The following is a 124,478-nucleotide window of genomic DNA, read 5'->3' on the forward strand; positions in this document are numbered from 1 at the left end:
GGATCCAGACAGCATGGTAACCTTCATCACCAGGAGATGTCAGCCTCTTTGCCAACTGAGTGATGTAAAAACAGCCAGAGGCCTCGTGGAAGTTTTGGCACACCAGGGTTATGATTCACTGTGGCTCTTAAAGACATTTTCCTTTGGTGTAACCGTTTCACTGGAACAGGCATTTCATCATCAGCAGTGTTGTGAAACGTCTGGAGCTGATCCAGCTGGGCAGGGGAGGAACTGTTCCCTCCACAATAAAGGTCTACTTGAAAAACGCTGCACACTGATTATTCTTCAGAATAAAAAGTTCAGAGTGGAACACGGCTGACTAAATGTAGGAGTAACATTTGAGACCAGCTTTCAAGTGATCACATGATTAGTCAAGTACGCTCTGAAAAAAGAATTAACCCAGTTTGTTCTTTTTATCTTTGTCAGGAATATGATTTTTTTAAACTTTATTTTAAGTTTGAAAAAACATCAGCTTCAGTCTGACTTCAAATTAAATCATTTCTATATGGAAGATGGGTTTACAGACTCCAGTGGAGGTGGTGGGAGAAAGGAAAATTATGGCTAAGCTATCATTCCTAATGAAGAACATGCTCCTCCCATGTTTAGGGTTTTTATTGTGAAAGGTAAGAACAAAAAGATGTGCTTCCTTTGCCAAGGCTGAAAGGTGCAATAAAGTTTGCCGCCTTTGCTTTGTTGTTTGTGAACTATAGTGTACGAAATACCTTGTTCTGTAAAAGAAATTACATTGCAAATTTGCCACGTGATATTTGCATTCTGTGTGAAAGTACTCATGTTAAAAAAAATGAATATAAAAAATGTATTGATTTGCAAAGTCCTTTACATGCTTTAAGGTGAACAGGTGCTGATAAATACCAGTCTGTCGTCAGTCAGTGTAACATCAAAATCACAGAAATTTGATTTTAATGCAAACAGAAAGAAAAAAAACGCCTGACTTTTCCTGCAGGGTTTGCTCATATTTCATTACAAAAAGCTGACTGTCAAAATAAACTCCATTGTGCAAATGTCTGGTAATCATGTGAGCAGAGTTCTTCCTCATCTTGGGTTATTTGGGATGCCTCCTCCTCCTCCACGCGAGAATCATGAGATCATGCGAGAATCTTTACGGCGGTGGAAACGGTATTCCCACATCTCTGCTGGTGGATACATTTGTACCGTGGCATGGTGTATACGGTGTAATCCTTTATCATTACATGCTATGTTTTGTTTAATCGACTGACTCACTTACTTCTACAGCTGGAGCTGCATCAGCTGGGTGTATAGTTCACAATTAGCAGTGGATTGTTAATGTGTGCATTGGACATCATTGTTGCTTCACGTAATGACCTCTCCTTCCTTCCTGCTGCTGTGACCTACATTCAGCTAGTATCAAAATGAGCTAAATGGAAAATGCCACCACTGCCAAGACAATAAGTTGATGTTACATTGCGGTTGAGCTGAAACAACAAGGGAAAGACACCTCAACTCAATGTGATCATCGTTAATCTGCTGAAATTTAGGTCCGACCGATGAGAAGAGCAGCTCTCCTCTGACCTGACTGGCTTGAAGTCTCTACAGAGAGTTTGCACTTCCACCCCGACCTGTCAGAATAAAAGCCTGCGTAGAAACGTCTTTGCACTTCCTCCCCAACCTGTCAGAATAAAAGCCTGCATAGAGACGTCTTTACAATTCCTCCCTGACCTGTCAGAATAAAAGCCTGCGTAGAGATGTCTACAGTGCACATAAGCGGAAGTGTTTGATGAAGTGACACAAGCAGCTACTAAGGAACTTCAAGGGAGACCACACACACACACAATGCAGGCATGCTTGTATCAAAGCACTAGCTGCAGGTTTTAGAGAACATAACAGAAGATCAAATACTGTTGGGTTTCGGTTCAGGGTTAGGACTGTGTGGGGTTTGCTACATCCAGGGCCGCTCTAAACCAGTTAGTTCTTTATCAGTGTAAAAACATCAAGATAACAGAATCAGCTCAGTAGCTCACATGGTAAATTCAGCCGATTGTCCGTTTCAACAGCACTAATCCATCAGTATCATCAGTAACAGTGTCTGAGTCATGTGATGCTCACCACTCGGCTGCTGTCACTTTATCTTTTCATTCAGAAATTCATTCGAACTGCTTCACTGTCAATGAAACAATTTCTTTTACAGTAAAGTCAATACAATACTGCTTTGGATATGTGTCCTGAATATATATTCTTATTATTATCTATATCATGTAAGACCACAGTTAAATATGGAGGAAGAGTTTGCACATGCACAGCATTGACAGGAATGGAACTGAGCACTGCTGTGTTTTTAGAAAGATGGGCGAGAAGGAAGGGGAGGTTCCTCTTCTCCACTCTGGGCCTTTCCTGCTCTGAGAATACTTTAAGAAAGAGTGGCTGGAGCTTTAACGGCTATCCGAAACCCTCGTCTCTAAACACTACCTGATGATAAACAATTAAAACATTCCAAACCCTCCTTTAGTGAGGCTGTTGCTGAAAACGTGGATGGAAAAAGGCTGAGAAAAGCAGAAACACATGCTGAAAGCTAACTTCCCACCGCGGGCCTCCTTCTTCTTCTGAGGGGGAAAAAAAGAACCGACGTCAGTCAGTGAGGAGCATCAAAGACCAAACATCATTAGCAGATAAACAAGTTTCTCTTTAGAAACCCGGATGAACCCCTTTCAAGACAGTGACGGATGAGCACATTACTCCTGAAGCCTTATTGTAAGCAGGTCCTCCACACACCATGTTCTCCCTTTGTATGTCGGTTTGCAGCTATTGTGAATTTAAGGAGACATATCATGTTCATTTTCATACTTATATTTGGGGTTTATACAAGAATATGTTTACATACTTTCAGTGGTGTATAGTAACGAAGTAGAAATACTTTGTTACTGCACTTAAGTCGTTTTTTTTAGATATCTGTACTTTACTTTACTATTTATATTTCTGTTGACTTTCACTTTTTCCTCACTGCATTTTGCAAAGAAAACTGATACTTTGACTCCGATACACTTCCCCTGAAACCTTCGTTACTCGCTACAAAATCAAATCTATCTTTAGAAAAAAAATGAATCATGAGACCAACGTCGGGGACTGTGGTGGAACACAGACTGCAAGCAAGCAGGTTTGGCGAACTAGTGGTCCTAGCTTGCAAGTTAAATCATTGGTTAATCACGTTAATGCGCAATTGCAAACAAGTGCTCTCAAAGCTGCGGTGTTTTGATTCCCAGTGATGCCCAGGATGCTAGCTAGCGAGCGACTACATGAGTAGAATTCCACTCTACGATGACTGATTTCATGATGGAAGCAGAAATGGAAGCACCTGCTACTCCCGCAAAAAACGACGGTGGTGACGAAGACCAACACCCGTGGCCATATTTGCGAGAAATGTTTTCTTATGTTGGAGTGAAAGATTCTTCGTACCGGACGCTTACCCAAAGCTACTGAAATATTGGCATTCAAAAACTCCCCATCCAACCTCAGGAAACACATTGAGGTAAATTAAAATTAATCCCATGAGCCGCAACGTCATTGTTTTTTAGTTATCATAATTAGCATAAACCTGTTAAGATATCTAGCAGTGTTTCCCACAAGATTGGAGTATATCTTTGGCGGGGGAGACAGGTGTCTGATCTTCTAATTTTGCTATACATGGTGTATGTTAGGCTAACGTTCGCTAGCTATCGTAAATCAAATGAGACAATTAGTGTAGTAGACAGATCGCTAGCGAGTTAGTGAGCTGAGGAAGTGTTGACAGTTGTGAGATTTTGTTGATTTGAGTCATCTTAGCTGTAATCATTGCAGCACTAGATGGCTAACGTTAGCTAGCCACCACACCATAGGATTGACAGGAGCCGCGAGAGCGCAGCATTACGATTTGAACCGCTTCGGAGTTGGAGATGCATGTAAGTATGTGTAGCAAGTGGGGCTAGCTAAAGTTGTTATGCTTACATCCTCTAGTCCAGAGGAAGCCAACACGGTGCCCGCGGGCACCTGGTCGCCCGCAGGGACCACGTGAGTTGCCCGCAAGGCATGTTCTAAAAATAGTATTAGTTACCATGGAGCTCCGTCTAAAATTTTTAGTTGCTGTTCATATTTTATCAAAAACGCTTGCATGAATGTAGATTTTAAAATGACAATATTTCTTGTCATAAGAGAGTTGGGTACCCGGAGGTGCATGGCAGACAGCCAGGAAGAGGCTGCCATACCGCACTGGGTTTTCAGGTTCCGAATGGCGGGCGCTTCCCGTTGGCACCGGACGCGCGACACGAGCGCACCCCGTCGTCCTATCTGTCAGTCCTCGGAACAGGCCGCGGGGCAACAACTCTTGGGTGGCGGGGTAAAAGCGAGGTAACGCAATCCGACCGAAAAGGCCCAGACTAGAGGTTTGAACGCAGGCACCCGAAGATACTCGCGCACCTCAGAGGGTTGGATCCCCCCCTCGGCTATAGACGAGACTGTTTACTAGTTTCTTCGTGGAGAAAAAGGTACCATTAGAAATGGTGTCGGTGACAACAAACGGCGCTCCCGCCATACAGGCTTCATTGCACAATGTAAAGGTGACCCAGACTTCCCAAAATTTCTACATTACCACTGCATCATTCACCAGCAGGCGCTATGTGCAAAAGTAACCGGCTTTGATCATGTGATGACTCCTGTCGTGAAGATCATAAATGGCTTCCGATCCAAAGCCAAACAACAAAGGATATTCATAACTGATGATTTGTATAAACATGGGTCAGAGTTGATTTGTTGATCATGATTTGTTCAAAAATGTTACAAAAGTGGTTAGTACAAACGAGACATGATTTGGAGATATGACAGTTAATGATTTCATAACAAATGTTAGAAGTGATAATCTTTACAAAAATAGAACAGGTGTGATTTTGAACCAAATGCTACAAATGTGCTTATTCATACAAAACTGTCAAGAAAGATATTTACAAAAATATCAGAGATGTGATACCTCTGACTTTCAAATGTTGAAACAGAATAACAGAAATAAATGTTTAAATATATCTGTGTTTCCGACTATCATTGTTGTGGAAATCATTGTTAATAATTATTGTGAGGAATAATTAACATTGACATGTGATCAGACAGTCTCTTCACACATATTATTATTAAAAGGTGATCTGTGCAACTTTGTTATTCAGGAAGTTTGTATCAAACAAGTAGCCATTCGTACTACTCGGTACCCTTCAAGTAGCTCTCAGTTTCAAAAAGGTTGGTGACCCCTGCTCTAGTCGGTATGAGCATACTTATAAACGAACTGTTACAACTCCTTCATAGTGTCATATTGCTTTTCGGAGAATTATGATGATAAGTTCATAGTAGATGCAAAAGTATACTTATGTACAATATATTATGTTGAACATTGTTGCTCCTGGATGGATCACAGCCAACCCAATTATTTTCAACACAACTCCTTGTCCTTGGTCATGGTGGCCACAGCACTTAAAAGAATAAACTTCCTAATTCTCAAAATTCTGACCCTTTGCTTTTTTATTAACAGCATTTACTTGTACTTTTACTTTCAATACTTAAGCACATTTAATATCAGAAAATTACTTTTGATACTTAAGTACAGTAAATATCAAATACTTTAAGACTTTTACTCAAGTAGTATTCTAATAGGTGACTTTCACTGGAGTCATTTTCCAGCAAGGTATCTTTACTTTTACTCAAGTATGGCTTTTGGGTACTTTATACACCACTGCATACTTTAATGATCAAAAAACACTATTTGTTTCATACTGTCTGCTTGAATCTACGGCGTAAAATAAATATTGGGGATCCAAACACTTCATTTCCTGCATTCTGGTGAATTTTTATGCATCAACTTCTGGTGGAAACATTTTTATTTATGTAAAGAACACAAAGGCGCCAAGTGACAATTCAAATACAAATGTAAAACGGATCGTTATGCAGTAAAGCTCCCAGGCATTCGGTTTTGCTTTCAAATATTGATTCTCCTGTAGATCACCTTTCTTTCGTTGATTAGTCATGTTCTTTATGCTTTTTACATGCTGAATGATTTATTTTCAAGAAACTTATGAGAAAATCCAAGCACAATATTTAAAGTGGTGCTTTCGTGTCATTCTTTGAAGAAAAACTCAGTTTTACAGATCTGTTCAACTTGATTAATCAACAAATAGAATGAATGAATAATGATCAAAGAATTTCTTTCCTAATAATTTCTCAATCTCTGCTGAGTCAACACCACAGACTGTATAAGAAGCGGCCGTAGTCGTCGTGACGTCAACCATTGGTTTGTGGACTGCCGTTTTGAAGCCTTGAGTTTGGCAGTTTGGCCGTCGCCATCTTGGTTTTTTGCAACCAATGAACAGAAGTTACCATTTGGACTGAGGAGGAGTGACGTAGAGACGCCGTATACGGCTCTGGTAGTGGTAGTCTTCTTGAAGACCATGAACTCATGTTTACAATGTTCCATCCATCCATTGTCCACCGCTTATCCGGGGTCAGGTCGCGGTGGCAGCAGGTCAAGCAGGCCGACCCAGACCTCCCTCTCACCGGCAACATGTTCCAGCTCATTCTGGGGGATCCCGAGGCGTTCCCAGGCCAGCTGGGAGATGTAATCTCTCCAGCGTGTTCTGGGTCTTCCCCGGGGTCTCTTCCCAGTTGGACGTGCCTGGAAAACCTCCAGTGGGAGGCGTCCAGGAGGCATCCTAATTAGATGCCCGAACCACCTCAGCTGACTCCTTTCGACGCGAAGGAGTAGCGGCTCTACTCCAAGCTCCCTCCTGATGACCGAGCTCCTTACCCTATCTCTAAGGCTGAGCCCGGCCACCCTACAGAGGAAACTCATTTCGGCCGCTTGTAGCCGTGACCTTGTCCTTTCGGTCACGACCTAGAGTTCGTGACCATAGGTGAGGGTAGGAACGTAGACCGAGTGGTAAATTGAGAGCTTTGCCTTCCGGCTCAGCTCCCTCTTCACCAAGACGGTCCGGTGCAGCGCCTGCTTACAATGTTTACTGAGGTAATTAATCAAGTGAGAATTAGAGTAATTTTCTCATAGACTTCCATGTAATCAGACTTCCCGTACATTCAAAACGTATGTGTGTTCTGATAAGTCGAGAATAAAATCGTAATATTTTGACCGACAAAAAGCTGTAACATTACGAGAATAAAGTATATTAAGTATCATATTATTTCAAGAAAACGTGGGCGACTGTGGCTTAGTGGAGAGCAGGGCCGTCCTTCAATCAGAGGATGGGCGGTTCGATCCCTGGCTCTGCTAGTTCCATGGCGATGTGTCCTTGAGCAAGACACTTAACCCCAAAATTGCTCCCGTAGCTGTGCCTACGGTGTAATAGAATCTGAATTAGTGCTGGGCGGTGTGACCAAAAATTTGTATCACTGTATTTTTTAAGATTCTGGCGGTTTCACGGTATTATTTTTTTTCAATGACTGTGTTTTTATATAGGTTTATAGCGGCTTACTCTACTGTCAGGAGTACATCGAATATAAAAACATGTTAATGTCATCATGTATAAAGGCTTTGCTTACTATAGGGTGTGCTTGTTTATTCGTATAATGTTGGGATAGCAGTTTGGCTGAAGTATTGTTGCCCCGGTAAGACATACCTTCAATCCAGTGTTTTAATCATTGCTCTGAGCTCGTCTTTCTCGACTGTCTGTAGCGGGACCATGTCCTTGCAGAGGTGGATCATTACTGCTTTCGTAATGTCACTCCACCGCTTGCTTTTCTTGTCATATGCAGTGCTTCGAGCAAATGCCTCTTCAAGCAATGTGTGACCCTTTGGCTTCACTGTTTCACTCGCTAACGGTCGTTAATGTTACCGGTTGACGACCGAAATCACACTCTTGGTATTCCAACTCATGTTTTCTGCTGAGGTGATGGAGAAAGTTGCTCGCGTTACCACCAGCGTCAACAACAGTGGCTTGACACACTTTGCAATATATAGTCTTTCGGACGTCGGACATTTTAAAACCAAAACACTTCCAAACAGCAGACCCAGCTCCTCTCTTGGGCACACTCTATTGGTGCATCTCCGGTCTGTCTTTGTTTATCCTGCATCGCTCCTTTCTGTTCTTTAATGTAAAGTTACTGTAGCGACGGAGCCTCTCCCAGCTGTTAACAGACTGTTGTGCTAGCTGGCTAGCTAGCGAGCTGTACCCAGCATGCCGTTCGGCGGTGTAATTTTAGAAATGTACAATTATTAGTGTCACAAACTGTTGTGTCGTGGTGTTTTGCCCTGTTAAAGAGCGTTAGTTGTGGGTTATTAATTGTTGTTATAAAGTTATAACCATGATTAGGGGTCCCTCTCAATACTCTTAAGAGAACTAACTAAGACCGCTGCACCCTTAGCGGCGAACAATATATTCTGCTGCCTGTTGAAGAGTGACAGCAGTTGTTTCGGCTATGACGGTGTGTGAAAAATGTATATCATACGGGAAATTGAAACCGGTATACCGCCCAGCACTAATCTGAATTGTAAATAGATTTGGATTAAAGCGTCTGCTAAATGACTGAAATGTAAAAGAAAAAAAAAGAAAAAAATCGACCTGCCCTATTAAACCTTAACCAACAGAAAACCCTTCTGATGAGATAGAAATCTGTTAGCAATGTTAACCAACTCTGATGAAGCGAAGTCTAGATCCATTTTATCATGAACGTTCAAGCAAGCAGTGTTAAATCTCAACTCCATATTTCATCAGGAGGAGAGGGACTGTCTGCTGCTGACACTCACGGTCAGCTGATGAAATTATAATCATCGGGTGTAGAGATTGGAATTGGTCTTGTCGGCTCTTTAATGACTCTTGACGTTTAAACGGTGTCTCATTTAAATTTATAACAAAATCTACATTAGAGCCCATTTTACAATTGTTGTCTGTCCCACGACTGAACCACTACCTGGTGTCTCCATATGGTGTTGCCTCAATGACGTACTGTATGGCCCAAACTTTCTGGTTGGGTATTTCCCTAAATGTAGTGGTGGGCCGTCAGGGCCAGCAAGGCCTTCTCTGCTGGCCTAAACAGAATCACAAAGTTATAGCTATTTTATAATTTTCCTCAGTTGCTCTGCTTCCAGTGCAGCTTGTTTTAAGTAGAGCTTTTATCCAATCAGATTTCACCTCTATGTCTCTAGTAGGGGTGCAACGGATCACAAACCTCGCGGTTCGATTCGGATCACGGTTCTTGAGTCACAGTTCGGATCATTTTTCGGATCAACAAAGAAAAGGGGAGGAGACAAATATAACTTTGCTTTCCATTTATTAATTAAAGAACTTCAAGAACACTTAAAGAAAAGAACTTTGGGCTAAAGTCAAACAAAAATATTGAAGATGTCCAATTAGAAACAAAATTAAATAAATAAATAAAAATAAAACATTCAAGAATATTCAATTCTGTTAAGTTTAAGTGCAATATGAGGTATGTTGATACCCTCGTCCTTTGATCAATATTGAAAGAAAGAAACAGCCAGTGAGCTAGCTTCCACTGTTTCAACTGAACTAAACTGCTCGGCAACAACTTGGGTCTATGTTTACTTCCTGTCAGGTTATGTCATTGAAATACACTGCAATAATGTTTACCATTACTGTGACATTATTTTCAAAAAGATGAGAATATCTACATTGCCTGGGGAGAGGGTAGACTTTTCTGTGGTGACTGGGATATTACTATTGGGCGTGTCTAGCTTCCACTCTACTTCTGTCAGCACCTGCCCCAGGTGTGTGTCTGTGTGACTCTTACAAAGGGGGCGTGTCTGCAGCACCGGACTATGAATCTCCACTCCGCCGTGGTGAAAGCGGTCACAGTCTTTTCCTTTTCATAGAGGCCTGGAACAAGCTTCATACTGAAGTGGGTGCGTGAGTGGATTTCGTAGCGTGGCTCAAGCATTTTAACCAGATTTTGAAATCCTTTGTTTTCCACAACGGAGTGTCCCCCGTCACTGACAGACCGGATGGTGGCTCTTCATATGTGTGGACATGCCGATGTATTGCCATTATCATATGTCTTTCTCCTTAAATAATTCCTACATACCGTAACGGTTTTGTCCACCACCCTTATCCGGCATAAGTTACAGGGAAGACAAAATGCTCCCAAACTTGCGACTTAAATGATGCCGGGGGCTTCTCAAGTTCCTCGTCCACTCGCCATGACTTTCGCCGTTAAATGCTTTTAACCTGCTCCATTCACGTGAACACACTACTGCTTTATATCTGTTCACTGACACTCTGCATTGATATTCTGGGACTTGTTACTTGAAAAGGAACAGCATCAGTAAAACTTTATTACACACTATGATGATTAAACTGTAAAAAAAAAAAGAAGAAAAGAAATACTCAATTGATCCGCGGTTCATGAGTGATCCAAACCGTGAGGGGTGATCCGAACCGTGAGGGGTGATCCGAACCGTGAGGGGTGATCCGAACCGTGAGGGGTGATCCGAACGGATCACGGATCGATCCATTCGTCTTGTCACCCAACCTCTCCCGTGCGTCATTTCATTCTACTGTCCTAAATTAACAAGGTCATTATTGCGCTACCTACTGCCACCCACTGGCATGGAAGAGTATTTATTACTTAGCCAGCCACTATATTGCAGCTCAGACGCTCAACAATGGCAAAGTATTTGCAACAACTAAATATTTTATTGGACTCATTAAGTGAAATTGGACATTTTCCCACAGCACACCTGGCGATCTCTCACGGCACACTGGTGTGCCGCGGCACAAAATCACTGCGTTACACCACTAGTCTCTAGGTAAGAAGAGACGCCTGAGGCCTGCAGAATTACAAGTGAATCCCTTTGCAGTTTAAGTGAATGGGGACGATATTGTTGATTGTCATAGTCTTCAACTAATCAGATCTTTAGTTTGACATGTTGGGCATATTCTTTGACATGCCAGAGCCTTCTAGCTAGCCTAGCCATACGTGATTGGTCAGTGGGCTAGCGTGACATGTTGGGCGGTGAAAAATCCCAATATCTGCTGCCTCTGCCGAACGGACATTTTCAGCCCTCAAATGCATTAAAACGTATTCCAAGAAATACAACTGGGGAGGCTCGACTGTCTTCACTGGGGTCCATGAATCGAGAAGGACTTCTTACTGGAAATAAAACGCACAGATGTACTGAACAACCGTGGGATTAAACTCTTTGTAATCAAAGACAGGAGGATGGACTTTGGTTTTAAATAGTGAACAGCACCTTTGGTAAGTGAACTGCTTTTCTTTTTACATCTGCAGTAGCTTTAATATGCTTGTTTATGTATTATTTGTACAACTTGTTTTTATGAAGATGGATTTTTGTTTGGTTTTATATGTGATAGGAACTATTGTTACGTCCTATGTGTCCCTGGGGCAGTGTTGCCAACTTGGCGACTTTCTCACTAAATCTGGCGACTTTTTTTGTCAAAAGCTACTAGCGACAAATCTAGTGACTTTTTCTGGTGTTGTTGGAGACTTTTCTGGTGTTTTGACTCTGACGTGAAAGCATGTACCGTTTTGCGCTGCCGTGAGCCCCTCCGCCGCCCCAAAGCACACACAGGCGGTCAGTCTCACAGCAGCCTCACGCAGCAGTCCCAGCTGCAGTCAGAAAAGAGAGACACTCTCGGCGTATTCATGTATCTGCACTCTGCAGTTAGTGTATTTATAGGTGTTGAGCTTCATTTTTACACAAAACAAATAATAACCTTAGCTGTTGCGTCATGAGGACAGCAGTGAAGGCCCAGTTATAAAATGCACAGCCCGCCACTGCCTAAATGTTGACTGGTTCTTGAGGCTCTGAGGGATCGAAGCCCCTTCAAGCATCTTCAAAAGAGATCAAACGTCAGTCCAGCCATCTTCTCCTTTGCTGTGAAGTTCTCATGAGCTGCAGCTTCATTAGACACTCATGCATGTTAAATCACTACTGTAGTCTGGACAGAAACCAGGCTTCTGGGCTTGACTCTCACCAGCTGGCTCCAGCGCCATTTCTCTGCTCACCCCTTTTCACAAATTGGCATTTGTTTTCTCCAGTTTTGGCCACATTTTTTTGCCTTATACTTTTGAGATCCTAGCTGTTCTGATCTGTGTGAATTGAACTAGAAGTACGATGTCAGCCAACACGTACTAGACCTCTTAGGTTTTTGCGTTCCCCAGACCGCTTAGCCTGCTGGGCTACTACTGGCTCGTTTGTTAGCCCTGGGCTCTGAAGCTAGCTAACGCTACGGAGACCACAGATATAGAGTGTCTACACATGTCAAACTGAAAACGGAACCGTCTGTGAATCAGCTTCCACCTTTGCTAATACCTGGACAAGGCTGTGGACTACGGGCTGGAGCCCAATTGTCCACCAAGATCTGCTATGGCTCCACTCACCTCTCCATCTGACTGTGTCAGCTGCGCCCGCCTGGTTGATAAAATCACAGAGCTGGAAGGAAGAATATCCACGCTCTACAGGATCCAGTATGCCGAGAACCTCATGGATATCATCATCTTCGGTCCAGCACAAACCGACACAGCCAGCGACCGTGTGCATGATTCCATCGCTTCCAGTCCTGCTGCCGCGGCCCCTCCTCCGGTCACAGCTCCTGAGGCTTCTTGGCTACGGCTCGGAGCTATGCCTGAAGCCCTGGTCAGCTCCACTCCATCACATCACGAGCCCTGGTCCCTGGTTTGTGCTCGCAGCAGCCGGATAGGGAGACATCCCTCTCCTACACCCCATAACTTCAATGTCCAGCTGAAGAATAAATATGACACCCTTGCCCTCCACGACTTCCCTCCTCTGGCTAGGGACTCCCAGCTTCCTATACCATCCCAGCTGCCGCCTCGAGGGACTCGGCTCCCCCGGCTCCCCCGACATCCCTACGCCAGTCATTCCTGAGCCCTCCTCTCGCCCCAGGAATCGCCGCTCCATACCGTGCTTTACACCAGGTTCGGCGAGCTTCTGTCCCCCGCTCTCTCAGTCCTTGCTCGTCCACTCCGCCACCACTGGTTAAATCCTCTCCTCCAGCCACGCGTATTACACGCGCAGTGTTGTCGCCTCGTCCCCTCTTCGCCCCGACGACACTGATAGTCGGGGACTCAATAATCAGGAATACCCGTTTCTTCAACGCGACCACACACTGTTTCCCCGGAGCAACGGCTCACGACATCCTACTGAAACTGCCTGGCCTGCTGCACGCCCTCCCGTCTACCATTCGGCGAATTATCGTTCATGTGGGAATCAACGATACAGCCCTCCACCAGTCTGAGATGACCAAGATTGATTTTAAAAATCTTCTACACTTTTTAAACAGCTGTGGACTGTCTGCTTTTATTAGTGGTCCAACTCCAACACTTGGCCGTGGATCACAGCGGTTCAGCAGAGTCCTCAGCCTCCACACTTGGCTCCAAGCCGCCTGCAGGACCAACAATGTGAGCTTCATTGACAATTTTAACTTGTTTTGGGACCGCTCTTCCTCTTTTAAGAACGATGGTATTCATTTTAACAAGCTGGGTAGCCGCCTGCTAGCGGCTAATTTACAGCATGCTGTACACTCTTGTCCACATGATTGACTATTTACTTTCCACACACACGCCCCTTCTTCTTCTACGCTGCCACCTCTGAGCACAGTTTCCCGTGACTGCTCCCCCTCCTGGCCTTCCCTGTCATCAACCCCTTCAGCTGCAGCTCTCCCCATTCAGACTATTGTGACAGAGAGGCTGCCCCGTTCACACCGCATTCACAAAGCCATAAACAAAAACAACCTCAGCTACATCCCTCCCAGTGATGTTCATATCGGCTCCCAGCACAAGTTCATCATCTACAACCCCACGTCTGTCAATTCCATCCCGTCTCTGTGGACTCAGCATTGGCGTACCACCACTCCCTCATTACCTCATCATAACAAACAGCACGTGAATGCAGCCAACCTCGGAACCCTCCCCAAAACCTCACAACCAACCACAAAACACTCCATGAAGCTTGCTCTGTTCAACACTCGGTCACTAAGCAACAAAGGCCCAATCATCAATGAATTCATTACTGACAACAACCTTGATATCCTCTGTCTCACTGAAACTTGGCAAAAACACCTGGATTACTACGCACTCAATCAAACCACCCCAACTGGATATCATTACCTGGATAAACCACGCCCTGATGGCCGCGGTGGAGGAATTGCCGCTCTTCACCGCCAACATATCAAGACCAGACTGACTAACATCGACAGTCCACCCTCATTTGAACAGCTCACATTCAAACTCTCTGGTCCTAAACCCCTGGTCATTGCAATTATCTACCGCCCCCCCCCCCAAACCCAACCCTGCCTTCCTCTCTGACCTATCAGAATTCCTCACCCAGCTCTGCTCCGTCTCACCTTCCATCCTGTTGCTTGGTGATTTCAACATCCACATCGACTCCTCAGACTGTAAAACTGCCACCGAATTTCTGGACCTGCTTAAATGCTTCAACTTCACTCAACACATCGACTTCCCCACCCACAACCGCGGGCACATCCTGGACCTGGTCTGCTCCACTGAAATCACCATCAACCACCTCTCCGGCTATGACCTCACCATCTCCGACCATCTAGCCATCATCATTGAGATCGACATCCCAATCCCAGAACCCAAACTCACGCACACCATCACTCTCCGAAATATCAAGTCTGTCTGCCCCTCATCCCTGTCAGCCTGTCTCACTGAAAAATTCTCCACACTCTCCCCCTCAGACCTGGTCAACCTCTACAATAACACACTATCCTCCTGCATTGATCAGCTTGCCCTCTCAAAACCAGAACTGTCTCATTCACCCACACTGCTCCCTGGTTCACCCCTGAACTCCACCTCATGAAATCCCGGAAACGCAGACTAGAGCGACTCTCCAAAAAAACCTCACAGTTCACACCCTGGCGTACAAGGAACACATACAGCAATACAAACTGGCTCTAAACTCTGCTCGCTCCACCTACTACTCTGGCATCATCCGCTCTGGTTCGACCAACCCCAAGGTCCGCTTCTCCACAATAAACAAACTCCTCAAACCTATGGACAGTCTCTCCCACTCCTCCACAGCAGAGAAATGCAACTCCTTTCTGACGTTCTACAAAGCTAAAATCAACACCATCTACAACCAACTGGCCACTTCCAGCCCTGCTTTGTCCAACCCTGTATCTGCAAATCCTCCACTAACTGACCGGTCACTCTTCCGATTCTCTCTCATCTCCCCCTTGGATCTCAATAAATCACTCTCTGGCATGAAGACTCCGACCTGTGACCTCGACCCTATCCCTTCCACCTTAGTTATGGCCTGTCTCCCGGCCCTCCGCCCGCACCTCCTCTCTGTCATCAACTCCTCCCTGTCTACTGGCTCCGTCCCTCCCGCCCTCAAACTCGCCTCAGTCACACCCATCCTCAAAAAACCTGGCCTTGACATTCACAACAATTACAGACCCATCTCCAATCTCCCTTTTCTGTCTAAAATACTGGAACGCACTGTTGCCCATCAACTGAAAACTCACCTGGACTCAAACCAACTGTATGAACCATTTCAATCCGGATTCAGATCTCATCACAGCACAGAAACTGCCCTCATCAAAGTCACCAACGACCTCCTCCTCTCCTCTGATGAACACTCCCTCAACATCCTGATACTGCTCGACCTCAGCGCAGCCTTCGACACCATCAACCACTCTCCATCCTCCTTTCCCGTCTTGAGTCCTCCCTCCACATCACTGGCACAGCCCTCTCCTGGTTTAAATCATACCTCTCTGACCGTGAACAGTTCATCAGCATCAACAAATTCAAGTCTGACACAGCCCCAGTCTCTCACGGTGTCCCCCAAGGTTCAGTACTCGGTCCCCTCCTCTTCATCCTCTACCTGCTCCCCCTTGGTGACATCATACGCCACCATCGTCTCCAGTAACACTGCTATGCTGACAACACCCAGCTCTACATCTCCACCAAATCCATCACCCCCACCATCCACTCCACCATCACCAACTGCCTAACAGATATAAAAACCTGGATGCAAGCAAACTTCCTCAAACTCAACACCGACAAATCTGAAGTCCTCATCAGCGGCCCCAAATCATTAAACAATTCCCACCACAACTTCTCCCTCTGCATCGATGGCATCACTGTTCCTGCCTCCACACATGTCCGTAACCTCGGGATCATTTTCGATCAAACTCTCTCATATGAATGCCACGTCAATCACATCACAAAAACCGCCTTCTTTCATCTCAAAAACATCACCCGTCTCCGTCCCTCCCTCTCCTCCGCAGCCACTGAAACACTCATCCACGCCTTCATCACCTCTCGACTGGACTAATGCAACAGCATCCTGTACGGCTCACCCACCAAAATCATCAATAAACTACAATACATCCAGAACTCAGCTGCCCGTCTGCTCTCCCACTCCCGCACCAGAGACCACATCACCCTAGTCCTTCAAAACCTCCACTGGCTCCCCATACAGCAAAGAATCCAGTTCAAGATCCTCCTCATCACTTACAAAGCCCTCCACAACCTTGCCCCTTCATACCTTTCGGACCTCCTGTACCATCACACTCCCAACCGCAACCTCAGATCTGCCGACGCCAACCTCCTTACCCCCCCTACTCTGTCCAAGCATCGGACCTGGGTGGACAGGGCCTTCTCCGTTGCTGCCCCCTCCCTCTGGAACTCCCTGCCCCAACACCTCAGACATTCTTCATCACTCGCCACTTTCAAAACTGCACTTAAAACTCACCTATTCAAATCTGCTTTTAACCTCTAAAGTCAGTCATGTATGTTTTCTTTCTTTCTTTTCATGTTTATTTTATTTTTTATTTTTTTCTTAGTTATGTCGTATATTTTGTTCTTATTATAAATGCTTCTAATGTTTCTGTTTTTAACATGTAAAGTGTCTTTGAGTGCCTTTTAAAGCACTATATACAGTTGTGTGAAAAAGTGTTTGCCCCCTTCCTGATTTCTTATTTTTTTGCATGTTTGTCACACTTAAATGTTTCAGATCATCAAACAAATTTAAATATTAGACAAAGATAACACAAGTAAACACAAAATGCCGTTTTTAAATGAAGGTTTTTATTATTAAGGGGGGAAAAAATCCAAAAATCCAAACCTACATGGCCCTGTGTAAAAAAGTGATTGCCCCCCCCTATTAAAACATAAATTAACTGTGGTTTATCACATCTTTGGAAAGCTGAGTTCAATTTCTCTAGCCACACCCAGGCCTGATTACTGCCACACCTGTTCTCAATCAAGAAATCACCTGCCTGACAAAGTGAGGTAGACCAAAAGATCGTCAAAAGCTAGACATCATGCTGCGATCCAAAGAAATTCAGGAACAAATGAGAAACAAAGTAATTGAGATCTATCAGTTTGGAAAAGGTTACAAAGCCATTTCTAAAGCTTTGGGACTCCAGCGAACCACAGTGAGAGCCATTATCCACAAATAGCGAAAACATGGAACAGTGGTGAACCTTCCCAGGAGTGGCCGGCCGACCAAAATTACCCCAAGAGCGCAGCAACGACTCATCCAAGAGGTCACAAAAGACCCCAGAACAACATCCAAAGAACTGCAGGCCTCACTTGCCTCAATTAAGATCAGTGTTCATGACTCCACCATAAGAAAGAGACTGGGCAAAAATGGCCTGCATTGCAGAGTTCCAAGATGAAAACCACTGCTGAGCAAAAAGAACATAAAGGCTTGTCTCAGTTTTGCCAGAAAACATCTTGATGATCCCCAAGACTTTTGGGAAAATACTCTGTGGACTGACGAGACAAAAGTTGAACTTTATGGAAGGTGTATGTCCCATTACATCTGGTGTAAAAGTAACACGGCATTTCAGAAAAGGAACATCATACCAACAGTAAAATATGGTGGCGGTAGTGTGATGGTCTGGGGCTGTTTTGCTGCTTCAGGACCTGGAAGACTTGCTGTGGTAAATGGAACCATGAATTCTGCTGTCTACCAAAAAATCCTGAAGGAGAATGTCCGGCCATCTGTTCGTGACCTCAAGCTGAAGCGCACTTGGGTTCTGCAGCAGGACAATGATCCAAAACACACCAGCAAGTCCACCTCTGAATGGCTTAAGAAAAACAAAATGAAGACTTTGGAGTGGCCTAGTCCCGACTTGAATCCGATTGAGATGCTGTGGCATGACCTTAAAAAGGCGGTTCATGCTCGAAAACCCTCCAATGTGGCTGAATTACAATAATTCTGCAAAGATGAGTGGGCCAAAATTCCTCTACAGCGCTGTAAAAGACTCATTGCCAGTTATCGCAAACGCTTGATTGCAGTTGTTGCTGCTAAGGGTGGCCCAACCAGTTATTAGGTTTAGGGGGCAATCACTTTTTCACACAGGGCCATGTAGGTTTGGATTTTTTTTCCCCTTAATAATAAAAACCTTCATTTAAAAACGGCATTTTGTGTCTACTTGTGTTATCTTTGTCTAATATTTAAATTTGTTTGATGATCTGAAACATTTAAGTGTGACAAACATGCAAAAAAATAAGAAATCAGGAAGGGGTCAAACACTTTTTCACACAACTGTAAATAAAATGTATTATTATTATTATTATTATAGACCGATGGGATTCCGCGACGAACACACGCTAGAGAGCATTCACCTTCTATCTGCCACACCCCGCCTGATAAAAGATACTGCATGCTGGAGACTGGCCAAGAACACAATTAACAGTTGCTCTGGGTGTTCACATGCAGCAAGGCACGGAATGACACATGCAGGAACTAGAAGACGATACTAACATACAAAGTTGTGGAATCTATGATGTGCATTCTGCCAGTTGTATATTTATACACACAAGGTTTGAACTGTGCAAAACTCCAACTCCTTCTGTTTAGGGAAACTGTGAGATGTGATGAAAAACCCTGGTAGGTGGAACCTGAGTTCAGATTTTTTTATAATCAATTATAAAGAGACACTTCCTACATATGGAGCTTTAAGGCCTTATGGGAATATCATGGGGATATTATAGAGAACCTGAGACAGGAAGTAGCAGGAATAATATAGTAATGGAATGTAGTAGTGCAGTCAGCAAAATCTACAGGACAGGTTGCCATCACATTTCTACACTTGAGGATGACATCTTTCCTTTTCGGACACTGAAGCTTATGAAGCAGTCATGACCCTACAGGATGACCTCGTTTTATCTCAATGAACCCTGGTAGCAACCGGACACCTGTGAGTGCTTGTTTTGCAGTTCAAAATAAATGTCCCAGTATCAAATTTATTGACAGTGACAGTGAAGTTTAGCGCAAGACCTAGCTTGGAGCTACAGTTAGAGTACCCCCCCCCCCCAAAAAAACAGACAAATTGAATTGATTAATCTCAAATGTGTTTGATATTTACCTGAATCTGGATGTTTTAGAATGAGCCACTATATCTATGATGAAGCTGGACAGTGTGTTCCTGTGGCCTTGCAATTCTAAACATTCCTGCAATTTATTACGAATCATACAACTTCTCTATAAAGAGACACGGAAAATGTCATAAAGGAGACTACCGTGTGCATTACATTATGCAATAATAGAAAACACACTAGCAACACAACCATAGACTGTACATGAGAAGTGGACGTAACGTGGTGTCACCCATTGGTTTGTGGACTGCGTTTTTTTTGAAGCCTCGAGTTCGGCTTTCGCCATCTTGGTATTTTGGAACCAGGAGTAACACGAGAGGGTGGAGCTATATACAACCAAAGTTTTAAGACGAAGACACAGACGACTCCCGGATCAGACAACGCTGTGGTAGAGACCTGTCAATCACAATGTAGCCCCGCCCTAAAGCATACCCTGCTTTATGGTCTATTTGACTCTAAATGGACCATCATTTACTAAATGAACATCATGCTGTATTGACGGAGACTTGAAACTAGAGATTGAGACCATAAACTCATGTTTACAATGTTTACCGAGGTAATAAATCAAGAGAGAAGTAGAGTCATTTTCTCATAGACTTCTATGAGAGGAGTCGCCCCCTGATGGACATTAGAGGGCGACTTTCAAGTGCAAGTTTCTTCCTAATAGGCTGCCGGTCTATAAGTTGCAGACATATCAAGAAGCCCAGGCTCCTCCACGTTTGAGGGACTCGCACAGAGTCCCTGACGTGTTGACATGTAACTTGTACATTTCTTAACATGACTCAGTTAAATATCGGGGCACTATCGCACCATCTACATCTGCTCTGTTCTCTACAGGAAGGGACACCAAACAGGAAGTGGAAGCTTTCCCTCCAAAGGCGCACCGTTTATTACTGAATTTGCCCTCAGGGAAAAAAAAACATTAAACGTCCGCAACCACCTCCGGTCCATCTGCAACTCCTGCTCGCCACATACAGTATAAATACCGCACTGCTGATAAATACACACCTTCAAGAATACAACAACACATAGCATATAAGAAATGCCTGTGAGTATCGTTTCCTTGTAGTCTATCTTGGGAGAAACTATTTTTTACAGAGTCCATGTTGTATTTATGGCGAGGCCATGACTAGCAGTTTGGTGGCACCACACCCACTCCTGCTGTAAAAGAGCGTCTTCACAGGAACTCTACTTGGCAGTGGGATCCTATACTTAGCAGGCTGGCTTCATACATGGACTAGATGAACAGAGTGTTTTATTGTCTGGTTTTACTGGTAGTAGCAGTGGTGATGGGACAGTTAAATAGAATAATACAATAAATGTTTTTCGAAGGGCCAACACTCAAATGTCCAAATTAAAATAGCATGCGTCTCCTCACTATGTAGGATGTCTCATCTTTTGGAAGTGCATTCTAGGACAGTCACAGTGAGTGACAGTCCTTTTAATATACAGCGGCCTATAAATACGACTCTCTGGCTGATTACTATCCTCATTTCAGACTGACTAACACTAGTTCTAGGTCTACTAACACCATAATGTAGCTGCATATTAATGAAGGAAAGAACAAACATACACCCAACTCAAACCAAATACAGAATTTAGATGTCTGTAATTGGTAAAAACATTTGTAGAAAACAGATGTAACAGTTGGACAAACCATACTAAATGAATACAGTCAGAGATGCAGAGTGTTCTTCAGAGAAAAGGTCTTCCAATAAACAATCCGTCTATGGTTTTTCAATTATACTGTTCAAATGAATGAATGGCCATCCGATCAGAAGACAACACTGGTCTAAATCAAGTGGAACACACACATTAACAGACACCATAGGAGCACAGCAGCATCTACACTCTGTACACATGACTGCTTTCCCGCTCTACTTTGAGCTTCTGGTTTTCATTTTTTCAGTTACAAGCCAAGACTGCGGGTGACTCATCGCTGGTTGGCAGGGGAAGCAGGAATTTGATCCACATTAAATTTACAGCAACAATTCTGATTAATATTCAGACTTCATGGTCGAACTACTGTATCAACTTTGACTGTGACGAAGGCACATAAAGCCACACTTTTCTGGTTTGTTTGCAGGTCCTCTAAATGCCTCTCTATGTGCTCGTTTCCACTGAAGGCGTCCGACTCCTGCCCAGAAAGTACCAGCATGCAGAAGTGACAGGAAATGATGCATGCATGCAAATCAAACATGGTAGACAAGACACTCTTATTGCATCTTCTTTGCTCAAATAAGCACTTCAGGTGTGGAATGATTTGGCCAATAAACTGGCCAAACGTCAAATTAAATAATGAATTCATGGTTCCGGTTATGAAGGGAAATGAATCAGATCAATTAACCAAAATACATATTTTGCTGGTGAATCATAACTCCTACAAGACTGTGCGAGGCCTCAGAGAGTTTGGTGTTATTCATGTGAGAAGCCACAAGTACCCAATGATCCTGAAAAAGAAAAACAGATTTGATTCCAAAGCTGGGAGTACAAACCCTATATTTGATTTTCACTTTTCTGAAAGGTCATTCCAGGCCTTGTGGGAGGTTGGCTGCCTGACAGCTGCACAGCCACACACTCTGGGACTGATGGAGTCTTTTGTTCAGTCTCTGTGCAAAGATACAGTCTTTGGCCAACAGGTTGATGCACGAGTTTTCAAAAACTTCCCTTTTCGTCCAGCTTGATTAGAGCCAGATATAGAGCGGATGCAGCAGATATAATTAGCCTAGCAGGCCCTCCAGTTTGGCTTTTTATCCAATTAAATCTGTTTGTCATTTGGGTTCCTGCATCTTCTCCACATCAGAGTCCAAAAAAGGAAAGATACAGCCTTTATTTGCATGCAACGTGAGCTAAAATATCAGCATGGGTCTTGAAATGTATCTCCTGCAGCAGTTGTGTGACACTCACATGAAGCACATTCTCACAGTGTCCACCCACCCACCCTCTCTACATAATGACCTCAACCACCTGCAGACGCCGCTCGCTGCTCTGCGCTCTCATCTTTGATCGTGACGCCTTGTCTCCGCTCAACATCCTGTACGCCCCTGCACTAAAGTCTGAGGTTCCACCTGAGAAGTGAAACAGAGAGCAGCATCATATCTGGGAAACACTCCCCCCCCCCCCGCACTGTAACTGCACTACTTGCATGGCTGGTTTGTGCAGAATATATGAATTTATTGTTAAGCATCAGGAAACATTTGGAAGTTCAACCTCAGGTCCTATAATCAGTCTAGTTTATAATAAACTGTGTAGCCAACATACAGACACTCGGACCCTTAACCCTCTGAAGCCCAAAATCCAATCATTATCATCAGATTTTCATCTGTCCTTGAACACATCATGTGCAACGATCGCTTACATCAGAAAAAGCAACCAAAACGAATCTTAATATTTCATCAAAAACATTTTTTATATATATATAATTTAAAATCTCGGCCGAATGAACCCTTTGCTTTAATCAGATTCTGTAAAAAAAATGCAATAAATTCTAAGATCCTCAGCACAACAGGACCAACAGTCACCTGACAGACATTCAGTGAAGCTTTGGCTGAACTGCAGGCTGCTGAGCACAGAGAGGAGAGGAGAGGTTCAAATGTAAATGGTTCCAGATACACAGAACGAGGAGCCTCATTTCCCACAACAACACAACATTGGTAACACTTGTGGACACACGGAAAAATGTTGAATATATAGATTCCATTGTTTTCCAATTTTTGTAAAGATATTCAACTTGTTTTTTTCTTGTTTTTTATCATTTATGGCAAGATATTCAACTTGTTTTTTTCTTGTTTTTTATCATTTATGGCATTGTAACTGTTATACTGCACAAAAGACATGTTTGAGATGCAGGACTAAAATGTCCACAGAGAGTAAAATGTGACCGGAGCAAAAAAACGCCCTAAAACTGCTTGGAGTTCAGAGGTCAAAAACGTCCCCATTGAAACTACAACTTTTGATCCTACGTCTATTACGGCATCAAATCACACATTATATTAGACTTCAATCTAAAGCCCTGGCTTCTAGACTTTAGTTTTGACTAATTCCCATCAGACGTTTCCTCCTGTTTGCCCTATGAGGCAAATACATACTATTTACCAACAGAGGCATTAAGTAAACAAACTGGCATTTAAAGAGTTAACATTCTGAAAATGAATGAATATTTAGTACTTATGATCAGGACTGATGTTGGTTAAAAGAGTCCTTTTTCTGAAACTGCTCAAAAAATAAAAATGTGTCAAAATCAGTATTGTTGCTAATCATTGACATATCCTGACCAGTGAAAAACAATCCTCCCAGCATTTAGTTTGAAGAAAATAATTACATTTTCATCTCTTTTTTCCATAAAGACAACAGTGGCATTATGTACAAATTGCCAATTAAAATTCTGAAATGAGTCAAATGGTAGTTCTGATTAGGACCGATGTTGGTTAAAAGATTTAACTCGGCGAAAGTGGAAAATAAAGTCATATTATTTTAGTAAAGGGCACAACTTTAACAGTTGTGGTGTTTCAGAGGACAAAGGTCAGGCTCTCAAGTAACAGCTGTTGGAGCTTCCCACCCGCCCTGTGTCAAAATCTTTGCATTAGATTGAACCACTACAAAGTGGGCGGGCTTAGAACATAGCGCCATGCGGAGCTACAGAGCACTGTGGCCCCACACACACCTCCCAGATTTAATGATGGCTGGATGTCATGACACTATTAGTTGGTGCTAGCTTACGTAAGCAGACGTCATATTTTACTTTTACAGGAAGAGAAGATGGTTGGATTTGGATATCAAAATCCAAAGAAAATAGATGAATAAATATTCACCTGGACTTTAACGAAAAGCTTTCTGTGAAACGTAAAACCCTAAACATCGATTCCCATTTCTCGCCAAACCCCTTTTTTAACTGCACTAAACCTTTGCATCGCTTGGAGCCGTCAAGCTTCTTAATGGAATCCTCCAGTAGAGAGCGATTCAACGACGGCCTACAGTATGTGGTGAGCCTGCTACATCACTAACCACTGTCTCAGAGGATAAAATCATCTAAAAATAACTGTCAGAGAGCCAGAGGAGACGGTACATGCGCTCACAGCGCTGGCAGCGGGTCAACACACTGTCGCACATCTGACGATCATATCTGGCTGAAGCAGAAACAAACATGATGCAAGACCACGCATGCTCTGCATGCAGATAACAAAAGAGCGAGCTTGTCTGTTGACTGCTGATGGAAGATAAATCTGTGCAGCGCCATGAGCTCACTGGGGTTTAGTTACTGAGTTAATAACCAGAGAGCATGTATCTTCAGGGACTGAGCTTAAATCCACGATGAGTTGGTTTTTTTGTTCTCTCTGATTTTTTGGTGGCAGCTCAAACGGAACATCGTGCAAAAAGACGAGGGCTGGGAATCATTTTGAAATGTTTAGTAGTAGAAATCTTTTCAGTGAAAAGGGTCTAAAATTGGCAGAATTTTGTTTCAAATCAGGAATTTCATATCTAACTAATCAAAGAAACACGAACCAAAACAAGTGTGAATCTAACCGGAGAAACGCATTTGTGTCAGAACCAAGAAGAAGTTCCTACCTCAAGACTGCAGAAGAGAGGCCGCATTACGACATCCTGGGAAAAACGAGCTGCCATCTGTTGATGCAACTTCCTGCTGATCTCTGCACAACTTGCTCTCGGTCCCAAATTCAGTTGTTATTGACGGAGAAAAAGGAAATCATGAAAGGATAAATCTGCTTCAATAAAACTTGGTTCTCATTTTCCTAAGTTTGTATCATCATTACTGCCAGTTACAACAAGGTGAGAAACTGCTGATGGACAGTGCTGTCCCACAATGCAATGCACGAAGAGATACAGAGAAGCTACTCACTCAAGCTGCAGTTGGCGGTGAAACAATAGAAAACTATTTAACAAAAAAGTTTTTGTTTTTTTTTACTTTTAAACATCTTATTCACTCTCAGTGAAGTGTGACTGGCAGTGGTATTCCAGAGCTGCTGTCTGATTGACATCTGGCACATACATTGCATAATTTCATCCAACCACAAACCAACATCCACTGGTTTCTCACACTCACTGTAAAAGCTCTAACAACTACTCGATATAGAAGATACTGTAAACTATGTATTGTGGAAGTGGGACGCTGCTTATCAGGTACTCAATTATGTATGCGAGGAATTAGTTGACCATTTGGAGAGAATATTATAGAACATGTGAGTTAGTAGTTTTGTTTGCAATATCCAAAAGTAGAATAAAAAGATTTGCTTCTTTTTTGGGGTTTTGCGAGTCGTGTCTGTATTCTTCCATCCCCACCAACAATGTGTTATCCTTCATACTACTCACTAAGTCATACTGTACACGGTAAGAATTTGTACAGTACATGCATGCATATCAGTATGCAACTGGGACACTGCTTCAGGGTCTGGTATCTGGAGTTCTAAGAAAAGATTAGGCGACTAAACATTGCAACCATGTTTACCGTTTTGGCAACCAAAAACTTCAGAGCGTCCGAGGACGAATACGTCTTCGACCACACTGTAACGTCTGAGTAAAGAAGAGTCACAGCGAGTGAGCCGTCAGTCTCATTCGGGTTGCTATACGGTCAGGCAGTGAGCTAATAAACTGCATTTACAGTGAATGTACAGCAGATGACGGGTGCACCTGTTCAAGGTCACGGTTAATTCAGATGAACTTTGCCTTCTGCTCCACCTGTTCTATACTATATCTACATCCAGTACAGGCCACCACAGACCGTCCAGAGATCTGAAGATGCTGACACACATTTCTCAGTCATCATAATTGGTGAATAATAGTTATATCTAAATTACTAAAATATGTATGGACTATTAGTAGTAACTGCACCAGCATACAAACATAGTATGAGTATGAGCTGATATTAGCTTCACAAAGCATGTACGCTGAAAATCATTTTCACTGCAGATATTGATTGATCTATCAATCAGAGTATTCTATATGTAATTCTGCATACCTTTACAATATTGTGATACTGCTTCTGTATTGATAAAGATATTTGTATTAACATTGTGCCATTGATTTCAGCCGGATCACCCAGCCCTACGTAAATGCTTTTGCTTTGAAAAGCCTGCATGTCATCATTTGTATGATGACATGCAGGCTTTTCAAGCTTTGGGTGGAGAAGCGTATTGTATATTGGTATCTTCTCGTAATCAAAGCATCACAGACTACAGCAATGAGTCGTCATCTGACCCGTGATAAGGTGAGAGCCGGTCAGCTGACAGTGAGACACAGGAAGGAGCAGCTGTACAGCATGGCTGCATGTTACTGTATCACAGCTTGTCAGTTACTAAATCACCTTCATTATGACACGTCAGTGCAAGATGACCCCTATTAAAGGCACACATCTTCATCGAGCAGAGTGGCAGCCTCGACACTGGCTTTTACTCGTCAGCTCCCTCCAGCAGTGTTGGCCACAGACGCTGGCGAGCGTCTCCACCTGATATTTACTTTTCCCCTGGGCCTTGCCGCCCCACCGATTTACAAGGCAAGCAAACACAACATCGGCGCATAAGGTGGGACAGCAGGGCCCACAGATGTGCAACAAAAATCAGCATCGTGCAACAGTGTGAGAGCTCCTTGGAAACAGACGGCATTGTGGGGGATCAGAGCAGGTGGAGCTTCTGAAACACCCTGAGGTTTGTGGCTTCCTTGCAAAAACCGAACGACTTTGAGAAAGAATGTTTCATTCAAATTCGAACTGCTTGTGCATAAAGGACAGCCTGATACAATATCATATACAGTGCTAAACATTGTATATACACACGTGTGTGTATATACAGCAGAGGTTTCTTTGATCCCCTGACAGCTCTGCTTGGCCTGTTGATGTGGCTGCTGGAAACACAGCCAGGACCTCATTCAGCTGTTAGCAGTGCACAACTTCATTTAATAAAACGTTAATTTTAACAAAGCTAAATGTTTCATAAAGTTAACTAATTCTTCTGACATTTCACATTAGTCACCACAGAGCAAGGCAGATGATAAACAGAAAACGTTTTTAAAAGTTACAATCAATTCTAACATTCATCTTGACCCCGCGTGCCAAAAATAAAGACAGCTGTTTGAATAGAATGCTTAAACTATCACGCGCTAAAACTGAAACTAGCGAGCAGCAGGACATGTAACTACTGCAGCTGTTTACCAAACACTTCAGCTCCGACACACCTACACACTTAACGTTACACAAGTGCTGCTGTCATTTTGCAACACAGCTTGCATCGAGAAATTAAGTGCCTACATCACTATTTGAAAAATGAATATTTTACATGGCTTTTGCTTGACGGTATAATTGTAGCTGAATAAAACAAAAAGACCTTAGAATGTCAATCTTTTGGAGCAGCGTGCCTGTTTTTCCCACTATCCTCCTCTCCCACCGAAATATATCAAGGAATGCGGCAGGAAGCACTGCGAGAGAGCTGTGCAACATTATTTATTAAATTAAAAGCTTATTCAAGTAAAATGCACAGCCGACCAAGCCTGAAAACGTTACAGTACTGTAAAATGCGACAAGCCATGTCTCCCGACCTGCGTACGTCTGCCGAACAGCAACACAACAATTATGGCCAATTTTGTATTATTTTGGCAAAGTGTTGCCTCCATAACCATGTGAGCGATATCCGAACTCTCAGTCAGTCAAGTTTCCACAACGCTGTTGTCAGTAAAAACCGCTGAACATAAACACACGAGACGTTTTTCTTTGCTTCACTCACCCAAGCTGTTTGTAGAGGAATCCATAATACGAAGCGTAACTTGTGTGAAGTTTATTCAGAGGTAAAGCCTGGACTGAGGTGGGTTTTCCATGCTGAGAGGAGTGTCAGAAGTCACACTCTGGGGACCTGTGTCAAAGTGTCAGGTTGAGCAACACGAACACCGGAAACGTGGGCAGTTTTCCTGCAAATAAAGCGCTATTGTTTATTAAAGAATACAAAAATGACTAAAACACATTCATAAATCCCGTTAATATTACGTAAGAGTATATAATTACGTCGATAAAAGTAAATAAGATAACGAATTAAAACATCAAACACCTCGCTAACTGAGATATCGAACGTGTCCACCGGAAGTTACTTACCTCATTATGGCTAGCTTAATACTAGTCGCGGGAAGGCACCGACGAAGAGATGCGTTGTGAAGTGTCATCTATGAACTACCTCCAATAGTTATTGTCTCCACTCACAGTAGATGTGGAGTACCAGAAGAGCACAAGATAAAACTTGCAACACAACATGTTCAGGCTACACATCAGCGCCTGTCAAATAAAAGCTGGGAGCCTATATTTGTTTGGTAGCCATTTGTCGCCATCTCTCGGTGGGGTTGTGTAGTGCAAAACCGTGTAACGCATTAGTTACGACCCAAAATACGGTAATACATATGCATTCTATTTTTTATTTAACGTTAGCTTTTACTTGTAACGCCTTTGTTTAAATACATTTTGTTTTAAAAGCATAGCGTACATTGTTGGGTGCCACTAAATATCATTGACCAAAATAGGCGCCCAAATACCTTTATGACTGTCTATCTTCGAGGAATGTTTAACACAATTCAATACCCCTAAACGTATGTCTACTGTACAAAATCATACAGTCTATGCGCAGAACAGGGGTGGCGGAACAATTGTTTGCGCTAATGTGTCTGTTGTTTGGGGGGAAGCGAATGTATGTAGGACCAGGAAGTTCAGCCGGCTTTACATCATGGAGGCGTCCACGGGAGGTTGATTTCTGAAGGAGACTTCATTTCTTCGTACGTTCGTCAGTTTAAATGGTGAGTATTGAGCAAGGGATGAAGAGCTAGCCTAAATATTTTAGTGTAAAATGTACACCAGTCATGTATTATAGAATATCAGGTCATAAGGATAATTTGGCTGACACTTTGCCCTAATCACCCCCTCTTTTATGCAAAAGTTATTACAAAAATATGTCCGCTTAATGTTTTCTTGGCAAATATTTATACGCAATAGAAGCTGACTGAAGAACGTTTATGAATAAAGCAGAGTCTCTAAAAACAATAAATAATGTATTATAGTAAACATTAAACTGCTCTTCAGTCAGAATCACAACAAAATCCATAGTTCTGGGTGTTGTCACTATTGTAGTAGAATAGAATACCTTGAGAGCAGATTTGTGAATGTTCAGCTGTTCACCGTGTCATGTGCATCGTCCCTCTGCAGTTCTGTTCCCTAAACGTTGGTGTGATGGCTCTACCATGAAGTGTGCCCGCTGCCTGCTCCAGCTGCAGTGCCTGAGACTGGTTGGCCAGTCAGCCAGGTCTGCGGTTCAGTATGGCGCTCTGCTCCAGTCAGCGTCCTCCAGTCAGCCCAACACGCTACGCAGCACCCCGCACCAGGTAAACTTTAATCTCCACTGTTAGGGCCAGATGCAAAAATATTGGTCATTTCAGGATGTTTGCATTATAATCAAAAGGCAGAAAAAGCACGTAAGAATGACTCTGACCTTTCCTCAATGATGAGTTTTCAATTCTGGATGCATTCAACCCACCAAGCAGCACTAACCACAATAAAATCCCAGCCTTTTTTCTTCTTGCCAACCAATTGTAGGCATTGAGAGGTTTCCACGGCAGCCCAGGGCATGCCAAGGGTCGACCTGTACCCGCGGAGTTCATCGACGAGGACGACAAGAAAAGGGACAAGTCCTTGGTTGCCCACGACGACCTGTTTGAGCAGGTGGCCAAAGAGGTCAAAACCAAGGCCACATTCAATAAAGTGGTGGACGTCTTCATCAAGAGGGACGTGAGGCGGCGGGGTCACGTGGAGTTCATCTACGCCGCTCTGAAGAAGATGCCGGAGTTTGGCGTGGAGAGAGACCTGGTGGTCTACAACAGGCTGCTGGATGTTTTCCCCAAAGAAGTGTTTGTGCCCAGGAACTATATCCAGCGGATGTTCAACCACTACCCCCGGCAGCAGGAGTGTGGAGTGCAGTTACTGGAGCAGATGGAGAACTATGGTGGGTGTCTGTAAACAGCCTGCTCATGGAATCCCTGGAATGGATTTGGAATACGTTTGACATTAATATAGCAGCATCTGTCAGTCTAAATGATTGTGTTTTCAGGTATCATGCCCAACATGGAGACCAAAGTCCTGCTGGTCCAGATCTTTGGAGAGAAGAGCCACCCCATCAGGAAGTACCAGCGCATCATGTACTGGTTCCCCAAATTCAAGCACGTAAGCCCCTTCCCCGTACCCCAGCAGCTGCCTGAAGACCCAGTGGACCTGGCTCGCTTCAGCCTGACCCGCATCGCTAACGACCGGAACGCTAAAGTCACCGTCCACCAGGTACAACTGTACGCGTTGGATTGGTGAAATAAGCCGGTTTACTTTCTCTCAGAGAGCGAGTTGGTCAGATGGGTATCGATCTCATGTCTGTGTGTAAAGTACAGAGATGGAGATAGCTTAGCTTAAAGCTAGGCCTGACTCCAGCTATAGCGTGATTTGCTAGATACAGTTGGTGGGCACAGGTTTTGGTCTCTGTACAGACACGATGGTATCAAACCTAACAACTTCACTGTGGTGACACGACTCAAGAAATAGTTGCAGTTTACAACTACCCTTATTTTAAACATTTGTTATTACAAATGTTGACTTACAGGTTAAACCAACAATATACGGTGTTGGTAGATGGATTGAAACTTGATCAGGTTAAGCTAAGCTAACTACATCCTGATTCTAGCTCTACAGGGACTGAAATACACACACAGGAGGTTGATCCATCCATTCATCTCCTTTAAATTCACAAATAACAGAGAGAGCTACGTGTTAGCCTGTGCTAAACTAGCTCCTGTAACTAAATGCAGTGTCTCATTGAGGATGTCTTTATTGTTAGTTCTGAAAAAAGTTATTTTGAGGTTAACTCTCTAATTTTCAAACCCATGATTTTTAACCACCAGTAATTTAAACAATTAATTTGTTAGCATACAAAAACTACAGCTGTCATGAAAAACTTAATGGGAGCTGTTCATTCTATATTCTTCTGTAATTTTTCAAACGCTGTAATCTTTTCTGTCTGAAAAACATCCAGCCTTTTGTTATTCCCTGTCCATTTTTATAGTTCACTACTCAACTGGTCTCAGTCCGTCAAGCTAGTGACCTTTAATCAATGACGGTCTGGGGCTTATGGGAAATGGTGTTCATTTATATAATAGAAGAAGAAAAAAACATTTTACAAAGGCGTTGCCCAACTTGCATGGAAAGATTATAAGATTGTCATGTAAAGGTTGGTCATGTTTTTTTTTTAATTTATTTGCTTTTTTGGTTAAACTCCCAAGTTGTCTAGATAATGTGCAATATTGCATTGATTTTTGAAAACTTATCATCCCTTTCTAGAACCTCCCACATAATGTTGAGTAACGTTATGTTCAGCTCTCTGCAGTTCAAACACAACAAGCAGCAGAACATAACGAACTGCTCTACTTTGTTGTAAACACTTTTTCTTTCTGTCTTTGTCAACCAAAAATGTTTTTTTGCTCTTCCCTTTAGCTGCCCTGTACAGACGTTACAGAGAGTGGAGAGCAGATCACACAGCCACATATAGTAGGTACGGAAACTGTTTGTTTGTCTCACATTAAATGTGTACCAGCGTGGTTTAGTAAGTGGATATAGGAAGAAGTCTGGGATTCAAATCGTGTATACTGCTCTGTGACATGACAGAAATATGTCAGATATTGTCTTCTTTGAGTAATAATTGCAGTAAGTGTTTTTTTAGCCTTACTGAAAAGGAAACCAGAGAAACGACAGTAACAAACCAGGAAACTGGATTATTCAGAAATGTTGTGTTGGTACAATGGTGGGGTCAGACCTATAAATATATATCCAGACTTTTGCTCATTGTCTTTGTTTTCCTTCCTTCCTGTGTTGACACCAGGTATCCAGAGCCCCAGCCAGGTGGAGCTGCTGGCGAACCACAACCCGAGCAGGCCGGTGTTTGTCGAGGGCCCCTTCCCTCTGTGGCTGAGGAAGAAGTGTGTGTACTACTACGTCCTCAGGGCTGACCCCACACCGCGCGACGAGAAGGTAGGAAAATCCTCCGCTCCTCCGATGGAAACAGATTGGGTGTCATCTAGGAATCCTGTGCTCCTGATCTTACTGAAGCTGTGTGTCGTCGTCCCCCCCCCAACAGGTCGAGGAACCCTTTGATCCAGAGAGGTGTTTGGACTATCCTCTGCAGCTTGAACTGGATTTGGATCGTGACCTCGGGGACGAGGAGAGCTTCGACGTGGAAGACGGTAAGACACCGAAGCAGTCAAATATATTTCCGTGATTATTCTTGGTGAGAATGAAAGCACGGGTGTGTACACTGAGTGTGTAATGCAGCTGTTGTGTGTCTTGTATCCAGTGGACGAGGGTCCAGTCTTCGCCATGTGTATGACCAGCCGGGGCGAACAGGCCGTCCTCAACCAGTGGATCTCCGGCCTCCAGGAGAACAATCCCATCCTGGGTCGGGTCCCCACTCTGTTCCGCCTGGACGCTGGGCCCCGGGAGCTGCAGGGGGCGGCTGACAAAGAGTCAGCCCACCACCACGGCCCAGAACCTGAGACCCAGAAAGAGGAGAGACAGCCTCAAGAAGAACCTGAGGTAACAGTGGAGGAAGAGCCGAGGACGAGCCAGAGGATGAAACGGTGATCAGCAGTCAGACTGTGCAGTTAAGACTGAAAAATCCTAACATACTGTACTGTGATGGGTAGGGGCTGGACTAGTGTAAGCTGGTTCACTAAACTAAGCAGAACCTGAGGAGTCTATGTCTCTAATTATGGTAAGCTTCTGTAATCAAATAAATTACATTTTAAAAAACTGCGCTTCCTCATTTTAGTCTGTCAACATTAGGCCAGTCAACATAACTACTTTTGTTGGACGATATATTGTTCCAGAAATGATCGTGATAATGATGTTATTGTGTAATAGCATAATAATGCAAGTAAACCCTGACAAACAGCAATGATCTTTGAATTCTTCTCACATATTGGAATTGGAAAGAGAGTCACTAAATAGTGTGTAAGAAACAACACGTGGTTTATTATACTCTTGTCTGAATTCATGACAAATGAAAAGTATTGTGTATTTTCTCATTTAATTTAATTTACTTAAGTGCAGAGTTAGTTAGTATGTGCTTGTAGTTGTCAATTTAGACAACTTAATTGTGTATCACGACATCTGGATTCAGGATTTCATCACAATATGATTTATCCAACGATAAATGATCTAACCTGAGGCATCAACTCGCTAACAAACCACCATTTTCTGACAGAACCGAAGCCTCAGACTTGGAGGTGTTGGCATTCTCACCTCATACTCAGCTGTAAACCTGTAAACCTGGTATCTACACTCTGGACTAGATGGCTTATAGAAAGGACACAATATTTCCACAGTACCTCCAATAGGACTCCCTGAGGGACACAATGACAAGTCCACAAAGCACGTACAGTGTAAGAGAATTCTGATAACTCGGCCGAGCAGAAAGAATGGTAAATACACAGATCCGCCCTTTTTGTTACCTTCTCTAGTGTGTCTTCATGAAGTTCATTAAGGTTCAGTGTGTAGATGCCCTCCTCTGCCCCAAGAAGCAGGTACTGATCTAAGAAGGGAAAGTGTTTGTTAAAGGGAAAATATTGTTTCCTGGATCACAACTCATGTTCAGCTGACCTGTGTACTAATTAATGATTTAGTACGTTTCCCCAGCAAATAGATTAAGTCCTTGTAACTAATTCATTGAAGTGTACCAATTTAACACAGTCAGCGTTTTAAATCATGTTAGTTGGTTAGTTATCAAATCAAAATGACCTTTCCAGCAAACGTCTCAGGAAATAGTTTAAAAATTAGAAACGTGTAAAAACTGACTGCAATGACAGCAATGGTAGTGAAGACAACAACTCCCATGATCCCGCACTACTTCACTACCGAACCAAACTCTTTCTTTGGTTATTGTTTTGATTGAGAGACCCCTAGTGGCAGAAAATAACACATTGTTCCTTTAATGCTAAACTTCACTCATTAAACATGTTAACATGCTAACACAGCAGGATAACATGATACATGACATGCTTAACATTAAGATATTGACATCCAAAGCTGGTAACTTTACTGTTAACATGCTACTCTAGTGTGCTAAATTACATACAGCAAAAAAGAATTGTTATCACAAAGAATATTATTATATTCTACTGCTTTAACTGTTTTCTGTAGATTCAAATAAAAGACAAAATAAAATAAATAGATAAATACATTCTAAACATGTACATGTCCAAGTATATGCAATATAAACTTGATAAACATACAATGTGACAACTTTATCAAGTCTCTGTGACTTTTGTGACCTACTAAGTTGCTTGTGACCATCCAATATTCTCAAAATGCATAAACATATACATCGATATATCCCTCCATAGAAGTGGAGAAAGGACATAGTGGGAGAGAAGAAAAATATAAATTAAATTAAAATTAATAAATACAAAAGGGAGGGGGAGGGGACTCATGACTCCGTTTCTTGCTGTACATACTTATAAATTCCTTTATTTACTGTCTAAAGGATCCTCTCAACTCTGGTCAGGAAGTTTTATACTATTAAAATGGTCTATAAAAGGTTGCCAAATATTGTTAAATTTCTCTTCTTGTTTTTTCAGAGAGAATGAAATTTTCTCTAGCTCCAAGTTTCATAACATGCCTCATTAGATTTAATTGTGTTGGTGCAGTTGTCCATTTCCAATTGATTAAAATCAATCTTGGTGCCAGCAGGCTAACAAATGAAATCATATTGTGTTTCACACCATTTTTTACTCTGTTAGAGTCTGTAATTCCTAGAACTGCCTAAGGGATCCAAGTCTATGGGTCGATGCAAAAATTCTGATAAGGTCTAAAAGATATTGCTCCAATAGTTTGATATCCTCAGGCAACTCCAGAACAATGTGTTGCCGGTGCCAGCCAACGTTCAAATGAGGGATCTATATCTGGGAATATTCTACTGAGCTTTCGTTTAGACCAATGTAAACGGTGTTGTAAAGGACCTCTGAGAATGTGTAGTGTATTTAAATAGATTGTTCCTTTTTTGTCTTTTATTTTGGACGTTTTGTCACTGGAGTCGGTGCATTTCCTGTTGCGCTTTTATTTTGAAGGTATAAACCGGAAGTAAGAAGCCGTTAGAAAGCCGTTAGAAAGCTGTGAGAAAAGTCGCTAAAGGGACGGAAAAAGTGATTTAACAAGGAAGATGGATACGGTTTTATTATTTTAGCACCTGGCCGATATAGGCACAAGTTCTTACGGTGTGATTCATTAAAGACTTATGGACCATCAGTTCAAGACTACAGACCATTATTCAGCCGGGATGCTACAGATGTATTATCTTAAACTGCAGAAGGCCATGTCTTGCACACACTGAGGTGTTATAAATCTGTTCTAAGGCTGTTTCCCACTGCTCCTCTGAAATCTCTGTACCTAGGTTGTCCTTCCAAACTGATTTCAAGTGTTCCATAGTTTTTTCCGTTATTTTTGACCACGGATTCTTTACAAATTCAGTTTATATTTAGTTTCATAAACTTAGTTCAGGAACGGGACCACGCCCAGAACACGGCTCATTTCCCCTGCACAAGTATTTAAGCTCAACGAACCTGTTCACTTCCTCTTCAAATCCGTTCTCTCATGACGTGCGATCCCCGAGCCGAGACCACGTACCTCACAACATGGACCTGGAGATCTCCCTCACTCCTTCTGACAACGATCTCTTCGAAGACGATTCTGCTGAAGTCCCGGAGACAGCACCGTCTCCCATTATCTCTCGCCGCCAGCAAGCTCAGCTGAGATCAACCATCTCCGACCCCCGCAGCGCCCGACATCTATCCTCGGACAATTCCGAAGTCGTCAGTCCTTCGCCGTCCAACAACCCCAGGGGGAGATCCCGACTCCGGCGTCCGAGGGACATCGTCCCTCCACAACGCCGCTCTTACACCCGCTCGAGATCCAGCCGGTCGAACAACGGCCAAAACCAGAGCGACCCTCCTCCTCCACGCCAACGCTCCGATGCCCCCCATACATCCAGCATTTCCGAGTGGACAGTCGCTCGACTGAAGAACGCACTCACCCAGCTCAATATCCATTTCAACCAGTCCGACAGAAAAGCAAAACTTTTCAAACTACTCACGGACGCTCAGCACCACACCTCCTTCGATCGTCGAGCCACCAGAGCACTTCCGGGTTCCCCGCGCAGCAGCTGGTGCCGCGTCACTGACGTCATGACGCACAAGGCGGCCAGACAAGCCCAGTCACACACACCAGCCCCTCCAGAGGGCCAGGTTGTATCGCACCCCCCCCCATACTCACTCTGCATCAGGGATACCTCACCCCGCAGTCTCTTTTCCCCATCCTGCACTTCCAACCCACGAACATGCATCCTTTCATCCAAGCATCTTTCCCTCTTCCCTCGCTTCTGCCTTTCCTTCTAACCCAACACCGGCTACCCTAGCCGCACATAATGCTCCAACAGCAGGATTCTACGGCGGAACCAGCAGCCAAAACCCTGCGTTTCCGCCTGTCTCTGCTTTCCCCCCTCTCTTCCCCTACCCTCCCCCTCCCCATAACCCATATGTAACTAACCATCCTTTTTTAAATGCACCCCCTTTTTCCACAGGTCCACCAGCAACCAACCCCAGCTTCCTTCTGACTCATCTTCCTCCACCCACCAGCTTTACTTTAGCCACAGCACTACCCCCAGCACGGCCTTTAGCATCCGCACGACCATCCCCCGTGCCACATACGCTCAGACAACAGATTCTCACAGGTAACTACATCGACCCTGCCCAACTCATTCATCCATCCACCTGCAATCCCCATATCCAGAGGGAATTAATCACCGCTTTCGGACCCATTGAACTCAAACAGCCACTCCCCACCTGATCAAAGGAACTCACCACGACTGAATTTGCCTACTCTTTTTCCCTATACCGTGATATCATCTGCTCTGTTTTCCCCGACCGCAGGGTTGGACGACTACATGGCACTTACTGTATATTCAACCTAGCCTTGCGGTTTGGCGGTAATGGGTTCTACACCTACCACTTCCTTTTCACATCCGAAGCCGCCGGTCGCGTGCAGCAGTTCAACCAGGGAACATACTGGGGAACACTCAACCCAGAACTGTACTGCAGAGTTTTTGCACAGCTCGTGCTTCTCTAAATTGCGAGCACTGTGGCGCACCCTCTCATCCGGCCTCCACATGCACCCTCGCAGCACCTCTGCCCCACCACCCCAGTTTCCCGCAAATGAAGCCCCCCCCGTTTACCGCAGCCTGCCTCCATTACTTCCCCCACCATCCATCACCCCTAAACCAGAAATCAACCAGCCACACACCTCCGGTGGTCCCCCCAGAGGTATGGACAAAAGAGGTAGACCAATCCTCTACCAGGGCGTGAGAATGGTGTGCAATAACTTCAACGACCTAGGATGCCAATCCTCCAGCTGCCGTTTTCTCCACACCTGCTCCTTCTGCGGGGGGGGGGGTCCACGCAAGACCAACCTGTCCCCATCAACCAACAAAGCACAGCAAGTGTAAGTACCCCAACACACCAATCAACATCCATGCCCTAGCTTCCGCCCTTAAAACTCACCCAGACCACCAGTTCACAAGCTTTCTCATCCAGGGTCTCACCCACGGCTTTCACCCAAGCGTGCAGGTGAAGCCAGAGTCTTCCTTCACTTGTAAAAATTTGCAATCGGCCATCTCCGAACCCCACACAGTCAACAAGCTCCTGGCTCAGGAAGTCAAAGACTCATATATGGTAGGCCCATTCACTAGCCCACCTTTCCCTTTATTTAGAATCAGTCCAATCAGCATCGCTACTAGAAAATACTCAGGCAAAAAGAGATTAATTATAGACCTCTCTTCCCCCCACGGTTCCACAGTTCCAAGCATTAACAGCCTAATCCCCAGCCCGGACTACTCCATGCAGTACACCACTATCGACCACGCGAATCCCTCATTCGCCGTGCCGGTCCAGGAGCCTGGTTGTCTAAAGCAGACATCACAAGTGCCTTTAAAGTACTTCCCATCCACCCCGACTACTGGCCCCTTTTCAGTGTCCTCTGGAAGGGTGCTTATTACTTCTCGGTGCGTCTAACTTTTGGGTGTAAGAGCAGCCCAAAAATCTTCGATTGCCTTTCCGAAGCACTCTGCTGGATCCTGATCAACGTCCATAAACTTCTGTATGTCATCCACCTCCTAGACGACTTCCTCACCGTCACGTCACCTTCCTCTCCCCCAGCACTCGGCCTCCACACTCTAACCGCCGTGTTCCAGGAACTCGGTGTTCCCCTCTCCGCAGAGAAAACCGCAGGTCCCAGTACATCCCTGGAATTCCTCGGCATCACCCGCGGCTCCGTCTCACTGCAAGCATCCCTACCTAACGAGAAAATCAACCGGATTTCAATAATCATCTCTAATTTCCTCCTGGCCCCCGAATGCACCAAACACCAACTCCTCTCGCTTTTAGGCCACCTCAACTACACCATCCGCATCATCCCCCAAGGCCGATCTTTCTTGTCACACCTCCTTTCAGTCGCCTCCTCCGTCACAAAGCCCTATGACCACGTCACACTCGACAAAGCTTGCAAGACAGAGCTAAAGCTATGGCACCAGTTCCTCTCCTCCTGGAATGGCATCTCTTTCTTCTACAACGAGCACATCACCAAGCCGGAAGACATCCAGCTGCACACAGACGCAACACCCTCAATCGGTTTTGGCGGCCTCTATGGCAACAAGTGGTTCTCAGCCCCATGGCCGCCCGAATTTGCATCCCTTCCTCCGTCAACAAAGACCATTGCCGTCTACTCGGACAACAGCGCCATCGTAGACATCATCAATAAAGGACGGTCACGTTGTCTAAACATAATGATGTTCATGCGTAGACTAACCTTGGTTTCAGCCCAGCACCAGTTCATCATCCGAGCCTCCCACATCCCAGGTCATTACAACTCCACTGCTGATTCACTCTCGTGTTTCTCATTTCAGAAATTCAGACGATTAGCACCAACCTCAGACCCTCTGCCGACTCCGGTCCCAACGTTTTCAGCCACCATCTTCAACTGACCCCGCAACTGGAACACCTAATCTCTGCCTCTCAAGATGCCATCCTCAACAGCGTCACCCCTCAAACACTCTCGTCGTACTTCACCGGATGGAAACACTTCAAAGCTTTCCACGCCTCTTTTAACCTTCCCTTCCCATCACTCGACATCCTTACCCTCACAAGCTTCATTACATTTTCCCATTCCCTCCTTAAGATAAAATCCTCCACTATAAGGGTATACATAAGCGGAATTAACTTTTTCACAAAACTGTCCTCAGGAACACCGTGCCCAGCCTCCACCCACTCGCATTTAGCGATGTTACTCAAAGGTCTCCGTAAAGCCGAACCACGGCCTATGCCTACACGTCTGCCCCTCACCTCGGACCTTCTCGCCCGTTGCATCCATACTCTCCACTCAGGCTACCGCTCTCCCTTCACGGCCAAAGTACTCGAGTCCATGTTCTTGCTGGCTTTCTTCGGCTTCCTTCGCTGCTCCGAGTTCACCGCTTCAAACTCCGACCACAATCCGTCACGTCATGCCACCATGTCCGACATCTCAATTCATCCTCCTGACACAGTCATTTATCACCTCAAATGCAGCAAGACCAACCAGTCCGGTCCGCCTCAGCCTATCTACCTCTTCCGACTAGACACATACCGTATGAACCCATCCGAGATTACTTAATCTCAAGATTAGCTGGCCAAACTTCTCCGCAAGATCCCCTTTTCATCACCGAAACAGCCAACGGGGCCACACAGTCCTGGTTCCACCACCACTTCCGCCGTATATATTAGCCAGATCAGGAATACCTCGGTCATTCATTCCGCATCGGTGCCGCCTCAGCCGCCTCGAGTCAAGGAATTCCAGACCACATCATTAAGATTCTTGGTCGCTGGTCTTCCACCGCGTACCTCTCCTACATCCGCTTCAACCTGAACGACATCAGAAACGCTCACAGGCATCTGTCCTCATGAAGCTATCTTTGGGGACTCTGCACCGCCAGAGCTTCCTAGAGATGGCCCCACCCAACAGTCTCCGTTCCCACCAGCCGCCGGACACCAACGGTCCCCTATCACATCCCTTCATCCCTCTACCTCGATCCCTACCCTACCTCCTTTCATCTCTCTACCTCGATCCCTACCCTACATCCCTCTACCCCTACCCTACATCCCTTCATCCCTCTACCCCTACCCTACATCCCTTCATCACTCGACCCCTTCTGCTTCCTGAACCTAACTATCATTCCATTATGCAATAAAAACTCTCGAAACTTATACTGTTATTGGTGTGGTCCTTGTTAGTGAAATTTAGTTTCATAAACTTAGTTCAGGAACAGGACCATGCCCAGAACACGGCTCATTTCCCCTGCACAAGTATTTAAGCTCAATAAACCTGTTCACTTCCTCTTCGACTCCGTTCTCTCATCCCTCCCCCCCAACCCCATTTTTGTTTTCCTATTGCTCTCTCTCTTGCAGGATTACAGGAATGACGGGGGACTCTGCACCGCCAGACCTTCCTAGAGATGGCCCCACCCAACAGTCTCCGTTCCCACCAGCTGCCAGACACCAACAGTCCCCCATCACATCCCTTCATCCCTCTACCTCTATCCCTACCCTACCTCCTTTCATCTCTCTACCTCGATCCCTCTACCCTACATCCCTTCATCTCTCTACCCATACCCCTACCCTACATCCCTCTACCTCTACCCCTACCCTACATCCCTTCATCCCTCTACCCCTACCCTTCATCACTCGACCCCTTCTGCTTCCTAAACCTAACTATCATTCCATTACGCAATTAAAAACTCTCGAAACTTACACTGTTATTGGTGCGGTCCTTGTTAGTGAAATGCTGATGACGCTGCTGTTTTCAAATATATAAAATTCAAAGCCTCGTGAAATGTTTTTTTTCTTTTTATTTGTTTTTGCAGCTGATACATGTAATTTATTCACTTACTGTACATCATTTAATCTCAAATCAGCATTTTGTGTTTCTCAACTGATTTTATAGAAATGTCTTTTTTACTTCTGTTTTTACCAATAATGCTAATCGTACAGCTTCAGAAAACGGTAACTTTTTTTGGCAGTTCAGAGATTATACCATGCAATTTCGATATGATTTGTTATTGTATATGATAAAATGTTGTTTTTACAACAACCTTTCCTTGCTAAAAAGGTATACAGGAAAATATGTTGGTGTTTCCCGTGTCTAATTTAGCGGTCATGAAACCTGATTGACACATTGTTTGGAATAGAGGGCAGTGGTGTGTGGAGGGCAGTGGTGTGTGGAGGGCAGTGGTTGTTAGATTGACTGGGAGAGACTGTATCATTTTACTGGTTCATTAAAAGTTGTGGCCACCAGGGGGCATCTATCAGAATGCACTCCAGATAAGATGTTCCTTTTGAGAGGTTTATTGACAGTACCAAGTAACCAAGTGAGTGTGTGGTTCTGAAACAGATATACATTAAATAATTAGTAAAACCTCTATATAAAGTAACAAGTCATTATACCATACAAGTCTACAATGCAACTTTACATGTCAGCATAGATGTATAGTAGATGCCTGATATGAATAAATACAAATCAGAAATAAGAGTGTAACTGAGGCATGATTTCTAAATCTTTGTACAAACATTGCTTTGTAAGTAACAAACATGCAAGATGAAAGACATCTTGCTGAATAAGCTGTAAAGTGTATACATTTCTAAGCAGAATCTCCCTTTCCTTCATTAGGATGAATGGCATGAATGAACTAGCAAACGTCATTTTCTGTACTTTATTCATCCATAAATATTGGCAATCTTACACAGATTTGAACTTTGCTTACATGTGCAGAGAACAAAGAAAAAGTGAACTCCGAACATTCACATAAACACCCTCACAGGCAATTCAGTATAATATAAAACACACATATAGTATATAATATAGTATAACAGAACATGTTTATTTATTGAGATAAATTGACCTTGTTTGTTCGGAAACCAATAGGGAAGTAAAGATCAGGAGACGTAAACATGAAGTGTAATTAGGAATAATGGTGTTGAATTAAGCTATGAGTTTTCACTGTTAATTTACAGGTCTCAATGAAATGTTGATGCCTCCATGACCAAGTTAAGCAAACCAGACTGAGGACAACTAAGAAAATATGGAAAAAGCATATATCTTGCACAGATATTATATTTTACACATATTACTGTGTGCATTCCATATTTCAAAAACAAATATTGACAATTTATTCTTTGTGGCTCAAGGGGAGGCACCGCCCTAGCGCCCTCTATTGACCAGCCGCCACTGGTTTTGAATGCCTCCTCGAGTTCTCTCTCTCTCCTTTGAAATTTGTTTTCTGATCAGCTTCTTCATGCAATAAAGCGGCGTAGAGCCATCAAAAAGGAGCCGGTGTCCAGGCTAGACAAAACATCTAGGTGCATGGCCCGTGTTGTCAGGCACTTCAACAGTATGCCCCATCTCTTCCCGTGGCAACGGCCGACCCTCACTGTGAAGGGCCCAAATAATCTGTGCCTGTGGAGTAAAATAAGGGCTTCAGCAGCCTCAGTCTGGACTGGGAGAGGTCTGCCGTCCTGGGCACAACTGGAATGGCGCTTCACCTCTGGCAGTCCGGTCAGGAGTGCTGATGGAGTTTCACAGCTTCACGGCCATGCAGAATCCAGTATTTGCGGCGCAGCTCTGCAAAGAGACGCTCTGATCCTGAAGGATGGAGGCCCTTGTCTAAGCCCTGAATGATGAGCTGGGTCACTTTATGTTCAGCACCACTGGGTGGATGGCATCTGGCTCTAGCTGGTCGCTGCGGCGGAGCCTTCCTCTAACCTGGATGAGACCCACAGCCTCATCATAGTCCGGGGCTAGGGAGAGCAGCCTAGGGCACACAAGAGGAACTCCTCAGGGAAATCTTCTGCAGGAAGACTGTCTTGATCTGCTGCCGCTCCATGACCTACTTTTACCAGACAGTTCAAACAGTGTCTTCCCTCGCGTGATGTCATCAGCTGAGCTGTTGACAGAGTGCATGTACCTCCAGGCCCAGACGTTAGCCTCGGCACGGATTCCTGTTTCTTTGGAGCCACCCTAAATTTGGCAGTTAGGAAAGACACTTCCACACGGCCATGTGAGTTCTCTGCATGCAGGGAGGCTACTGAGCCGTAAGCTTTCTCTGAATGATCAGCAAAGATGTTCAGGTCTCGCTGGAGGTTTGAAGTGTCCATCTCAGGGCCCAAAAAAGCAGCGAAGCAGTAAAATCTGAGACAGATGCTGCAACTCCTCCCACATCAGCCATGGCTTCAGCACATCATCAGGCAGTGATGGGTCGTCTCAATCTCTTTGCTTTCCCCATAAGTGCTGCACAAGGATCTTAGCCCGCATCGTGAAGGGGACAATAAAGCCCAATAGGTCGCAAAGGCGTGCCAAGACCCGGTATATATTCTTCATGGTGGGTTTGGGTCTATCCAGCATCCGATATTTATACCTCAAGATGTCTGAATTGCAAAGCCAGCGGAGCCACAGGGCGAGCTCTTGTGGGTCTGTGCCTGACTCGTTGAGCCACAACTCACTGTTTTCGGATCTGGCTTCTCTGGGCAGGCAACTGATGACCAGGGGTGTTATTGGCCCAATGGCATAGTTCAAATCCACCTGTAGCCAGCAATGTCGTCAGTTTTTTCTACCAGGTGACGGGCTTCTTCAACAGATGGGAGACTCTGCAGGATGTTGTCCACATAAAAAGAACCTGTCTATGGAAATACGGACATCCTCATCTGGCTGACTGTGGTCAAACACATGTTTCTGCAGCGAGAAAGTTGCACAGCAGGGGCTGCAGGTGGTGCCAAACGGAAGGACTTGCCATGTGTAGATGCTTGGAGGTTCCTCTTTCTTCAGGTCGCGCCACAAGAAGCAAAGGCTTGTCCTCAGGGAGCAGCCTCACCTGATCGCTGCTGACAGCAACGGTGTGGAAACGGAGGGTACGGGATTGTTTTCAATTGCTCTTTTGCGTATAAGGGAGACAACCTCAATGAGCTGCTGCTGCCTGGTCCCACTTTAAGTGGAAATTTCAGAAGATTCCAGCACAATGTGAAAGAACTCAACAATTCAGACACGCATGGAGGCAAGCATTTACCACATGTGGTGGAAGGGCATTCTTTGTGTTCCTGTTCCATGTTACAGCCCACTGTTAAAATGGGAGGGGGTCACATTTAGCCCCTTTGGGGGAGAGGTCGTCCTGCCGATCCGATGAACTAAGACACACACAGTTAATATCGGACTTCCTAGTTGGCATTTTCCGATGACTCACATGTCCAGAGAAAATCATCTCACCAATATTCACTCGCTGTCCTCATTCCACCCCCGGCAGCATTCAGCTGGTGCAGGCTGCACCAAGATAACACCTGGAAGTAATGCATCTGAGGTTGAGTGAAATCCACTGCTGGTACTGGAGCTGTGGAATTACGACACAAGCAGTTCAACAGACACCTGACTATAGGAACTCATCCGCTATTTGTGGTTTAAAAAAAATCCGATATGGCCGACATGAGGAGGAAATAGTCTCACCAACTTTTAAACTCCGACGGCACAAAGCTACTATAAGTTCCGTTACATGTTAATGATCACCAAAGGAACAATTTAAATGAAATGCATCACATGCTAATGATCATAAATTCTTGATGTCACAGATATCGTCACCACATTTCATCATGAGGAGTCAGAACTGTTACGGTCGGTTATTCTGGACCCATCCGCAGACACCGGGACGACAGGGTAGGTGAAATAAAAGGTTTTATTTAGTTGTTTGTGGAGCCGTGGAACATGCAGGTAGGAAGGTGAGGCGGTGTGAGTGGCGGCGGCTGGGCGGCGACATGGCACAGGAATCTTGAGGCAGAGGGAAAGCACAAGTTAGTTGCAAATTGAGAAAACTAAGTTAATTAACTCTAAGAAGAGGTAAAAGCTCAGCGGGACCGAGGCTGTAGCTACCACTGAGCTGACGAAACAATCTGGCGATGAGACTGAAGGAAGCCGGGGTACTTGAGCTGTCGGTGATGATGGTCTGATTGTTGGCAGGTGTGGAGATGAGCCCAGGTGCCGGATGATTGAAGCCGCGCCCATGCCACACACACACACACACAGAGAACAGAGGGGAGACGCCGAGACGAGCTGAGGTCACAGCGGAGCCGTGACAAGAACAGTAATAAAAGACATCTCTAATTATATTTAGACTGGTGAAAATAAAGAATTTGAATTAATCCAATCATAGTTCAGCTCTGTGAATTAAACTTAACTGTAAAAACGATCTAGGAGCGCACTGATCTGACTTTTTCAGTCCCGATTCTAATGGTGACACCTGGGCTTAGAGTCAATCGTTCTTAAGATAAAGGAAAGAAAATGTGGATGCAGCAGTATCAAATCTCATAAGAAGAGAGGAAAAAGGAAGCAATCAGTAGCCGTTTCCATCAAAATGTACCACAAATTTGAACCGAATTCTGAGAAAATCTGTAAAAGAAAATGAATGAATGCTTGTTTCCATACACTAGCGCAGAGGTCTTCAACAGGGGGTCCGCAAAATGTTTGGTTGATTAGACAATTACATTTTTTATTTATTTTTCTCTAAACATGAATCTGCCCATTATTTTAATAGTTCAGTATTGTATGTAAGCTAACAGGTATGTTTATAAATGGCAGTGGCACGGCCACCCTACTTTGCACGTTTAAAATAAAAACATGAATATATTAACCTGTGTATTATTTGAATAGCTTAGTATTGAATGCACAATAAAGAGGTATTCATGGTACTAGGCCTAGTTTAATATAAAACACAATGTTATACAATATATATAGTCCATATATAGCTCCATCTCTCTATCAGTTTGGGGGTCCTTGGCCTGAAAAACGTTGAAGACCCCTACACTAGCGTTATGCAATTTTTGCAATAAGCAGTACGCGGCTCCATTTCTCTGTAGGTGAAACCATTATACCATTGCAAAAGAAAAGGGCGCAACGTAATTAAAAACGCGGCAGTCGAACCTCAAAAGGTGAAAACGTGTCAATGAGAAAGATTACATCAAATCTGTGTGGAGCGTTTTTCCCTCTCTTCAATGGAGCAGAAGCTTCAGTGGACGTTGAAGTCACATGCTTCATGTACGTCATCGTTTATTCGCTCAATCTGTTTCCATTGCACTTCGCATTTTGCTTTTATTGACACATCAGCTTTTTCATTTCCAAATGTCCACGTTTCCACTCAGGTTTCTTTAAATGCAAATTGATAATGCGCATAAAAACAGGTGGATGGAAACGCAACTAATGACTTACCGTATCGTATTACTGCAGCCTGGGAAGAGCGTTTCACCGAGCACCATGATCGCCATCACAACACCAAGATAATTTCTGGAGCCCTGAAAATGAAACAAATGTCCAACACAGAATGAGGAACACCATCGTATTTGACCGGATGGTAGACATCTCCTGCGAACATAGAAGAATGTGATTGGAGTCTCTCTGTAGCTCACCTGTAGTATATTGTTTGGTGACGTTTGCCCTGCGTCACACTACAGGACGGAACAGCCAGTCCGAAGTCGATGAGCTTCACCCTGAGTGGCTGCGCTTTACTGTCCACCAGCATGATGTTGTCTAACTTTACGTCTGCATTGATCACTCCAATGGTCTTCAGGGCGTAAAAGGCTGTGGCCAACTGCAAGATAAGCAATGCCATTCAAAGGGTGGACGCACAGCATTTTGACGTTAGTGTTGTGTCTGATGCTACTGAGGGTGGGTACTGTACTGTGACCATACCTGTTAGACTATACTCCTGACGTCATGTAAATGCAGGGTTTTGACATCTCTCTGGTACTCCCACAGAGTCATTTCCAGCAACTCAAAGGCGAGAGCAGTTGTATTGTTCCTCAGTGGGAAGGAGTCAATGAACCCGACGATGTTACACTGGTCCAGGTTCTTACACTTTAACTCGTTCAGGACAGACAACTGGGGAACACAAGTGTGAGGAGTAGTTGTTGACACAAGCTTTAATCTCAGGAGAAAGATTTTTGATATTTAGATAAAAGCGATATAAACATGCTGATGTGTAATTACTTCATTGTTGAGGCTTTCTCGCTGAATTGAGGGATCTTTACAGCAACAGTCTCGTTGGTGTCCTCTTTGACACATTTGAGCACTTCTCCGAAGGCTCCCCGTCCCATTAATTTCTGCAGCGTATAGTTGCTGGGGAGGAGGTCGCCTTTGTTTAGGACATGAATATATGGATTGTATGAGAACCACATTACACACACAATGAGACGGCAGTAGAAGTGAGAGTTCACTTACACTTTGGTTGTTTCATCACATCTTTAACAGTTTTCTTGAAGAATATCCAACTTTCAATATGAGAAATTTTGAAAAAAAGAGCAGCAGCACATGCTTTCTGTTCATAAACGCATCTTCATATTGTATCTTGAAGTTCTCACATACTTTTTCTACATGAGGGAGAAACAAACTGACTTACCAGCATCACGAAGGATTTGTCGAGTCGATCAGTCGAGTTGGTTCGATTTGTCGACAGGTTGGTTTCGTTAGGAGATCAATATGTCTTCTCTGTCCACTTGTTAACAATAAAATGACAAACTGACAAGCAGCAGCAGAACTTGTGTGACATCAGTTCTAGAACATCAGGATGATGCGATGTGTTCTGTCTATGTGCCAATAAACATGGTTCTGAATATGCTAATTAGGTACAAGTACATTTTGATTTATTTTATATGTTTATCAAAAAAGTCTTTGTTTACTGAGGGAATAAATCAAGTGAGAAGTAGAGTCATTTTCTCATATACTCCTATACAATCAGACCTTTTGAAACCAGAGGAGTGACCCCCTGATGGATAGTAGACAGAATGAAAGTTTAATGTTCATATTGTGTTTTATTGTCTTGCTGCAGATTTCAGCCTGATAGTAAGGGCCACCTACAGCTGTGGTTGGTCCAAGTGTGTAGAGAAGAGAGACAGATCCCACCTCTACAAACACTGTCTATTGTGTGTGTAATAGTATGTGACACAGTGCTCTTAAAGTCAATTTCAAAAAGCCCTCACTGAGGCTATTAGAGTAAAAAGCTGAAATGTAATGTCAAAATGATGGTTAACAAAAAGAGAAATATGCTCTGGATCCATATCGGTGTGAATTGTTTGTCAAGTGTTGAACTCATTTGCTAAAACAATAAGTGCAGAATGCATTAATTAAAATGATTTGGTTTATTAGCAACTACACAAGTTAGCGTTGCAACTGTCAAAGATGCGGTCAAGAAACTTCACAGATGTGTAATTGAGATCAAATGAAGGTCGAGTTCAAAGATGGGTGTGGTCTGAGCAAGGCACCGGAAGTAGAGGGGATAGGAAGTGGGGTTGGGTCATTGCCCCCTCCCCCATACATCATGCCCCTTGTTCAATTTTGCATCTCAGCTGATGATCTCTAGTGTTATGTCACAGCCTTATGCTAAAATTGTGTAATTGTATTTCCTCAACAATCGCAATCCCTCAATACCCCATAGTGACATCACTTAAAAGGGACTTGAGAAATGCTTGACAGTATATTAAAAAGAAAATTATTCAGACCCATCACTCAGTTATTAGTTGAAGCACCATGGCAGCGGGTATGACGCAAGGAGCTATGCATACATGGAGTTTGGGCTTTTCTGCCATTCGCTGCAGGTCCTCTCAAACTCTGGCAGGTTGGATGGACAGCCATTTTAAGGTCTCTCCAGAGATGTTCGATTAGGTTCCAGTCCGGGCTGTGACCTGGCCACTCAAGGACATTCAGACTTGTCCCTAAGCCACTCCTGTGTTGTCTTGGTTGTGAGCTTTGGGTCATTGTCCTGTTGGAAGGTGAACCTTCAGCCCAGTGTAAAGTCCTGAGTTTTCTGGACCAGATTTTCAGAGGAGATGTATGTGCTTCGCTCTATTCAGCTTTCCCTCAACCTTGACCAGGCCCCCAGTCCCTGCAGCTGAAAAACACCCCATCATATTGCCCAGATGATTTTTGTCTGGCCACTCTGCCATGAAGGCCTGATTGGTGGAGTGTCGCAGTGATGGTTGACCTTCTGGAAAACTACTCCCATCACTACTCAGGATTTCATGTGCTCAGCCAGAGTGACCATCAGCACCAAACTTCTTCCATTTAAGAATCACGGTCACCACTGTGCTCTTGGGAACCTTAAACTCAGCAGAATTGTTGTAGCATTTCTTGCATCGTGCCTCGACGCGGTCTGAGCTCTGCAAGCAGTTTCTTCCCCCTCACAGCTTGTTTTTTCTCTAATATGCATTGTCAGCCATGAGGCCTTATATAGACGGACAGCTATGTGCTTTTCCAAATCATGTCCACTCAATTGGAATTAGGTCAGAGATGATCAAGAAAAAGTGGAGGCACCTGATCTAATTTAGGATTTCAGTTATTTAAGTTGTTTCATTCTGCTGGGCAACAATTTCGACACACTGGAAGGGGCGGTTCACACATTTCACACATGAAGGCCAGTTTACTGGTCATAGTGAGCACTACACAGCTTGTGAAAAGTTCCAAGTCTCAGAAAATATACCCGTTGGTGTCATAATGATCGGGGTTAAAGGGAAACGTATTGCTGATACATCAAAATCTAAATAATGTGGGAGAAAATACGATTCCCTTTAAAACGTAATTAACAATGCAGTTTAGTTGTATGGGAACATCATTTTTAGGAGGCTGTTGCCTGGCAAGCAGGGTTGAATAAAATTAGATTTGTTCCATTATGGGCCATGTGGTAGTCATGGCCCATAATGGAACAAATCATGGTAACCCTCAATTTACAGAACTCTTGCAAGATGGTTGAGGTTCAGCATTAACATCGAATGGTTAAGGTTAGAGCCCCCCAACAACAGGTTTATCCAGTCATACTGGAACATTTTGATCTGAGGTAAAATTACATAATCAATGTGTGAAAAAACAACCCCTATGATAGTTAGCCCACGGACTACAGCCACCTCGCCCGGACCAGGGAAACCGGGGCACCCTCCCGGAGCCAGACCCAGGAGGGGAGCTCGTAGGCGAGCGTCTGGTGGCCGGGCCTTTGCCCATGGGGCCCGGTCGGGCTCAGCCCGAATAAACACCATGGAGAAGCCACCCTGTGGACCCACCACCCGCAGGGACAAGCATCGGGGTCGGGTGCTATGCAGACAGGGCGGCAGGTCGGGCGGGAGGCCCGGGCATGCCGATCGCCGGCGGCATAGACTAGCTCTAGGGACGTGGAACGTCACCTCGCTAGCGGGGAAAGAGCCGGAGCTGGTGCAGGAGGTGGAGCGATACCAGCTAGAAATAGTTGGACTCACCTCCACACACAGCGTTGGCTCTGGAACCAAGCTCCTGGAGAGGGGTTGGACTTTGTCCTTTTCCGGAGTTGCCCAGGGTGAGAGGCGCCGGGCGGGAGTGGGGATACTCACGAGCCCCCGGCTGAGCGCCGCTGTGTTGGAGTTCTCCCCGGAGAGCGAGAGGGTCGCCTCCATGCGCCTACGGGTTGCGGGGAGCAAGGCTCTGACTGTGGTTTGTGCTTATGCACCAAACAGCAGTTCAGAGTATCCGGCCTTCTTGGAGTCGGTGGGAGGGGTCCTGGAAAGGGCGCCGCCTACCGACGCCATAGTTGTCCTGGGGGACTTCAACGCTCACGTGGGCGATGACGGAGAAACCTGGCGGGGGGTGATTAGGAGGAACGGCTTGCCCGATCTGAACCCGAATGGTGTTTCGTTATTGGACTTCTGTGCTTGCCATGGTTTGGCCATAACGAACACTATGTTCGAACATAAGGTGGCTCATAAGTGTACCTGGTACCAGAACACCTTAGGCCGGAGATCAATGATCGACTTTGTAATCGTATCATTTGATCTGCGGCCGTATGTCTTGGACACTCGGGTGAAGAGAGGAGCAGAGCTGTCAACTGATCACCACCTGGTGGTGAGTTGGATCAGATGGCAGGGGAACCGGTCGGAAAGACCCGGCAAACCCAAACGTGTAGTGAGGGTGAACTGGGAACGTCTGGCGGAGGACCCTGTCCGGGAGGTCTTTAACTCCCACCTCCGGAAGAACTTCTCACACATCCCGAGGGAGGTTGGGGACACGGAATCCGAATGGACCATGTTCAAAGCCTCTATTGTGGACGCGGCCGCTAGGAGCTGTGGCCGGAAGGTCATCGGTGCCTGTCGTGGCGGCAACCCGAGAACCCGGTGGTGGACACCGGAGGTGAGGGAAGCCGTCAAGTTGAAGAAGGAGACCTTCAAGGCCTGGTTGGCCCAGGGGTCTCCTGAAGCAGCTGACAGGTACCGGCAGGCCAGAAGGGCTGCAGCTGCGGTGGTCGCGAATGCTAAAACTCGGGCATGGAGGAGTTCGGGGAGGCCATGGAGAAGGACTTTCGGTTGGCCTCAAGGAGGTTCTGGCAAACCAGCCGACGGCTCAGGAAGGGAAAGCAGGGCTTACCCCAGGCTGTTCTCAGCAGGGGGGGGGGGGGGAACTGCTAACCCGGACGGAGGACATCGTCGGGCGGTGGAAAGAGCACTTTGAGGAACTCCTAAACCCGACCAACATGTCCTCTGCAGAGGAGGCAGCGCCTGAGGACCCAGGAGGAGGCTCACTCATATCCCTGGCAGAGGTCGCTGAGGTAGTCAAAAAGCTCCTTGGTGGCAAGGCGCCGGGGGTGGATGAGATCCGCCCTGAGATGCTGAAGGCGCTGGACATGGTTGAGCTGTCCTGGATGACACGCCTCTTCAATGTCGCATGGGGGTCGGGATCAGTGCCCATGGAATGGCAGACCGGGGTGGTGGTTCCCATCTTCAAAAAGGGGGACCGGAGAGTGTGCTCGAATTACCGGGGTATCACACTACTCAGCCTCCCGGGGAAGGCTTATGCCAGGGTGCTGGAAAGGAGGCTCCGACCGCTTGTCGAACCTCAGATTCAAGAGGAGCAGTGCGGATTCCGTCCCGGCCGTGGAACAGTGGACCAGCTCTTTACCCTCGCAAGACTACTGGAGGGGTTCTGGGAGTTTGCCCAACCAGTCTACATGTGCTTTGTGGACTTGGAGAAGGCTTTCGACCGGGTCCCTCGGGGGGTCTTGTGGGGGGTGCTGCGGGAGTATGGGGTGCCGGACCCGCTACAACGGGCGATCCGGTCTCTGTACGACTGCAGTAGGAGCTGTGTCCGCATTCTCGGCAATAAGTCAGACACGTTCCCGGTGGGTGTTGGCCTCCGCCAGGGCTGCCCTTTGTCACCGGTCCTGTTCGTGATTTTCATGGACAGGATATCTAGGCGCAGCCTGGGGGCGGAGAACGTCAGTCTCGGGGGTCTCGGGATCGCTTCTCTGCTATTTGCAGATGATGTGGTCCTGTTAGCCTCCTCGGATCATGACCTCCAGCATTCACTGGGGCGGTTTGCAGCCGAGTGTGAAGCGGCGGGGATGAGAGTTAGCACCTCCAAATCTGAGGCCATGGTTCTCTGCCGGAAACCGGTGGATTGCTCCCTCCAGGTGGGGACGGAGTGCCTACCTCAAGCGAAGGAGTTCAAGTATCTCGGGGTCTTGTTCACGAGTGAGGGTAAGATGGAGCGGGAGATCGACAGACGGATTGGTGCAGCAGTAAAGCAGGCGCTGCACCGGACCGTCTTGGTGAAGAGGGAGCTGAGCCGGAAGGCAAAGCTCTCAATTTACCACTCGGTCTACGTTCCTACCCTCACCTATGGTCACGAACTCTGGGTCATGACCGAAAGGACAAGGTCGCGGCTACAAGCGGCCGAAATGAGTTTCCTCCGTAGGGTGGCCGGGCTCAGCCTTAGAGATAGGGTAAGGAGCTCGGTCATCAGGAGGGAGCTTGGAGTAGAGCCGCTACTCCTTCGCGTCGAAAGGAGTCAGCTGAGGTGGTTCGGGCATCTAATTAGGATGCCTCCTGGACGCCTCCCACTGGAGGTTTTCCAGGCACGTCCAACTGGGAAGAGGCCCCGGGGAAGACCCAGAACACGCTGGAGAGATTACATCTCCCAGCTGGCCTGGGAACGCCTCGGGATCCCCCAGAATGAGCTGGAACATGTTGCCGGTGAGAGGGAGGTCTGGGTCGGCCTGCTTGACCTGCTGCCACCGCGACCCGACCCCGGATAAGCGGTGGAAAATGGATGGATGGATGGATGGATGGATGGGAACGTCATTTTTAGGAGGCTGTTGCCTGGCAAGCAGGGTTGAATAAAATTAGATTTGTTCCATTATGGGCCATGTGGTAGTCATGGCCCATAATGGAACAAATCATGGTAACCCTCAATTTACAGAACTCTTGCAAGATGGTTGAGGTTCAGCATTAACATCGAATGGTTAAGGTTAGAGCCCCCCAACAACAGTTTTATCCAGTCATACTGGAACATTTTGATCTGAGGTAAAATTACATAATCTATGTGTGAAAAAAGATCTGAAGAAATAAGCCCAAAGGTAGAAAAGGTTTATTACTGAAAAGGCATTGAAACATTCCCTTTGAACTGGTAAACAAGTCATCAAGTCAGAATTACATTCTCAGAAGGTAGCTTCCAGCTTGGTCACTTCCAGCTATTTACACCGTGTTGCAGCTGTGCAGGCAGTCTTCTATACAGCTTTGTGCTCAAACAGAACAGAACTTTATCATTTTACTCTGAATGAAAATGGTACAAAAACGTGGGTATGTATATCATAAGTGATACACAACTGTTCCTCCTTTTACTAACTCATGCAGGAAAGCCTTGGACTCTCAATACTCACAAATGAGAAACTTCTCTAAGATGGAGCTCTCTACAGATATGAATAATGCATCATCAATATAAAAGAGGAGATTCAATAAATAATGAATACCATTGCTCCAAATATTGTGAAACCGCCCGGTCTCATACATCTCACAACCACTTTAGTATTTTGTGTATTTACAGTGAAGAGGGTTCGTTAGATGTTTTATGTCACATGGTGAAGCTGATATGAACTGCAGGAGGTTTGTACACATTTGAGAAAGTTGTCTGAATACAAATAGTTGTCATGGAGGAACATATGTAAGCTTTGGGGTTTGAAGAACAGTTCTGGACACCCATGCAACAATCCAACAACTAACGAGGGTCTAGAACAACCTTGGACCTGAACGCAAGCCTGCCAGTGTAGCAGAGGAAATCTTCATACAAAACTAAGAGCAACGGTTTAGTAGAACGGTTTAGCTCTTGTGTTGTGTGTGTCACACCGTTTCTTTTCTTATAGGTATAATCTAAATTGACTGTTTAATGAATTGTAACTATTTCATATTAATGTGTCAGTGTTGTTCAGCATGATGTGATGTTTTTTTAACCCATTGAATAAATTAGTTGATTTGTTCAACAATGTTTGATGTCCATTTGTCCGTTTGCTCTTCACTGAATAAGGTCAGTTGGGTCTCTGTGGCTCCATAAGTTAATGGTGGTTTATCGGTCTGGTTTTAAAGCGAGACTTTGTAACTATTGAACGAAGGTATAACAGAATCCTATTCGAAAATGAAAGCTGGACTCATAAGCAAATCAACACACTTTTGCTCAATTTCAGTACACTACTTTGTCTGGTATGACCAGTCTATGGTGGCTAATGCATGTGTACAGATGCTAAAGCCCTCTGAGGCAAATTTGTGATTCATGATTTTGGGCTATACAAAATAAATTGAATTGAATTAAATATTTCCCAAACTGTACTGGCAACTGCTTCATCCTACAGTAAGTAGCGTAGTGAGGAAGAGGAGTTGAGCAGAGTGGCACAGTCAGGGGAAATATAGGACGTAATTATAAGTTCAGCAATGAGAAACATTTCAACTAGTGTGGGTAGATATTACATGTGGGGTCACAAACACTGAAACACTGACTGCTTGTAGTTGTTGAGGATTAAAATGGCTTAAAGGTAAAATTGAAGATTTTAGAAAGTAGAGCAGTAATATAAAATTATTTCAATATAGGTTTTTCTCTGTGTTCATAAGTCCAGGATGATTTTAGCCTAGCTTATTACAAAGACTATTTACCAGAATGTTGTAGTTCTTTAAAATCTTAGTTATCATAGCGTCGATATAAAAAATGTCCATACCGACTGTCATAAACCCACATTACAAACCTGGTAGGAAATGAGGTAAAGCTGCTCGTTGGGATGAATGTTCCCAATACAGCATTTTCTTTCAAGGTGACTCTCTATGAAGGTAAACACATTGATACAATTATAATAAATAAATAAGACAAAGTGTGGGCATTCTCTCCTGGTCTGTGGTCCTCAGTTGTCTCCTGCAGTCCTCTCCTCTGCTCTTCAGTTCCTGTGTGCTTCTGCAAAACAAGTCCAATAAGTTTGGCAAATGAAGAAACAGCAGCATACTGGTGTTCTGCTCCACAGACTAAAGCCAAGTTCATCCGACAACTTGCTGTCCTGTAATCGGGAGTCTTGAAGTCGTTGTGGTTTTCACAGTACATGACTGACTGGAGATAGGGGGTCACACACTACAACATCTTTCATATGGAGTAATCTGTGACGGTCTCCAAATTACGTATTATCCTAATCACACATGCGATAAGTGACACGGGAAATTACGTAATACCATGCAGATTTTTCGGTTCCAAAAATAGAAACAAATGCTCCAAGTTGTTTGTGCTTCTCTTCTAGTCATGCTTGTTGATGTTGCGTTCTGGCTCAATTGCAATCCGGACCTTTCACCATAAATACAGCGGCAAGCTTCGAGACGCGTATCTTGTCTGCAGTCATACTGTACCTTCCAGGGCCCCGCTGTGCTGCTGGAGCTGGCTGGTGAAGAAGCGTTCCCTCTGGGACACCTGCTCGTCCCAGGCCTCCAGTATTTGCCGTTGCTCCCTGGGCTCCAGGGCCAGGGTGTCCGGGTGGGCCTCGTCGATGTGGGCCATCACTCCCTCCAGGCTGTGGGAGTATTGCAGCTCCCCACACACCATGCACACCAGCAGCTGGTTGAGCGGATCGTAGTCCATGAGGTAGCGGTTCCTCCACACGGCGTCTGAGACAGGACCTTCCTCACCGTTATTATTCTCATAGTCGGTGAACAGAAGCTCTGAATCATCTGAAGTTGAAAGAGAAAAAGTTTTGTGCCAATTTGTCCGTTTTGAACCATTTAGGCGGTTCAAAGTGACATAGTTGATACTTCACCTTCGACTGCTGCTGTGTAACCTGAGAATGAAAATGATACCGGGTCGGTGTCCTCTGAATTGCTGAAAAAGAGAGCAGTAGTTACATTCATTATTATCCCACATTGAGCCTGCAGCAAATCTGATTTGATGTCAGTAATACTAATTTCCCACCTCACTCGATGTTCAGACTCCTCAGAGGAACTCACCCACTGACCAGAATCCTACAGTCAGAGAGAAAAAGGTTGTGGTTTGAGAAAACATAATGACTGCGATAGACAAACTTCATGCTTGAATCAAAACATACGCGATTTGTGAACAGACATCTCATCCCGCAAACATACAATTATCTTCCACTTCAGCAGGAATGTAACCTGAGTGGTGTTTTGTTTTGACTAATGTCTGTTCTTCATCATTTAATACGACCATAATAAATAGACAGAGTTTTTATATATAGTATACCTGTGTTTGTGGGTCCTGGGCAGGCAGAATGGGCTTCAAGTTGTTGGAGGTTCTCCTTGGGCTGACTCCTTTGTCCCGAATGGCCTTCCTGGCTCTCTGTTCCTTCTTTTTTATCCTCCAGTACTCCCTCTTCCTCCTCAGAAAGTCCTCCTCAGACTCCCCTGGGATGGGCTTTGGTGGAACCATGGAGGTTATAGATGCCAACTTGGTAGGAGTATGTATCATATGTGTGAGACTCTGCAGCTGAGAACAAGGGATCTTTATTGGACTGAGGGTGGAATTTAGAGTTAGAGGGGGTTCAATGGGTTGAAAGTTGATGCTGGACAGTGGGTTGTCTGGGGGCTTCAGAGTAGGGAGCGAGGGGGCCAAGTCCAGGTCTGTGCTTCTGGACATCCACTTTCGTGAACTTGGCATGGCTTGTTGCAGATTCTCATGAGCTCCTTGACAGTCGGACACGATCTGTGAAGGTCCAATGTTCACATGGCTCTGCTTACTTCTGGGTGAACAGGAGACACTGGTGACGGGCAATTTGAACTGGAGTGTGTCAGGTGACTGTTCAGCATTGCATGCTGTTGGGCTAACGAGCAGGACAGAGGGGATAGTGGTCACTGCAGTCAGAGAAGCTAGGGAGGGCTTGGGCTGGAGGGCTGGTTTCCCTGGAGGATTTACACCCTTAACTGTGTTCATAGTAACAACACCTGAAGCCTAAAAGACAACAATATGAACAGGAAAAAAATTATTTATCTCAGTTTTTCACAGGGAAGCACAATTAAATACAGCAACCAGACAATAATCTTTCTGAAACATGCACATATGTGTTTGACCCTAGCTAAACTAGGCCCCTCTCCGTCACACTCCTCTCTATTTTTGCTGTTCAAGTGTCAAATGCCAGACAGAGGTTTGTGGTGTAATGACTCAGGTTTCAGCTGGAGAGGGCACAGGCCATGTCGACAAACCTTGCACTCTTTGTGTTCACCAACAAGCCTCAAGGCAGGCACTGGTATCTTAAGCTACAAATTCAGTATAATCAGGGTTCATCATCTATTAAGGGTTGCATCCGACAGTGCTGCCCAGCAAATAGCTTCTTGGTGCTCCTGAGCTATTTGCACAAATTTAAATGAGGTGATATGAAGACATGTAGTGTAAAATATGCAAATTGTGGATATGCAAATTAGCCTAATTGCAAAAACAAAGCTAATAGTCACATGCACTTTAGAGAGTTGGTGGTAACTGAAGCGCATTCATAAGGTGTGTCACACAGACTTTCCAGTGATCATGGCTGAACTTAATGTTCTTGCTCATATGAATTTATAGTGAGCCAAAATTGCTGTTAGCCGCTGTTTCACAAATTTCTATAAATCAATAGTTTCTCATTGCTAAAACAAATCCACTGCCTGGGTAACAACTACTGTTCACAATTGAATACTGTGGTATTTCAACAAAGGCTGATTAGCATACTGTTAGCTTTCAACAACAACTAAATATCCTTAGCCATTGGCCTATCGTGAAAGTCTCATTATTTTAGCTGCTGTCAAATGGAACTCGTGACTCTCGACTAGACATTATATTAACAAGTTCTCAATATGTTTGGTATTCCAGTGGATTAAGCATGGAGATTACTGTTGCTAGGTGACTGACAAGAAAGCCGACATTGCCGTTTCCTTTTTGAGAAAACATAATTTTGTGGTGTCACGCTTGGAAAATGAAAGGAGTAGACAACAACAGTAATTATTAAGAGTCAAAAGTAAGTTCCATGGGCTCAAGCTGTTTTGAAAACACACCACAATTCCGTGGAAAAAGTCAACCCATAAATTGTGAATGTGAAATCAGTGGGTCTGGTAGAACGAAACAGTGTGAAAACTTCACATTGTGATTATGTACCCAAAATTATCAGGATACTGCTAAAATGTGCTGAAAATGTTCAAAAAGTACAGTTATACAAATACTGAATCGCCCTTTGAGGCTTATCAAAATGTAACTGTTGAAGTACTTCAATTTGGTAAAAAAACCTCAGTGTCATGTTTCAGCTTTTTAGAAAGAAGGGGTGAAACAAACGCACATGCTATTGTAACAGAAGCCAGCTAGCAAAGGGAGCAGGACTCCAGCTTTGTAAAGTGATTGATTGTTGCTTCTTCTAAACTTTTCCCCCCATGACTCCTTAACTCCGTCTAAGTTCAATATTAGCTACTTGTTACAACATTGACACAATGTTTCAACATCTACGTGTTGCGGATTGAACAAAATGATCATTATTCACATGTGTCACATCACCTGAATGTTTTTCTGGGAGAGACGACTGCTGCATTCTCCCTGTCTGTCCCTCTGCCTGGCCCTTAACCTGGCCCTTTGCTGCCTCTTCATCAGCTTCCAGTACTCCCTCCTCCTCTGCAGGCTGAACAAACCGCTGCGCTCGGTCACCACACTGAGATATCCTTGTTCTGGTCGTGAGTTGCTGTTTCGGCATTCTTCCTGTGCCTGACACTGTTGTTCACACTGTTGTTTACAGTGTTGTTGCTGTGGTTGATCCATGGGTAGGTGATGTAGCTTTGGCGGCTCTGGGGAACAGCAGCTTTGATGGTCTGCTTTTTTGGTGCAAAGCCTCTGGGTTCTGCGTGGCAAAGAGGCTTCCACGTTGGGGTTTACTATAAAGTTCGAATGGGTTTGGGATGAGTGCTCGCAGGTGGGAGGCAGGACTACCTCGCTAGAGGTTGGAAGAGGTGGGAGTGTCTCGCTACTTTGGGATGAGTCCTTGAGATGAGGGCTTGGTGAACATGCCTGTACCAAGGCATCGGAATCCGGCGGCCAGCTTTTTATCTCCAAAGTCAAGTCAGCAGCAATAGGAGCCAACTCATTCTGAGGTAAATTTGGCTCCATCTCTTGCTCTGAGGCCTCTTCCGCTGACTCTGTTTTAATGGCAGTCTGCTCACTGCTACACTCTGTCACTGAACTAAGTGATTCTTCCAGGAGTTTCTTCATAGAGGCTACGGCTAGCAGAGTGGTAGCTTGGCTGTCTGCATTTAGAGCTGGGTCAGGCTCCGCATGAGGCACTGGAGGTGGTGGTGGGGAGGTTGGGGCTTTGATATCTGGACAGATGGCTTGTTCTTGTTGAGAATTTAGGTCAACTTCTGGCATAGACTCACTCTCTTGTTTTATCTCATTTGCATGTGGCGTTACTGGCACACTGTTGTTGGGGAGAGCTTGTGCATTTCCTGTCTGGTTAGGAAGACTTCTGCCTGGTGGTGTGGTTATTGCTACTTGCTTCTGGGCCCTCCTCCTCTGTAAGGTCGCACTGGCCCTGGCCTGTAAGACGCCCTGCTTCAATCGAGCAGCACGAGCTGCTCGCTGCTCTCGCTTCTTTATCCTCCAGTACTCCCTTTTCTTTGCCATCCTCTCCTCCTCTGTCAACTCTGAATCCAGAGAGAGCGCCAACAGTGATGTTGCATTACTTGAGATGGCCATCTTCATGACACAGCCCCCGATGTTGGACCCCGCTGTTGATTCTCCAGAAACGGCATTTTGAGGGGTTTGAGGATGAGTGAGTGTGAGCTGACTAACGGTTTGGATTGCTAACTTGTGTGGATTAGGAACCGCTATGCTTTCAAATTGAGTCTTTTGTCTGATTGGGAATAGTTTTGGAGGCTTGTTGACTGACTGCCCAGCAAGAGGAAAAGAGACTTTCACCTGAGCTGGGCAGAGGGGAGGAGGGGGCTGGTTTACACGAATGGGTGTTATAACTCTTCGTTTCGTATTAGGTTGGTGCTGAGGTTTTGTAATGGGGGTGTTATTAGGAACTACATGACACTCTGTGTTGTGATCTGAAGGAACCTGGGGAATGTTAATGGTCACTGTCCCGTCCTCCTTGATGAACCCTCCAATGGTCTCAGAGGCGTGGGTAAGGCCGCTTCCTGCTGACTGGGCCAGTGCTCTGGCCCTCCTCATCTCCTCCAGGATTGACTGGTAACGTTTCACTCTTCGCATCAGAGAGTCCCTGTCCTTCAACCGAGACTTCACTTCCATCGACAGCTTAGCTCGCTGTTCGCGCTTTTTAATCCGCCAGTACTCTCGCCGTTTGGCTATTATCTGCTCAGGCGTGTCGTTGGGGTCGATTTGGGGGAAATTTCTGGTACCAAAGACTGAAGCAAGTAATGGGGATTTACATCTTATGTTTCTTTGAATCATGAAATTCTTCTGGGCATCGATGAACCTCTGCCTAGGTGTTTTACATCGTGCTATCCCTCGAGCAACATTAGAAAGATGTATATAACCTGTAAACTTTCTCATCGACTCTCCTGGCTTTCTTAAAGAAATAGAGTCACATGTGATGGCTGTCTGTGTTGTCCTGTTCCCATGTGGATTTTGTACCTTAATCCGATCTGCTTGCAGGTTAACTGTAGCTAAACTTCCTGCCCCACTTTGCCGTTTATCATTTTCCCTTTTGGCAGATGTAAATGAAGTTTTGACCTGAGTAGGACACTGTATCAGGGCAGCTCCTCTCAAAAACGACTGAGATGGAAGATGCTGAAGAATCTTGCCTCCCACAAGTCCTGTTTTTTGTCCTGTTTGCCTCCGAAATGTCACCTGCACGCTCTGCGTCCTTTCTCTGGCTTTAGCTATCTGAGCTGCCAGCTTTGCCCTCTGCTCTCGCTTTTTGATCCGCCATTGCTCTCTGCGCTTGGCTGCTCTCTCCTCCTCTGGCTCTGGGGAAGAATGGGAGTTGCTAACACCTTTGACCCTCTGCAAGGTGACCAAGGCACTCTTTGTTCCTCTTTGAGGTGTTGCGTTCGCTGTTCTGCCCTCTGTCTTTATAGTGTCTGGCACACATTGTGAAGACATAAGAATCATGCCTGTGGTCACATTGGTGGGTAAGAGTTTGGGCTGAATGCGTAACCCAACTTGTGCCTTATGTTGTGTTTTGGGGACTGATGCGTCCTGCATAGACACACAGGACTGAGGCGTTGTTTCAGCGGAGCTGCCATTGGTAGTTCTGGTCACTATGAATGGAGGCACTGAGGAACGGGTGTTCAACTGGGTTCCACTGGGTGTGGGTGAGGTAACGGCTCTGCTCACAGCACGCCTCGCTGTGGCTGTGTTGCCCCTAGCAGCTTTGGCTGAGATGGAACATGATGCTGGCAACTGATGCGAGACCCTGTCAAGTTTCATTGTATGGAGCCACTTCTCCTTTTGGTTTTCAGTGGCTTTAACTGAGCGGCCCCCGACTGTATTTCCACTCTGTGACGCAGAAGAGACAGCAACTGTTTTGCATGAGTCATTACTCTGCAAAGGAGAAGAGAAAGCAACAAAAGGGACGGATAAAGTAGAATTTACCACTGCAGGGGCATGCAGGTGTAGGAGCTTTCCGCCTTGCGTTCCCTTGCCTCTGCGCTCCGTCAGTCGGGCCCTCTGCTCTCGTTTCTTGGTTCTCCAGTATTGTCTCTTTTGGGTGAGGGTGGCATCATCGTATTCTGAGGCCGGCCGGTAGCGGTGGGACGTTGAACCACCTTTATCTTTTGCAGTTGGCATCGCCAGCTTGGACGGCCCATCAGTTCTCATCCAACAGTGCTGGTTGGCTCTTCCCTTGTCGCGCTGATTCAATTCATCCCGTCAGTCTAGAATCCTCGCTGGCATCAACTTACATGGTGTCCTTCTACATGATGTTTTGCTCTGCTGAGCGGCTGCTAAATCTCGCGGACATCACATCGGTATGCGGGTGTCCTGACGAACAGAAAGAAAGTGTTAATTGCATGTTACTTTGTAATAAACTTGGTAACAGTGGAGTGACCTGAAGCAAGAATCTATCAAACAGGTAGTAGCGAAAACATTTCATGCATGTGTCTTTAAAAAGGAGATCCCCGGCCTTCTGAGGACAAAGTGGACACACTGATAAGATGTAATAAACCCAGTGGCCATTTCATTAGTTACACCTGTTCAATCAATTCAATCCAACAACTCAGCCCTAAATTCAATCCTAATATTATAATGCTTAGGATATTGTTTACCATTTGAATATAATGTTGTCCAGTACAACAGCAACACCAGCTACGACCTCAATAATAAACATATAGTTGAATTAGCACTTCTTGGAACATTACTATCTTTGTAGAGAGAATATGGGGCAGAGCTGTGTTACTGGATCACATTAGATATCTCGTTAAGTGAAGATCATCAAACCATTAATATCCAAAAAAACATTACTTTTTCACATGTAACATTTACATGTTAAAGGCACAAGATGTGACGAATTCTCATTTCAGCCCACTGTGGTTTTATCACGTGAAACATTGTAAATGCAATACGTTCACATTATGCGATTAAAACCATTTGTGATAATACTCGGTTCACTTTGTAACTTTACTCTTAATTTTTCTTCTACTCTTTTACTAAAACAATATCACATTTGAGCTCATGCAAGTGTTCCTATTCAGAGACCCTTGTTCAAATGGTTTACATGCTAATCAAAAGACAATGCTACTAAGACCAAGACACCCATCTCCTCTCTCACAACACGATTTCCACGTGAGGCAGAGTACAGCTTATAGTTGGCTAAATCTTATAATGTCACATTTTAACATATGAATATTAAATACCCCGTCCAACGGCATCGTTGGTGATATAAACACGTCGCGTATATGTAGAAATGTGTAGCCTCGCGTTGAGCTACAGGAACCAGGAAGGAAGCAGAGTGACACTGTCCCTTTAAACCTGTCCCTTTCTATCACAAATTATATCTGTCGAGAGCCATTTGTATTCTTTATTTTGCGACTATTTGATTGAAAACGCGGCGAAGCGACCGATCTAAAGCGCAAATAGCACATCACACCGAAACGCTGTGGAACAATTGCGACATTTAGGGCGTAAATCGTGCCTAAACCGCTGTCTCTCTCAACGGCACAATGGACAAGCTCTTCCCCCTGTTGTCCACACGGACGGGCGCCTGTCTGAGTCTGCTGCCTGCCTGAAAAGAAGCGAGAAGCCCCGCACATTGTTGTCGTAAAAGCACGACGGTCGGAAACGTGTGGAAGAAAAACATGCATACCCGATACCTTTTAGTTACTCCTAACTTCCCGGGACAGTTTTTGTGAACGTTTTTTTTGGATAGATTCGTTGCCAGGACACTGCAGCTACTTTCCGCCAGCCAGCCGTGCTCTCTGAGGCTGCCTTGACAACGCTGTAAAGTACCAGGATGTGGGACCTCGATGCCTGCTCTGCGTCTGCGTGTGTGTGTGTGCGTTCACTCCGTGGCGTGGACACGCAGAAACAGTACAGCACAACGCCCCCCTCCGTTTCAAAAACCATTAAGTGGCGTTTATGAGAAATAATTTCACTAAATTGTGGCTACGAGCTAATTTGGGACAGGACACACATTCAATAACCAACCAAGAGAACGTTCGGTGACAATGCACAGAGATTACATAAAACTCGTAATAACATATAGCCTTTTACCAATTTGGCGCAGCTGGACAAAGGTCAATTGATTTATTGGCTCTTTCTAGAGATGACCTCATTTCATTTGCAGAACCACCACAGATTGGCCCCGGTGCGATTTGTGGTTTTCAATAATAAGCACAACGACCAAATGGGTACCATTAATTAATAGGCACGTTTGATTAAATAAATGTGTTGTGGCGGGAGTTGGCGTGTAATACAAGAAGTAACCTATAGTAGGCTGATGAATGTCTCTTCAGAAATATTTTTCAAATTATATTTCAAAGCGCGTGAGAGGGGCTCCAACGTCTCTTAGAATTATTATTTTTTTTAATTTGAGTAAATAACATCAAATAAGCAAACGTATAATTAAAGCTGGCCCATTAATCTCTACCAACACAAGTACATTCGGGACACGTTTGTCTCCATAAATCATCTCTAGAGGGGAACACCCCAACAAAGTAATGATATTTTTGATTTCTACAATCATACGACAAACCAATAACACCTGATAAGAGAATGTATGATTAGAGCGTAAGTGCTTAAACGTTGTTGTAAAAACAATATTTATACGCAAAAGGGCAACAAATGTTGACTGTTCCAGCTTCTTGCATGGGCATATTTAAAGGTTTTCCTGTGGTGGTAAACTGAATATTGGGGGGGGGGTCCATTGTTCAGACGTTCAGACAAAGCAAGCATTTTGAATATGTCAATTGGGCTCTTGACCAAAAAGTGGAATGTTTATCAAAGCAAATACTGGGGAGATCAATCAATAATGAAGTTCCCTATGTATAATAGCGCAGGTTGTTGTCTGAATATAGCGTGTTAAAAAGGACTACACAGGATGTGTTTTTAGAATAAAGTAGCCTCCGACCCCCCCTGGATCCCCAGCACAAAATATTATGAGCTCGAGCTCATGGGGCCCTGATTTCCAATGGACCCGCCTCGTTTTTTTAACCGATGCTTTGCCGAACCAACCCGCCTCTACCCTCGCATGATTTTGTGAGAACAACAGCATTAGTATTAGCAGCTTATCAGTATTAGCGCCCGCTGCTCTGTTTGCTCCCCCCGGGGTGGGTGTGCATTGTCGACGCTGCTACTGTCTCTTTAAATTTACCCAGGAGCCCCTTAAGGAGCCCCAGGGGCCCCTAGTCGGCTCCCCACCCTGAAGACAAGCAAGAGCCTTAAAATACATTACTGGAGGCCTGCGCCGAGGCGCTTCTGCTCAGCGCCGGACGGAGGAACGGGCACTAATCGCCGGCGGAATACATGATAGTGTGATTATATGAAAAGTTAACTTGGCTCCCGTGCGGGGCGCGCGTGGGGGGGGGGGGGGGGGGGGGGGGGGGGGACATCGTAGAGGGCTCCTCAGCGATGGGCTCGCGATAGAGCGCCTGCCAGATGCGTGTCGAACGGCGCCCGAGCGGTGCGAAACATGTCACTGTTGTAACGTGTTGTCGTTAGTGTGACATGTCCCGCTTCAGCGCCGCGGTACGGTGAAGGAAGGAGGACCACTACCCACGAGTAGAGCAGCGGCCGGGCCAGTGATGGAAGAGAAAGAACCGGGGGGAAGCGAGCCCGTGGACCTCCGGTGTGCCGAGCAGGCTGAGCTGCTCTCATTAATAATAAGCGGAGAGGAGGAAGCGACGCAAGAGGAGAGTGACTTGGGAGGTAAAAAAAAGAAGAAGAAGAAGAAAAAAAAAAAAGAGTGTTATTATTATTTATTGTGTTTCTCACCGCAAAGAGGGACTGCGTGGCTGTCAGAGCCACGGCCATTGTCAGACAGCCAGTTAATCCGTGTCGGGGACAATGCCATGGAGCAGCATGGCCCCTCTGTCTCTGTGGCTCCTATAAACAAAGGCTCAACAGCACGCAGGCAGGCGGACCCGAGAGACACGCAGCTGCCACCTAGTGGACAGCGGCGGCACAGGCCAACGAATAAACAATAATAATGACTTATTGGAATAAATAACCCGTATTAAATAACACGTAACGTGATATGTACGAAGAATACTTGGAACAGTATGCCAGGTACGTTTAATAAGGAGTAAAAGTGCTAAAAATCAAACAGGGGGAATATGTGAGCCAACAATGACAGCTTACAATATTACATTTTGAGAAAACATCATTCATCCAGAACATGTTACGTTCTGTGATTCTCATGATGCATTTTATATCAAGGGAGACTCACCTGTGTACAACCCCTGTGTGAAAGCATAGACAACAGTACATTTATGGAAACAGCACACAGAGATTGTAGTCCGACCAATACTCATAACAAAGTTATATATAAAATACAATATATACTAACAAGGACATTTTTACGGTGTAGTAAACAGGGTTGATCTGGTTCGTCTCTTGTTCCAGATGAGGACAGTCTTGCCAATGGCCACGGTGAGGAGGAATCAGAGGCCGGCATGGCCACACCGGTCACATCTCCAGGCACCAGCTACTGGAACATCACAGACGGACCGGACCAACCGTTCCTCCTCTCCCCGGTCCCCGGGCCTTCTGGACGTAAACCCAGGGTCCAGAGGGCCTCGCGTCCGGGCCTGAGCCGGATCCCGGGACGGGACCACCGCCGCTACTACCACGAGTACTGGCGCTGTGAGTACCTGATGGACTTCGACCCCCAGCGACACGGGATGATCTGCATGGTGTGCGGCAGCTCGCTGGCCACACTGAAGCTCAGCACCATCAAGAGGCACATCCGGCAGAAGCACCCCGACTCCCTGCTGTGGAGCGCCGCCGACAAGGAGGTCATCCGCTCAGGGTGGGAGAGCCACCTGAGCCTGGGGGGAGTTCAGAGGTCGTACAGCTCTGCCGCTGCGCCGTCGCCTCAGGAGAAAGAGGAGCAGCCGGACTCGGACCAACACGCTGCCGGTGGGTAGGACCCTCGGCTTTAGTTCTCTAAAGCTCACACTTGGGGGCAGTATGGGTTTAGGTCTTGGTATGGTGGAGGAGAGGATGATGTAATGATGTAATGATTCAGTGAGTTGGGGCTGGAGAGGAAAGGACTGTGCCAGGACATGAATGTGCTCAGGTGGCTTATGTTTACATATTTCAGACAACAGAGAACACATTTAATATTTAAATGCTAGATGATTACCCTTCTTCACAATGCAAGGCAAATAAAGCAAACACTATAGCTTAAATTACAAAAAACAACAAAATATGATGAAATAGTTATTGCACTGTGTTCATGTGCCTTTGGGGAAATCTGACATCTGAGATTTAAATTTCAATTCAACTAAAAACCTAGGATACAAATGCACAACAAAAGCAGATGTATGATGAAAAACAAGGTCTGTAAAATGATCCCATTTAAACAATGACATACACATGTTCATCTGTTAGCTTTAGAGGTGTTGGTCGGCATTTTTTAACAAACCCAGGCTGGCGGATTCCTGCTTACAGTCTTTATGCTAAGCTAGGCTAACCACATGTACTCAACACATGGGTATGAGATTGATAACCATTTTCTCATCTCACTCTTAAAAACTGATCAAATAAAGTGTATTTCCAAAACGCTAAACTATGCATTTAACCTAAGTAGCATAGCATTAGCCTTCTGCCACATTTACTTTCCGTACAGTCGGCCTGGAAGTTAAAAGTATCCTGTGGATCATTAGACCGTTAGTAGTGCTACGGACCAATGTGCGCTCAAAGGCAGTGAAGAAGAAGACGGCAGACGGAAGACATTAAAAATGGGCTCTTGCAAGACAGGAAATGCTTCGGCACATTTAGGCTCCAAGGATACTCACATTATGGTTTGCTGAGTAATGCTGAATGTAAACATCACTTTGTTTACAAGACAATTCCACCTTAAATCTTGTTAACTTATCTGAGCTGTAAACAGAATAAGTGCTTCAGGTATGACACATGGTTGATTTTTCAGTTTCATTGATATTAATATCATTCAGCAGCTACATGCAGTGACAAAATGTCTGTTATATACACTGATATCTGTAAACGTTTGCTGATATTTGCTAACATTAGCCACGATAAACTGCTGGTCAAACCAGACCAAGTAAGACCGCAAAAAAATAATGAGTTCAAGAGAACGAGTGTGCTCTCTCCTCTTTGACGGGTCACATCGTTTCACCAACTACATGCAAACTCAGCCTCATCAAAGACCTATTCATGATAACTTTGTGTATTAAAATGTGGCCATTCAAATTATGAGTTTGATAATAAAACTCAAAGAGTTATTATTGCATTCAAGTTGAGTTCCGATATCTTTAAACAGAAGCGCTGTTTTATTGGAGATACTTCCCTACACATCTGTCTCATCATAAAGTAAAGACACCATGCATCATGTACCCGCTCACAAAGGACGTTATGGATCATTGTTTTATTTCCTCTGTGCTAAACAGACGCTCGTACACTCAGGCCCGTAGATAATCATTTAAAAAAGATAGTTTTAAAGCCGTATGTCAGCAGAATCTGAAAACTTCCCCCTGCAGTGGAAGTATCAACAAACGACACAGTGGCCAACAGCCGTGATAAAAGCTCTATATTTTCTAAATACAGCCGAACCCCCGGAGCCGGTGACACCTCAGGAGCAGCCACAACAGCCCCCCAGTCTGCCCCCCTGCTCCGAGGAGGGTGAAGCCCCCCAGCCCCAGGAGGAGGAGGAGGAGGAGCAGGACCTCGCGGGGCCGTCAGCCCGTACCCTGGAGCGCTACCTGAACGACTCGCTGCACGCCTGGTTCCGCCAGGAGTTCCTGATGGAGTACGAGGCGGAGGCCGGCCGGCTGCTGTGCATGGTGTGCGGGGGGGAGCTGCCTTCGCTTCACCTGGATCACATCAAGAGCCACGTGCTGGACATCCACCCCAACTCCTTGGTCTACAGCTCCGTGGAGAAGCACTGCATCCTGCAGGCCTGGGCTCAGGCTCACGGTAGGAACAGGAGACGCAGCAGCGTGTGCACTCAGAAGAGAACAGGAAGTAGATTTCATCCAGAGCAGCTCTAATAATGGGTAGTTTAGTCCATCAGGTCTGTCATCTGATACGTCTGCCACTCACTCTCTATCACTGCTTATCTGAGTCAGCGTTGGCTCCTGATCACTGTCCATGTCAGCGTCCAACAATACCATCAATACTGATGATTTGTTTTTTTTTATCATTGACCAACCTGTAGCTGTTAAATACCAAAGAAGTAATCTCAGTTTATAGTTTAATCTTTCATATGCAATTTGTCGTGTGATTCTCTGCCCCATAACAGATCAGTCAGAAAACTCAATCAAATCAGAGCCCGACACCAAAGAAGGCGGGTTGGACCACTTTGCTCAGGAAGTGAAGGCCACGCAGATCAACGCAGACTTGTACCCGGAAGGCGGCGGCACTTTAACTCAGGATGCTTACTTGATTGCTGAGAACGGAGGCGTCGGAGCTCCACAGCGGGGACCCGGGCCCCTCCGGCAGCCCAGGAAGAGGCGGCTGCACGAGGGCGACCCGTGGCGGCTCCGCCTCGACTACCTGGTGGCCCACGGGCCTCAGGGCCGCGGCGCCTTCTGCATGGTGTGTTCTCAGGTCCTGCACGAGATCAAGGTCAGCAGCTTCCGCCGCCACATCCAGGAGTGTCATCCCGAGACGACGACCCTGAGCCGGCAAGAAAGGGAAGCCATGGCTGCTGCCTGGACCAAAGATTATTCTAGTGAAGGGACGCAAGTTCAAGATGGTGAGAAGCGTTTATCACTGTTAGGGTTACGGTTACTGCTATGGTTACGGTTACTGTTACTGTTACTGCTACGGTTACGGTTACTGCTACTGTTACTGTTACTGTTACTGTTAATGCTACTGCGGTGTAGAAATAGGTTTGTTTATTGAGGTAAGCAGCAGATGACAGGGCTTTATTCCTTATTCTCCTTGATTTATAAGTATAGTTTATGCTATTTTTATTCACCTATTCTCAATAGATGCAACTTTGCCTTTTATTTTACCGATGTTAAGTCACTGTCAATACAACTTGCCACTTCCTGCACAAATATTTCACATTAAAAGCTTTTGACTTACATTTCCACTTAAATTAATTTGGCAGACATTTTTGTCCCAAAAAAAAAAATCTGTGCTTTTCAGACAGTTAGAAGTTCACACAGTACTGGTTTTTAAAGACTTTTATTGTGAAACAGTTGCAGTTAGTATTGCATTACATTTGCAGTAAAAAGGTTATTGGAATTAGTGAGTGAATAAAACTTTATTTTCATTAAAAACCAAACAAATTTACAGTCTATAATAATTGAATTCCTTGAGAAAGTGTAGCGAGTGTTTGATTTGATAAAACAGGATGAATGTCCTGATGGGGATATTATGTTCTTTCTTTTAGACTCATTTGGTAATTTAGCTTGACGAGACAGATTTTCTTACATCCCAATCTTGACACATTGCACTTTTAAGATTTAAATTATGACATAACAGCTTGTGACGAGCGCAAGGCTTTTTTGTTTGTTAGCAGTCAAAGTCAAATGTTTCATTCAGCCTAACTACAGCAGCACCCTCCCTGCTGTGTTCAGCAGAAATCAAGCCGGGCGAAGCCGATGTCCTAAATACCACGGCAGAGACTAACGAGGACGCCTCCCCTGATGTGACGGCGCACGGCAAAGCTGTGAAGAAGGAGGAGGGTGTGAGCGGCGGGAAGGGCAAAGCGAGGGACGACGGCGCCGCGGCCTCCCGTCACGGCCATTACCCCGGGAAGGACCAGCGGAGGAACTACCAGGTGCGCTGGCGGATGGAGTACCTGATGGATTACGACTGTCGTCGACACGGACTCATCTGCATGGTGTGCGGCGCCACTCTGGCCACGCTGAAGGTCAGCACCATCAAGAGGCACGTCCAGCAGGTGCACCCCCACTCCCTGGACTACAGCCCGGAGGAGAAGGAGCAGGCACTGCTGAGCTACAACCAGGCCGCCCTGCACTTCATCCACTCCGACGACTGCTTCTCCTCCCAGGACCACGGACACACCGAGCTGGCTCCAGCTCCAGCACACTTTGGCACTTAGAAATACTGGAATTTCCCCCTTAAATCCGAATCTGAGAGTAAGCAGGTAGCAACTATCACAAAGGAAATGTCACAACTGGAAAAAATGTCATGGTAGAAAAAATGAAAGTCCAGCCCCCTCATTTTGAAACTAAAGAAAACAGTTGACCTCTGAACCTATTACAAATCATGAGGTCCTCAGATGAGGTTCATGTCCATGGGGGGGGTCATCCCTATGTCTGTTCAAATGGCTAAATAATGAAGGGAGATGAGCATATCTAATGCCGTTTGAATGATAGAAATTCAGCCACTGTGGAGATATTGACATCTCAAGTCAAGAACTTTGATTCAAAGAGTCTAACATCAGTACACGATAAGCTGTAGCTGGCTAATTCCTACATATTGACCCAGGGAAACATCCGCTGAACATTTGACCTCAGAAAAAAAGCTTCCTCTAATGGTTCATTGAGAGGATATTGAGCAGGGGATCATGGGAACCCATGGACATGGATACACCTCCCGTCTCTGGCTAGCTAGCATGTTAGCAGTTAACGCCAACTAGCCCTGCCAGTAGTCACTACCCAACCAATCAATCCATCAATCAATAGTCCCTGATACAGAAACAGGGCTTTAGATTTTAAAGCCCCTGCATGAGTGTCTGGGCTTTTATTTTTTCCAACTCCAAATTGGCATAATTGTATGCAATTTCACGACTCCAATTTCATATTATTTTTTATTTATTTCAGGCCCAGGAGGGGTCCTAGAAGGGATCCAGGGCTTGTTTCTGGTCGGGGCCTGAATCTTCCGCTCTCAGGAAGTTAGAGTCTTCGTTGAGGCCGAGGTGAATTAGTTTTACGATAATGTGTCTGAAGACAACACAGCACTTCGTCCCCAAAAAAAGTACTAGACCCGAGCTTTCCTTCTGTACAGCCAATTGAGACTGTGTTTGATGTAATTGCTGAAGACAATGAATGCCAGAGTGCAGTCCCCTTTCTCTCGTCTATTTAATTCCTTGTTTACAGTGGAGGAGAAGGTCACCCATTATAATGAGATATGTTATCTCTCTGTCAGTCTGCTTCCTTTCCATCATCTACATCCTAGCTAAAACTGCACAAAAAATCGAAAATGTAAATATATGAAAAAATAGAATTATTTTTCCTTTATACAAGCACTTTTATGCACCCGAGTTTCTACGTGTTTGTATTTATGTCCAGTTTTTCTACTTCATTCAAGATTTCAATGACATTGTTCTTTAACGGCGGGACGAACGCTCGTTGGACTTTTGTTTTGAAGAGTTTGCTCCAGCTTCGGTTTTTTTCATTCACTGTACAAAATGTGTGCAACAGGAGACGTTGAAGAAAAGCTTTCAGCTGTCAAGAGAAAGAAACACCTGCCATGAAATGTCACGTCTTCACCTGGAAAATGTAACTCAGGGATTCTGTTCTCATCCACAACCATCAATAGTCTTTAAGTCCCATCTGAAGATACTGGATACTAGTGTCAGCGTTAGTTGTGGCGGCGACCGCAAAACAAAAACAAATAAACTGAGATTTCAGTGTATTTTGAGAAAAAAATAATTCCAGAATAAATCTCACGAATGTGAGAAAAAGTCATATTTTGAAAAGAATCTAATATAAGAAAAAATATATTTGGAGTCGGAATAAAGTGAAAATTTTGAGGAAAAAAAGTTATGATTAAAAAAAAAAACAGTCAGTGTAAGATAATGACATTTTAAACAAATGTCATACTACGCAAAAAAAGTCTAATATTAATATTTTGAGGGAAAAGTCGGAACGTTTGGATAATAAAGTCGCAAAAGAACCAAAAAAAAGCCTGTAATAATTTAAGAATAAAGTCCTAATATTTCAAGTTGTAATTTTCCAAAATATGCATCGGACCGTCAGGTTCAAATCCCTCCCAGTGCCCCTGTTACTCTGTTGTACATTGACAGAATTTACTCAGATGAAGTTTTTGATACAAAGTGTAAAAATGAAGGACTCCACTCTGACAGCAGAGAAACGCTCATATTCTCATTTCAGTGGCCCCCACGCCACTCTACAAGACTTCTGAGATAGACAGCACTTAATTTTTCAAAATGAAGTAAGTTACAGTGAAATGAATGATGGAGCATGTGTGTGTGTGTTTATACTGTGTATGTGTATGCTGGTGTGGAGAGACCTCATTTTTCTTCACTCTCACCTTGTCTGCTCACCTTTCATTTGTACATGGCCGACGTGTGACACATGAATTCTCTCCTCCATGATGTTTGAATAAATACTCAACACTGCGAGGCTTCCTGCTGTGGACATTTACTTCTCGTTTTGTTTCCTCTGAATGCTACATATATATATATACAGTATATATACATATATAGATGAGACGCTAATTAAAATTCTGGTTTCAGAATGACTTCCTCATCTCTCCTGTAGGGGAGCTGGAATGTTCTGGCATCCATATACATTTATGCCATACGGTGAACCCCAAACATGAAGCGTTTTTTTAGATATGGATGACTTCTGTCATGGGCACCAGCGGCAAAAAGTATAATAATGATCACAATCTATTTTTACAATAAAGAGTCAAATCAATCAAGTAACAGAAATGAATTAAACTCAAAGGTCCTGATTGTGATCTAATTAACGGATGCAGAAAACATGGTAGCTGTCTTTTAAAATGTATTTTATCACTAATGAACTAACTATGAAATATTGTATCATATGTATGAACATGTTTGGGTTGCCAGGTTGTGGAAAAATCATTTTGGCTGGTGTTTATCCTCCAGAATGACTTAATTCTCATTGGCTGGCTCTTTAATAGAGAGGCAAAGTCCCGCCCCTTCCGATGAACCACCACAGGACCTTTAGTAGAATTAATAAATACAGCAGTAATAATATGTTATCTATAACAGTGGTGGGTCAGCAAAGCCTTCTCTGCTGGCCTAGACAGAATCACAAAGTTATAGCTATTTTATAATTGAATTATTTTTCATAAATACAGTATTCTAAATATTTTTTCCCATTATCTTATTTTCTCATTGCACAGCCTCAGTTGCTCTGCTTCCAGTGCAGCTTGTTTTAAGTAGAGCTTTTATCCAATCAGATTTCACCCCTATGCTGTCTCTAAGTAAAAAAATCTGCCTGGAGGCCTTCAGAATTGTAAGTGAATCCCTTTGCAGTTTAAGTGAATGGGGACAATATTGTTGATTGTCATAGTCTCCAACCAATCAGATCTTTAGTTTGACATGTTGGGCATATTCTTTGACATGTCAGAGCTTCTAGCTGGCCTACAAGTACGTGATCATTAACTTGCGGCTTGATTGGTCAGTGGGCTAGCGTGACTGTTGTGAAACTAGCTAGCAGAACTTTGTAGTAGTAAGAGTTAAAGTTTAAAGATATGTAAGAAGTTTTTACGTGACATTACATTTTTAGCATTTTGCTATGTTTGGCGGTGACAATCCCAATATCTGCTGCCTCTGTCGGGTGGACATTTTCAGCCCTCAAACGCATTAAAACGTATTCAAGAAATACAACTGGGGAGGCTCGACTGTCATCACTGGCGTCCATGACTCGAGAAGGACCTCTGGCTGGAACTGAACCGCACCGATGTTCTGTACAACTGTGTTGTTGAACCCTTTGTAGTCAAAGAAAGGAGGATGGACTTTATCTTAAAGTGAATCTGCAGTAGCGTTACTACTGTGTTCATATATGTTGTCGTTTTTATGATATGGTTAATAATGTTCCCTCTGATGTGAATAATATTTGAATGGTGCCCTTGAGTGTGTGAAGGAATGCGTGTTTTAGTGCCGCAGTGTTGCTGGATTGTGCAGAGGCCTGTTGAATCGTGTTATTTGGGTTTTATGTTATTCTACCTGCTTTGTTGTCATATAAATATATGTGACTGGTTCTTGTCATTGTGTTAATTACATTGATTTTGACTATATGCATTGTCTGTTAATGACGAAGCATCCCGTCATGCTGGCGTCATGAGGTTATTAGGAGGTTCAACTGTAGTAGGACAGCACTGAAGGCCCAGGTATAAAACACAGATCTTTACTAACCTAACCTTTTGATGCCGTTTGAATTATGCCAGGAATTATACAGCTTCTGTGACAAGAAAGTCAGTTTGTCATGATTTTAGCTAAACTTGTCCATCTTCAGACAACTACACTTTTGCAAGGATTTTGTCGCCTTGACAACAGCTCTAAGAAAATTTCAAGCCTAATTTTTCTAATCAAATCACCCAAACTCAAATCAGTTTTTATCCACTGCACCAGACTGCCATCCTGTTCATCTGTAACATAGCTGTAACTTTGTAACGCTTCATTCACTATTTAGGACTTTGACTCTATTATGTAATACCACACAGGCTTTAAATGGGATGTTGAGTCTGCATGTGACTGTTAACATTAATGGTTTTAGTATGCCGGTCTGGTCTAAAATTAGAAACTATAATCCTCTCTCCGCCCAAACACCATAACAGACAGCAGCTTCAAGTCTTATTTTAGATATTTCATCTGGGTGTTTCTTTCATACCTGCAGGCATGCTGAGAAAATATCTCGTTTCTTCACGTCAGAGTCTTTACCCAGTCAGAAGAAAACGCATCCACCAAGCCTCAGTCCTTTGACGTGTTTTTATTAATTTCACTTTGACATCAGTACAGAGACCACAAACTTTTTTATTTTTTTTGACAGTTTTCTACTTTTTTTCCTGCAACATCTTTCCCAAAGCTTCAAAAATCAGAACCAAAGTCATAGCTAATACAAAACAGAGCTGATGTTAGTGAACAACATCTAGACACCAGTAAAGAGTCCAAAGCTAAACTCTCCAGACACAAAAAAAGAAAAGAAAAAGAAGTCAAACACACTCCTGCCACACACACACACACTGCCATACCCAATAAAAACACAGGGACGAACAGGAAAAGGAGAAAAGCAACATGCTGTGAGGGAACAGGTTTAATTCATTTTATATATTACACTCTAAAGAAATAAGCTAGCTATGAATCTGAGGAGTAGTGATCCGTTTAGCCGTGGCGCTGTAGCAAGCTAACGCAGCCTCTCCTGAACTACAGTTAAAGGTGCTGCATATGGGGAAGCTAGTTCACGTTCATAGCGTCACGCTGGTTCAGCCTGAGGGTAGCTGGGTGAACATTAAAGGGTCAGTTCAACCAAAAATATATTTGTAGATTGAATCAGCGACTCAGATTCCCACCTCCACCACAACACAATGGAATGCTCATTGTGAACAGTTTTCCTTGAAACTACGTTTTAAAGAAGAAATAGTCCCAGACTCATAATTCAATGCTGTGAGCACCACAAATGACACCCCATTAGAAATCTTAAAATAAAAAAATAAAACTACAGTTCTAAATGTAACATTAGTTCTCCGAATTCTGGATGACGGGCAGAGACAAGTATGTTCTTTTGTAATTTGGTTGAAATGGCCCTTTAAATCAACTGAACAAACGTCAACCAATACAAATGTGCTCCATTAGCTTGCGTGAAGTTTAGCTTTTAGATGACAACATAAAGCTACAATATGCAACTTCTCCACATTCAAATAAACAGAATGCATAATACATTAGCAGTGTCAGTATTCAGGCCTAACCCCCCTTCCTCACACTTGAAGTCTGCTTCTTTAGCGCCTTTACAGATGCTGCTAACCTGAGGTTAGCAGCATCTGTTGAGTTGACAGCTCATCAACACCTGCCCATTTGAGGGGGCGGCTAACAACTAGCATCTACAACAGAAATGTTACATATTTTGGCTTTAACGCCAGAGTCTGAATGAGACTGCATGCTAGAGGGGTCAACCGAGACACGAGTGAGGCGACCACACAGCGGAGAGCATGCATAGGGAGGAATGTTCCAGAGAAAACATCCAGTACACAGGCAGACGTAGTAGTAGTAGTAATGGGTAGTTGCTGCATTTAGAGGCTGTTCAGTATTCAGGGGACTCCGTGCAAACTTAATTTGGGGCGCAGTGAACTGGACAGCAACACGAACACACTCATTTCCTTCTATATATTCATCCCTTAAAACAATATGGAGACGTAGCAGTGGCCAACATATGACTATGGTTTACCGAGTTCAAAAACACCATTGAAACAGTCACAAGTAATAATCATATTAAACAAAAGTCAGGGTAGAGCATATGATAGCCTATATAAAAGGGTGGGAATCTGTTTCCAGCTTACACTATGACATGCGCTTCATGGCAGTCAAAGAAAAGGAACAAAGTGACAAACTGAGCTCTATAATAACCACTTTAAACCAAAACCGCGTCCATATCCCCAGCTACACTCTTTATTCAACATCGCAACCTCTTAATCTTATTTTACTTCCTCTCGGGTCACTGCTGAGGTTTGTATGGAGTCTAAAAAGTGCCAAAAGAATAGCTAGACTTCGAATTAAAAAAACATTGTAAAAAGCAATTACAAAAACTTAATCTTTAATTTATCCATTTAATTTAGTTTAATTGATTATATTTAAAAGTGAAAGTTCATTCTTCACCCAAAAACAACAAAAAAGGACAAACACATTTGAACTTTATTATTATTATTTTCCAGAGCTGTCAGCCATATGTTAGCCACATCTCTCTGTCGTCAAAGCTCCAGAGAATGTTAGAAAGCAGACTTTTTAATGAATCACGGTGAAAGTCGATATTTATTCTGGTGGCACATTCTATACTCCACAGCTTTGGAACTCAAAACCGCTCAGCAGTAGATTTTCTAACTCACCAATTGTGAGCTGGGAAGTCGTTTTGAGATTTAAGGGCGTGACAAAACATCAGAGAGAATCTCTTAACTTAATGAACAATCTGGAATTATTTCTGGAGAGGCCTCTGAAACACCAGTTTAAAACGAAGCTCAATGACACTTAACAGAACTTTTACAATGCCGTCGTCAAGCTACTAGGGAGTCAAAGCAGCAATCATATAATTAATATCAATAATAGTAATAAGCAGTTAGAAGAAGAATAAAAATGTACAAGTGAATGTGATACCTCAACACTGAACAGGTGCGACAAAAGCAGTGCTGCTGTGAGGGAACTTTTCCTTTGATATAAAAAGCGAGGCTAACTTGTTTTCCGTACAGCAGAGAGAGCCTGTAGTCGTCTTCAGGTGGATATTTACATACAGAGAACTGTTCAAAAAAATGCATCTGATCAAGAGGGTGAACTAGACCAAATTATCACAGCTGGCTCAGTGTTCCAACGCTTCCATTTCAACCTGCTCGTGGGTTTGAAAAAATAAAAGTTCAGTGCATTGCAGAAACATACAGAAGTGCATGTGAGGCTAATGGAGGCTAACTCACCAACAGGCCGATCAGTAACAGCAAACCCGTTACCAGCCTCTGAAATTAACTCATATTAACAGCTGTAGAGCAAGAGAGCAGGATAAGACTAGCCACAATTACACCCAAAACATTTGTTTTATTACACTTTTTTTATTTATTTTTGGACACTTTTCCTTTTCTTTACTTTTCCATCTCATAAGATCCGTTTGCCTTCAGGCAAATGTGTGGTTTTAAGTACAGACATTTGCTTTTTTTTGTGACGTAGACAGCCATCATCCACCCCCTGCTCGCTCTACACGACAAAACCAGGTCATAGATTCAGTCTAGTTCACTCGACCCTGCGTGCGCAGACAAGTCGGGCTCCGCCGCGGCGCTACATCACTTCCTCGCTAGCGACACGCTTCCTGTCTGCACAGGCACAGTTCTTTTTAATGCTTGCAATTTAAGCTGCGCAGTAGTTTTACATTGAATATCGAGTAGCTCAAGAGATTTTCTACCTAGCAAGGTTCAGTGTAGTACGATGGTGATGGTTGATGGAGTAGGGGGGGAGGAGTTAGATTGGGGCAGGGGGTTATCTGGAGAGGGGTAGGAGAAGGTAAGGGGGCTCTAAGATGGAAATGGAGATGAGGATGATGGTGACGTGGAAGCTTCTAATTGGGGGAGGTTGATCATTCAGTTTTGCTGCGCTTCACAGCTCCAGGAAGTTTCTCTTGCAACCTGTGAGAGAAAAACAAGACGGGTGTGAAAAAAACTAATGGGTGGATGAAAGCTACGTCTAGAACACACTCATTACTTGATTCACTTACTTGGCCATTGTGGTGTTGACTCGAGTGCGTATCACGTCGATGTACTGATCGATCTGGCTCTGGAACGAGACGAGATATGAGAGAAGGTAAGCATCAGTGTCGGAAAATAACTTTTGACCTAAAGAAGGCAAAGGATCACTTTGAAATCCGATAACCATTTTTGATAACTAGTGAGAGCCACTCCGTCAACGAAGAACAGAAAACAAGTGGTAGCATTTTCTTTCGTACTGAGCACTGGACTTGGATGTTGGATAAGAGTTCAACATCAGTTCTGTTTTCTTGAGACGAAGAGTGTCGGGACCTTGTTCAGGTCAACTGGCAGATCAGAGAAGCGTCAGCAGTAATGTGGACATTTTGAATGGTGAAGAGAGAGCAGAGCTGTGGTCATGAGGTCTTGTCAAAGAATTCAGAACAGATGCTAATAGATGTAAACACTGGATCAGATGACATGTTTTATGAACCGTGTTGTTTCAAGCCCACAATAACACACTCTTAACCCTCTGAACCCCAAAACCCACAGGCGGGATGGAAAGCATGTTTGTTTAATCTGTCATTATAGTCGGATTGTCATCTTTCCGACGGTCCTCCTTGAACACATGTGCGACAAACGGTTCCGTCAGACAACACACCCGAAGCTAAGCTTAAAATTGTAATATTTCATCAAAAACATTTTATTTTACATGTCTCATTAAAAATCGGGCCACAAATCAACTGTTTGGCCTAACCAGATGCCGTAAAGAACATTCAATTCTGCACTACTCAGCCCAACTAGGAAGAGACCAGCAGTCACGTGACAAAAATTCATTGAACCTGTGAGTAGGATTTCCCTTTAAAAAACAACGAGTAGACTCATAGAAAATCACCACTTCTAACCCAGTAGAAGTGTTTATGTGTCTGTAGCCGCACATTCCCTGTCCTCTGCCAGGAAAAACATAGCAAGAATAATGTCGAGATACTGTATGTCGAGAAATGCCAGGGGTTGGTTTTCACCTTCTGGGAGGAGGGGCCAACTTTGAATGTTGTGTTTATATGTCAAATACCGATACCAAAAGAGTACTTCATTCTACACCCATCGTGTGAATAGAAGCTGTGTCCCACTGGCTAGCTAACTGCCGCTACACCACACAGCGCTCATACACAGTTCCCGCTAAGAACGCCTCCCCAACCAGAGTTGTCGTGCCCCCCCACTCTACCCCCTCCTAGGTTAAATGGTTAAAACGGTTAGCTCTGTCAGAACTGTTGCCAGTGTTAGTGCTGTTCACCATATTAGCATCATTAGCTACTAGCCGCTAGCTCAGATATCTCCGTGTTAACAGCCGTGTTAACAGCCGTGTGCAGGCAGGCAATCCCGGCTGTATGGGTCGTAGCTGTTGCGGTAGTAGGCCAATGACACATCGCATTACATTGAAGAATGCTTATGGTAATTGGCTGTGAGCAAAACCATACAGTTAAGTCATTTTTGTCTACTTCTCGGCACAGAAAGGATCGATTGCAGGCAACGCTTGCCTGGACAAGTTTCGATGGTACTTAGCATTGGTCCGATACTTAGCCCTCATCACAATGACTATTAAAACATTCAAACAATCACCACGAGTACATGAGTCTCAGCATCTACTCTGTGCCAAAATCCAGTGAAAAGTAATTACGAGAAACTGACCAGCAAAAGACTGCGTCAAACAGTTGAGTACATTCCCCTAAACACATAAAGTTCTCATTTGGCATGATGTGCATGGACGTGATGCTGACCCCCCCTTATTTGAGCCGTCAGTAGAATGACTTCACATTCTCAGCAGCTGGACACTGGACAGCAACAAGCCTTCAGTGTCTGATGAAGACTGCAGTCATCCAGTGAGCTCACTGCTGACGGGAATGTTCGCTAACAGCTGAAGTCATCCGATATATTCACGGTGACCGAGGACACAGGGTCGCACTCTCACCTTGTTCTTCTCGTAGACGGGAGGCACAGCGAAGAGCAGGATGTCAGCTGGAGAACAGAGAGAGAGAGCAGACACGTGAGGAACACGACAACATACTGAACACACATCGGTGGACTTTGACTGTTAAAGCAGACACAGCACTGTTTATATTCTCAGCCTGCACTCATTCTGTTGAGGGACAGTTCTTAGAGGACAAAAATAAGGCTTTTTCATCAAATCAATCATTAGATGATTTATTGAATTGGTAAATATGTAACGTCTGGTAAATAATCAAGAAATACAACATTACATGTGTTATTTGTACATTTATTTTCTGCATTTACATATTTGGAATGTGTGCCTTTCAATGTGTAAAAACAGTAACGTCTACTTTTTTTCTGAAATACGATGAATGTGAATGAGCTTTTTGGTTCCCTCAATGCTTACCCAGGATGAGAATGGTGATTCCATTGAAGACGGCTCCTACATAGGTGAACAGCCACATGACCACAGCCAGCTGTCAGTGAACAAAATTAAGTTAGAGAGAAGCATTCTAGGACACAATACCACACTTCAAATAGACCTCGTTCATCAGAGCTTCACTCCTCGATCATAGTGTCAATTCTTAAATCATGTCTTAATAGTGGCCAACAAAAACTAATAAAGGCTAGAACAACATTGATGGCAGGAATTCATTTTACTATAATGGTTCTCAAGGTAACTTTAGCATATACATGTCCAGCATGAATCCCATCACTACAGCAGGATCATGTCATAATCACAACTCTGTAGATATTAACCAAGTATTTCCATTTACTTCTACTTCAATCCCTGTTAGATTACAGACAATGACATCAAGCACTTCCTGCGTATGTTTCAAATTAAATTGGAGCCCCTTGAGTCCCTGGTAGGTTTTTAATATGAAACATTGTTTTTCATTTTTGTTTAGAAAACAGTAGAATGAGAATTGAGCGACAGAGTGACATGACTGATTGAAGTAGTAAGGAAAACCATTTACACATATTTTTAAGACTATATTGCAAAGTGCATTATAAAAAGAATATGTGTGATTCATGACCATGAGAGTATTGTTGGGGACTTTCCAGCTGATCAGAGAGCTGATCAGAGAGTGGAGGAGAAGTGAAGACTTCTGGAGCTTTGTGCTGCTGATCCAACTCTCCTGTCAAGCTCAGAATCTCGGATACCGCTCGCAGGAGGAAGTTTTTCATCGTTCTAAGAGCCCGCATTTTTATTTTGTTTGCTTCCCAAGAACTAGGAACGATCATAGTTCTTAGAACACCGTTTTCAGGGACTTTTGTGCTCCTATTTCAGAGTAGCTACTCTCCCAGCACAAGTGGAACCGCGAGTGACCCAAGTGTACGGTGATTGGTCGGACACGTCAGCCAATGCATTATCACCTTTAGCACAAAGGCTAGCCCAGTAACTTTAGCACAAAGGCTAAACCAGAGCTTTAGCACAAAGACTAGCCCAGTAACTTTAGCACAAAGCACAAAAGCTAATAATAATAATAATAATGCGGATATGTGGAGTATTATTGCTGCTTGGCTGACTGTGATGGCTGGTTGCTATAACCTGATGTTCGAGTATAACAGAAGCAAGACTTATTTTCAATAACAAAACTGTTCTTCAGTTCGGTCCTGGGATAAAATCATTGTTACATAAACCTGTTCAATCATTTATCGAAGTGAAACAAGCAGCTGTCAAACCTGTGATCCACCCATACAGGTATTTCATGTAGCCTGATGGGTGTGGACTGAGCTGCTGGTCAGTTTTGTTGCAGCTTTCAGGGAGTGACAGCGGTTTTGTTTACCTTTCTTGCTTGTACATAGTTTGGAGAATGCCTGCATATCTCTGCCAACATCACCCTGAGCACAGTTTTAATCATTCACAATGGGCAGAAACACCTGAGGGAGGGTGTGAAGGACAGGCTTTGACTTCATCACGTTAACCTCCAGCTCGGGGCTTTTCAGAGCGATGTGAGGCTTTGGTCAGAGCTTCTTCCTTGTTGTTTCCAATGTGTTTTAGAAACCGGGATGTTTTTGTCATTAAAAAGGCCACGGGGGACCAATTGACTGATTTTTACAAGTTGTTTGGTAGGCCAGTGAAGTAAGCAGACAACAACAGGAGAGACTGATTTTCTGTCATGTTTGTATTAAAATGTATACCTTCATATGCCAGTGGTGAATCACTTTATAGTTTCAGTTTGCTCCCCCTGTTGTGATTTAGAAACAATTAAATATTGTAGTATTTCTTTGCCTCCGAATTTCATATTTTCATTAAATAATTCTTTGAGTTCCAAAGGGGTTACATTTTCAAATATTTTACAATAAGATTAGAGAAATGTCCAAAATATGAATTCTTTGGGTCCAGAATTTGTTTTGATTCTTTGTACCTGTTTAGGTTGTATTATCTAAATAATTAGCATCCAACAATACAATGATAACTACTGGGGTATATCTTAACAGTACAGATCAGGACTATAATTAGAGAGGTGTTACTATGGTCTTTATGGAACAGAGTAGGTAAAGGTTTCCATAAGCAGATAAAATGACCAGAACTCAGGGTGACCAATGGACGGTGACTGAAGGTCGGAGCTGCTCACCTTCAGGGAGTCCACGAGGTCCTCGACCAGGAAGAGGCGGCTCATTTGCTTCAGGGCTCGGTTGATGTGTGTCAGACTGAAGTCCACATGCTTGCGGAAAATCTCTGGTGGGATGCTGACATCCTTATCTATCAGTGTTCTGCAGAGAGGGAGGAGGGGAGGGTGAGCACAGAATGAGGCTAAGTATGTGGGCCCAGAGTGCTGCAGGAAAACCGACAGAATTCGCCTTTGGTGAGCAGCTTTAACAAGGACACTAATGGGAGGCTTTCGTTTGTTTCTTTGTGGCTTAAAAAGACGTTGTCAGCCCTACAGAGCGGATGTCTGAAGTCACGGTTTGAGGCTTTGAGGAGGACAACGGACACAAAATGGAAGACTTTCCTTTTCTTATTAATGCTTATTTTGTTCTGCCCAACCATTGTGAAGTCCACACATAAACTATAAAGAAACAAAAGCATAAATGCTCTCCAGTGCAACAGGGACTTCAGGCACCAGCAGAGCTACGAGTGAGAACAGACAACAACGAAACTGAGAAAACAAGTGAGAGACGTGTGTTGACCTCATTTATGGACCCATAATTTTAAAAAAGTGTTAATTTTAAAGTAAATTTGATGAGAGAGAGAGAGATCAAGACCTGAAGCATTGTGACCAAGTTTGAAAAATAAAACTTCTAAAACTTTCCAAGAAATGTGTCTGTTTGAGTTTATAGAGGAACATTTTAGAGAAGATCTTAAGTATCAAACACCACCTTTCATTATTAAAGACTACTCTATTACTTGTTTGTTTTGTAACTAAGCAACCAATCTACCTTCCGTTTACACCTGAATATATTCGTTTTCAGGCGTGCTAGTATGGATGTAAATTATTTTGCAAACGATGCTGTGTGTAATTTCACATTCCTGACCATTTCCACATCATCTTAAATTAACTTGAATAGGTAAACCAGACATTTCAAAGAGATACAAGTTAAATTACAACTATGTTTCATGCATGCGTTATTGAAAACGTAAACATTTAGGTGAAGTTAATAGATTCATGTTCTTTTTCCTGTCGTCAGTAAAACAAACATTATGTTCGCTAGCTTCATGTTAGATTCAATGTTATAATTAGTCTACGATACAAACATTCAGGCTCCCCCGTGTGGCTCAAAGTGAATTGCAGATATAAATGTTAAAACACTTTGGAAGAAGTTCTGCAAATGTATTTGGTGACCCTAACACAATCTCCTGTGACACTTGTGGGTCCTGACCGTGTCTATGGGACCGATTTAGAATACCCCCCCCCCCCACCCCCATTGTATAAGAATAGCTTTTAATCAATAAATATTTAGTAAAAGGCCTCCTAGTTTTCTGATCTGCTCTTGTGTTAATCTGCTGTGGATGTTATACTTAAAACAAGTTGCGGCCACGGCTGTCGCTGGCACTGAGCAATAAAAAACTTCTACTTTCATACTCTTTTCGGTCGCTGTTAAATTACCATCAATTGGATTAAATCCCAAGAAGCAGAAATGACTCAACTCGAATAAGACTCGTTTTTTTCGTATAGTTGATGACTTGATCTGTAGAAACACTCTATATTTTGCCAATTTGAGCATCAAACTAAAAACATGTTTTGGCCTTGTTTTAAAACCCAGGTCAATCAAATCTCCCAGACAACAAGAAGGAGAAGGTAAAGTAAAGTAGCATTGAAGTTCTAGAGGACTTGGTCTTACTTGAAGGGGTGTCCATCGCTGGACTTCTGCACTGCCTGGACGACGCACTTGTAGATGCGGAATGTGATGGTGACACAGAGCAGGGCCAGCAGGAGGTAGGAGGCCACGCTGATGAAGCTGAAGGCTGCCAGCGACAGCAGCAGCAGCAGGGACAGCCCGAACACCAAGCCAGACTTCTTGGGGTCCCGCCAGTAGATCAGATCCTTAACTGCATAGAGGAAGTTAGGAGGGGGGGGGGGGGCGTTAGACTGATATCAGAATAAAATGAAATATCGTACCAAGTTGGAAAATAATAGTTCGTCTGAAGAAAAAACTGAAAACTTTACTTTTTCAATTAAAAAAACGACACTGAATTTTCAGGATGAAATCTAAATTGTTTGTTTAAGGCAGCTCTCTATTTGAAACCATTGAAAAAAGCATGGTTCTCTTTGCAGCTGAGGTAAATAAAGGCCCCATGGTAGATTTATATGGAAAAAATTTGTATTGTCCTAGTGGTCAGGCGAGCGTGGAGAAAAGCTCCAAATAAAACATGAACATGCAAACATTAATCTTCTTCGGCACGTGCAGCAGAGAATAACCGAGGAGGGCCCATTGCTGTGGATGCCCACTTTGTGTTTGTATGCATGTCCTGTGGGGAGTCGCACATGCAGAAGGAATGGCCTCTATACAAGGCAGTTATGTAAGGCTGGAATGGGCTGGCGCTCTCAGACTGCCACGCCTTCCCTCTGCGTAGGGGAAACGGCTACATTCAAAAAAGCCTTTTGTAAGTGTGGGAGAAAGCACGTGGGCCGATGCCTCAGGGACGGTTCAGGCTTCAGTGCTCCAGCTAGTTTAATGGGAACACGCGTTATATGGGACCTTCACACACACATACATCACAGAAACAGCTAACTGTTTGCTTTTTCAAAGGACAAAGATGCCAATTAATGTCAGAAATATATAATGCAGAAATTTTTATTTTTTATCTCTGTAGATAGAGCTCAGATTCATGCAGGTTCATACACACACACTCATGTTCAAAGATGCATGTCACACACATTCCTTTCTTATTAGATAAAGAGGGACTGTCTCCTCAGTCGGCCAAAATTCTGACCAAGACCAGCCTCAATTTGTTCCTCAGGGATATTCAACCACAACGCTATGATGCATGCAAATGTCTGCTGCTGACCAAGTGCAGTTTTAACAGAGCTGAGCTTTGATGGAACAGGGAGCCGGAAAAACTAAAAGTTATCGTGTCGATGGTACAAATATTTGTCTACGATAAACTGTGTTAACTCAATGCCTAGTTGGTGACAGAGCCAGCTATTGTGACTGGCTATGTTGCGTGTTATGAGCAGCTAGTCTACTATATTTGGCCTGAACCCAAACTCTCAATTATTACTGCAGTCAGTCATCTTTTGCCACAGTTAATATGGGTAGTTATCCGACTCAGTCATCCTTATAAAATAGTTTAACATGCATGCTTTGCAAACACTATAAAAGCTAAATATGTGGCTGAACGGAGAAAGATTAACTGATATTTCTCAAACTATGACGAGACTATTAGATGGACTATCATTCCTTACAAATCAGTCCTTTTTCAGTACCTTAATAGATATTGAACTGATGCTGTACAAAATGTTTTCTTTGCATTAGGTTTAACACCACCACATGGCTCGTCTGACTCCTTTACAAAATAAACTCAGCATGCCAAGAGCTGAACCTGTGTGCAAGAATGTGAGAGAAAAGCAGCAGCACTGCTGTGGGGCTCTCACACAAACAGAAAGAGCTCTATTGTTTCTCATTCCGTCAGAGCCTACAATGAGACTGCATGAAAACCTCATAACTCCAGTAAACAATGCAATTTTCATCTATCAAATCAGACGATGTCGGGAACATGTGATATGACAGATTCAAAGAGATATGAAAACATTAAACTACATGATGGTCAATCTGGAAACAAAGTTGACTTTTCTGGGATGTAATGTTTTCATCCGACAGTAACAATGAGCGGGGTTTCCTCACCCTGCACTGCAGGGGTGAGTGTGTGTGCTGCCAGCACACAAAGGGAGGCAGCGAGAAACATCCTCCCTCCAGGCTCACTTTTTAACACACATGCACAACTTTAAACAAACTCAGATGAAAATAATCTGTGTAAAATACAATATAAATAGACTATAAACAGCGTTATTTTGAAATACAGTGCTCTAAAATTACATTTTTAGCGTTACAGCTACCATTTGTTGGGGACTTCGTTATACAAGACCTCAGCTAATTTGAGTTTTAACAACGTTTTGATAACCCTAAACAGTGGTTCAATTAATTATTTATTTATTTTAGTTATTAAGCTAACCTTCAATGAATAATGGCAGTGTGCAGTGTGTCTTTGGCTTACATTCAGTCAATCAATAAATGTATATATTGATTTGAAAAAAGTCCCTCATTGAAAACAATATACACACATTTTATTTAATAAAAAGAAAGGTGTAGCATTATTTTGATACTGTCGGCAGCCTGCGGGGGCTCTGCAGGTCGATAATGTTGGAGGCAGCCGGAGCTTGACGGCCCTTGTTCATTATCTCTATCCATGTCTCTTGCCCTGACTCTAATCTGCTGAGGTCCCAGTGGCTGCTGAGGCGCAGTGGCCTGCTTTCACTGTGCTGCTCTTAAAGCTGCACACACAACCACAGGCCGAAGCAGAAACGGGCTGGACCAGCACACACGAACTGGACCGAGGAACAATGTTCTGCACCTGTCTGCTGCCATTATAAGTGACAAATCAAGTATGTTAACTCTACTGGTTACTACTTTAAAAACCTGCATCAGAACTTTGCTCATGCAGGTAAACACACTGCACCAATTCAGACCACTGGCACACTTTACCTGCTTTTACCTACATGACATCATAAATTCTGCTTTAGTTGAGTTTCAGGTCTCTGTCATGATTTAATTCCACACACAATGTACAGCAAATGATAAACTATGTGACAGCAGGGGATTGTTGTCACTACTGAATAAATCCATAGGCATGCTGGTCAATGTCATCTGAGTCCAAGCCATCTGCTATTTTGTCTCAAAGTGGACGGACTAGCAGACAGATAACTGGGCACAATAATATTGTACATAATCATGCCTAATCCAAACAGTGAACATTCAGGACAGATGTTCTTCTAAACTGGTAGTTGACCTACAGCACATGACCCTTTGTCACACTGAGCAAATATTCTGTCAGTTACTGTCCAGTGAAATAAGGATGATAAGGAGCAGTGGCTAACATTACAAATCATGCTCCTTTTAGCTCTGGTTTGGTCTCCACCACTTCGTGAGAAATATGGCTCTTCACTAGGGTCGGGTATCGGTACTGGATACCTTTAAAAAAAAGGGTGCGATTTGATCCCAATACATATCCTGACTGAAGCTATTCCTTCTGACTAAAAACAAGATGGTAACCTGAACAAGTGACATTACAGGTCCATGTCAGACACCTTAGTGGAGAGTCAAATACCAAACACTGATACAGGTTCAGTTCAAGTATTCACATGTGCCTTTTCTCCACTTTACAAATCTTCACACAGAGGATTAACACAAATCTGAGCACTAATGGAATGTTGGATTTGAACTAATCTTTGACAGCCTGACAACAAGTCTGGTATTAAAACTAGCCCACAAATAAATTTAGAGGATCACATTTGCCAACACCTTGTGGATTTCACTAACAGATGGCTGGGATGGAATTTCTGACAAGGGGGACCAAAAACTTGAAAGGAAATGCAGAAATTGTCGAGCATATCCCACATAACAGGCACACCAACTGAAACAAACTCCTCCCGCCTAATAACCAGAGTTGTGGAGCAGCACTGCAGGGGAGCACTAAAATAGCTCAAGCTCATGGCTGGAGGGGGAGGACAACACAGGCTCCTCTACAGAACACGACACAAAAACAGAGCTTCCTCTTTAACGCCAAGTCATTAATATCTCAATTAGAAAACGATAACATTATGTGCACAGCTAACAAGCTTGTTCAAGCACAGACCAATGAACATGATGGCATGTACATGCTACGGCTAGTAGCTCCCATACATTTTGCTCCAATTCTGTTTTATTTTGGTGTTTTTTTTCTCGTTTATAACTGGAGAACTTATGGCATATGACAGAATACATTACTCAACATCAGAAAATGAAGCATGGGGATTGGATTAAGTGCAGCGGTCCTTGAGACGATCACCACCCACGGCCGACCAACCAGCCAGACCTGCTGGTCCAAACACCACTGAATGCAGAGTCAACTGCCCCAGGAGGAAGAGAAAGGAGAGCCAAAATGGAAGCTAAGCTAACCCAGCAAAGACCCAAGGCTACTCCACTGTCTGGTCGCAGAAAAAGGCTAACCCAGCAACAGGAGATCGGTGACTGTTGTGCACACATCTTTGTGGGGACTCCAGTGGGACGAGAGGAGGTGGACTCTGTTGACATCAATGATACTTGATGCTAAAACATAGTCAAAGGATTCAAGGATCCTCGAATATAAAGCTAAACTTATGCCTCTTCTGCACACTTTCCCTTAGTTTCTGGTTGCTAGAGCACCAGCACTCTGTTCTCTGGTGTGCCAGCTCAGGCTAAAATATTCAACACATGTAGACGTAGCACTGACTGTGTCAGGATTACTGTCTGCATACCAGCTTCTATGCATGGGTGTGTGGAATGGAGATTTGGTTTGCAGAGAAGGAGAGGGTACTGCAGAACTGGCTAATGCAACTCTTGAAAAGTAATACCCACCAGAACTTTTGCACTTGCTCTGGTCAACTTTAAATAGAGAGTAATAACTATCACTGTAGGCTGTGATGCTTGAAAACAGGCTGGTTTATATCAGCTCACATATTCTAAACAACTTTCAGTGGGAAAAGGACAGCTGGACATAGATGAAGAGGAGGATTGGACAAGCAAGTACTGAAAGACCTGACAGCAAACCAATTTCCCAAGATGGCATCTTGCCTAAACTCAAGTGTGAATTTGCAATGAATACGCAAGTATTTTTGCATGATTTTGTTTTGTTGTACCATGCCTTGTCATGGTATTCACCAAGTGGGCTGTGGAAACTTGCATCGAAACAGAAACCCGACACTGTACCCCGTGACTTCCAAGGTTCTTGCAAGCAAACACTTGGGCGCCATATCTAAACCCCCACCCCCACTCTGTCCTTTACAGCTGGGCAGTGGTCCATTGACAGAGGGCAGGAGAGGGTCAAAAGCTCAAATGAAGTGGGGATCACTGGACCATATGCAGCCTTAGTGTCTATATAGCACACTACACTGTGGATTGGCTCCTATAATCTCTGTGACAACTGCAGTCTGTACAGCTTTAGTATACTGCCGATGACTTTCAAGACAAAGATTTGTCTGTATTGTAGCTTTATATATGCATATGTAACTAGCTACTTGACATCATCATACCTTTGAAATGCCAATGTTCATTACATGTAAGCCAAAAGGTGGTTTTCACTGGACATTTAGAGGTTTATCTGTAGTCCGCATTGAATCAGGCATTTAAACATACTGACATGAGAACACCTGCTTCAATTATCAGACTCCTTTTGGGATCATGCAATGATTTGCACTAGAGAGTATGGGTTGTAGACTGGCTCATGATTGACTAAATATACAAAATAACAGAATTCTCAAACGAAGCCAAACTTTGTTCAACTAAAAGTAGTTTGTATTTTAAAAAAAGACAACAAGTGACATAACGGTAAACTGTTGGCCGTTGTTAATCTTTAGTAGTAGTACAATTTGGTACAGCGGTCCCGTGTATGGCTTAATATCAACCTGGTTTGACATTTTTTTACACTAGCCCAACCATAGCAACTACAGTTATTTTTAGAGCCTGAAATATTGCCGGCAGATGTTTGCCAATAAATAGCAAGAGGAAGCACTTTTTTCATTCTCCACACAATAACTTCATCACTGTTCATGTGATTAAACTAGTACAAGACCATGAATGCCTACGAAGGGACACCGTGTACAGTGTGGCCTTTAAGAACTGGTAAAGTAACCTTTGAAATTAACTGTGTTCATTTGAAGCATACTAAGGCCTTTATGCTCTCCTAGTATAAGTGTATAGTATACTATGAATCAATCTGCAACAACAAAATGGGTTTTTCTCGTTGCCATAAAGCCTGTTCTTACATGAATGCAACAAGTAAAAATAGACACTTTTTGGAAAGGAGCAGGCCGTTACAAGGTGCAAGTGAGAAAATAGGTCTTTTTTAGTCTCTTGAGGGGACTGCATGAGGTCAGCAGGCCTACAGCCCATAAGAAACAAGTGTTACCTGATAAGTGGGTTAGTATTGCTGTCAAGACATGCTCAGCAAGATGATAGGCTTCAGCCACCCATTCGTCGATGGCTTCTACCTCTTTGGAATACGTGCTGTCAAACACATGGTTGCTTTGGGAACATGGAGGATTGGGAACTGCGGCAAATGAAGACTGCTTTGTAGATGTCACGCTGGGGTTAGCTTTGCTCTGGTCAGGAACCATCAACTGGAGAGGCTCCACCTCCTCTTCTTGACTGCTGCCTAACTCTTTGAGAGCGTTGATAGTAAGCCGTTCTTGTTCAAGATCCATCACCATGGTTGGAGGGGACTGGGAAGGAGACATACCGGTTTTGCACAACTTGTTATTGGAAGAGACAGCTTGGTGCGCGTTGTCAGGTTCTTCATCCTGCCTTGATTTCAGGCACTCTCGCATGAACTCCACAAAGCTATCTGTAGGCTCAGACATTGAGCTGCCAGGGGCAATGCTGTCTGTGTTGCTTGTTGAGTTAGGTGTATGGTGACCTGGTTTAGTGTCCGGCTGGATCTTTGAGGCAGTTTTCTGTGGTGGTAAGGAGTTGCTATTTGCCATGTTATCTGTAACAACACCAATGGTCATTTTCTGAATGAAAAATTGCTCATTGACGCCGCTTAGTGTCTCACTTTGGAAAGAGGAATATGGATCTTGGGGATATTCTCTTAGAGATGGCTGACCAACTGGCTTGGGGAAGGCTTCATCATCATTCACTGAAGTGAAATCGTCCAGATTTTGACTCCTTGCATTCAGTGGTTCAATGAGGATTTGAGAAGGATCAGAAAGAAACCGCTGCTTAGCATTGTCTAACCCTTTGTCATCAATATCATCCAAGGGAGAGGATGCATCATAATCAAATGATTGTCTGTCATATATATCATCTTGCATGAAGCTAGTTTTAGAACGGGAAGTCGTCTCCATGTAAGCATCTTTTGCAGCTGTGTTGCTCTTTTCATCCACCTTGGATTGAGTATAAGGAGTTGTTTCCATGAACGCAAGACCAGTTTTGCAAGGTTTGACCAGGATCTCTTGTGCTTCATTCGACCACTCGTCATCATTTTCTGGGAAGTCCGGTTCTTCATTTGAGAGTATGAAAGGGGAAACTTCATCCTTTACTTTCCTGGAGGTAGTCTGTGATTTTTCAGATTTAGCTTGATTGGATTGGGCCTCAGGTTTTGATGCAGATTCCTGATGTACTATTTCAGGAAGAGATTTGAGTATGTTGTGTTTAGGAGAGTATTCAGCATCAGAATCCACAGGTGAGGATGGAGGAGAGTAGCCTTCCATGAATTCTGTTTCTAAGGGGCGTGTTTTGGGTGGTTCTTTTTTACCGTCATCTGGCTCTGGGGTTTTTGAAGCTCCTCTAGCAAGGTCTTTTACAGCTTCATAATCCTCATCTTCGAGCTCCATTTCCATCTCCTCTTCACTGTAATTCGGCTCGTCTGTCTCAATAACATTTATTGTAGGAACCTGCATTAGCTTCCTCTCAGACTTTGGTGGAGGAGGCTCATTTTCCTCAGTGGTAAGACTGGGATTTGCAGGAGCAGGGATAGGATCATTTGAAACTGCTGGATCAGAAGATGCAGGAAGAACAGATGCAGGAAGAGTGACACTATCTTCAATGACAGTGTCGTCTGACTCTCCTGAACTGTCAGCTTCGCTTGCCTCTGGGGGCTCCAGATCGCCGGTCCACATGGTCTTCTTGTCATCTGAAACATTGTGTTTAACATCCGTGCCAACTGGTGGACTGACAGGAGGAGATGGGGAGTCAAAGCCGGAAGGAGGTGCAGGCGAAGCTGGAAGCACCGAATTAAGATTTGATGTAGCCTGGGCACCTGCTTTTTCCTGCTGATCCCACATGTAGGCTGTTGGCAAAAAGCTTAGGTCAAACTCAGACTCTTCCTCAACACTTGACTGCTTCTGTGCATCAATGAATTCATCCTTCAGTTTTGGAGCTTCAGCAGGAAAATCCATGAAAGCAGCAGGGACACCAGCAAAGGCAGCAGGAGCATCAGGTATAACTATGCAAGTCCCCTTCTCCTCCTTTGATGCAACATTCTCAGAAGTCAGCATGCCTTCAATTAAATCTACAGCATCAAAGTCTGTCACAGGAGGTAAATGAGTCTTCATCCACTCTTCGGTTTCTTCAGATTCATTCACTTGCCTTAAATCTCCAAGTACTTCAAAGGGGGATTCTGGTGACTCCTGATCAACTGAACACTCTCTTTTCTGGACAGTTGGTGTCATTTTATCAGTGGAAGATTTGGGGGTCTCAGCGTGAGATTTGGGGGCGTCAGTGGAAAGTCTGGGGGCGTCAGTGGGAGATTTGGGGGCGTCAGTGGGAGATTTTTCATGGTGGCGGTCTCTGAAGTGAGAGAACCCTCCATCGCTTCTAAAATCAGGTTCCTTCTTTTTGGCAGCAAGAGCTTCCAGTGCCTTTATTCGCTCTGACACAGGAGATATTATCGGCGAATCCAGCTGTCCATCCGGCGGCCCCGCTTCACTCCCGTAATTATCAGGGGTGAATGAGCCAGGTTGAGAAGGAAAGCGGAGGGATGTCGCAACTCCTTCGCAGGGCTTGTCGGAGCCCAGGATGACTCTTTCGTCTGCATCGGCATGTATGAAGAACGACAGCGAAGAGGAAAAAGGAGGGGAGGTCATATAAATCACAGTAGTACCCCAACACTAAACTCCCATGCACTTCTATTATTCAGCGAGGCCTTAATGTTGCAGCCCAAGCATTCATGCATTGCACCATGAACATATAAGATTCATATAATGGCTCTTCACCTTTTGCATGCCGCGTTTAACTACTCCACTAAGTTTCCATCAGGCAGCACTCAGTATGGCAACTTAAATTATTTGAATGATCGGATAAAGCAGCAAAAGAAATAAAATTTCACTGATCTCACCACGTGCGACGATGGTGACTGCATGTCAGTTGCAATTTGTATAGCAAATGTATACTTGCTATACACTTGCAGGATTGAAAGCAATTTCTTTTTGATATAGCTTATCTTATTGCTTGTTTGTGAACAACATTTCATTAATACAATTGTCAGTCACTATTACACTTGAAAAGATTTTGTCCTGTACTGCTCTCAGCTAAAATATATATGGCGATAGTGTGTGATATTGTTTAATGTGTGGTTTTTCCAAAACCCAGAATTGCCGAGTCAATACAACTTAAACATATAATTGGTATCAACTAGTCTCCTTAGTTCCATGTAATCTGAGCGGTTACTTAAGCCCCTAGTATTTTTCGGTTTCGTGTGTAAAATTGTATTTTTTTAATTTTCTAGGAAAACTCACGGAGGCTGCTACCCTCAATGTAAAAAGCCAATGTCAGTTTCACAGAAAGCATAATATAACGCCACAATAAAACTGAAAAGGTTGTAACTGCTCACTGAATTGTATAAATAACAGTAACTTCATGAGTTCTGCTAATGGTGACTGCGTTAAGATAGTGAAGTAACAAACAGGTATGAGATATAAAAAGCTTCTCAAAAAACAAGCCAAAAGGTCAGAAAGATAAAAACTGCCTGTACTTACAAGCCAAAGACTTTTTGTACTGTAGCATATATATATTCTAATTAGGGATGTTACAATAGCAGAAATGTAGTAGTCAAGACCAACACCAGTTAAAGTAAACAATTCTCGATATCCAATTCGATACCACAGTAAAAAAACTAAAACAAAACACTTAGCACTTAGAGCTAGTGTTAAGATAGTTGAATAGGTCTTAATTCACTCTGTAATATCTATTGCTGTGAAAATTACCTTCTGAGCCGCCGATTGGTCTAGAGTTCTGCTACCAACCTGAAGGTTCCCAACAAAGTACTTCTTGTTGAATAAAGCTTCGGGTTCGGATGACTTTGAGCTACTTTATTTTCAAATGCTATTTTTTCCAGACATTTCTTTTTCTCTTCTTGACTGTGCCAATCTGTATGTGCACGTTCTAAGTAGATGTCCAGTAGGTAAAGGGAAGGAGACAGAGCTAAGACAATGCATTACATTAACCTGGTAAACGGTTACAAACACTCGGAAGAGTTGCATTCATTCGTTGTGGTTGGTTACTTGCTACATAATTAGTATTTGTTAACTGCCTCAATATTATGTAATGTTCTGATACTAGAAATTATGAAAAATATGCCTAAAAGTAAAATACTGCTGTCCCAGTGCAGTTAATCAGGTCATTTGAACGCCACACAGCTGAGGAGGCGTTTATGGTCACCATGATGGCAGGGCCAACCTCCCAAGCCGTGTGGCCCCTTAGCCATCCTGGAGGCCACAGAGATCTAAAGATGTTCTAAGCAACTGTTCCAACAATCACATGATCCGTCTCTGCGCCAATGATCTCCTATGTCACCCAACATCGAGGCATTACGACGGGGAATTGGCAGCTATATTAGGCCATGAACGTCAGCTGCCCAGCTCAACCTCTGACCAACTAGTTTGACCTTTACCCATTACACAATCTGAAAAACGTATTTCCAGATCCACTAGTACTGCAAGGTCCAGGTTTTTCCTTCTACAACTTTGCAATGTTTGCTGTGTTGTCAGCATGATCCCATGACCCCTCCCCTATCCCTGCATAGACACTTTTCCTCTGATGGCCAACTGACTGGTTCACTTTGTCTTGAACTGCCACCTCCCCTGTCCCCACAATACAATGCCTTGTTCAAACTAGGCCACATGAACGGACTTTCCATCTCGCCAACAGCGTTGTAGTCCTTTTGGCTCTGTACTGATAACAAATTCCCAAACCGCTCGTGCTCCGAGAATAAATCCACAGATTTTACCCCGGATTCCAGAGGGACTATGAACTAATTCATGAGTGGCTTTATGACCATGGTTCAGATAAAGCTGTCAACAACTTTACTTTGTAATATGCCACTGTTCATGTGCCATCTGCCAAATTAAGCCTCAGAGGCCTTCCACGTCTGATTTATATAATCTGCTCTCTACCGTAACTGGGGATGAGTGATCATGTATGGTCTTTTAACACTTGTCACTCAAATTAAATAAAGTGGGATGAATACCTAAAGTTCAACAATATAGGCATTTACTCTGAAATCCCAGGCATTGATTTACTGATAAACTATAGTGATGCAAAAGCCAAGTCAGATATCGTTGCTGAGAAGCAGAAGTCGGTAAGAGTTCAAGTTCCACAGGGAGCAGTCACGTCCTGTCATTCCTCACTTACGAGTGACTAGGTTGGATGTTTTTGATATAAGTGTATAATGGTTACATGTGACTAAGAATACTTTGTAGTTCCTGTTATCATCTACCCTACTCTACTTAGATCCTAATAGAGAACTATTAACTAATCACTTTTACTGGCTTTTACTTTTATTTGTTCACACAAGTATAAACCTCTAACACTGATGAGAATCAAAGCACAAAAATAAAAATGTGGAAAATAAAGAAGCAAAACCGATCAAAGAAGACCTACTACTTAATGCTTAAGCGAGGATGTGACGCATGCACAAAGCCAGAAGCAGATAGGGGGGTGGAGGGCGAGTGAGCAGCCACAGGCCGCTGGGCGGTGGATGATACCTCCAGTGCCACTCATCCTCTGGGGCCCGGCTGCTACTGGGACTGAGCGGAGCTTGAATACTAGGGCAGCAGGAAGCTGGTGCCCCCCCCAGAGACACCAACCTGATCCATTTTTAGGTTTCTGCTCTTGTGCGCACAATGTGAACTTGAACTTCTCTGCTTTCTTAAAATAAGGTGGCAATCTTGGGATTATCTTGAACCTACAGTGAGTGCTGCTGACCTAAATAATGATCGCTAGCAGGCGGTAAAAAGTGAATTGGATCAGATTGCTAGCAGCTGCAGAGGGGTGGTTTTACTGGACTGATTCTTGGTGTGTGAAGATTCTGGAGATAGGTGAGTAGCAGTGAACGGACCAAGACTTGTTTTGATTGGTGCTAGTGACTACTGCTGATTTATGCCAATTTTATCAATCACCACCAAGGCAACTGAGGCACGTTATCCAAAGTGTACCACATGTGCTAATGTCTGTACAAGCATCAGCTGGTCAGACTATGGCTATGCCTGCAGCCCTTACAATAAACTAACAATGTAACCTGTCAATAGGTCAAGATGGCTATTTACAGCATGAGCTAGAAAGGCTTCATCTCAAGTTACAGCAGGGGTTGGGGGAGGTGACAAGAATCACCAATACCATATGTCATTGAGGGTAGCAGGAGTTGTGCTGCCTGGCTAACTTACAATTAGTGCAGCAACTGAGGGTCAGCAGTGTTGGAAACAGATGGAATAGCATGACAAGGTTTATAGGATGAGGGGTGGGTAAAGACCGGTCAAGCTGGGAGAGGAGCTGGGGTTAGAACCGGAGTTCACCACGTTGCTGGTTTCTTTGCAGGTTCGTGTTTTGACTGGACTCTGGTGAGCAGGAGAGGGGCACTAGAAAGAGGGATGAAGTAGAGCGGTACAGCAGCAGGCTGGCGAGAGAGTACAGGACAGAGGGTGAGAGATGGCGAGCAGCGTAAGCGAACCATACACTTGCCTTGAGGAGACTGAATGAGAGATACAGGCGAAGAGGAAAGAAAGGAATCTGAAAAAGTAAAAAGGACAGAAGAATGATCATCCTAGAAGAGGAAGAAAAGAAGTCCTATCCACTGAACCCATTCAAAGGAAAAGAAGACAAGAGTTAACTTATCCAGCCTTAACAATTCTACAAAAGAAAAACTTTAGATAAAGACCAGGAAATGATAACAGAGTAGCCCTATTTATATGCTATTTGTTTACTTCAGTAAACCTACAATGACTTTAACACATGCACTTATATTTGCTATACAGGAAAGAGACCAAGACAGTTTAATTAAGAAGCAGACAAAAGCGGTTCCCACTTTGCTTTAGTGTTGCTATGAGCAAACAGAAAGGCTTCCCACAAATGAACTACAGTCAAAAGACCATTTCTTCTTAAGTACTTCTCCCAAGGCTTATGTTGCTACCATGGAAACTAAAGACAAAAATATTTCATGCGCACTAAATAAACTAAATAGGGATGCTAATTTTCTTTTCTTTTCCCCTGACAGATAGGCGACCCTTGTTAACCAATCATTAACTCAACTGACAAGATGAGTGCCTTGCTGTGGTTGAAGTGCAACAATAACCGATGCACAAACGGGTTGAATCCATCATTTATCACCAGCTTCAGTGTATGAGCCAAACAGGCAACCGAGTCCTCGGTTGATCCGTCAGGAAGAGTTGGCAACCGCGATGTTGCGTGTATCTTCGTGGACTCATGCAGCCACTTTCCCAGTAAGTCTCCACCGCCTCAATTAGTTTAGCTGAGAGGTTGTCAGCTGTGCATCGCGTCAGTGTACTGCACGCCCGACGTAACGTATCTTCTGAGCGAGCGAGAGAGAGAGAGAGAGAGATGCGGAGTATGAAGTTGGCATTAACGTCAGAGCTGTGAACGCAGTAGTGCAGTGTGTACGGTTTATTTGTCGATGAATAAATGCTACAACGCTTCAAGACTCAAGCAACGTTCAAGTGTCTTATTTGCCTGCTGATAATTAAAGTGAAGGGGGTTAGCGACAAGTTTGGCCCAGGCTCAATTAAGGTGGGTTAACCTTTAAGGTGGACTAGCTATTCACATTTTATTGACAAGTCGCTCCTCCAAGTTTTGCACAGCTTTTAAAAATATTTTTTGCAGTTTAACAGATTTTTCAACACATTAACTGCTTAATTGTTATCACCATTCAACGGTTAACTATTAACATTCCTGGTCAAAAGCGGGCGACTGTGGCTAAATGGAGAGCAGGGCCGTCTTTCAATCAGGGGGGGCGGCGGTTCAATCCCCGGCTCCGCTAGTTGCATGTCGAGGTGTCCTTGCGCAAGACACCCCAAACCCCAAAATTGCTCCCGTAGCCGTGCCTACGGTGTATAAATGTCATAGAATCTGAAATGTAAGTCGCTTTGGATAAAAGCGTCTGCTGAATGACTAATGTAATGTAAAAAGCTTGACCCGGTCCTTTTGTCTGGGGTTTGGTCTAGGCCCTTTAGTTAAGGGAAATCTTACAGCTTCAAATCATACGTCGTTCTTCTATTTTTGGCATCAACAGTTTGTGTTTGTCCTTTTCCTGTCTCAAAATGACGATGTCCCTGTGCACAAAAGCCAGCTCCATAAATAAATGGTCTTTTCCAGTTTATCGTGAAGAACTTGACTGCTCTGGTTTCGAGGAGAAGAGGAAGTCATTAGGGAGCTCACACCTCATTCGGTTGAGAATGCCAGGACAGAAATATCTTGAGTCATGGGTACGGACTGAAGATGTGTGAGAGTTTCAGGTTTACTAAGGGAGGGGCTTAAGGTTCAGCTCAGTTGGAGTTTCTACATGCTGAGTAGGTTGGGGTTGGTGTAACCTTGCAGTGCAGCATTCCTTCTCTCACATTCATGGGGCTGTTACCGTCTGAACGCACCACACCTTCACTTTTTAAGTGCAGTGCCAGCTCTAAATCTTACTTGTGGTTCCACATTTGTCAAATTATTGGATGTTGAATTAAAGAGGGATGAGAAAAGATACGGGCCGCTAAAAAATATATAGACCTAAATATGAAAATTAATTCACAAGAATTAACAACCCTGTGCACATTAAAAATGTGCATAAATATCGTAATAAAGCTATGTTGTAGAAATGTTTTGTTTTTTGTGACAATAGTTAGACTGCCTTCAGTCATAGTGTAGATTCCTATTAGTGCAGTTATTTATTAAACCTGACAATAAAAAAACAGTTGGAAGCTTTCCACTGAGGCCTTGGGCGTGTCCAGCTCATCTGCTTGTGGAAGTGATGGTGCAGGGCGGGTCTACTGCCATTCCTGCCATTGCTGCTCTCGCTACCCTGTACTGTCTACCCCTGAGGGCTATCTCATTGCCTCTGTGACCTCAGTGATGTGGTCCGCTCCAGCAGGGAGTGGGGGGTGGGGTGGAGAACTCGGTGTTCCTTGAAGCTTCGCTTGTGCGCTTCACTTTTAGGTGCTTTACACTGAACACCTTTCTTGATGGATGAGTCAAAAGCATTTTCGGTTCACTGATATACGAGTTAATTTCACAATATTGATAAGAATAAATTGAATAGAAGTAAACCAGCATGGAACCTATATTTCCAGTCAGATTGCAAGTTTAGGAAGGTAGGGTGTGTTTATTAGTAGAGCTGTGCATCGCTGCGCTTGGGATACTACTAACGAACAACAGTAATTGGAGTTATGCTTACTCATCTAAATGGTAGATTGTGATTTCAACAATGCCAAAGCAGGGGAAAATAATCTGTTTTTCCTCAGTTCAGCTCACTGAAAGGTAATAGATCAAACTGAAAGGTGGGGTTTGATGCCTCCAGCAATATAAAAGGTTAGACTGCTCATATGAGAACATTCCTATGAGGAAATATGAGCCCAGAGACAGCTGAACAGGCAACTACAGTTATCAAACTGTGAGCTAAGGATCACTGTTTAAGTCTCTGCAACAATCTATAACATGATAATGACCTTTGATAAGTACTTTTCATTAAAAAAAAAAAACCTGTTTTCGATTGTGAGATTACAACCAACGCAGCAATACATGGATTGATTCAATGGCGAACTTCCTCTGAAAATCTGATGCAATGTAGTTTGAGAAATAAGGTCCTCATTTTTAAGTGTGCCACTTCCTTTGTGACTAGTGTCACTCATCAGTGTGCGAGTCAAGTGAAACGGGCTCAGCTACAGACAGGAGAGGCAGGCAGGCTGGGCCATCTGGTAGCAGTGATGTCCACCGATAAAACTAGTGTAGTTTACTACTGAAAATACGAGGCAGTACCAGGCCTGGGCCATGTGGACTAAATGTCATCTTTGACAGAATACCTCGATATCCGTTATGTGGCAATATTTTAGGACAATTCAGTATTTAATAATAGTAGTTCCAGAATCATGGAAATTAACAGAACTGTGCCGTACTCATCACTCCACTGAAAACTCTTTTAGAGAGAAATAATCTTTTTTATTGACTTATTATTTCCAATTGTTCCGACTTAGCTGTTTTGTTATTGTTAAACCAGAGACAAGACAGTTTTACTTGTCTAACGTTAGTCAAACTGTGTCAAGATTTTAAGCTAACTTCAATGTACGTTTCATGATGCTAACTATGGCGGTTAGCTGAGTAAATATCTAATGTCAGCAAAAGAAAAAATAAATACATGAGGCCCTGCTTCCAAGACAGGAAAGATGATCTTTGATTAAGTTATCATTACAAATCCACACTTCCTGTAGATGTTTCACATTAAAAGACAGTGGCAGGTTTTAATGTGAAACATATGTTCAAGAAGTGTTCAGTTTTATTGAGTAGCTTAACTGAAAAAAAGCTAAGTGAAAGTGCTGTGAAACTAGTGAATGAAAAACATTTGTCATTGCACTGGTGGAATTCATTCCAGTTTTTAATTAATAAATTAAAACAGGTTCAGATCAGAGAAGAGGGAAGCTTCTTCTAAAATGTGATCAAATATACCTATAAATAAGGGAATTAGGCTGAACATGTCTCTGATTTGAGCCTGTATCCAATTAAGGCCTGGTTATATGCAGCTAAAGTAAATGACTATAAATAAATGAATAAATAATGCTATATGAAAATACAGGGACTGTTCATATTTCACTGAGCTTGACTGATCTTCCTGTCCTTTTACAGATATATTACCGCTTTTACATCATAGTGAATGTTGGTTCAAAGAAACAGTGAATCTTATCAAACCTGTCTGCCTGAAAACACTCCAATCCATAAATAATCATTTGTGGTCGATGATTTCACAATAAAATGAATAAAATCTTCATTTTTTGGGTTTCACGTCAATATGTCTTAAAATACAAAAGTTGACAAAAATGACGTCCAGTGCCAATACTTCCAAGCTTCAAAGTATGTCTGAGTGGGAAGATCCAAACACTGTTTCCATTTGACATGGAGGCAGAGTAGGGCCCAAAGCCCATATTTTGCAGTGACTCAGCAGTGCTGTAATGACTCAGATTTGCAGAGGGCAAGGTCTGTTATCCGTCATGGAATGTTTAGAAAAAAACATCCGTGATCATTCTGAGCTGCCAGAAAACTATTCGTTTTTACAGACATCTTTCCTGGAGTCTACCTTTGAAATTGGCAGGCAAAAACTAGCTGTCATGCCTGTGTAGTGTATGCCACAGCTGTGTGCCCCACCTCTAATTATTTAACATACAGGGATGTAAGTTTAGTTAATTAATTCCGGGCTATAAAAAAAACTATCCTGCATGAGATATCATCAAGCACCAAAATTTCCAAACTCGCTCATGGCTGCTAAATTTGTGAGACTAATAAATTATTATTCGGTAAATTTTGTCATATGTTTTTACTCATATGTTACATGACATGATTGAAAGCATGGAAAATAATGGTCTTGAGCGCTTTCTGATGTGAATGTGTGCGCTTCCTGTTGTGTCCCAGTAGCTTTCTATTACTCTTATTTTATTTCTGCATTCCTCTCCTTATTGATATCAATTTCCAAGACCAAATCGAAACTCAGTGAGGCATCACGAGCCACACCCATGACCACACGTGGCATCATTCTTCAAGGCCTACAATCCCTTTGATTAACAGAACATCGCTTTTGAAGGATTTTCAAATGGCTCACATGAGGTGGCTGACTGAGCCATAGAGTTCAAATCAGAAAGCTTAACACACAGCCACAAAACACGCTGTGTACACACACACAGACACACACACACAGTGAAGCTGCCACTCCCTCTAGCACAATAAGCTGTCAATTAGCCCATGGGAAACAAACGTGTTCCTTTGTTTTTAATTAGGCTCGTCTGGGCTGTGAAACCTGAAAATCTAAAAAACACTGAAAACTGGAGGTGGTGACAGGTAGTAGACATACAGGAATGATGGTAGTGCAGCTCTTTAGGCTGGATGGTTCGTTCTGGACCTGTTTTCATGATCAAGACACAAAAGGGCAGTACGCCTTTAAGAGGTCCTCCCTTCACAGTAGCCCAGTAACAATGCATCTGCAGTGCACCGCATCGCAACATTTAGCACCGATAACGCTTTGTCACCCCACACGTTATTGTCAAAACTGTCATGTAACGTGCATTTACTCATCAACAAACATATCCACCAAGTAGAACATGACGCAAGGCAGCAGTAACAGTCATTAAGATAACGTTTCAATTTGGCTAAGACCAAATGCCCTTAGAAGGAAGTATTTTAATTCCTTTGTTTTATTTTTCCCCAATCACGCAGTCTCCTCGTGGATGAATTAGTCTCCTTTGGATAGATTGACGCTGCTCAGTAATGAGCAATGTTGCCCCATAATTCTGGGTTTCGTTGCTTGACTGATCGAATATACGGTTTAGTTCAATGTCTTGCCTCATGCTCTACAACATTGGCTGTAACATTCGACTGCGGCTCCGCTTATGACATTAAAAAAGACGTTTAGCAAGACATTGTCGAGGTAAAAAGACGTATACCGTACCCAGAGGCAGGCCAAAGCTATAGGGCATGTAGTAGCAGTGTGTCCGGATAAGTTCACTATCACAGGTGTTTCCAATTATAGCTTAAACACGCTTAATCAGCCACACACAGGCCAACAACACACAAAATAAAAGAGAAGGGTTTCTACATTACAGCTTAAATATTCAAAGTTGAATTATTGCGTTATGGTATTGACGCAACTTAAACCTGTGAAATCCTTCATGCCTGCAATTAAAAACGAAACACATTTGGTTTAATAGTAATTAATGGTAAAGGAATTGGTTAAAAGTGACATTTGGCTCGCTGACTTAACGTTAGTGTGTTTCTTACCGGATAGCTTTGATTCTTTAGCAGAATTCTGTCCATCGGCGAGCCCTTGCGACGAAGATATCTGGGCGGATTGAGTCGTTGGATCCATTTTACTGTAGTTACAATGCACACAGGCGATAAAATGTCTGGCGTCTCAATGTAAATGGTCGGTTACTGTCCTTTGAAGACGTATATGTCGTCTGACTTTACTCAAATTTCCCCAAGAGCGAGACTCGGATCCGCACCTTAACGCAACGTCCGAGCACTGACAGAGCAGCATAGATGGCAGGAAACAAGGCGGACTAGAGAGGCGGAAACCAAACATGTCGGGATGGGACACGTTCAAAGTCTTCGCTCAGGCTCCTACATCTGAGGACCAACTTTAATGAATACGACTTGTATCTGAGATCAAGTACAATAACATAAAATAATAATGAAAAAAGACTACCAATTGTCATTTGTTTACTTATCTGCCATCCTCTCTGCAGTTTGAAAATATATTCCAGAGACCTTTGTATTAGTAAAATTCAACTGTTTGTCTTTTTGTGGTGAAGTTCATACTCGATATAGAGAAATTCGACAGCATGTGAATGCAGCATAAGGAATATTCTTGAACACAGACACCATGTTATCGTTTATGTTCATACCTGCTCTCAACAACAGTGGGGTTTTGTGTTTCGGACATTAACTGTTATAGGCTGCATTACACACATTTTGAGTAAATCATATCAAAATATTTATACCAAACAATTATGAGATACATCTGGATAAATATTGGTTGAATGCATAAACTGGTGTGTGTTTAAGTTGTGTAACAAAGCCAGCCATGGCCATATTGATAAAACTGTTTTTTAACAATGATGACGATGCAGTGACTTCACGGCTACACACATGTCGAAACTGTGTGTTTTTAATGTAGCTTGTTTGCCATTATGTAATGGTTACCTTTGTTCCATTTTGTAGCACTATATTAACATACTAACATACTAAAATCACAGTAACCTAATCTTAAAAAGGACATGCGAGGAGTAGTTGAGATGCATTTTTGAATTTATTTTGTTCCTTAGATTACTGATAACATGTCCCGTTATTTCCCTCTTAAAGGTACACAACTTGTTTTGTATGGAGACTGCACAAGCTAAAGTTTTCAGCTTTGTACGATAACTGTGTTGTTGTTTTTTTTAGCATCATACTGCCCTCTACTGGTGGAGTTTACAAATACGATCATATCGACTACATTTCCCAGCATACATGAGACGGTCCCGTGTGCGCAGGGCTTCAGAGCTGTAACCATGGGGATGGGCCTATCCCCGTTCAACACCGACGTATCGATGTGAGATCTGCTCCGTTACGCAAACGTGGAGCTTGGGAGCACACTGCAGGTGACTATCGGGCAGACTGAACTGCGCGGCAAAAGAAGGGAGACACAAACAAAAACATGTGGCTGAGGCTGTGAGAAAACGGGTAAGTTATCTCTTACACATTGCTCCGATTGTATGCTGAAAAGAGTTCAGAGTTATTCAGCGGCATATTGTGGCGATATATTTTGCGGGAGTAGTAGGTTGATGAGCGTTATCCAAAAGTGAGTTTAGCTAACTAGCAGCTCGTTAGCTTGTTAGCTGCTTCTGACAAACAGCCGTCATTCAGCCGGCTACTACGGAGCTGTTAGTCACAGTGTGTGGCTCACTCTGGTCCAGGATATGTCTCTACTGTATCTCAATTAATAAACAGCGTAACGTTAGTATTCATTCAACAAACTAACACCGTTAGCCAGCCTAAATGGGTAGCTAACGGTAACTTAACTTAGTAAAGTTAGCTAGTTAGCCTACGTCGGCTAACCGGGCTTTCAAATAAATGAATCAAACAATATTGCGGTCTGTATTGAAAGACGGCAAGTATTTGTGATGTTGCGGAGACATATCAACGTATTGAACGACATCCCGAACCCAGATGTTTTCATCTTTTGAATTGAATGTGGCTAACGTTAACGCTACATCAGTAGCGGTAGGAGTGCCCCGCCCACCAAAGCGCCATATAGCGGCATTGATGTAACCAGCATGATGCAACGAGTCAAGCTGCTCAGCTGCGGGTCAGTGTCTACTAGGTTTATGTTGTATGTGTTAAGCGTGCGTCAGTTATAGTAATATGGGCAACATTATTATCGTTGAGATTATCAACGGGACGTTTATTAATGCCGACAAGTCTCCAGACTAGCTCGATAAAACCTATGACAAGAAATGTTGCTTTTCTTTCAATAAAGCGTGACACAAGTCTGGTTTCTCTGTAAACTTGTTCACCACCTCATGGGGAGACCCAAACCTACAATGAATGTATCTACTAGTATTAGAAGTATTGTGCGTGTGTCAAAGCCGGACCTATCTTCCTCCTCTGGGTCCTAGAGCGATAACGTTCAATGAGCCTCACTGTTCCTTCATTAAGATGAACACACGCATTGTAGCTTATTTTGACTCAATCCCACATACAACGACCTGCAGCCACACCAAATACACCTAATGTGGATTACTCCTCCACTGAAAATCCCTCAGAAATGCTCCATATCCTCCCGTGAGAGTAACGTTGGCTATAAAACTACAGTGGCCAGCTCTGAGCTGTTTTTATAGATTTATGTCCTCAATGGCTTGGAGAAAGCAAATCAGTCTTCCTTATCAGGAAGGATTCTTCAGAGCCTTTTTCTTTTTTTAACTCTGCCTACTTTCTACAGTGTGTGACATTGATGTGGAGTGTGCTGTGTAACATTTAGTACGGCAGGTACTGAGGAGAGCATTGGAGTTGACCGACCGTGGACGTCATGGGTTTGCAGTCAGTTCAGAAGAAGCACTTCCCCCTGCGGGGGATCGACGGCGTCGTTCAGCTGTTTGACGCCGAGCTCCGCAAGTCTGAGCCGGACCTGGCCCTCCTCTCCCTGGTCCTGGGTTTCGTTGAGCATTTCCTAGCCGTAAACCGGGTCATCCCCATAAACGTTCCGGGGGTCCGGTTTGAGCCTCTGGAGCCGGACTGTCCCAACTCCTGCTTCCCCACGGTGGAGCTGGGCATGATTTCTGCACTTTACGAGCGCTTCACGGCCCAGATCCGCGGCGCGGTGGACCTGTCCCAGTTCCGGAGGACGGCTGCAGGTTCCAGCAGGGAGCTGGTGAAGAAAGTGTCCGATGTGATCTGGAACAGCCTAAGCCGCTCTTACTTCAAGGACCGGGCCCACATCCAGTCCCTCTTCAGTCTCATCACTGGTACCGCATCACGAGGATTACCGTGTTTGTTACCGTGATCAACTTAAACTGAGTGCTGTCAAATTTATGGAAATAATTCTTTATTAAATCTGAACCAGGTACCAAACTGGACAGCTCTGGTGTGGCATTCGCAGTGGTGGCAGCCTGCCAGGTTCTGGGTCTGAAGGACGTCCACCTGGGACTGTCTGAGGACCACGCCTGGGTGATTTTCAGCAAAAACGGGGAAGAGACGGCCGAGGTCACCTGGCACGGAAAGGGCAACGAGGACCGGAGAGGGCAAACAGTGGCAGCGGGAGTCAACGAGAAGGTGAGGCCTACCTCCACTCAATAAGGACGAGAAGAAACCCTCAAGCACTGTTCAAATTCGAAATTCAAAATATAAATAAAAAGAGGGCATCAGTTATTTTTATGGTGGGTACAGACCAGTATGTTTTTACACCTAATGTTATGAGTAAATGTCCCATTTGTGATATTTTGTGCTCCTTTATTTCCTCAACCTCTCCAAATGAAGGAAACAATTAATAATGCCTTGTATTTGATATCCACATTCCTACAAACCTCTCCTTTCTGTGTCTCCCTCAGAGCTGGCTGTACCTGAAGGGCTCCTACATGAAGTGTGACAGAAACATGGAGGTGGCCTTCATGGTCTGTGCCATCAACCCCTCGCTGGACCTGCACACCGACAGCTCCGAGCTCCTGCAGCTGCAACAGGTGAGCTCTGCAACTTGTAGCGAGCAGCGGGTCTTCACATATCTGTTTTTGTTAATCTCCCGGAACACTCCACAGCTGTCAGTTTCACAGTTGAGGCTGGAGGAAGTGGTAACCTAAATGTCTCAGAGACGGTCTAAAACGGAACCATTTGAATTTCTCTTTTGTCTCTTTAATTACTCACAATTCATTCTGCACAGTTGTTTCTTATTTACAGCTTACATTGTTGTTAATGTTTATAATCTGACACTTAGTGTTTGTGAGATGCGTTTTCATGAGCTGCCTGTGTTACTCCTCCTGCTCTCTTTATCTAACAGAAACTCCTGTGGTTGCTGTATGATCGAGGCGACCTGGACAGGTGAGTTTGCGTTGATGAAGTTCATAAGAAATGAAACGTGACATGTAAGCCTGCTAAACTCCACAACCTCCTCCTCTCCTGTACTGTGTTCCAGGTATCCTATGGCCATGGGCACTCTGGCAGACCTTGAAGATCAGGATCCAATCCCAGGCAAGGAGAACCCCATGAAAATCCACCTCAAGGTTAGTCTGTAGAGAGGAATCCACCAGGTCACACAGCAGTGAGACTGGTAGGATGTGAGGAAATGTTTCTTTAAGCTCCAGTATTGAACTATTCCAATCAGAACGGGTTGATGATTTAATAGGAATTCTTCATGTGTTTCTGTCTCTCTCTCTGTCTCTCAGGCTGTGAGCTCTGCTCAGAAGCACTACAACAACGAGCACATCTACCCCTACATGTACCTGGCTGGTTTCCATTACAGACACAGGGCTGTGCGGGAGGCGTTGAGGGCCTGGGCCGAGGCCGCTCGGGTCATGCAGGAGTGAGTTCACGCTGCTTTAACACACTGGTGTGACGCAGGTTAAAGTTTAGAAGGAATGAGTTTCAAGCTCAAATGGGAACTGTGGTGTTCAAAGGCAACAAGACAATACGCGTAATTAACAGTAGAGAGTTGAGTCCATGATCAGTGTTAATATGATTGACTGGTTGCATGATGTAAGTGTGTTGGGTACCCTCCCAGCATGCACTGGGGCAATAGATTCCTGGACCAAAATCTCGTTTTATGTGTTTCCGCACTGTTACTGGTGTCATGGTGTTTTCCATGGTCCTCCACAATGTTTCCTCACTGTCACCACTGTCTGACGGTCAGATAGTAGCAGTCAATGTGTGATGGTGGCTGTATGATTGGTGGAGATTCCCTGTGGACTTTTGTGAAAATGAAACCTTACTAAAATCTCTTAAAACCCAGCTTTAACTGTGTGAACCGTTTTCAGCAAAGTTTGTTCTGCGGTCATTATTTAAGTATTATTGCTCAAATGACAAATACCTATTTTAATGTCACATGTTCTGGCTCCATTGGTCTGTTAACAGTTCAGTGACAGTTTGCTCGAGTTAATCTCTTTTTATCTCACAGTATTTTAAATTACATTTAGGATTTAGTTTTATTAGTTTTGTTACATATTCCATTGTGTTTAAGTATGGGTCACTCTTCATTAAAAAGAATAATTGGCATAATTACACCAATAGATTTAGGACTTGCTGCTCTAAAAACAATTCCAGGTGAATTTTTAAGACTGATTAAAAAGATCCAGACTTTTCTGTCAGTACACTGCTGTTTTGATGCCATTTCTTGTTAATTTTTTTTTGAGTGGAATTCTAGAGAAATTCAATTTATAAATAAATAACTTCTGAAGACCAGCAGGGCTAACAGAGAGCAGAGACGTAATGATGCTCGGATGCTTACTTTTTCATTTAGTTCTCCTCTCACTTTTATTGTGCAATGGTCATCAAGCAATATTTTTGACATAGTTGTTTTTAAAATGAATAGAAGAAATCGTTTGTTTTCAAAATGGCCTGTGTGTGGCTTCAACCGGCGCCCTCAGTTGTTATTTCACCAGGCGACCACAAGATGGCAGTAAATGCAAAGCTATCTTCCCTGACTTGTGTTGTGACCACAAAAAAAGAAAGAAATGAACACAGAATGCATTTCTCAGCCTTCTAATCTAAAATATAGGTATTAAAGTCAAGTGATGTGACCGCTGAGGTTAAGTTCTGGTTGAGATTGTCCTCTGTGGTGGCTTTCCAGTCCCAGTGAGTGAGAGGGTGTGGCTCCTGAGCCAGGAAGTGTCCAGCATCCTCGCGCTCTCTCCTCCCGTTAAACACACAGTTAAAAATACCAGCTCGGACCCACCAGGCCACATTCCCTCTCCATCCATCAGCTTCCTTTTCCTGCTTCCCCCATTGTTCTTCAACTTCAGCTCGCCCTCTGTGCGCTGTCCATAAGAGGGAGGAGTGTGTGTGTGTATTTCATAACAGTGGATTCTTAGTAAGATTATGCAGCAGAGTTCACATGTCTGGACTGTTGCAATGACTTCAATAATCAACATGTTGCCTCCACCCTGCAGGACATCTAACAGCCCTTTCTTAATTTAAGAACTTGATGTAATGATGTCTTTTGTAAAGCAGAAGTAGATGAAAATCCATTTGATTTGTAAAATGACATTCTCAGTCTGATCTTGCAGAACATATTCTGACTCCCTCCCCACTGTTATTAATAGTCCTCCTCTCACCTGCTCTTGCAGGTATAACTATTTCCGTGAGGATGAGGAGATCTACAAGGAGTTCTTTGACATTGCCAACGATGTTATCCCCACTCTGCTGAAGGAGACGGCCGCTGCTGCCGAGAGTCCTGGGGAGGGGGGAGAAGGGGGGGGAAGGAGCTGACAAGGCAAGTATCCCCAGCCAGAGAAGAGCTGCAACCCAGCACAATACATCTTCAGATCTGGTCCGCTCATTTGTTTTACAGTGTTTGCTTTTTGGAGACTCCACCTGGTATTAAAGGGAGAGTTCAGTTGTTTTGAAGTGTGGCTGTATGAGGTACTTCTAAATAGTCCGTGTTTTACCTCCTGTAGACTTTGAAGAAACAGACAGGAGTATCAGCACGGGAGCATAGCGATGCATTGCTGTAGACGGGGGCAGCAGCAAAATGTGTTTAAGACACCTAAAATAATCAGTATCCGTTTAAATGTATGCTATATTTACAATATTTTCATCCTTTATCTTGCTGTCAGACAGCCCTTACCAACAAGGAGCTGAAGCTGTTATCGATGCTCTATTCAAAGCCACAAGACTCCTTTCACAAAATCACTCATTTTACCTGACAGGACACGGGAGCTTCCGGTCTACCGCTGCTGGAGCGGTTAGTTTGTTTGTGTGATCGTGTCTTTTTGGTGTTTTATAAGGTTAGTTCCGATTCACCAAAGTCACACAAAAATACAAACTAACTAGCTGCTGGAGACAGCTGACTAGACCAGCAAGTCCTGTGTTGGGCGAGATAAAATTGCAATTTTTGTCAATGGAGGCTTGTGACTGTGAAAGAGCATCAGTCAGAGAGGGCTGTCTGACAGCAAGGTAGAGGGGTGAACATCTAATGATATCAGCAGCCTAGTTATAATGTAAGTGTTTGCTATGCGGAGATTCATGCATGACTGAATTAAAACAGGTTGCACCACACAAAGCAGTTCTCCTGTAGAGTTACATTGTTACTGCAGGGTAGAACTGCTGTTTAGCTGAACCAAATGAGAAACCCTCTTTGCTAATGAATGACTTGTTCAGAGAGGTATACATTATTACACCCGCGTTAATACCGGGTGAAACTAACTAACAGTCAGTACTCTGATTTCAGGAGCACCCCAAGCAGGCAGCAGCCCTCTCAGCACTCCAGGACCCAGAATGCTTTGCCCACCTGCTGTGTTTCTATGATGGCATCTGCAAATGGGAAGAGGGCAGTCCCACGCCGGTCCTTCATGTGGGCTGGGCCACCTACCTGGTCCAGTCTCTGAGCCGCTTTGATGCTCAGGTGAGAAACCCAGAATAGCTCCGCCTTTGAACTTGAAAATGACCGCAGCCATTACAAACTGTCAGTAGAGAGATGTGGCCGACATGTGCGTCGATGCTTTGTAGCTAAAATTGGGTTTGTGGTCTGATTCCAAAGGTGCGCCAGAAGGTGTCGATCATCATCAAGGAGCCAGAGTCCCAGGATGATGACGACATGTCCAGCGACGACCCCCGGGAGGGCCGCAGACGAGGACCCAGGAGAGAGTCCAAGCTGGATGAGCAGGGCTCTCCTCCTCCTGGTGCTCCCTCCTCCCCCTCCACTCAGCCCCCAGCTGCTACAGCAGCAGCCCAGCCCAAGAAGATAGGAGAGGGAGGGGGCCGTCGACGCTCCTCCCAGGGCCTGCGGGCCGGGGACGCCGAAGGAAAACCCAAGTCCCCCAGCCCGGATTCTTCGCCCTCATCCCAGCAACAGGCATCCCCGTCCCCGGCCGGCCCCGTGGTCGCCTTCCAGAGCGAGAAGATGAAGGGGATGAAGGGGCTTCTGTGTGCAGCCAAGGTGAACTCCAGCGCCATCAAGCTGCAGCTTACCGCCCAGTCACAGGTCCAGATGAAGAGGCAGAAGAGCACGCCGGCCGGGGACTACTCCATGTCCTTCATGAAGCGGCAGCGCAAGTCCCTCTAGACGCCAACTCCTGTTGCAGGAGTTGGTGAGAAATGGGAGGAGATACTGTGAACAGCAACACGGAGACCCGATTAACCTCGCTTTTGTTTGTGAAACGTTTTTGTTCTGTTTTGTTACCAGTGTTTTCATCCAGACGCCCGCTTCAGTCAACATCCTCGTCATTCCAGCAATATATTTGACTTGCAACACTCGAGTTAAGCGTCACATATCAGGTTTAAAAAGGAAGGAGTGAAACATTTCATTCTGTTTTTATTTACGACTTTCTGGAGGAACTGTCTGGTTTTCTAGAGATTGTAAACACTCATTCGTCATTAGTTTGTGTTTTAATTGGCAGCCAATTGCACACTGACTACTAACTTGTCATTGACTTACATGTGGATGTTTTGAAGCCAAAGTAACGAGGATGACCAGAATGCTGCGTACAGATGTGTAAATATCAACTTGTACCGTTGGGACCCTGTCCATGACTGAAGCCTTGGAAGTGATTCATTTAGGATAGTTACTGTGTAACATTGTCCACTTCTGCTCTATCGACAGCTTATTTCTTGCCAGCTCTATGTTGCCTTACTTTGCCTTTGTTCTTATCTAAAGTAGACGGCCTTTAGTTCTGAGAATAGCTACACCGGGCCTATTTCTAATGATTAGAGAAGACCAGGAAGACCATGCACTGTTGAGACCGTGGAGCCACATTAGGTGGCCCCTGTTACATCCTATTTGCTTGATGACTTGTGGTTTTTGTTCTTGTTTTTTTTGTATCTGCAAGTAATAAAGACCTGATAAAAACAGAATGTGGGGATGTGTGTTAGATATAGAAGTTATTATAAGGGCATTACTTCACAGGTGACTGAGCTGTAAGAGGCTGCACAGCAGGGGGAGAAGTATATTCTACATTTAGCATGAAGACAATGGTGCACATACACCCTAGTTTGTAACAAGCTTTAGGAAAATAAGAGCATAAATGAATGGAATGTGTTGAGGCAGACAAATGAGGAGCAGGAAGGGAGCTGCACGGAAAGTAAAAGTTTGGTACTTGTCATGTAGCTGTGGTTTAGCAGAGGTGTCTATGAGATACTACAGTTGCAGACTGATCAGTGATTACCGGTGACTGCAGGCTCATGCTAATCAAACTTCAATGGGACTGCAGGTGGCACAGTTCCATTCTGTCATGAATCAATGCGCACGCCATACAAAATATGTAAACCACGACGTGGAACAGATTCAAGAGAACGTGGATGTGATACAAGACAGTCAACGACTAATAGTATTCAGCCCTTTCCCACCACAAGAGAAACAAATATGAAATGTTTTTAAATGAGACACAATGTCTATATATTTGAATCAATAATTCAGACTTTTTAACATCAGAAATGTGAGATATTTGATCTATTTTGAATTATGTGTCAAATGTTTGACTTTAGTCAAAGATATGAAATGACAGGTCAGGATTCTGACACTTCTGACAAAATGATGAGACGATGATGTGTGCACATACATTTTGACTTCAGCTCGTCAGTTATTTAGTTAACAGATCAGAATGTCGACTTTGTAAATGAACATCATGTGATACGAAGTCAATATTATGAGAAAATAAGTCAAATTCTTGATTTTTATCTCACAGTTATACTTTTTACCACCTTAGCTTAGCAAGTTAACAATTTTGTCAACTACTCAATTAGTTGATTCAATCGACAGATCTATAAAACTGAGTTTCTCCACAAGGACACAAAAGCGGCATTTTAATGTTGTGTTTACCAGAGATGTGCTCATACGTTTCTTAGACAGAAGACATGCTCAAAGAAGTGATCGACAAAAGAGGTCTTCGTTGACTAATGCTGCGTTCACACCAAACGCGTCGCGAATTCATCGCGCCGCATATTCACGTCCATCGCGCCACCGGTCAAAACGCCGGGGACCAAGTGTTCATTCGCGTGAATCGCGCCAATCGCGCTGGACGCGCCACTATTAATTTCTCCTCCATTGTTTCTGATTCAGCAACGGCAGGACGTCGCTGATGACAGGGGGAGCAACTCAACGCTGATAGGCTATCGCGCCGGGGCGTAACGCGAATATTTCGCAGAAGTTGAAAAATTTCAACTCGCGCGTCGGGGCGATTTGGCGTTTGACGCGGATTCGCGTCCATCGCGCCGCAAATTCACGTCCATCGCGACGCGCCATCGCAGATTCGCGCCGCGACAGTCTCATCGCGTCTGTGCATAGACTTTGTATGTAATCTACTCGCGCGAATAATTCGCGACGCGTTTGGTGTGAACGCAGCATAAGGATTAGCACAGATTAGTCGACTAATCGAGGAAGAGCGGGCAGCCCCAGTCAAAACTGTGACATTTTTATAAATTGTAAGTAAAATCCAAATAAGACTTTTCTTTCTTTGTAAAAAGAAGTTTGGCTTTTTAAGTCAAAGTCAAAATGAATAGACTTTGATATGTAATAGTTTTCACTCCTACATTTCTGTCTTCTTAAAATGGAAGTTTGACAGACTCTTGAATTTAGTTTACTTCATTTCTAAAAATAATGATATTTAATAGTTAATGTTATTTTGTCAATATTTATCATCATAATGACTAATGGTATTTCTTTTGTCATCACGTCTAAATGTTCAGCTATATTTGTCTTGTTCTGGCACAAACAGGCTTCCATAGCTCACAGAGGTAAACGACTTGTCTTGAATTTTTTTTTTACAGTGTGCAGTGACTTCGCTCATGAGTGATTTGACTTCAGCGCCACTCGGGACTATTTGCACACAGACGCCTCTAGTGTGTCAACCCGAGCGGAGTTGCGCGCGTCTGCCAGCCGGATCGATACACCAGCGACAATTAGCCGGATCGATAAGTCAGCGACAATTAGTTCATATTAACTAGTCAGTCAGTCAGTCAGTCAGTGAGCGCGCGTTCTTCTGCTGCTGCTTTCTCCCCGGACAACTACAGCCGGGATGTGTGAGTAGAGAGCCCGCCAGGCTCACCCACCACAGAGGAGTCCCCGATCATGGACAGGATAGGGGTGTCATTCCTGGATCCTTTGGACGACTACGAGCTGGTCCACCGGATTGGGTGCGGTACCTACGGAGATGTGTTCAAGGTGAGTGAGAAGAACGTTTCCTCGTGTTTTCACCGCAGCGGAGAGAAAAAAACACCCTCCACCAGAGATTCTGTCTCTGCTCACACACATCGGAGTTATCTCACTTCCTCATCAAGGTGACAGTGTTTGTGGAGAAGTCCGATATATTTTCAAATATAGTGCTGCATTTGGGAGGTTTTCATAGCCTGAGATATAATATCAAGAGATGTGTCGTATTGTCTTTGTAAGGGTTAAACTGCTTTTTCACCTGCAGATCACTCAATCCGATACATATCATATATCGTATATGTCAAAATAATGTTCACATTATAAGAAAAAGATACTTTAAGAGCTCAAAATTATTTAAGAGGATCTTTGGGAAATAGTCAGTGGAAAGGAGACACAAAACACTGCGTGTGTGTGTGTGTGTGTGCGCGCGCGTGTGTGTATGCGCGTGTGCCATTATGTCATTACAATAAAGTCATTTAACCATTTGAACCCTTAATAAAATAGACGTATCCCTTTTAAACAGGCAGGTATTTCATCAGCCTGTTGCATCAGTTGTGCCACAAGTTCATATAGTTTTCATACAGGTGGGCAAAATTGATAAAATCTCCTGTCATGATGTGATTTCATATTGTGATATTGATATATATCATAGTATTTCTAATTACATGGATACTGTAAGTACCCAGACAGGATAGTCTGTTTTCTGCTGATTCCAGAATAAAAATACCAGACTAGAGCTGCAGCGATTAGTCGATCAATTGTTCGACGGGAATTTATCTGCAACAATTTTAATAGACCGATTAATCGAATGAATCACTTTGACAGCAGAAATGTCAAATATTCCTGCTTCTTAAGATGTCGAATTTATCATATCTAATAGAGGTCGCAGTGGGCTTTAAAAAAATGTGATTTTGTCATACTTTTCAAAATACAGGCGTTGTATGATAAACAAAATAACTGAAATAAGTTATTTTCAGAATAACTAAGGAAATAATCATACTTGTGGCCCTATATCTAACTAATCAACACACTTGATGTTAAAATGTTAGATATAAACATATAAACAGTCTGGCATAATCTCTGAAGGTTGATGAATGTATTTATATAATCAGAGATTATATTGTAATATCATCTGACCTATGTATCGAGTAGAAAACTGGCTCACGTCACGATTGGAGCGTCAGGATGCAAACATCCTGTGCAGTTAAACCGCCCCGGTGCCTTGTGCATCCTGCAGAAGCAACACAAGAATTAGTATTGTTTCTTTCTTTTACGTCCCATACCAGAAAGATGGAGGGCCTTTATTATAAAGACCAATGTTTCATCTGCCTGCGATAGAAGTCTTCACAGATTCAACCCGTTTTACTGCCGTTTTTGTTTCATTCTCATGAGAACTCTTCTAGTGTGTCTCCAGTTTTTTTTTTTTTAGTGGTGGTGTGTGCATGATGGGCATGCCAAACTGTGCACGTTATGTTCTGGGCTGAGCATTCCATCAGTGCAACAGCGGCTCCGGAAACTGTGCTGCCTTCTTACAGCTGGATGACAAGTGAAATAAAAAGCCCCGTAGTGTGTCAGTAAGGCCTCCAGCACAGCTCAGTGCTCCTCCTCACAGATTCTTCCACTGTGAGCTCTGCTGGAGGGCTGAGCCACAGACAGAGCAGGTTCGCAGGAGCATGGCAGAGGCGCTTGTGTCCTGTATGTTGCATTGTCCACTGTGGTTTTTCCTATTATTTGCCAGTGTCTGGAAGTGAACATGCTGGGTGAGATGATTGAGTTGTGTTTTTCAAAATAAACTTTAATTTGGCAAGTTTTATTTTGACTTCTTGTTTCCTGTCTTCACTCGTTCTCTCTTAAATCCAAATCCCAGATGACGTTTGTTCATAATGTACCCATGACTCTTACTTTGGTGAGTAGTGCTGATTGTAATACCTTCGAGACCTTTTTCCCCACATGTCGGCACCGATTCACAGTCAACTGGACACAATGAGTCTGAAGACCACAAGTCTGTAGAGTAAATAAATCTGTTAGAAAAGAAGTGTACTCTATTTTAGCTCTGCTTTGGTCTCCACCACCTCCTGAGAAAAATATCAGTCACTTTAGCTGCTGAATGCTTCACTGTGCAGTGGCTTTGTCAGAGCGGTTCCACTGAATACAACTACTAATGACTTTGAGGCGCAAAGTCTGTGAGGGTTTAGTTCTGTCCCACTGTCAAATTGCAGAGTGTTTGAGGACTCTCTCGCAGACATTTTGAGCCCTTAATGAACCCTTTCCCTACGGAAAGGGTTCATGGTCATCTGTGTCATTATATGACACAGATTTATTATTTCATCGAACGTTTCATTTTGTCATTGCAGGTGTTTCGACAAAATCGAGTAAATAGATTATCTGAAATGACCTCATCTTGTGAGGAAAGAGCCTGGAAGACGTTCAAATTAAGGAGTAAAAAGTTCAAATAAATACCCACAATTGTACACACTATTTTTTGACGTTGTCATGGTAACGTGATATGTTGCAGCAAAGTGTTGTCCCATTCGTATTTACAACCATTTACCAGATGATGCCAGTTACAGTAAAGCAAGCGACCCCTTACACATCACACATACTCCTTCATCTTTTGGTGCAGCTAGGATTTACTTGCAGTACACACAAAGAGCTCCATAAGAACTCAAAACGCTGTTCGAACTTCAATCCAAACATTCTGACATGAGCAATGTTCAGCTGACTTTACCACAGCCGTCTCTGCACTTGTGTAACATGTGGACATATTGCAGCCTGTGCATCTGCTGTGAACGGGACCAGCACTGCATACAGTGACACACAATAGCACATTATCACTCCCACTGCTGCCGCTGGTGGGTTTGGTGGAACTGGAACTGCGGTAGTCGAGGGTGAAACCTCTGGACATGTGACTGTGTGGGCTTTCAATGGACTCTCATTCCACTGCTATTATTCAGAGGAAAGTCAGCTTGATCTTGATCCATGTCGTCTGTGGCTTCGACCAGATACAGTCTATTCAATTCAAAGGAATTCAAAAGTTGTTGGTTTTTTTTGCCATACCTACACCAACTTTTAAAAGTGTTTGCCAGGCTGGCAACCAGGCATCAGCTTTTGGTTGCCGAAACTGAAAATATACGGTTGCCATTTTTTAGTTACCTTATATTTGGAGTAATCAAGATACCAAGCAGTTGTACCTCAGCTTAATAATGAAAATTGAACATAAAAGACTAAAAACTTAACAGTACCTTTACAAAATTCTTTGTAATTTCTTTATGCACAATGACATTTACAGATGTAAAAAAGATAACGAACGAGCTGGAAGTGAAACCGAGTTCCAATATGTCTGAAGGTATTGTCATGAGTCATGACCTCTTACCAAGGGCCCGCAGTGTCTGTCGGTATATGTGAAGGAATAGTTCAACATTTTGGAAAATACCTTTCTGAAAGTTAGATGTTCAGATATAATTTTGGTTGCCACATTGCTCAACCCAAGATGGGTAGGCTATTGCATAGATGTGTGAATTTAAATGCACACGGTGCAGCTAAATATAGTGATGGTTAGCGAGTCAACCCAAATAAAAGCATCGTCAACAGAGAAACGTCTCAATGCAAGACTCTGTAGTCCTGCTGTGTTTACAGTGTTATCTGTTTCGCCTGCAGTCGGTTTAACCCATGGTTAGCTTAACTTCACCACTGGTAATGTGGTGAGGCCTGAAGCATCAGTATCATTGTTGTCTCCTGTAACGGTGGTTAAACTGTTAGAGAACTGCTCATACAAAACAATTTCAAACTGGACACTGCGCTTTGTTGACTCCTCAGCAAGCCACACTATTCACAATGTCACAAACATCACGAAAAATTCTCTTTGGTTCAGAAAAAACCCACCAGAGGCAGAATTTAATTTACCAATAGGTAGGGTACACAGCTGCTTGGGTGCCCCAACTAAAAGAGCGCCAAACAGCTATAAATGTATTTTGATGTTTGGATATGAATATTATTGAATTATATTGTCATTGCTCCCTTAAATAACTTACAAAAAGGCCCCTAAATCACTTCAAAATAGTCAACTCATCTGTAGGGCTATACGACTCACTGTGTACTTCTACTTCAAAGGAAAACATTGTAGTACTATATTTACCTGGTTACGTTGCAGATTCAGATTTGACTCTTAAAATATATCAATTCAAATATGATGCGTTATTATTCCTGAAACTATCCAGCATCATATTAGAATGGAAAGCTTCGCCTTGAACGCACATTAAGTAGATTTAAGTGCATTGTGCTGATAACGCTTCTTTCTTTCTTCACTTGAAGTAAACATTTGGATGCAGCAATTTTACTGTGCACTATTTATAGTTTTACTACTGCCAATACCAACATTCCCAGTTAGAGAAAGGATGAAATGTACATCGTCGAAATACACTTAGCGGTGGTCATTTCCAAATATGCATATTAGTCGCTTGCTTTGACATAACCACAGAGTGCTGTGTGCTCACAGTATAATTGAATTCATACTACTTCTAATGATGGTATCAGAAAATAGTGCACACTGGCGGATTGACAATGTTGTCATAGATACCAGCATTGGCTGTAGTGTTAATGTGTACTGTTGTTGTCCTCCGATGCAAACAGACATAAAGGTGCTGCTCATAGCTGCAAAGTGCACTTCCAATATTAGTACACAGTGTGTGCTTTATAGTTCCTGTACGTGGAACAGCATTGGGACGCAGTTTTTGTCTCGGACCATAACTGTGCATGCAATCTTCATGCTCTAATCAGTATTTTTAGCCATGCTAGCAGCGTGACTCTCTGGATGGCAGTTGGTCCACCACCTTGGTCCAGAGTGAAATATGTCCAGAGCTTTTGGATGTACGTCCATCAAACTTGGTACACACATTTAAGTTCCCAAGAGGATGAACAACTTGATACCACGAGGTTGACATTACTATTGGATGGATTTCAAGGACATTTTTACAGATGTTAATGTTCCCCTCAGAATGAATTGTTATGTTTATCTCTAGCTGCATCATCAGGTCCATGTTAGTTCGTCCAATACTTTATGACCAAATACAATCCCACCAACCTCTGATGTACTTTGTGATAAGTGCTAGTAAACAAATTATTATTACAATTTAGCGCATTATCATGGGAACACACTAGACTAATGTTTAACATGGTAAACGTTACCTGCTAATATCAGCATGTTAGCATTGTTACTGTGAGCATGTTAATATGATGCATTTAGCTCAAAACACTGCTGTGCAAAAGTAACAGCACATAGCTGCTAGCATGGCTGTAGACTTTGTCTTGTTATATTAACAGTGGATTAAATAACTGTGTGTAATAGCAATGGTGTCCCTCATAGTGACTTTCTCAAGAAATTATCACCTGACTTTGTCAGGTCCTTTCAGCTTTATGTGCTTACTAGCATCTTTTTGTAACAAGCTCATTGTTCTTTACTGTTCTGGTTCAGTCTCAGCAGACCGACTGCTAGCATTTAGCTGGTGAAGAAAGAAGAAGAACAAAGCCAAAAGCAGAGTACATATTGAGCTTGTTTTATCAGGTGGACACAAACACGACTCCAGATGTATTGTAGCAGTTAATATTAGCCAGGTAAAGTCTTTTAATATTAAAATCTAATATTAGCTAATATTCTAATTAGCCAAGTAAGTCTTTAGAAAAAACCGTAAGCGTGTTTTATTGCTTATGAATTTAGCTTTTCTTTTAATAAGATGAATCATTTGCTATTTCTCACTTCAAAATTCACATATTCCTACTTTAGTGAAAAATGAAATGCACCAGACTACCTGTGTCACCTGTTATCTGGCCTGTTCCAGTTTGAACTGGCTATGTTCAGATCAACATTGTGTTCGTTTCAGAGGCCATTCATGCCCCATGCTTACCCTCTGTATTCAACAGGAAATCAGGACGTCTCATGAAGAAATTACAGTTTGGCCAAAGAAGAGTACAGTGAAGCTTCCGCTCCAAATTCATACGTTACTGCTGTTATTTCAGGCTTGTCTGTGTAAAAATTATGTCAGAGACGCTGCTATCACTGCAGTCGCAGGAAGCCCTGCGGTAGAACAGGAAAGAAAACAGGAAGTGACTGCAGCCGGGCCACAGGTTGCATTGAGGCGACCTGCTCATCCCATTGGTGACTGCCTCGTTGTGTTGTGGATTCCCAGAGTCGAAAAGCAGTCCATCTGATGTCAGTGCAGTCGCTGAATGGGGATGACTGATGTTTCCAGGAACAATTGAGGAAGTTGAAAACACAGCATAGCTGCTTAGAAACAACATCCACCGTCACCTCTTACATAGTACTGTGAAAAATAATTATGGTCACCGATTTCACCTGACTGGGTCACCCAGTCAGGTGAAATCGGTGACTGGTTAGGGTCGCTTTGCTACTGGACTACTTTGACCTTCAGTTGTGTTTTGACTCCAGTATAACACCTTGACTTGACTAAGACTGACCATTTAACACTTGTCCAGCGCTATACAACAAAATACATGTCAGATTGCCTGCTGTGAATCTTCAGGGATCTGATGAATTCAAAAATATTTGGTGAATCTCTTACAATAAGCTAGTTTTATCACTAAGCAAAGCATAAGTCTGTAGTAAGTGGTTCTGTGTTTTGTCATTATTACAAAAATATCACAAGTAAAAAGAAGAATTTAAGATCTCTACAAGTAGCTTCTAACTTCAAATCTGCCGAATATATGTACCATATCAAAAGAAATATCAGACATTTTGGCATGAACGTGACAGTGTGTTGGACTGTTGAACTCAATAAATGTGCTCATCATTTCTGGCAGAAAGTCTTGTACTAATGATTACTGCATCGTGGTTTTGGTTCTTGCAGGGTGTTATCTGGCATGTCCTGAGGGTAACGATATGTTAAGTAATGCAAAGCCAGTTTGCGTTGCTGTGCAAAACTCAGTATGCGTCTGCTGGGGCATAGAGCAGCTTGATACCAGCTGTGTGGAGGCACAACATCCAGGCTTTCTAAACCACAATAGTGCGCTCTACCACTGCAGGGGTACGCATGTGATGCACATTACCCTCTGATCTGCTCTGTGGGTCGACTGCAGCAAAAGTGTTACCTCAACTGACTTGAGAAAGGAGGTGATTTTTAGAGAAATGACAAGTTATGCACGGAGTAAAATCATATTTGCAAAAGACAAGTACCAATAAGACATCCATATACAGTAGGACCGTCTGTCTGGAGAAGGTGCTAAATGGCTGGGTCCCAATGCGTAGAGTCTATTCTCATGATGCTGCAGCCCGCCATTGAATTAGGTCCCATTTACACCTCGTGTTAACCTCTGAACCCAAGCACTTTCGGGCTGTTTTTTGCTCCTGTCACATTTTACACTCTGTGGCCTTGATTTTCACTGCAGTATAAAAGTCCTGCTACTCTATGCAAACGGCACCATCAAGGCTCGAAGAAGAGAGAACTCAAACATGTATTTTGTGCTGTATAACACAGTTACCATGCCTCCTCCATATATCATAAAAAAGAAAAAAAATGTAATGTATGTTGAATTTCATTGATTTATTTTACAAAAATTTAAAAACATTGGAATCTATATATCCAATATGTTTACAAGTGTCCACAAGTGTTAGATATCATGGGGGGGGGGGGAGGCTATATAAATGTATATATATTGATCAATTTAGATTTTTACAACCTCTACTTACGAGCTCTCCTGTCCTCCCCAATGCACGGTGCTCAGCAGCCTGCAGTTCAGTCGGATATTCACAGAATTTTTGTCACCTGACTGTTGGTCTCAGCCGAGTGGATCGTGGCTTTTTAGTTGCGCTGAGAAGCTCAGAATTGAATGTTTTTTACAGTAACGGGTTTCTTCGACCGGTTTATCTGGGGCGAGATTTCAAATGGGACATGTGGAATATAATGTTTTTGATGAATGTGTGTGTGTGTGTGTATGTGTGTGTGTATGTGTGTGTGTATGTATGTATATATGTATGTATGTATATATATATATATATATATATGT

At 43.7% G+C, this 124,478-nt stretch overlaps 6 protein-coding genes and 1 long non-coding RNA gene across 16 annotated transcripts in view; 3 read left to right on the forward strand and 4 right to left on the reverse strand.

Annotated features, from left to right (window-relative positions):
* Nucleotides 1–28,805, reverse strand: part of eml3 (EMAP like 3) — a 60,218-nt gene extending 31,413 nt beyond the window's left edge. For 2 of the 3 annotated variants that reach the window (XM_031877706.1, XM_031877704.1), the window contains exons 1-2: nt 28,439–28,804; nt 28,077–28,257 (exon numbers count right to left, since the gene is read on the reverse strand). In XM_031877706.1, coding sequence (XP_031733566.1) covers nt 28,077–28,101 — 25 coding nt within the window. In that variant the 5' untranslated portion in view covers nt 28,102–28,257; nt 28,439–28,804. Of the gene's footprint in view, nt 1–24,912; nt 28,258–28,438 lie in introns of all 3 variants that reach the window. The other variant, XM_031877705.1, reaches the window with a different exon arrangement.
* ecsit (ECSIT signaling integrator) lies at nt 26,835–34,349 on the forward strand. Its single transcript, XM_031877707.1, has 9 exons — nt 26,835–27,005; nt 29,017–29,127; nt 29,534–29,709; nt 29,921–30,326; nt 30,432–30,655; nt 31,856–31,913; nt 32,241–32,389; nt 32,496–32,601; nt 32,712–34,349. The coding sequence occupies exons 3-9, from the start codon at nt 29,569–29,571 to the stop codon at nt 32,996–32,998; spliced, it is 1,371 nt and encodes a 456-aa protein (XP_031733567.1). The 5' UTR covers nt 26,835–27,005; nt 29,017–29,127; nt 29,534–29,568; the 3' UTR covers nt 32,999–34,349.
* Nucleotides 34,350–41,223: 6,874 nt separating this feature from the next.
* Nucleotides 41,224–47,097, reverse strand: LOC116400066 (uncharacterized). 2 transcript variants are annotated; one of them, XR_004213884.1, is made up of 5 exons: nt 46,927–47,097; nt 46,730–46,812; nt 45,398–45,470; nt 44,744–45,295; nt 41,224–44,664 (listed from the first exon to the last, which is right to left on the reverse strand). It is a non-coding gene; the product is annotated as an uncharacterized LOC116400066 (long non-coding RNA). The 2 variants fall into 2 exon arrangements; XR_004213883.1 differs by having other exon boundaries at nt 41,224–45,295.
* A 6,473-nt stretch (nt 47,098–53,570) lies between these two features.
* LOC116400061 (uncharacterized) lies at nt 53,571–66,270 on the reverse strand. Of its 4 annotated transcripts, none has more exons than XM_031877701.1 (7): nt 66,182–66,270; nt 59,294–62,734; nt 57,023–57,727; nt 56,735–56,784; nt 56,583–56,644; nt 56,179–56,496; nt 53,571–55,738 (listed from the first exon to the last, which is right to left on the reverse strand). In XM_031877701.1, exons 2-7 carry the CDS (start codon nt 62,570–62,572, stop codon nt 55,722–55,724), a joined length of 4,431 nt encoding a protein of 1,476 aa, XP_031733561.1. In that variant the 5' UTR covers nt 62,573–62,734; nt 66,182–66,270; the 3' UTR covers nt 53,571–55,721. The 4 variants fall into 4 exon arrangements, with proteins under 4 accessions (XP_031733561.1, XP_031733558.1, XP_031733560.1 ...); XM_031877698.1 differs by lacking the exon at nt 66,182–66,270 and adding an exon at nt 64,063–64,301; XM_031877700.1 differs by lacking the exon at nt 66,182–66,270 and adding an exon at nt 64,056–64,301.
* Nucleotides 65,797–73,084, forward strand: zfta (zinc finger translocation associated). Of its 2 annotated transcripts, none has more exons than XM_031877702.1 (5): nt 65,797–66,115; nt 66,812–67,327; nt 68,978–69,346; nt 69,672–70,127; nt 70,960–73,084. In XM_031877702.1, the coding sequence occupies exons 1-5, from the start codon at nt 65,992–65,994 to the stop codon at nt 71,445–71,447; spliced, it is 1,953 nt and encodes a 650-aa protein (XP_031733562.1). In that variant the 5' UTR covers nt 65,797–65,991; the 3' UTR covers nt 71,448–73,084. The 2 variants fall into 2 exon arrangements, with proteins under 2 accessions (XP_031733562.1, XP_031733563.1); XM_031877703.1 differs by having other exon boundaries at nt 70,963–73,084.
* A 2,956-nt stretch (nt 73,085–76,040) lies between these two features.
* Nucleotides 76,041–105,208, reverse strand: rtn3 (reticulon 3). Of its 3 annotated transcripts, XM_031877689.1 has the most exons (9): nt 104,915–105,208; nt 98,624–98,671; nt 92,076–94,697; nt 85,775–85,982; nt 84,067–84,205; nt 81,891–81,960; nt 81,465–81,511; nt 79,528–79,586; nt 76,041–79,438 (listed from the first exon to the last, which is right to left on the reverse strand). In XM_031877689.1, exons 1-9 carry the CDS (start codon nt 105,000–105,002, stop codon nt 79,390–79,392), a joined length of 3,330 nt encoding a protein of 1,109 aa, XP_031733549.1. In that variant the 5' UTR covers nt 105,003–105,208; the 3' UTR covers nt 76,041–79,389. The 3 variants fall into 3 exon arrangements, with proteins under 3 accessions (XP_031733549.1, XP_031733550.1, XP_031733551.1); XM_031877690.1 differs by lacking the exon at nt 92,076–94,697 and having other exon boundaries at nt 104,915–105,200; XM_031877691.1 differs by lacking the exons at nt 92,076–94,697; nt 98,624–98,671 and having other exon boundaries at nt 104,915–105,199.
* A 2,494-nt stretch (nt 105,209–107,702) lies between these two features.
* Nucleotides 107,703–114,166, forward strand: men1 (multiple endocrine neoplasia I). Its single transcript, XM_031877710.1, is given in 10 exon segments — nt 107,703–108,138; nt 108,237–108,445; nt 108,721–108,849; nt 109,164–109,204; nt 109,299–109,386; nt 109,549–109,685; nt 111,445–111,568; nt 111,570–111,590; nt 112,548–112,721; nt 112,857–114,166. Coding segments are annotated over 10 exon segments (1,884 nt in total). The 3' UTR covers nt 113,382–114,166.
* Nucleotides 114,167–124,478: the final 10,312 nt, after the last annotated feature.

This window comes from Anarrhichthys ocellatus, unplaced genomic scaffold, assembly GCF_004355925.1.
Source record: "Anarrhichthys ocellatus isolate YVR2014 unplaced genomic scaffold, GSC_Weel_1.0 scaffold144, whole genome shotgun sequence".
Classification (NCBI taxonomy): Eukaryota; Metazoa; Chordata; class Actinopteri; order Perciformes; family Anarhichadidae; genus Anarrhichthys; species Anarrhichthys ocellatus.

Coding starts and splice junctions, on each gene's coding strand:
- zfta (XM_031877702.1), top strand. CDS start 65,992: ATGGAAGAGAAAGAACCGGGGGGAAGCGAGCCCGTGGACCTCCGGTGT. Junction 67,328..68,977: donor CTCGGACCAACACGCTGCCG/GTGGGTAGGACC, acceptor TTCTAAATACAG/CCGAACCCCCGGAGCCGGTG. Junction 70,128..70,959: donor AGGGACGCAAGTTCAAGATG/GTGAGAAGCGTT, acceptor TGCTGTGTTCAG/CAGAAATCAAGCCGGGCGAA.
- LOC116400061 (XM_031877701.1), bottom strand. CDS start 62,572: ATGAGAACTGATGGGCCGTCCAAGCTGGCGATGCCAACTGCAAAAGAT. Junction 57,728..59,293: donor TCTCCCAGAAAAACATTCAG/GTGATGTGACAC, acceptor GTTGTCTTTTAG/GCTTCAGGTGTTGTTACTAT. Junction 56,497..56,582: donor TTACACAGCAGCAGTCGAAG/GTGAAGTATCAA, acceptor TTTCAACTTCAG/ATGATTCAGAGCTTCTGTTC.
- ecsit (XM_031877707.1), top strand. CDS start 29,569: ATGAAGTGTGCCCGCTGCCTGCTCCAGCTGCAGTGCCTGAGACTGGTT. Junction 30,327..30,431: donor GGAGCAGATGGAGAACTATG/GTGGGTGTCTGT, acceptor TTGTGTTTTCAG/GTATCATGCCCAACATGGAG. Junction 32,602..32,711: donor GAGCTTCGACGTGGAAGACG/GTAAGACACCGA, acceptor TCTTGTATCCAG/TGGACGAGGGTCCAGTCTTC.
- rtn3 (XM_031877689.1), bottom strand. CDS start 105,002: ATGGATCCAACGACTCAATCCGCCCAGATATCTTCGTCGCAAGGGCTC. Junction 94,698..98,623: donor TCTCATTCAGTCTCCTCAAG/GCAAGTGTATGG, acceptor ATGCCGATGCAG/ACGAAAGAGTCATCCTGGGC. Junction 84,206..85,774: donor AGCGATGGACACCCCTTCAA/GTAAGACCAAGT, acceptor CCCTCTCTGCAG/AACACTGATAGATAAGGATG.